Here is a 144179-nt window from a genome sequence, read left to right as displayed (position 1 = left end):
GTGTGTAACAGTACCACTGTTTATTCAAGAGGGTCAGAGTTTCTCCAGCCTTCTTTGCACATTAGAGTTCTCTGTGGTGTCACATTTGCACACTGATTATGTGCATCATATCTAATTAAGTTCAATAGTGACACAGTATCATGTGCTCCCAATGAAATCATTGTTTTGCTTCCCTTGCTTCCCTTTCCCTCCATGTGTTACAGTTCTTAGGGCAAGGCTGTGGCAGGAAAATCCAAGCCTCCCGTGTTCTTCTGGATGGTGCTGGTTCTTGAGAAGATAGCGGTGGACTTCACCTGGGAGCCTTTCTGGGCCTGAACCAAAGAAACCTGTGCCAGGGTGGCATCATGCAGAATAATTATTCAGCGGTGACCTTGCTGGGTAAGAATACCACTTCCCCCTAATTAATATCCTCAGGCCTAGGACAAAGCAAGGATGAACCATCTCTTTTTAACAAGCGTGGTCTTGTCTGTCTTTTGCTCACTTCTTCACAGGGTTGGGTGTTGAGGAACCAGAGCTCATCTGCAAAATTGAGCCAGAGGAAGAGCGATGGAACGCAAATGAACAAGCTGCTAGAGAACGGCAAATCTTACCCGGAAGCAAGTCGGGTAAGGAGACAATTAAACTTGAAAGGAAAAGGTGGAGAGAGTTTTAATTGTTTATTTTCAATACTGTTAATATTTAATTCTATTTTAACAGTTATATATTTTTAGGTTTTAAATTGTTTTTTTAAATTTATGATATCTTTATATTTATTGTTGATGTATTTGGATTGTTGTTTACATGATTTTAAGGAAGAGGGGCCAGCCAAGGGCAAGATGAATGGATGACATCCTTGCAGTGACTGGCTTGACCTTGAAGGAGCTGGGGGTGGTGATGGCAGACAGGGAGCTCTGGCATGGGCTGGTTCAGAAGCAACTGAACGAATGAACAACAAATTACAGAATTTTAATATGTTGTTAGTTGCTTTGGGGCCCATGAGGGAGAAAAGTGGGATATAAATAAAGAATTATTATTATTATTATTATAGTATTGGTTTTACTGTAAGCCACTTTTAGTTTCTTTTTTTAGAGAGAAAAAGTAGGGTAATCATCATCATTATCATCTATATAAATAAAAATGTAATATTAATGTATTGTCAAAGACTTTCATGGCCGGAATCACTGGGTTGTTGTAGGTTTTTTCGGGCTATATGGCCATGTTCTAGTGGCATTTTCTCTTGACGTTTTACCTGCATCTATGGCAAACATCCTCAGAGGTAGTGAGGTGCCTCTGAGGATGCTTGCCATAGATGCAGGTGAAACGTCAGGAGAAAATGCCTCTAGAACATGGCCATATAGCCCAAAAAAACCTACAACAACCCAATGTTATATTAGTTTGTGGGATTAACATCTCAAACACCATTGGACGAAATGACACCAAATTTGGACACAAGACACCTATCAGGGCAATGAGTGACCATCACTCATAAAACACTGAAAAACACAGCAGAAGAGACTTAAAAAAACCAAAAAACGAAATGCATTACAATGCATGGGCAAAATCACATGTATACACAAACACATATATGCATATATACAAACATATACACACAGAGATATACACACACATATACACACAAAACATATACACAGATTGGGCTACAGCAACGTGTGGCAGGGGATGGCTAGTAATAATAATAATAATAGAGGAAGAATAGGAATATCTTCTGACCTGGGAATCCTTCCTCTCCAAAGTGTGACAGAGCTGATTGTGTTTACTGAGCAGGAAAATGTGTCTAATAGTGAATGGTTGCTGGACATCATGAAGAACTTCCTGATGGTAAGAGCTGTGGAATATGCTGCTTCAGAGTGTGATTTAGTCTCCTCCTTTGGAGGTTTTAAGCAGAGACTGGCTGGCCATCTGTCGGGGGTGCTTTGATTGTGTTTTCCTGCATTGCTAAGGGTTGGACTGGAAGTCCCTTGTGGTCTCTTCCAACTCCATGATTCTATGACTGTGCAGTGTGAAAGAAGCTATAGACAAGTTGGCACTTCAAAGGAAAGAGCAAGTGTGTTTAAAAGCTTCCTTGTCTGATTACCCAGAGGCAATTCTTTTATTAATTATGCTCTTACTGGAAAGATTTCTATCCTCCTTTTCTGTTTGAATTGGCTTGCAAACTGAAAAGGTAAGAAAGAAAAAGTAATAACCGACAAGCATTTATTATTGGTTTCTTTGGCTGAGGGACCCTGTTTGGAAAGAGAAAGAGAGTGAAGGCCTTCCTGTGAATCCTCTCTCTGGCTTTTTATCTAGCAGTCATGCCATCAGGCTGAGGAAGCACAGAACATTCAGAAGTTTTTCCTTTTCCTCCCCATTCCCTTTCCTATGTGCTGGTCTAGCTGTCGAGCAACTTCTGATCCTTCATATATGGCTGGACTACAATTCCCATGATTCCTCTCCAATTGCCTTTGTTGGTGAGGAACACTAGAAGCTGCAGTCCAACAGCTGGAGGCCTCCAAGTTATCAATTTCTGGCTTTAATGCTGCAATTAACTATTGTCAAATGGGAGTAAAAATGCGCTGTGAGTTGTGTGGTATCTTCTGTGGTATATTATGAGGCTATGAACCTGCCTTATTTCCAAAAGAGTGTCTCTGTATGGAAAATAAAGCATAAAACTCCTGAAACACCTAGAGCCAGAAACTAAAATGAAATAAAACACACACATCTTGAATTGTGAAATATTTTTTTTTACTCCAGTGATTTTCAGTGGTCTCCAAATGAAAAAAATCCAGTTTCCCCAGCATGAAGGCAGCTAGCGATAACCAAAGGAGTTTCCCATTTCCACCATCATTCGTTGCAAAGAGTCACATGGCTTTTTTAAACCAATATGTTATAATGGCAGAGACTTATAATTGGTAATAATAGATTGTAGGCATTTTACAGTTTGACCTCCTGGTGGCTCAGCAGGTTAAACCGCTGACCAAAAGGTTGGCGTTTCGAATCTGGGGAGTTATCCCCAATTTCTGCCAACTTAACAGTTTGAAAACATGCAAATGTGAATAGATGAATATTCCTGCAGGAAGGTAACTGCGCTCCATGCAGTCATGCTGACCACATGACCTTGGAGGTGTCTACGGACAACACCGGTTCTTCAGCTTAGAAATGGAGATGAGCACCACTCCCCAGAGTCAGACACGATTAGACGTAATGTCAGAGGAAACCTTTCCTTTTACCTTTAGGGGGATTTACTGGTTATGGTTTGTGGAGTGAAGGAAATCAGAGGTACCATTTGGCTGAAATTTGGGGACATGGTTTACAGCATTGTAGATAATTGAATGTGTATGGTATAGGTCTAGTTTTTTGTGGAATCTGCTACCAAAGATTACTCTGGGATGAAAACATCTCATTGTATGGCATGAGGCTTAAATAATTCTGGAATTGTGGGTGGATGGCAACTGGAACTGGCTGTTCTGTAGCTGGGAGGGAAAAGCAACGTCTTGCTCTCGGTTTACTTGGTGGATGTGACAAGGTTCATCTCAATATTGTGTACTTTTTGGAAAGGAGATGGTACAGCTTCCCAATATTTTGCTGGAGGCCAAGACTCAAATCTTTGCTCTGTTGTGGAAACCAGTGAGTGACATTGGATAGTGTGTTGTTGAAGGCGTTCATGGCTGGAAACACTGGGCTGCTGTGAATTTCCCAGGCTGTATGGCCATGTTCCAGAAGCATTCTCTCCTGATGTTTCCCCACATCTATGGTGGGCATCCTCAGAAGTCCTGACAACCTCTGAGTATGCCTGCCATAGATGTGGGTGAAACATCAGGAGAGAATGCTTTTGGAACATGGCCATACAGTGCAGAAAATTCACAGCAACCCAGACCTTGCACAAGTCATACTCTCTTCTCCTTACAAAGAGATAAACTCTGAATTAATCTTGCCAAGGAAATCCTATTAATAGTGTATTCAGAAGTCTGAAATATTAGAAGGGCCAGTGCGGCCTATTTACGCTATTTACACTGTGATAATTTTGAGTGTTGGTCTAAGTCCTTGTGTTGTCAGAGTTAAGGTTTTAAAGCAGCTTAAGTCTGATAGATATGTGTCTGGATAAAATAGCTAAAATACCTTGAAGGCACTCAATCCCATCTGTTATTCAAAGCTCAGCAGGGTCAGAGCTGGTTACTACTTGCCAAGAAGAGCACCAAGAATACAATGAGCTGTGGGCTGTATTCAGAGGAAAGCAGTGGTAACCCTTCATTAAATAAGTCTTGCAGAGAAATTCCTCTTGTAAGTTACCATAAATTGGGGTCAGCTTGAAGGTAGATGATAACAGTAAGGGGACAGTAAAATATTTTTAAAGTTCAAGCTAAAAAAACCCCGACTGCCAGCAAAATAGGCCACAAAAGATAAGGAGGCAATTTGGACAGACTGAACAGTTAGAAAAATATAGAGGAGTTGCTATATGAGGAAATCCAGGCAAAGAGCCAACTCAAGAGTTAATTAACCTCTAATTCTTGGCCCTGTGTAAGTATAGCAACTTGATTGGCTAAGATAAGATAAATAAAGGGTGGCAGGGCCATAAAAGCAGAAAGGCCCAAGAGAAAGTTGCCAGTTTATTACAAAGTCAGCAGCATCCAACCTCTTATCTGCTGCATGATGTGAAAACTAGGTGAAAACACCTGGAGTAACGACTAATATTTGTTTTTTGAAACACTGATTCAATGAAATCCTGATAAATCCTGGAGCCCAAACTGTGTTATAAATGCCCTCTAGAATTCAGATTATAGCTATACGGATTTATATGCAATATGTTGTTTTGGAAACTTTACTAGGTAATAGCTGAATTGAAATTGAAGGAGATTTGAATTCATTGTAAGTACTGCAGTACCTTGAAACATCTATCTGAAACGTGTGTAGACTATATAATTGCTTACCTAAATGTGTTATATTTTTTTCAAGAGAAATGAGCATTACAGTCAGCTCTCCATATTCCCTGGTTAGGGGCACAGGACCCCTGTGAAAGTTATTTATTTTATTTCATGTCAAGCATTGCATACATTAGTATAAAACTGATAAAAACAGAAGGTGTACAAGCGGCTAAATACCTTCTGAGTCTGTTCAGAGACTTCCAAGTTGCCCATTCTTGGTTTGCCCCTGGAGGAAGACCCTCGTGGGTCTTCCTCCAGGGGCAAACCAGTTGCCTCCAGGGGCATCCAGTTGGAATTGCCTGATTTTGCTTCCCACAGGGATATTCTTGATGTTGCTGGAGGAACATTTGGAGGGGTGGTGGGTCTCATGAAACATTTCCTTGATTTAAGTCTACTGGTAGGAGGCTGATAGCCATATAGTGGTGGTTTTCACAGTGTTCAACCTTATTTCTCTCCCAGTTGGCAGCAACTTCCCGTCTTACATCGGGGGGGATGCCACTATTAACATGTGTAAGTTTAAGACATCCTGTGATTATTTTACATGTTGTTGGGCGAGTGGGCTTAATAACAAAAGACCCTCCTCATAAATGTACAGCAGAGTAACTTATTAGCAGCAGTGTGACTCAGCACCAGTAGCCCAAAGTAACAAAAAGAACATAAAAACACACAAACTGATGTTAACCATTGGTCACTGGCCATGTGACTTGGGGATCAAGGGGGCATTTGCCCAAAACTTTTGGAAAGTGTCAAGTTAGAGAGTGCCATTTTCTTCAAATTTTATTACCATATTATTTTACTGCATAGAAAAGCTTCCTATGGAAGACCATAGGAAGCTTTTCTATGTAGTAAAATAATATGGTTGCAATATTTACAAGAACTGTTTTTATTTATTTATTTACCTTATTTATATTCCACCTTTCTCTACCCCACGGGGGACTCAAGGCGGCTTACAACATACAATATCCAACTTTTTTTTTGTTGTTTCAGGAGTGACTTGAGAAACTGCAAGTCACTTCTGGTGTGAGAGAATTGGCCGTCTGCAAGCACGTTGCCCAGGGGACGTCAGGATGATTTTGATGTTTTTATCATCCTTGTGGGAGGTTTCTCTCATGTCCCCGCATGAGGAGCTGGAGCTGGAGCTGATAGAAGGAGCTCATCCGCCTCTTCCCGGATTCGAACCTACGACCTGTCGGTCTTCAGTCCTGCTGGCACAGGGGTTTAACCCACTGCGCCACTGGGGGCTCCATTCAAACTAAAAATGTAGTTTAAAATTAAAAACAGAATAAACATAATTAAAATACATTTCAATGAATCATGTCATCCACTATGTTTCCATAACACAAATAAACAAATACATAGTAGCTTTACACACAGCAACCTTCACACTGGAGCTTTCTCACATGAGGCTTCTCTCACACAGGGGTTTACCTCACATTCCTCAGGACGACACTAGCTTTGACCCACTAACTCTAACAGGCTTACTAACTCTTATAGTGCTTGACTCAAATTTTTGTAACCAAAAATTACCTAGTTGATTTTTAATATTTCTGACACATTTAGTGCTATATTCACCTGCTTCGCATGAGCAGATTTATGCCAGATGGGACAGGCATACTCAACAGTTGAGTAAGACAAGGTCAGGGCTGATGTTTTAATTAATTTTGGGCCTGTACCCCATGCGCTGCCAGGAAGTTTCCACAGGATGTTATTGCATGTAGCTCATTTGTGCTTGGTGTAGACACCGTATTTCCTAAAAGTGAAACACTTTTCACTTTCCTCCTGTGAAAGTGAAAAACTGAATAAAACAATTGCTATATTTTTATTTGAGGGAATATATTTCTAGGAATTCCTAGGTGTTCAGCATGATTTTGTGGTCAACATCCTCTGGAAGCTAGAAGTGTTCTTTCAGGTAAAAAGAAAGCTTGGTCCTCCAGCATGTCTCACTGGTCAACTTCAGGAGGATGAGGGAAAGGAGAAATAAAGAGAATATATTAAATCTCTAAACAATCATATCCGGCTGTAATTATAAATCTGCAAACCTATGCTCCTGCAGTAATTTTCTGATAGTCAAAATACACACAATGAGGAATTGCGGAAATCTTCCTAGATGCAGATTGAGAGGTGGAGGTGTTAAAGCAGAAACTGGATTTTCAACTATCAGGAGTGCTTTGATTTATTCCTGCATGATGGGGTTGGACTGAATGGTCCTTTTAGTCTCTTCCAAATCTATGATTCTAGATGTAAGACGAAGAATGATCAATCTACTAGAAGATATAGGAGTGGAATGACCATACCTGTGTCACAGTTTTGTGCTGGTTGCAGATTCTCAGAATTGCTATCTAAAAAAATAGTCACATTTCCAGGCTACGTCCTAGTCTATCTTAGCACTGGTAGGGGGTTATTTTTCCAATTGGGCTTTCACTTTTTCTCCTCTCCCCCTCCCCAGCTGCAGCCACTGAAACTCCAGAGGCCACCATAGCCCCCTACCGGCAGTACCGAGGCACCACGTGGACCTACCCTGAGGTCATTGATCTCCTGGTCATCTGGCGGGAGCGGGAGATCCAGCAGGAGCTCCTGAGGAGCCACCGAAACCTTGAAACCTTTCAGGCTGTTGCCAACAAGATGGCTAAGAAAGGCCACAAGCGCTCGGCACTGGAATGTCGGTCGAAAATCAAAACATTAAGGCGAGACTATCGGATAGCGAAGGCCAACAACTCTCCAGGGAAGGGGCACCTGGCCTGGCTTTTCTACGATCGGCTCGACCACTTGCTGGAAAATGACACTGACATCCCGCCTCCGGAGAAGCTGGCCGGCTTAAGTCAGCACCGGGTGTCTATGGCAGACTCCACGTCTCAGTGTTCCACGGAGGAAGAAGTAGTGGCCGTGGGAGATGGGACTAAGAGAGGCAGTCCAGGCGACCAGGAGGTGGTGGTCCTGGGGATGGACTCGCCAGGCGAGACCTCTGGTATGGGAGATGGGTATCCTGGGCGGTGCATCAAGGAAGAAGCCCCTGATGAAATGCCAGTCACACTACCCATGGGTGAGCGGTATATTTTAATACTCCATGGAGTTGTTATTGTGCGCCTTCAAGTCGTTTCCAACATACAGCAACCCTATCACAGGGTTTTCCTGCCAAGATTGGTTCAGTGTATGCATCCCTACTATATCGTCATAGCACTTTGACCCTGCTTTAATTGTCATGGCTTCCACCTATAGAATCCTGAGATTTGTAGTTTGCAGAAGTATTGGGAATTCTCTTCTAGAGCTTCTGTACAGTAGTTCAAGAGCTCCGTAACTGAATTCTGCGTATTTTGTCAAACCACAAATCCCAAGATTTTGTAGAATGGACAATTAGAGTAGTTTCAAACATAATAGCATGCATAAATTGTGTCTGGCCTTATTTTGTATTAATCTCTTGGCTTCTCTACAATGTACCATATTTACTTGAGTTTAATGCTCACCTTTTTTGGCTAAATTACATTGCTTTGTTCGTGTCAGGAGCGACTTGAGAAATTGCAAGTCGCTTCTGGTGTGAGAGTATTGGCTGTCTTCAAGGACATTGCCCAGGGAACGCCCGGATGTTTTATCCTCCTGTGGGAGGCTTCTCTCATGTCCCCACATTGGTAGCTGGAGCTGACACATGGGAGCTCACCCCGCACTCCAGATTTGAACTGCCAAACTTTTGGTTAGCAGTCCTGCCAACACAAGGGTTTAACGTAGTGCACCATGGAGAGGAGGCTTCCAATTTTTTATATTGCTAAAATTGAGATAAGCATTTGATTAGATTCCCGCACGTAAACCAACCTGTGTGAAAAGGCTTGAAGGAAATGGCTTCATTCATACTGCCTGCCTTTCTGACATGCTATGCCTGTGCTGTTGGGTGCATTGCAATCGAGAACAAATCCCTTTTTTTGCAGTGTGTACCTGCATAATTGAAGTGCGCATTACATTTGATGACGCATTATACTGAGTAAATATGGTACATTCTGTCTCTCATGTTGGGAGGAGTGACTGAGAGGGAGCAGAGCTTGAGAATATTACATTTTGGATTGCAGCTCTGAGAATCCCCCAGCCAGCATGGAAGTGAACAACTCACTGGGAGTTGTAGTCCAAAAAAGTAAATTTACCAGTCTCAGCCTATATGGTATAGTGATTAAAGCAGTGTTTCTCAACCAGGGTTCCCTTGAACTCTAGGGTTCTGTGAAAGGAATTTATTTTCCTGCAATTTGAATCTATTGCTCTGTGTCCTAGTAAACAAGCTTGCTCCCTCCTCAGTGTGACATCCTTTCAAATACCGTATATACTCGAGTATAAGCCAACTCGAATATAAGCCGAGGACCTAATTTTACCACAAAAACCTGGGAAAACATATTGACTCAAGTATAAGCCAAGGGTGGTAAATGCAGCAGCTAATGGTAAATTTTAAAATAAAAATAGATACCAATAAAATTACATTAATTGAGCCATCAGTAGGTTAAATGTTTTTGAATATTTACATAAAACTGTAATTTAAGGTAAGACTTTTCAACTCTGATTAAACCATTATTCTAACCTTCTTTAATGTAAATGTCCTTACATATCCTACCAATAATAGAGTAAAATAATAAATGTAATAATAAGAATAAAGTTAAATAATAAATGTAATAAGAAGAATAAATGGAGTGAAATAATAAATAAAAACAACAATAACAGAGTAAAATAATACATGTAATAATAATAAACAGTAAAATAATAAATGTAATAAAATAATAGAGTAAAATAATGTAAATGTAATAATAATAATTATAAATGGAGTAAAATAATGCAATAATAACAACAGAGTAAAATAATATTTATTTATTTACAATATATATATATATATATATACCACTCTTCTCACCTCGAAGGGGATTCAGAGCGGCTTACAAGATATATATGCATACAGTATATTATATTATTAGCATAGTACAATATCAGTATTATATATTATTATATTGTACTATACCATTATATTGTAATATTATTGGTAATATTACATGTAATATAAAATATATAATTATAATATATTATTATTAGTATTAGTATTACATTGTATTACAGTATAATATTATACATATTATATGTATATACAATATATTACATTACATTACATTACATTACATTATATTATATTATGAATAACTTTGACTCGAGTATAAGCCGAGGGGGGCCTTTTCATCCTAAAAGGGGCCGAAAAAACTTGGCTTATTCTCGAGTATATACAGTACTTAAACATTACTATCTTGTTGCATCTCAACTGTCTCTTCTCCAAGCTAAACACACCCAGCACCTTAAACCATTCCTCATAGGGCTTGGTTTTCAGTCACAGTGATGGTTCTCTTTTCCCACCTGGAGATGCCAGGTGGTAGCACTAGTGTTATTATTGCATGGAAATTAGGTGCTCCTCTGCTTAACAGCAAGAGCTATATTTTTTGACATACAGTATGTTTAAAAAATATGGATCAGATTTGAAATTGCTATATCTTTACAATCATAAACTACCCATGAATGAAACTCTTTCAAAGGGTTACTGCTAGATGCTCCTCCCAGTGCACAAACAGCTCCTGGTTTCAGTCATTTGCAAGATGGCGCTTTGTGTGTGGTCCACAAAAGAAGGCGTTTTGTGTGTGGTCACCTTATGCTCTTCTTCCCCTTACATAAACATCCTATTTCCTCAAATTGTCAGTACTGATGACTAATGCTCTTTGGCATTGGTGGATCAATGCTAAAATGCCATTGAAACACATGCTGCATCACAATTGCAGATTCAGTTTTGTACTGCAGAACACAAAACGCCTGATGTTGTGAGGTCTCCATCTTGCGAATGACTCAGGCCAGAGGCTGCCTATGCCCTGGGAGAGGCATCTACCAGTAATCATTTGAAACCCTTTCAAGTGGCAAGAGTTTCATTCCTGAGTGGTGTGTAATTGCAGAGAAAAAGTGATTTCAAAATCTGGTACATCTTTTTGAAACATCTGGTACTATGGAAATCTGGAGAATTTAGTGTGATGCAGGGGTTGGTGTGTTGGATTTGCACTAGACAACCCTGATTCTAATTGCCAGTCTTCCACAATCTTCCCCTTGTTACTCTGGGTGGGTCTCAGGATTCTAGCAAAAACAAATCATCATCTTTTAAGCCTGGAGTCTGCTCCCTCCGTCTCATAGATGAGGATAGTCCTAGGCTCAATTCCCCACTTGGCTATGGGGCTCACTGGGGATTCCCAGGCTGCTCACTCCCTCCCGAGTCTAACCTCCTTTACAAGGGTTGTTGTAGTTTTACAGGTACGGAAACAGTGTTTACCACCATGAACTTAGATAAGGAAAAATGCTAATGTAATAAACACATTGACATATTTAATAAATAATAATAATAATAATAATAATAATAATCTTTATTTATATATAGATCTAGCTCCCCGAGGGGGACTCAGGGCGGTTTCCAAGTAATATTACCAAAACATAGAGTAAACAGCATAATACAAAATTGACAAAACAAAACAAAAAACCCATAAAATTATCACAATAACATATGTATATTAAAAATAATCCTGCCTCTTCAGAGCAATTAAAAGGCCGGGCCAAGACTAGTGCAAACTCAAAATATGAGGGGGCCGGGAATTAAGGACAGTGCTATAAGACAAGCCCCTACATTGGCAGTCTTCAGAAAGAATTTGAAAACCTGGCTGTTCCAATGTGCCTTTTCAGACTAGGAACCCCAGTACCAAATCCCAGAAGCACTTTAGTCAGAACCAAGATCACCGCACATCGCACACCGCACTTACATTATAACCCCATATTCCTCCGACACATCAGCACTTTTAATCCTGTACCCCTACTCTGGCCGGCTCAGTTTTAATAATGTCTTGTTGTACTGCTATTGTTATTGTTTTTGCTTAACTGTTTATTTGCTAGGTACTGTATTGTTGTATTGTGTGGGCTTCGGCCTGTTGTAAGCCGCATCGAATCCCTTGGGAGATGCTAGCGGGGTACAAATAAACTAATAATAATAATAATAATAATAATAATAATAATAATATAACAAGCTAACAGCATTAGCAGGTACGGGTCTGTGGCTGCTCATTTCCAGGGACTATTAGAGGGATGATCAGGGTAATAGGTAAGAAGTTCAAGGCCATATTCAACAATATTTGGGGCTGGGCTAGAACTGGTAATTCTCAAAGGCTTGTTGAAACCACCAGGTCTTCAAGTTCTTACAAAAGGAGGGGAGGGATGGGGCCTGTCTTATTTCCCTTGGAAGGACATTCCAGAAGCGAGGGGCCACCACCAAGAAGGCCCTCTCTCTCATCCCCACCAACAATACTTGTGACGGTGGTGGGAGTGAAAGGTGGGCCTCCCCGGAAGATCTTAGAGTCCGCGCCTGTTCATAGAACGATCATAGGTATTTATTTATCAGAAGGTTCATAGATATTTATTTATGATATTTCTACCCCGTCTTTCTCACCCCGGAGGGGACTCAAGGCGGCTTTACATATAGGCAATGATTCGATGCCTTAAAATACAATGCACATTTAAACAAATATCAAAATAGAATTAAAAAGTACATTAAAAACAATTAAAACATTTAAAAACAATACATTCAGAGTTAAACACTTAATCCACAACTGTAATCTGGGCCATTCCAATGGTCACTGCACTGTTCCAAGTTTACCTATTGCACAAGTTCTTTAAAGGCTTGGTCACAAAGCCATGTTTTCACTCTCGTGTGGAAGGTCAGGAAGGAGGGGGCTGATGTAATATCCCTGGGGAGTTCCACAGCTGAGGGGCCACCACTGAGAAGACCCTGTCTCTCATCTCTGCCAATCGCGCCTGAGAGCAGGGCCTTCCTACATGATCTTAAACTCTGCAGTGGTTCATAGAGGGAGATATGTTCAGATAAGTTGGGCCAGAACCGTTTAGGGCTTTATAGACTAAAGCCAGCACTTTGAATTGTGCTCAGTAGCAGATTGGTAGCCAGTGGAGCTGACGTAACAGGGGCTTGTATGCTCCCTGGCTGCCACCCGCTGGACCATTTGTAACTTCCGGACAGTCTTCAAAGGCAGCCCCACGTAGAGCACGTTGCAGTAGTCCATGCGGAATGTAATCAGAGCGTGGACTACATATGGCTCTCCCTTTGGCCCCTTGGGTATGTTTTGCAATTTTATTATTGCATGAGTTTATTTTTTGTAAACCTGGCCAGTGGTAAGGGATTGTGGGAGTAGTAGAGGAAGAGTATTTATTTTGCAAAACACTTGAGACCAGAAGATACAGGCACATTTCTTGTTAAGGGTTAAAAATGTCAGTAACGTTTCAGAGAGTTTGTACTGAACTTAAAATCTTTAACAGTTTCTTCATAAACTATGTTGCTCAATACAACTCTCTTTAATAAGAGTTTACTTTCAAGTAAAACACACTCCTCAACAGTTTCTAACTTCCTAACATGAGTTTCTGCACTCTGTCACACTTCTATACTCAAGCTCATTCAAAAAGCCAACACACTTCTCTCACAGTCATTCCTCAACTGACATTCCCTAACTGTCATCCTGTTTAAACCTGGACATTCTAAACTGTCACTGAGTCAGTCATGTGACCTGCAGCCCCTCCCACTTCTTTAGGTATATAGAGATAAGGAAACTGCAAACCAAATAAGACATATACTTCAGGTTATACAATGATACATTACAAACAGATAAACATCATATAGAGGAGGTTTGAGAAGGTTGCTTCCCCAATATATACAATATTTTTATACAGTTTTGAAATGTGCACGGAACAATTTGTGTGCACTGAACTGTTGGAAATTAAGAGAGTAAGACAGTGCTTATGTAAATCCGCCCTGTGTCCCCTAGTGGGAGAAGGGCGGGGTAGAAATGAAGGAAATAAATAAATAAATAAATAAATAGTGTGTGCATCCCAGGACGGGCAAGCTGGATCCATTCTTTGGCCTCTGTCACTTCTTCATTACACAAGGACTGCATTCATTTGTTTGGAAATGCAATGTTGTAGGTATTTTCCACTGAATTTAATTCTTATTCTGCCTATATGCATATTGGCCCCATTATCTTACTTCATTCTGTATGAGTGTCTTATGCCATGATAAACCAGTAGGATTATTTGTATCTAATTTAGTCTGTTCTCAACCTTTGGTTCTTCCGAAGTTTTAGCCTGTACCTCCCAAAAGTCCCAGCCAATACAACCAATATTCAGGAATTCTGCTTTAGAGTTTTGTTTCCTGCTTTGAATAAACACCCATTGTCTTTTTCCTCCTCAAATGACAGAAGTCAACAGCCCGGTTCTTCTACTGCCATCTGTTCCCTGTGATAAACCGAGCAGCTCTGCCTCAACACCAGGTAAGAACACATCCCACTTTTTGCATTTAGAGCAATTTCCATTCTGCATTCAAGGAAATTGCATTTCTGTGGTGCTTTACTTGAAGGCAGGCAAGTGAGGTTTATATATCTGTGGAATGGCCAAGGTGGGAGAAAGAACTCTTGTCTGCTTGAGGCAAGTGTGAATGTTGCAATTGGCCACCTTGATTAGCATCAAATGACCTTGTAGCTTCAAAGCCTGGCTGATTGCTGCCTGGAGAATCCTTGTTTGGGGGGGGGGTATTAGCTGGCTCTGATTGATTCTTGTCTAGAATTCCCCTGTTTTTTGAGTGTTGCTCTTTATTTACACTCCTGATTTTAGAGGGTTTTTATACTGCTAGCCAGATTTTGTTCATTTCCTGGTTTCCTCCTTTCTGTTGAAATTGTCCACATGCTTGTGTATTTCAGTGGCTTTCTGTGTAGTCTGACATTGAATGCTAATTAAATTAAATGCTAATCAAGGTAGCCAACTGCAACATTCACACTTGCCTCAAGCAGACAAGAGTTCTTTCTCCCAGCCTGGACATTTCACATATATATAAATCTCACTTGCCTCATTTCCAACAGAGCTCACAACCTCTGAGGATGCCTGCCATAGATGTGGGCAAAATGTCAGGAGAAAATGCTTCTGGAACATGGCCATACAGCCTGGAAAACCCACAACAACCCAGACAAGGGTTCTTTTTCCCATCCTGGACATTCCACAGATATATAAACCCAAGTTTCCTAGTTTCCAACAGACCTCACCACCCCTGAGGATGAGATTCCAGCCATGAAAGCCTTCGACAACACATAGAATTTTTCTTGTGTGCCCTCACATACCATGTTTGTGAATGTGATGGAACTGAGAGAAAGTCTTCCCCGAGACGTCTCTGAACAGTCTTCAAAGGCAACCCCATGTAGAGTGCGTTGCAGTAGTCTATCCTAGATGTAACGAGAGTGTGGACCAAAAGTTGTAGTCCCAAAATATGACTTTTCTGTGCTCTTGAGTTTGCAATTTGATTCTTGAAATGAAACAAGTTAGACACCTGAAAAGGTAAATGTTTCACTTGGACATTAAGTCTAGTCTTGTCCAACTCTGGGGGTTTGTGCTCATCTCAATTTCCAAACTGAAGAGCCGGCGTTGGCCGTAGACACCTCCAAGGTCATGTAGCCAGCATGACTGCATGGAGTACCGTTACCTTCCCGCAGAAGCAGTACTTATTGATCTACTCAAAATTGCGTGTTTTCGAACTGCTAGGTTGGCAAAAGCTGGGGCTAACAACGGGAGCTCACCCCGCTCCCCGGATTTGATCCGCTAACCTTTTTGTCAGCGAGTTCAGCAGCTCAGAGGTTTAACATCCTGTGCCACCAGAGGACCCAAGTTAGACACGTACATGCTTCATTTTGTCTTTTCTGTTGTAAGTGCAACTTAAGGATTTATATGTGTACATAGCTGGAAAAACAAGCTTTTTGAACTGCAGTTCTCAGAATGCTTCAGCCAGCATGGCTACTCTTCTTAACATGCAAATTCCAGGTTTGATGGTGGTTTGGCTAGATGGCCTATGACAGGCCTCTTCAACCTGTTGGGTCTCCAACTCCCAGAGGCCCTATCCAGCTTGTTCAAAGGTCAGGAATTCTGGGAACTGAAATCCAAAGCACCTCGAGGGCCATAGGTTGAAGAGGCCTGTCCTGTGGGATTCTCTCTAATGAATATCTACTGAATATACTGCCCTGAATATCAAGTCAGATAACCCACAATATCTGCTTTGAACTGGATTATCTGAGTCCACACTGCCATATAATCCAGTTCAAAACAGATATTGTGTGATTTTATACAGCTGTGCAAAAGAGGTCTTACACTCACCAGTTTCCATTTAAAGCGCTTTGTTTTCCTACCTGCGTATTTTAACTATGGTCCTTTCTACACAGCTGTATAAAATCCAGATTTTCTACTTTGAACTGGATTATGTGGCAATGTAGAAGTGAGGGCCCTTCCACACAGCCATATAAGTGCCCATTTTAGTAATCCTGTTCATTGTCTGATGGAGCTCCATTGCAATTAGTTTTATATTGTTATGTTTTAATGTGTTTTTATCTGGGGTGTTGTATTTTATGATACTTGTATATTAATGTGTTTTTGTTTTATGGACTATTTTTGCTTCTATGATTTGTGGACATTCTGTCCCATATGTAAGCTGCCCTGAGTCCCTTCAGGGAGATGGTGGCGGGGTATAAGAATAAAGTTGTTGTTGTTGTTATTATTATTATTGCCTATTATTCTATGATGGTGGTAGCCTGAATCTTATTTTTGGTCTTGCTATTTTTCCTCAGATGGGGCTGTCTCTCCCTCCCCCAGCCCCATACCTCCCCCTGCAAGGTCTTTTGCCGCGGAGCGCCTGGACAACATCCGGAAGCGGAAGAGGAGAAACAGGCAAGACATGGCCCTGGAAATTACTCAAGCGGCTGATAGGCGGGTCGAAATGGCCACTGACCGGATCCTGACAGCTCTCGGAGAATATGCCAAGGCGGATCTGGAGGACCGCGAGCGGGATCGCATGGACACGGAACAGATCATTGCACTCATGAACCGCCAGACAGAACTCCTGGAGTCGCTGGTACGAAAGCAGACTGAGGCCCGGATCCCGCGCCTCGCGCAGCCAAACCATCCGGCAGACCCTTTGCCCTTGCGCTTGGGCATCGCCAGGCGGCATGCAGCCAAGGCCAAGCTCAGCCGATGACTCCGGAGTTGTCGGCCTAGCTTTAAAACAACAGTCTTTCCCGTGACTTGGTAGCATGCAGGACTTGGGGGAGGGTACCTTTGTAAGAGGGTCGTGGCTTTATCTTTCAGGGATTTTTTGTTCCCACCCCTTTTTACAGTGATTGGATTTATTTGCCAATTGTATAAAAAGAACAAAAAAATTAAATAGGAACACAACGTGCTTTTTAAAAACATGATGGTTACGTCATGATTTTCTTTATATTCTACCTTTCATCTACATGGATCCAAGGTGATGAGGGAGAGGGGAACTATGAGGTGTATTTATCACCATTTTGATACTCAATATCCAAGGGGACGTCTGGCTAAGATGTTGCTGTATTGCATTTAATCATCCCTGACTAATGACTGTGCTGGCTAAGGCTTTTGGATTTGCAGTCTAGCAGTATGTGGAGAACAATGCAGTTCTCCAACCTGGTAAAAAAAGTATCTTAAGAACATAGGTCTCTTGAACCAATTCAGTACCAGCCGCTGAGATGCTATAACTGGACCATTGAGCCTTGACCTGGGATGTGGGGGTCCTTGTGGACAGGTCCAAACTGTGGAAAGAGAACATCCAGCTAAGACGCTTTCTCAAAGTTGCAATCCAAATAATAATAATAGTAATAATAATAATAATAATAATAATAATAATAGGCCTGTTGTGGGAAGTGTCCAACGTGTGATCCAGTACAACAGCCAGCAGAGTGTCTGCTGTGGACTCATCTTGTTGTGTTTCAAATAATAATAATAACAACAACAGCAGCAGCAACAACAATATGTTATTTGTTCCCCACCTTTCCGCATGGCTCGAAGGAAGGTACAACATAGTCAAAATACACAGATAAAACACTATATACGAGGGGTATTTTTTAAGTAAGGTCCGTTTGAACATAAGTACACAATGAAAGTTTATTTCAAAAAAGTAAATTTATTTTCAGAAAGTACATACTTCACTCTATTTTTCAACATAGTTGCCAAGTTTGTTCAAACACTTATCATACCTCTGAACCAATTTTAAAATACCCTCTTCATAAAAACTTGCCGCCTGCTGAAGCCACCAAATCGTCTGTAATCAAAGAAGGGCGACCGGAGCGGTCCTCATCATGGACGTTGTCACGGCCATCTTTGAATTGTCGTACCCATTTACACACTTTGCTTTCACTCATAACAGTCTCACCGTACACTTCACAAATCTGTCGATGAATTTCTGCAGCAGGCAGGTTCCTTGCTGACAAAAACCGTATCACTGAGCGAACCTCACATGCGGCGGGTGAGTTGATAGTCTTAAACATTTTTAAAGCACAGAACAGAACCGTACAGGTTAGCTACAGAGCGGAAACTGAGCACAGTTGTTCCCGAGACATGCCAGTACACGACGCACGCGCTCGTTGCGGTATGCACGCAAACTACTAGTGTCTACAACAAAACGGACCTTACTTAAAAAATACCCCTCGTAATTAAAATAAATATACAAGCAGTCCCCAAGTTACAAACATCCGACTTACAAACAATTCATAGTTAAAAATGGGGGGGTGAGACAGCAGGAAGTGGGAGTAATCTACCCCTCGAAAGGAAATTTGTCGGGCGAGTGGGCTTTATTAACTATAGATCCTCTTCATAAATGTACAACTTATTAGCAGCAGCACAATCCAGCACCAGTAGCCCAAAGTTATAAAAAGAGCAAAAAAACATACAGAACTATGTTATCTCCTCCATAGGAGGTTTTTCTTTATAGCAAAAAAATATGGTTGCACTATTTACAAAAGTAAGGTTTCCGTAACACAAATAAAGTTCAACTTTTACTCTGGAGATTCACACACAAGGCCATTTCATATCGAGGCCTACCTCACACTCTGAGACCTATTTTCCCACTGATGCATTCTCTCACACAGAGAGCTCTCTCAGACTGAAGGCTTACTAAGCAAAAGGGTAAAATGGATGCAATCACTCAGCAATGAAGCTTTTGCTGAGTGATTGCATCCATTTTACCCTTTCAGTGTTTGACTCATATTTTTGTAATTAAAAATACCTACCGGTAGTTAATTTTTAATATTCTTGACAAAACTCATTCCTGAAAAAAATTATCATGGGGGAAAAGTGTATCAATTGAAGCTTTATCATCAAGCCTTGTTTCCACAACAGGCCAATTTTTTAAAAAATCAATTGTCATAGAGACAGAAAGTGAGGTGAAATCTGAACAGGGGCACAGACAGCAAAAGAAACGCCACAGGGGTCTTAACTCTTCCCTATGCTATTCAAATATATTTGGGTGGTGTTACACTTTAAAAATGTACCTGTTCTGATTTACAAATTCAACTTAAGAGCAAACCTATAGAACTTACCTTGTTCGTAACTTTGGGATTCACTGTAGTAAAATACATAGGACAAACACCAATGTAAATATAAAATGTAAATATAAAATTAATAGTTTTACTGGGTAGACATGCTGGGAGAGATCTTTAATTGTGTTTTAAATTTCACAGCTCAGTTAGCTGTCAGCTCACTTCTAGCAGGTCATTCCACAGTCTTGGGGCAGCTGATGAAAAGGTCCTCTGGGTGTCAGTCACTAGTTGGGTTCTGGCTGGATGGGGGAAAGGGCAGATTATATAGAAGAAGGTGATCCTGAAGTAACCTGGACCCAAACCATGTAGGGGTTTAAAGATAGGGACCAAAACTTTGTTCTTTGCCCAGAAACTAATTGGCAACCAGTGGAGTGACCCCCGGTGGCACAGTGGGTTAAATTGCTGAGTTGCTGACTGAAAGGTTGGTGGTTCGAATCCAGGGAGTGGAGTGAGCTCCCACTGTTAGCCCCAGCTTCTGCCAACCTAGCAGTTCAAAAACATGCAAATGTGAGTAGATCAATAGTTACCACTTCGACGAGAAGGTAACAGTGCTCCATGCAGTTATGCTGGCCACATGGCCTAGGAGGTGTCTATGGACAACACTGGCTCTTCGGCTTAGAAATTGAGAAGAGCACCACCCCCCAGAGTTGGACATAATTAGACTTAAAGTCAAGGGAAGCCTTTACCTTTACTATAATACGATCACTCCTAGATGTTTCTATAATTAGTCTGGCTGCTGTGTTTTAAACTAATTGGAGTTTTTGAACCACATCCAGAGGTAGCCCAATGTAAAGAGTATTGCAGAAGTCCGAGCTTGAGGTGACCAGCACATGTGCAACCATCTAGAGGTAGCTTTCCCAAACCACGCTACAGCACATGGCTTGCATAATAGTAGCAGAGCAGGGAAAGTCCTCATTTTGACAGGATAGCAATGGGAAGAACTTACGAGATCTTCTAAACCAGGCATGGCAAGACTTAATATGGCAACATATGGCATGTTTATGAGATTGGTTTTGGGTTTTCCCCCCTGAGAACCCTGAGATCTAACAACTTAGAACTGTGTGCAAAATGATACCGTAAGGGAATGAAATCCCCTCCTCTCTAGAAGTAAAGAAGAGGTCATTTCAGACCAATAATTCATTTCTAGGAGTAGAATTAATCTTATAGTCCTTTCACACATCTATTCCTGATCATACACATCTGCTTTTTTATTCCATATCAGCAACCTAATTGGAGCCCCCAGAAGTGCAATGGGTTAAACCTTTGTGCCAGCAGGACTGAAGACTAACAGGTCGGAGGTTCAAATCTGGGGAGAGTGCAGATGAGCTCCCCTTGTCAGCTCTAGCTCCCCCATGTGGGGACATGAGAGAAGCCTCCCACAAGGATAGTAAAACATCAAAACATCTGGGCGTCCCCTGGGCAATGTCCAGAATTGCAGACGGCCAATTCTCTCACACCAGAAGCGACTTACAGTTTCTCTAGTAAAAACACAACAGCAATTCATTTAAAAATCATAAATAAACAATACAACTTTGCTACAGAAGTTGGTCTGTATCAGTTTTAAAAGACACGGCTGCTTGAAATGTCCTCCAGTCATTGCCTGAGTTCCTGAAAGTTTCCCATAATGTTGATAAGCATCCTAGTTGCTAAAGTGACAGTTATATAAATGCAGCATTGGTTGGGCTGCAATGAAAAATGCTGTGCCGAAGGTCATGCTAGGGCTTAGGAAGTGCATCTGCAATGCAGAATTAATGCCTTTTGACACCAATTAAACTGCCATGGTTAAACGCTATAGGGTCCTATAGTTTAGTGAGGCAAGGAAGTCAAAAGATTTGGTAAAACTACAACTCCCGTGGTTTTTTAGCATTAAGCCATGGCATTGAGCCATGGCAGTTCAAGTGCTGTCAAACTGAATTAATTCTGCAATGTGGATGCACCCATGGAGTTTCGCCATATCAGGAGTTATGATAGATTTATTCCCAGTTCTCACAAGAATCTGTAAACAATTGGCCTTTGGAGGAGGAGGAAGGTGGGGGATCTCGTCCTACAAGTCTGTCTGGCTAGATCTGCATGAAGATGCTTCAGTTAAGGTGACACACCTGTCATTGTTTTGGGAATGGCTCTGGGGGAAATGAGGTGCACTTTTCTGGAGGGGAAAGAAACAACTCCTGTCTTTGTCAAGGCGAAGGGCATTCGCTGTATTTATCGGATCACTTTGGGAACTTATTAACTGAGTTGTAGGTTTTTTGGGCTATATGGCCATGTTCTAGAAGCATTCCCTCCTGACGTTTCACCTCCATCTATGGCAAGCATCCTCAGAGGTTGTGACCTCACACCTCTGAGGATGCTTGCCATAGATGCAACCTACAACAAAAACCTACAACAACCCAGTGATTCCAGCCATGAAAGCCTAGCCTTTGACAATACATTCTTATTAACTCCTTGCAAGGAAATGGCATTTATTTACATGGTTCTCCCCAACTTGCAAGTACCTTGGACTACGAGTGCTATCACCCATCGGGCCAAGGATGGTGGGGATTGCAGTTTGGTACATCTGGAGCGTGTCGGATTATGATGTGGAGAACAGGAGTTACATCTACACAGTGGAATTAATGCAGTTTGACACCACTTCAACTGCCATGGCTCACGATAAGAAATCATGGGAACTGTAGCTTAGTGAGGCACCAGTCTTCATTGGCAGAGAAGGCTAAAATACTGCAGCTCTCATCATTCAATAGCATTGAATGCATCCTTAAAGTGGTACCAAACTGTATTCATCCTACAGTGTAGATCAGTGTTTCTCATTCTTCCTAATACCATGACCCCTGAATACAGTTCCTCATGTTGTGATGACCCCCAACCATAATATTATTTTCATTGCTACTTCATATCTATAATTTTGCTATTGTTATGAATCATAATGTAAATATCTGATATGCAGGGTGTATTTTCATTTACTAGACCAAATTAGGCACAAATACCCCATACACCCAAATTTGAATACTGGTGGGGTTGGGGGAGGTGTTGATTTTGCCATTTGGGAGTTGTAGTTGCTGGGATTTATAGTTCACCTATAATCAAAGAGCATTCTGCACTCCATCAATAATAGAACCAAACTTGGCACACAGAACTCCCATGACGAATAGAAAATACTGGAATGGATTGGTGGGTTTTGGAGTTTTGGAGTTGTAGTTCATCGACATCTATGGATCTGGACCAATGATGGATCTGGACCAAATTTGGCACGAATACTCCATATGGCCAAAAGTGAACACTGGTGGAGTTTGGGGGAAATAGACCTTAACATTTGGGATTTGTAGTTGCTGGGATTTATAGTTCACCTATAATCAAAGAGAATTCTGAACCCCACCAACTACAGAAATGGTTCAAACTTCCCTCACAAAACCCCCATGACCAACAGAAAATATTGTGTTTTCTGATGGTCTTTGGCGACCCCTCTGAAACCCCCTCATGACCCCTCTCAGGGGTCCCGATCCCCAGGTTGAGAAACACTGGTGTAGATGCACCCTTACTCCAACACATTACAAAAACTGCAACCACACTGCCTCTCCTGTCCTGATTTCTCATTTTTCATGTGCTAGAAGATTGTGTTAAGTCTACATCACTGCAAAACTGTCATTAATGTATTGTTGCAGATAAGAAGGCAATTGCAATCCACCCAGTTTTAATTGTATCCTGTTTTGCTCTATGCTGTTAGGCATAATTGATGTGTCTTGAAATTCCCTCTGGGGCACAAACAAGGCTATTAAATAGTCAGATTCTAGACACAGCTATGCAGGCATTGCCAGTCTAGTCCAGCTGCTCTATGCTCTCCCTGAAGCAATAACACTATGTAACAAAATTTGAAAATGTTCCTATTCCTGGTATGTAAGAGTTATTTCCTGTTTAATTGTGCAGTACTTACTTTGAAAGTAGTTGTTATACACCAGAAAGTTTGTTTTTGTGGCTGCCACAAACTATATTGAATTGGTTGAGACTCTATGAGACACTCATTGAAAAACTATAGCAAAATGTGCTGCAGGATGTCCCGCAAAAATCAAGTTTTTGCAATTTAGTAGTCTTTTCCCATGTTCTTCTGGTAGAACCAATTAGGAAATGACATTTATAACCCAGGAAAAAAAGTCATGTCACATCTATATATATAAATTTGTTAGGGGCATCCAACGAGGAAACAAAACTCAAAAAACCCCCAACGAAACTTAACCAAAATTCCCATGCCCATAACACAACCCACAAGGTACAAACATATCTACTCAAAATGAAAAACAACACAACAACACACTCACAAAACGGCAAAACAACAAAACTCAAAAATCCCCCAACGAAACTTAACCAAAATTCCCATGCTCATAACACAACCCACAAGGTACAAACGTATCTACTCAAAATGAAAAACAACACAACAACACACTCAAAATGGCAAAAAAACAAAACTCAAAAAAACCCCAATGAAACTTAACCAAAATTCCCATGCCCATAACACAACCCACAAGGTACAAACATATCTACTCAAAATGAAAAACAACACAACAACACACTCACAAAACGGCAAAACAACAAAACTCAAAAATCCCCCAACGAAACTTAACCAAAATTCCCATGCCCATAGCACAACCCACAAGGTACAAACATATCTACTCAAAATGAAAAACAACACAACAACACACTCACAAAACGGCAAAAGGATAAAACTCTAAAAAAAAACCAAAGAAACTTAACCAAAATTCCCATGCTCATAACACAACCCACAAGGTACAAACATATTACTCAAAATGAAAAACAACACAACAACACTCAAAACGGCAAAAAAACAAAACTCAAAAAAACCCCAACGAAACTTAACCAAAATTCCCATGCCCATAACACAACCCACAAGGTACAAACGTATCTACTCAAAATGAAAAACAACACAACAACACACTCACAAAACGGCAAAACAACTGAGCATGCGCATTGGCGCCCAGCCGCAAGTTCCCTGGCGCTCGCACATGCCCTTCCGGCCAACGTTCCCTCTGCGGAAACCATGCCCACTCCAAGCCCCGCCGCGCCGCTTCCCGCACACACACACCCCCCTGCCGCACACACACACACAACCCCACACTCCATCACTCCCCCCGCCGCCGCACACGCACACGCAACCCCACTCCCCCCGCCGCCGCACACACACACGCAACCCCACACTCCATCACTTCCCCCGCTGCCGCACGCACACACGCAACCCCACTCCCTCGCTGCCGCACACACACACGCAACCCCACGCTCCATCACTCCCCCACCCCAATCTTACCTCCTTTTACTTCACGCCCCCTCCAAACCCCACCCCGCCCCTTCCCGCCCTGTCAAAATCTAGGAAAGACAGGAAGGAAGGAAAGAAGGAAGAAAGAGAAAGGGAGGTAAAGAAAAAGGGGGAAGGAAGGAAAGTTAGAGAAAGAAGGAAGAAGAAAAGGAAAGAAAAGGAAAGATGGAAGGAAAGGAAAGAGAGACAGCAGAAAAGAAAGAAAAAGGGGGAAGGAAGGAAAGAGATAGAGAAAGAAGAGGAGAAGGAAAGATGGGAGGGAAGGAAGGAAGGAAGGAGGGAAAGAAGGAGAGAAAGAGGGAAGATTGGCCACAGCAACACGTGGCGGGTAAAGGTTGTTATTTCTATTATTATTATTATTATGCTATTGTTCCTATGAGACCCTTTTAGGGGGAATGGGAGAGGTGTCAGGTCGCAGAGGCAATGCATTGCATTATTGTTATTGTTATGATGGTAGTAAAATAAAAGGAAATAAAAAGTGAAAGAAGGAAGCAAACAGGGAGGGAAGAAAGGCAAAGGAAGAAAGGGGGAGGGAATGAAGGAAAGAGAGAAGGATGAAACCAAGTAGTGAAAGAAAGAAAGAGGTAGAGAAGGAAGAAAGGAGAGAAAGGGGGAGGAAAAGGGGGAAGGAATAGGTAGGTACCTCTCTTTCATAACAGTCCAGATATCTACCTCAACTTTGATAAGTTTTACTATAGGCCACAGCAACGCGTGGCAGGGCACAGCTAGTCTTTTATATAAATAAAAACGTTATGTTCGTTTGTGGGACATAACTCAAAAACCACTGGACGAATTGACACCAAATTTGGACACAATACACATATCAGGCCAACGAGTAACCATCACTCAAAAAATACAACAGAAGAGACTTAAAAAGCCAAAAAAACCCCATTACAATGCATGCATGAAACCACATATATACACATATACATATATATATATATACACACAAAACACATATACACAGACTTGGCCACAGCAATGCATGGCAGGAGATGGCTAGTCACACATAAAGCTTAACAAATATCCCACTTATACAGAAAACAGAAAATAATAAAATCCAACATATAATTGTATAAACTTGATATACTGTTCAATTTCATAGTAATCACAAACAATATTTATGAGCTTTTTTTTACAGTCACTCTGAAATGGTATCTACACCGTATCTTCTTATGTTGAGTTGCATATGAATCAGCCATCAGAGTGACAGTAAAAAAGTCATATAATATTCTTTGTGATTACTGTGAAATTGAACAGTTTATCAAGTTTACTCAATTATATGTTGAATTTTATTATTTTCTATTTTTTGTATTTTTTAAAGGAGAGAAACTTGGAATTAAACAGAAATAGAGCAGAACTAAATAATGGTGGGATATTTGTTGAGCTTACTAACTCAGGAACCTATTTATATTGTGTAGTCCAGTGGTTCTCAACCTTCCTAATGCTGCGACCCCTTAATGCAGTTCCTCATGTTGTGGTGACCCCCAAACACATTATTTTTGTTGCGACTCCATAACTGTAATTTTGCTAATGTTATGAATCATAATGTAAATATTTGATATGCAGGATGCATTTTCATTCACTGGACCAAATTTGGCACAAATACTCAATACGCCCAAACTTGAATACTGGTGGGATTGGGGGATTTATTTTGTCATTTGGGAGTTGTAGTTGTTGGGATTTATAGTTCATTTAAATTCAAAGAGCATTCTGAACTCCACCAATGATGCAATTGAACCAGACTTGGCACACATAACTCTCATGACCAACAGAAAATGCTGGAAGGGTTTGGTGGGCATTGTCCTTGAGTTTGGGAGCTGTAGTTCACCTACATCCAGAGAGCACTGTGAACTCAAACAATGATGGATCTGGACCAAACTTGGCACGAATACTCAATATGCCCAAATGTGAACACTGGTGGAGTTTGGGGAAAATAGACCTTGACATTTGGGAGTTATAGTTGCTGGAATTTATAGTTCACCTGCAATCCGAGAGCATTCTGAAGCCCACCGATACAATTTGGCCAAACTTCCCACACAGAACCCCCATGATCAACAGAAAATACTGTGTGTTTTTGATCGTCTTTGGTGACCCCTTTGACACCCCCTCGTGACTCCCCAGGTCCCGACCCCCAGGTTGAGAAACACTGGTGTAGTCACTCATAAACACACAGAAAAACACAGCAGAAGAGACTTTGTTGTTGTTGTTCATTCGTTCAGTCGTCTCCGACTCTTCGTGACCTCATGGACCAGCACACGCCAGAGCTCCCTGTCAGCTGTCACCACCCCCAGCTCCTTCAAGGTCAGTCCAGTCACTTCAAGGAGGCCATCCATCCATCCATCTTGCCCTTGGTCAGCCCCTCTTCCTTTTACTTTCCACTTTCCCCAGCATAATTGTCTTCTCTAGGCTTTGCTGTCTTAAAAGAAAAGACTTAAAAAGCCAAAAATTTAAAAATACATTACAACACATGTGCAAAACCACACACACACACACACATATATATACACGCAAACACACATATATACACATATTCACAAATATATATATACACACACATATACACACACAAAACACATATACACAGACTGAGCCACAGCAACGCGTGGCAGGGATGGCTAGTAGTGTAATAAATTCTCTTCTGATGGAAGAGATCGAGGAGGAGTTTAGGACCCAGGGGGAGCCGGCGGGCAAATGGTCCGGAAGCAGGAGAAGCGAATGGGGCTCTATGGCTCTGGAAAGACTCTCTCTCCAGTGGACTCCGGATCTGGCTTGTTTGCATCTTGGATCCTTGCAGGGCATTGGCTCAATCCCTTCAGTGCTTTAGACTGAGAATATCCATTGTAAATAAATAGATGGCTTTGTATGCTGCAGCCCAAGAAGCCCTGCAGAGTTAGAGAATGGGGCTGAGTCTCCTTGCAGAGGCAATGGAGGCAGGCAGTCCTCTTTCCTAGAGGAAGTGGGAGCATGGGATTTGTTCCTCTTCTGGATGGAAGCAGACAGGTGAGTCTCTTTGTATTGATACAAGAGATTGAGCTATGAACTCGTTCCTATGGGTGCATCTACACTAATGAATTACTGCAGTTTGATATCCAACTGCATTGGCAAAATGTTATGGACTCTTTGGAGTTGGCAAAGCACTGGCACTCTTTTGCAGAAAAGGCTAGAGACCTTGTGAAACTGCTGCTCCTGTTCTGGTACAGCTGTACCAGGAGCTCCAATTTTGTTTGCTTTGCACTGAATGTTTGTTTGCAGTCCTAAGTTTCAGAGACTCTGCAGATAGGTGGCTTCTTTTGGTTGCAGTTATAGGGCAAGCCACCTGTCCATCATCGTTGAGTTTGGTCCCACCCCTTGCTCAGGGAAGGGAAGGGGGCCATTCTTCAGTTAGTCTCAGCTAGGAAGTCAATGTACAGTACGTGTACAGACTTTCTCCTGTACAAAGGCTTCAACCCTTAAGACTTCCCGGGGGAGAACAGTCTTAAGAGCATCTAAAGATTCCCAAAGGTTCCCAGGGAAACAGCCTTACAGCCCTGAGGAATTTCGGAGGGAATAACAGCTTTAAACATTAAGATCTCCAGATAAGTGACTACAGGCCTACTGGTACGTCCACTCGGTTTTGAGACGCAGTTCAGCCCGGTAGTGGATCCACATCAGTCAGGTTTAGGTTCACAGTTAGCCTGGGAGAAGCTACAAAGGAATTTTCCTTGAAAGTAAAGAAACAGTTAGAAGTCACCAGTTGTTTGAAGCCTGGAAACATTTGTTTAATCTTTGAAGACAAAAGAAGTTTCTGTTTAATTGTTCATCAATAAAAGACTTTGTTGTATTTAAGATCAAGCCTTCTAAAGACTGTTTAATGGGGGGAAATTCTCTAAGGGCTTCTCTTCGGGGGCCCTGGCTTCCCGTTGGGCTAAAGTTGCACGTCCTGTTTTAAAGGCACTTCGTTTCAAGCCCAGCGGCAACAGAACAGCTCCTATGAGGCCATGGGAGTTAAAGTGGTGTCAAACTGCATTAACTCTACAGTGTAAATGCACCTTTGGTCACCATGTAAATGCAGTGGTTTTGCTATAAAATCTTTGCAAACAGCAGATCTTAACATTTTGCCAGAAACTTGGAGCATGTGGTCTTAGCAACCTTCAATACTGCCATATAATCCAGATTATCAACACAGATAATCCTCATCTGCTTTGAACTGGATTATATGCGTCTACACTGGAGTACAATCCAGTTCAAAGCAGATAATCTGGATTTTATAGGGCAGTGTAGAAGGGGCCTTTGGCAGTGTAGACTTATATAATCCAGTTCAAATCAGATTATCTGGAATATTTATTTGTTTGGGTTGTTGTAGGTTTTTTCGGGCTATATGGCCATGGTCACACACACACACACATATACACACATACATTATATTATATTATTAGCATAGTACAATATCAGTACTATATATTACTATATTGTACTATACCATTATAGTGTAATATTATTAGTAATATTACATATAATATAAAAGCTATAATTATATATTATTATTATTATTATTATTATTATTATATTGTATTACATTATAATATTATAAATATTATCTGTACCGGTATATATAATATATTATATTATATTATTAGCATAGCACAGGAGACAAGATGGAACTGTCCCCTGGCCCTCTCCCTCTCAGATTTGATAATCTGGATTATATGGTAGTACTGATCTTACCCTGAATATATTTTAAATAATTTGTCTTCCCTCTTTAGGATTTCCCATTGTGAACTCTAAAATGTCCAAGATGGAGCAGGAGGAAGAAATAAGCAGATCAACTCCCCAAAATCCTGGGGAGAGCAAGAATCCAGATGACACTGGCTCAGGTAAGGAATTGGCTTATTGAAAAGTATGGAAGCAAGAGTATGTTTATTAACACCATTGTTGTTGATGATGCTATTTTACTCATTTAAATTCTGCCTTTCTCACCATAATGGGATTCAATATGGTTAACAAACTATTTAAAACAACACAACTTAGAAAACTGTACAAGATCATTAATGACTGTGTAAATATACGATTTTAAAAACAATTGAACTAAGATGCATCTACACTGTAGAATTAATGCAGTTTGACATTACTTTTAACTACCATTGGTGCATTGCTGTGGCCCATTAAATTCAACCACTTGCTCAATGCAAGAGATCCATTTTATTGTTATTTGAATAACAGTCATTGATAAAAAAGTCATAACATGAACATTTTTGCATTATATAAAAACATATAAGGATGTGAGACAAACTTCATTTCTTTTTAAATTAATTAAAAATAATCTAAAACACAGCATGCACCTCCCGTTTCGCATAGAGGCTACAATTGCAAAGATAGGTTATGTATGTGACACAGGAATTGGAGTATGGATGGCACAGGGCAAAATTATTTTAATATGCAATAAAGAAATGTATGCAATCAATTATTAAATTAAATCCACGTTACCTAATTTGAGATCTCCAAGTGCCACTACCAGAAAGGGTAAATACAGGCAGACCCCGAGTTACAAACATCAAACTACAGGAAAGGAGATTCCACCTGAACATTAGGAAGAACTTCCTGACTGTGAGAGCTGTTCAGCAGTGGAATTCTCTGCCCCGGAGTGTGGTGGAGACGCCTTCTTTGGATGCTTTTAAACAGAGGCTGGATGGCCACCTGTTAGGGGTGCTCTGAATATGATTTTCCTGCTTCTTGGCAAAATTGGGTTGGATTGGATGGCCTACGAGGTCTCTTCCAACTCTAGGATTCTATGACTTACATTTGACTCATAGTTAATAACGAGGGTGAGACAACAGGAAGTGAGAGAAATCTAACTCTCGGAAAGGAAATTCAATCCTGGGGAAAGCAATTATTATGGGAAAAAGGCTTTATCATCAATCCTTATTTCTACAATAAGCTATTTTTTTTTCAAAATCCAATGATCACTGGGGAAGGAAGTGAGGTGAAATCTTCTGAACAGGGGCACAGATGTTGGAGCTCAACCTGTGATTGTGTTTCAGGATCAGGGTACTTTGGATGTGGGGGAATTATGTCAATGAGTTTCAAGACGGCAATGGTTTGGTTAATGATATTGATGCAGAGAATGACCAGAAAATCTCTGTTCAAAGTGTAGTTTCTCATGAGAATGTCCCTAAAGGGTGTGGGGATGATGGTGTACTCCCTGAATTGCTACCAGACAGTTCCCAGGATTTGGGGCTTGAAAACAACTCGGCACCTGCAGAAGTTAATGATCAAATAGATAGACGGCAGGAGATTAGCCAAAACAGACAAGCCAAAGAGTGGCTTCGGCATTCTGCCAGGCTCCGACAGAAAAAGATAAAGGAATCCCAATTAAAGTGAAACCAATTTCTGAGTGCTTGGGATAGCTTAACGAGGGGATAAAAGTCCCAAGTACGGGAAATGTAGCCAGATGAAGCATCATTTGGAATCAAGTTAAGTTCTCGTCCTTGTTTCATGGAAGCCTTGCTTGGAAGATTCATGCTTAAGTATTTCTTGTTTCATGGTTTTGACCAGGGGTCCTCAAACTTTTTAAACAGAGGGCCAGGTCACAGTCCATCAAACTGTTGGAGGGCCGGATTATAATTTGGGGAAAAAATGAATGAATTCCTATTTATTTATTTATCGTGTCATCAGCAACCATACCATTGTATTACAATTCTAACAGAGCAAAACAAACACAGAGATTAAAAAGAACAAGAAAAAAAACACACAGATTTTGCAAACTTGGTAGTTGGTTAAATGTCCTTTGACCAGTATCTGGCCACTTGGAGTGCCTCTGGTGTTGCCACAAGAAGGTCCTCCATTGTGCATGTGGCAGGGCTCAGGGTGCATTGCAGCAGGTGGTCAGTGGTTTGCTCTTCTCCACACTCGCATGCCGAGGATTCCACCCTGTAGCCCCATTTTGTTAAGATTGGCTCTGTATCTCGTGGTGCCAGAGCGCAGTCTGTTCAGCGCCTTCCAAGTCGCCCAGTCTTCTGTGTGCCCAGGAGGGGTCTCTCATCTGGTATCGCCCACGGATTGAGGTGCTGGGTTTGGGCCTGCCACTTTTGGACTCTCGCTTGCTGGGGTGTTCCAGCGAGTGTCTCTGTAGAGCTAAGAAAACTATGTCTTGATTTAAGTCATTGACGTGCTGGCTGATACCCAAACAGGGGATGAGCTGGAGATGTCTCTGCCTTGGTCCTTTCACTATTGGCTGCTACTTCCCGGCAGATGTCAGGTGGTGCAATACCGCTAAGCAGTGTAATTTCTCCAGTGGTGTGGGGCACAGACACCCTGTGATAATGCGGCATGTCTCATTAAGAGCCATATCTACTGTTTTAGTGTGGTGAGATGTGTTCCTATGCACACAGCACATATCTTATTTGTAGTGCAAAAACACTTAAAAGAATACAATAATTAAAATGAAGAACAATTTTAACAAATATAAACTTATTAACATTTCAATGGGAAGTGTGAGCCTGCTTTTGGCTGATGAGATAGGATTGTTGTTGTTTTTGTGTGCTTTCAGGTCAATCCAGCCTTAGGTTGACCCTAAGTGAGGGCCGGGTAAATGACCTTGGAGGGCTGCATTTGGCCCCTGGGCCTTAGTTTGAGGACCCCTGGTTTTGACTCTTAGATTTCATGATTGCATACTCATGCTTTGGATTAATGTTTCCTGCTTTTCTGGATTATATTAGAGAAGTGTGGACTTTGTTTTCATGGACTTTGCTGAACTTTACCCTGGACTATTTTGTTCCTGCTTAACTTCTTACCTAATTGGATTTACCTATTTCGTTTAAGTGCTTTTTACTTTGCTGCTTTTTAATTATCTCCAATAAAAGGATTGTTTTCCTATTCAACGTGTGGTATTTAAAGTCAGAGGGCTTTTCCTGTCCTGGAGTGCAACAACAGATAGCAAAACAAACACCACAGAGGTGAACCCTTCCCTATGTGATCCAAAGTTTGTTTGTATATATGTTAGACTTGTTAGATTTGAAAAATGTATCTGTTCCAATTTACATAAAAATTCCACTTAAGAACAAACCTATAGATCCTATCTTTTTTGTACCTTGGGGACTGCCTGTATAGGGCCACCTGGGCACTGATTATTTTCCTGATTAAAATGGTTTAGTATATCCCTAACATGCTTTCTTTCTCTCTTTCTCTTAGAAATGAGTCTCACGGAAGACACTATGGCTTCTGCTGCCATTACTGTTGCCACAGCTGCAGTAGCGGCAGTCAGGACTGTCATAGGGATCCACGCTCGTATTTTCACAAGGCTGGCCACTCGCCGGGAATTCCACCACCGAGACAGTGACGATGTGGAGGAACTGGAGAAGATGGTGGAAAACGCAGCCACCTTGCGCCTTCGGGCGGTCGTAGAATCCAGCATAGACTCCTTGAGGAGCATGCTGTGCTCTTGCCTCTTCCAGTCACCGGCAGTCCTCGCCGGACTCATAGACGAGCTTTACATCATGGAGCGGGCTTTCTGGGTGCAGCCGGGCCGATCCGAATGGTGGGAGAAGGTGGTCTTGCCCCACTGGGGGGACCCACTCTGGCAGGAAAACTTCAGGATGAGCCGCAGGACTTTTATGGAGCTGTGTGACATGCTGAGGCCTGTCCTGGAGCGGCAGACCACAAACATGCGAGCCCCGATCACCGTCGAGAAGCAGCTGGCTATCGCAATCTGGAAGCTGGCCACTCCGGATAGTTACCGTTCGGTGGCGGAGTGTTTCGGCGTTGGGCGCTCCACAGTTTCGAGGATCGTCATGGAGGTTTGCCAAGCTCTCTATGACGTGTGTCACCATGTGGTCCACCTGACCCATCCTCATGAGGTGATGAAAGGCTTTGCGTCCAAGGGATTTCCGCACTGCATCGGGGCCATTGATGCGACGCACATCCCGATCATCGCTCCGGCTCATAGAGCAACAGAGTACATCAACAGCAAGGGCTATTACTCCATGGTCTTGCAAGCCCTGGTGGACCACCAAGGACAGTTCACGGATGTCTATGCCGGGCGGTCTGGGAAAGTCCATGATGTGAGGATCTTCCGTAGCTCTCCTATCTTCCGCGCCATGAATCAGGGCACATTTGGTCCCAACACAACAATGAACATGGAGGGTGAGGATGTGAAGCCCGTGATCCTCGGGGACATGGCTTACCCACTTCTTCCCTGGTTGATGACTCCCTACAGCGGCCACTTGGACACCCGCAAACAATTGTTCAACGACACTCTTGGTCGCTGCCGGACGATAGTGGACTATGCTTTTGAACGCCTCAGAGGCCGTTGGCGGTGCCTCCTGTCCCGCTTGGACGTGAGGGAGCGCTATGCCCCCAGGGTCATTGTAGCCTGTTGTATCCTCCACAATATTTGTGAGGCCAGAGGGGAACCCCTCCAGGATGGGTGGGAAGAAGTGGTGAGGTCCGTCTCCAGATCTTACCAGCAGCCAGAAAGACAGCCCATGTATGTGTCAAATCCACACGCTCGGGAGATCAGGGATCTTTTTAGTGCGTATGTGGAACAGAGAGAACGGCAAATGCAGGTCTAAATCTCTCTCTTTTCTCCAGAGAAATTCTTATATTTATGTTTTGGACAGTATCTTTAATAGACACAATAGAAGCAAGGGGGATGAAGAAAAAATCCTCACTAGAGTCATGGAAGCAGAGTTGTAAGAGACCCCGAGGGCCATCCAGTGCAACCTCATTTGTCAATGCAGGAATGCCTAATCAAACCACTCCTGACAGATGGCCATCCAGCTTCTGCTTACAAACCTCCAGAGAAGGAGACTCCCAGGCAGGAGCATATTCCACTGCAGAACAGCTCTTGCTATCCTAATGTTTACATGGAATCTCTTTTCCTACTATGTGAACCCATTGTTCAGTATCCTATGGCCCTTCCTTCCACACAGCTGTATAACCCAGAATATCAAGGCAGAAAATCTCACAAGATCTGCTTTGAACTGCATTATCTGAGTCCACACTGCCACATATCCCAGTTCAAAGCAGATAATGTGGGATTTTATTCAGCTGTGTAGAAGGGACTCCAGTCTCAAGAGCAGGCCTGCACAACTTGTGGCCTTCCAGATGTCTGGGCCTCCGACTCTTAGAAGCCCTAGCCAGCTTGTCCACGAATTCTGGGAGCTGAAGTCAAAATACCTGGAGAGACACAGGTTGTGCACGCCTGCTCCTGGGCAGCAGAAAACAAGCTTATTGCCTTCTCAATATGGCATCCTTTCAGATATTTCGACATGGCTATCTTGTCCCTTTTCTGCCTTCTTTTTTCCAAGCTAAACATACACAGCTCCCCCAGCTGTTCCTCATAGGACTGTTTCTAAACCTTTAATCGTTTTGGTCACCCTTTTCTGGGCATCTTCCAGTTTATTAATATCCCTTTTGAATTGCTGCACCAGAACAGGACACAGTGTTATTCCAGGTGAGATTTGACCAAACAAAATAGAGTGGGACTATGACTTTACTTGATTTTGGCACTGTACTATTGATAGTAAAGGTAAAGATTTTCCCCTGATGTTAAGTCCAGTCGTGTCTGACTCTGGGGGTTGGTGCTCATCTCCATTTCTAAGCCGAAGAGCCAGCATTGTCCATAGACACACCATCATGGTCATGTGGCTAGCATGACTGCATGGAGCGCCGTTGACTGCGTTGAGCCCCTGGTGGCGCAGTGGGTTAAACGACTGAGCTGCTAAACTTGTTGACTGAAAGGTTGCAGGTTCGAATCCGGGGAGCGGCCTGAGCTTCCACTGTCAGCCCCAGCTTAGCAGTTCGAAAACATGCAAATGTGAGTAGATCAATACGTACTGCTCTGGCGGGACTAGATAATGAGCAATTATATAAGGTAAAGCCCCTGAAAACAGACTTTTTAAGAAGGCTGATTGTTGCCTTCCTGAGAAGCCATTTCCTTTTCACATCTATAGATGGAAATACTTAGCCAATCTTCGTTTATCCAATGTTCTGTATTATCCAATGCAGTCTGCCTTCTGCCCAGATCCATAGGTGAGGGAAGTGGAGTGTATATTTACCTGTGGAATAATGTCCAGGGTGGGAGAAAGAACGAACCCTTGTCTGTTTTGGTGCTAAATTCGTAAATACAGTAATTACTACATAACATTACCATGTATTAAACTGCTTTTTCTGTCAATCTGTTGTAAAACATGAAGTTTTGGAGCTTAATTTGTAAAATAATAATGTAATTTGATGTTTAATAGGCGTTTCCTTCATCCCTCTTATTATCCAACATTTTCGCTTATCCAATGTTCTGCCGACCCATTTATGTTGGATAAGCGAGACTCTACTGTACCTGTATTTCAAGTGATTTCAAATGGTCAAGGATGTATTCACAGACCTCTCAAATCTAGTTTTTATAGTGTATTGATATATGGTGGTCCAATCTCTTACTGACCTATATATGTGTTTGACTGCTGTTTATAATTAATCTGTGTTGGGTAATTAATATACTTCCAAAAATAGAAAATAAAATAAAGTCTGACACAATAGGTTCGATTTTGGGTTTTGTACTTGGAATGGAGGGAGAATGTATTGATCAGTTTTCCATTTTATTAATTGAAACTTAGAGGCAGAACATTGAAATGCAGAGTAAGAATAAAATGTACTTTTGTAACAAATGGTGTTGTCAATGTTCTTAATATTTCAATAAATGTCAACAGTAATGGTTTTTTTCCACGAGACACCTCTACGCCAGGAAAAGCTTCATCTATTAAAAGAACAATAGCAGGTGCCAGATAAAATAGCAAGTGACGAGGGGAGCATTTGCACAGTTTAAACTTGTGCACCAGCTGCGCCCGTATCTTGGGAAGTCTGACTTGGCCATGGTAGTCCATGCTCTGGTTACATCCCATATAGACTACTGCAACGCGCTCTACGTGGGGTTGCCTTTGAAGACTGTTCGGAAGCTTCAAATGGTCCAGCAGGCGGCAGCCAGGTTACTAACAGGAACAGCGCTTAGAGCATACAACTCCTCTGTTGCGCCAGCTCCACTGGCTGCCAGTTTGTTACCCGGCACAATTCAAAGTGCTGACTTTAGCCTATAAAGCCCTAAATCAGTGTTTCTCAACCTTCCTAATTCCACGACCCCTTAATACGCTTCCTCATGTTATGGTGACTCCCAACCATAAAATTAGTTTTGTTGCTACTTCATAACTCATTTTGCTGCTGTTATGAATAGTAACAGATTGGGGGAGGGTATTGATTTTGTCCTGGGGGAGTTGTAATTGCTGGGATTTATAGTTCACCTAAAATCAAAGAGCATTCTGAACTCCACCAACAATGGAACTGAATCAAACTTGGCACACAGAATTTATTTATTTGTTTATTTCGGTTACTTCTACCCCGCCCTTCTCACCCTGAAGGGGACTCAGGGCGGCTTACAAAAGCAAGGCACAATTCGATGCCCGCATCACATAACAGCAATAAAACAAAATAACATCAATTAGCAATTAAACAACAATTCTTGCGTTACAATCATAAAACCAATACAAACCAATTTCTCCTCATTGACGGTCAGCGTTCGCTATCTCATAGTTCAATTTCCAATTCCACAATTGTCAGTCCTGTCGGTCCTATTCGTTTGGTTGTCCTTATCTAGTTATCAGATTGCCCAAAGGCCTGGTCCCACAACCACGTCTTTACCTTCCTCCTGAAGGAGAGGAGGGATGTTGATGCCCTGATTTCCCCCCGGGAGTGAGTTCCACAGGCGAGGGGCCACCACTGAGAAGGCCCTGCTCCTCATCCCCACCAACCTCACTTGTGATAGCGGTGGGGTCAAGAGCAGAGCCCCCCCCAGATGATCTCAAATTCCGGGGTGGGACGTAGTGGGAGATATGTTCCGACAGATACACTGGACCGGAACCGTACAGGGTTTTGTAGGTCAAAACCAGCACCTTGAATTGTGCTCGGAACTGAACCGGCAGCCAGTGGAGCTGACACAGCAGGGGGATGGTGTGTTCCCTGTATGTCGCTCCGGGAAGTTTCCGAACAGTCTTCAAGGGCAACCCCATGTAGACTGCGTTGCAGTAGTCTATTTTGGGATGTAACAAGAGCGTGGACCACTGTGGCCAGAATTCCCATGACCAACAAAAAATACTGGAAGGGTTTGGTGGGCACTGACCTTGAGTTTTGGGAGTTGTAGTTTACCTACATTCAGAGAGAACTGTGGACTCAAACAATGATGGATCTGGACCAGGTGTCACAGGTGCATCTGGCAGGGATGAGAGAGAGCCATGTCTCCAAGCTATGGGATCATAGGATTTGTAGTTCTGCAAAGTCTTTACCAAAAAAGGTTGATGCCTCGCCAAACTACAACTCCCAGGATTCCATTGTATTGAGCCAGGGGTGTCAAACTGCATTAATTCTACAGTGTAGATGCATTCACTTGTCCAGGGCTGCCCTGTAAGTTTCATTATGGAGTAAATATCTGATCAAGCCCAGGACTGTCCTATAGGGTTCATGATGGAGTAAATAATTGAACAGGCCCAACAACTCTGTTGCTCTTTGGCAAAATAATTCATTCCCTTTCCTCCAGTTTAGGTAGAATCACCTACGATTTTCAGATACAAGCGCTCCCGTTTTGTTCAGTCAGGATCTTATTCTGCTAAGGTTAAGCTCTCCCTCAGTCAGCTAGAACTGTTGTGGTTTTCAGTCAGGTCCGCCCACTTCTCAAGTGGGCGTGGCCCAAACAAAGAAGCAGAACGTTCACCAACCAGCCACGCTGCGTTTAGACCAATCAGAGCCCAGAACCGAAGAGCTGTCATTCTTCCAAAAGCAGGAGAAGCTGGAGTGTTATAATACTATGTGAAACATTCAAAAGTACTTTTTCCCTAGTATACTACATGAAACGTTTGAAAGTGCTTTTTCCCGCCTGACATGAGAAGCTAAGCAGGGCCAGCCTTGGTTGGCACTTGGATGGGAGGCCAAACCAGTCCCTTATTCCACTTATTTCTCCAAATTATTCCATCCCTCAAAGAAAGATTAATAATTCCCCAATCTTCATGTCAGGACAGGACTCTATCCCTAGTGTTTATGGGTATGAGAGGACCGAAGCAGGCACATTAAATACTATTTTTTAACATTTAGAAATGCCTTTTCCCGCCTGATTTGAGAAGCTAAGCAGGGCCAGCCCTGGTTGGCACTTGGGTGGGAGGCCAAACTCGTCCCTTATTTTACTTATCTCTTCACCTTATTTCAACCCTGGAAGGGAGATTAATAATTCCCCAATCTTCATGTCAGCACAGGACTCTATCCTAGTGTTTATGTGTATGAGAAGACCGAAGCAGGCACATTAAATACTATTTTAATCCGTTATTTTGTTCATATCTATGTTTCCTTCGAAGCCAGGCGCCTCCATGATGATCAAGAGTGGGTTTTCACTCATTGGGAAGTCAGTTTAGGAATGGAGCAAATACATATTAATTACAAATGGAAGAGCAATAAATCTTTAGGCATTTAAATGGAGTAATTCGGGAATTGGAGGGATTTAAAAGGATACCTGGCTGTCATTACTAAAGAAAGGAGAGCAATAGATTTCTCCCCAGGGAAGAAACTTCATATTTTGGGCGCTTGTTTGAAGTAGTTTTTAAAATGGGGATTTCCTGGTTTTTTAGTGGATTGGCTTGGTTTCTCTCCTATATGATGGGTGACATTATCGTTTGACACACTCCAGAGGGAGGTTTCCTCAACCATTCAGTTTCTTTGACAGGGAAAAGGGAGGAGAGGAAAAAAGGCGGGAAACCGAGGCGCCATTTCTGCTTCTCCCTCAAAAGGCGCCCAGAGAGAGAGAGAGAGAGAGATCCCCTCTGCCAGCACCAAAACACAACAACAATACTCACAACCTCTGAGGATGCTTGCCACAGATGCAGGCGAAACGTCAGCAGAAAATGCCTCTAGAACATGGCCATATAGCCCGGAAAAACTCACAAGAACCTAACAATAATACTATTTATTATTATTATTATTATTATTATTATTATTATTATTATTATTATTATTGGCATTAAAAGGACTCGCTGCAGGTTGAAGAGAGAAGCCTCATAAGTCTAATAGACAGAAAAGTCCTGTCCATTTGAATGTTTATGTGTTTCAGGTGAAACAGCAATTCGTATTCTTTAATGTGTCCTGAGCGGCCCTGAGTCTCCTTCAAAAGGAGGTGATCATAAATATTAAATAGTAATAATAATAATAATAATAATAATAATAATAATAATAATAATATCAAACTCTTCCATCTAGGACAGGGAAAAGGGATTTTTTAAAATTCCCATTTCTCTCCAGTAGATCAGAAGCAGGCATTGAAAACTTGAGGGGGAAATAGTTGGGGTGCTTTCTGGGCTGTATAGCCATGTTGGAGAAGCATTCTCTCCTGATGTTTCACCCACATCTATGGCAGGCATCCTCGCAGGTTGTGAGGTTGTTGTGAGGGAAATAATTATTTCTCTTTGGAATATATATATATATATAGACAATTGATGTGTCTCTGTGTGTACATAAACATACATCTAATTATTATTATTATTACATCTGTCGTTTGTGTGTGTGTGTGTATACACACACACACAAACGACAGATGTAATAATAATTACTTTCACTAGAATTATTTAACAATGCATGTTTACATACACATAAATTAATCTTTCTCATATATATATATATATATATATATATATATATATCTTTCTCATATATATATGAGAAAGATTAATTTATGTGTATGTAAACATGCATTGTTAAATAATTCTAGTGAAAGGTGTGTTTATGTAGATCTATACTGTGTATATATAAAAGAAGTGTTGATAAACTTTATATAGATAGGAATGTGTCTCTGTATACAAATCTGATATGTATATATATAGAGAGATTTATATATGTGTATGTAGATGCAGTAAAATGATTCTAGTAAAAGGAGTATTTACATTTATATTGTCTAGGATTTACATTTACATAGTCTAAAATAATTCCCCAAGAACCTTCCATTTTGTGTTATAATTATATCTATACATATTTAAATATTTGTATAGATACATTTATTATTTACAGTATTTGTATAACGCTTTTCTCACCCCGAAGGGGACTCAAATATAGGGAATATAGGGAAATAAGTGCTTCTCTTTGAAAATATATTAGGAAAAGTGGTGTGTCTGTGTGTACATATAGATATATACATCTGACACACACACATATATATGATTTATAGATATGTATGGAGACATGCAGTGTAAATCCCTCAAGAACCTGCCATTTTGTGTCATTATATCTACCTATCTATATATGAGATTTATATGTGTATGCAGACATGCAGTGTAAAATAATTCTAGTAAAAGGGGTGTTTACATAGTTTTTTTTACATAGATGTGTACTGTACATACACACATATAGTCTAAAATAATTCCCTCAAGAACCTGCCATTTTGTGTCATTACATCTATCTATCTATCTATCTATCTATCTATCTATCTATCTATCTATCTATCTATCTATCTATCTATCTATCTATCTATGAGAGATGTATATATGTGTATGTAGACATGCAGTGTAAAATAATCCTAGTAAAAGGAGTGTTTACATAGATAGTCTAAAATAATTCCCTCAAGAACCTGCCATTTTGTGTCATAATTATACCTATGCATATTTAAATATTTGTATAGATATAGACAGATATTCCCACACAGAGTCTTTTGCAAGAATTCCCCTCAAGAAGCGGCGCTTTGTTGTCTTTGGGGCGCTCTTCTCTCATTGGTGGAAAATTCTGAGCCAATAGGAAGGCGGATCCTGATTTGCACCAATCACAGCCAGGGCGCCCCCCTCAGGCAGGGTATAAAAGAGCGCCCCGCGGCCACTCTTAGCGCACTTTCCTGGGCTTCGAGGAGGAGATAAGAGGTAGTCGATCAGGGAAAGAAGCGCTATAGGCAAGAGCGGAGCAGCGATGTCGGGTCGCGGCAAGACGGGCGGCAAGGCGCGGGCCAAGGCCAAGTCGCGCTCCTCCAGGGCCGGGCTCCAGTTCCCCGTGGGGCGCGTCCACCGCCTCCTGCGCAAGGGCAACTACGCCGAGCGCGTCGGCTCCGGGGCCCCTGTCTACCTGGCCGCTGTCCTCGAGTACCTCAGCGCAGAGATCCTCGAGCTGGCCGGGAACGCCGCGCGGGACAACAAGAAGAGCCGCATCATCCCCAGGCACCTCCAGCTCGCCATCCGCAACGACGAGGAGCTCAACAAGCTGCTCGGCGGAGTCACCATCGCCCAGGGCGGCGTCCTGCCCAACATCCACGCCGTCCTCCTCCCCAAGAAGACCGAGCCCGCCGCCCACGCCGCCGCCACCGCGCCCAGCGCCAAGTCCCGAGGACCACCTGGAGCGGCCGCCGGAGGGAGCGGCTCCAAGGGACCCGCCGGCGCTAAGGGACTCAAGCCCACCCTCAAGCCCCAGGCAGGCAGCCTCGCCGTCTAGTCACACCAACCAACGAAGGAAGGACCAGGACAAGCTCAACAAACAGACCCAAAGGCTCTTTTCAGAGCCACCCCAACAGCCCCAGGGGAGAGCTGACCACATCTCAAGCCATGCACACAGGGAAAGGGGAACAGCTTCCAAACGACTGGGTTTTTCCTTACAGCAGCCAACATACATGCTGGACCAATACTTTACTCAGTCCCATTCATACAAGGGGACACACGATTATAGTCATTCAACTACAGACACTCATAGGCATGGGCCAACTTGGTCCCTCCCCTCCAAGTGTTTTGGACTCAACTCCCACAATTCAGCTGTTAGGAGTTGTGGGAGTTGGAGTCAAACTTTGAGGGGAGGGCTCAAGTTGGCCCATGCCTGCACTAGTGTTTCACCTCTTAAATACATAGTTGGGCATGGAAAATGTGTTCCCACCACCAATCAAAGCACCCCTAACAGATGGCCATCCAACCTCCATTCAAAAACCTTCACAGGAGACTCCACTGTTGGGCATGGAAAGTTCCCACCACCAATCAAAGCACCCCTCACAGATGGCCATCCAGCCTCCATTCAAAAACCTTCACAGGAGACTCCACTGTTGGGCATGGAAAGTGTGTTCCCACCACCAATCAAAGCACCCCTAACAGATGGCCATCCAGCTTCCATTCAAAAACCTTCATAGGAGACTCCACTGTTGGGCATGGAAAGTGTGTTCCCACCACCAATCAAAGCACCCCTAACAGATGGCCATCCAGCTTCCATTCAAAAACCTTCATAGGAGACTCCACTGTTGGGCATGGAAAGTGTGTTCCCACCACCAATCAAAGCACCCCTAACAGATGGCCATCCAGCCTCCATTCAAAAACCTTCACAGGAGACCACTGTTGGGCATGGAAAGTGTGTTCCCACCACCAATCAAAGCACCCCTAACAGATGGCCATCCAGACTCCATTCAAAAACCTTCACAGGAGACCCCGCTGTTGGACATGGAAAGTGTGTTCCCACCACCAATCAAAGCACCCCTAACAGATGGCCATCCAGCCTCCATTCAAAAACCTTCACAGGAGACCACTGTTGGGCATGGAAAGTGTGTTCCCACCACCAATCAAAGCACCCCTAACAGATGGCCATCCAGACTCCATTCAAAAACCTTCACAGGAGACCCCGCTGTTGGACATGGAAAGTGTGTTCCCACCACCAATCAAAGCACCCCTCACAGATGGCCATCCAGCCTCCATTCAAAAACCTTCATAGGAGACTCCGCTGTTGGGCATGGAAAGTGTGTTCCCACCACCAATCAAAGCACCCCTAACAGATAGCCATCCAGCCTCCATTCAAAAACCTTCATAGGAGACTCCGCTGTTGGGCATGGAAAGTGTGTTCCCACCACCAATCAAAGCACCCCTAACAGATGGCCATCCAGCCTCCATTCAAAAACCTTCATAGGAGACTCCACTGTTGGGCATGGAAAGTGTGTTCCCACCACCAATCAAAGCACCCCTAACAGATGGCCATCCAGCTTCCATTCAAAAACCTTAATAGGAGTCTCCACTGGTAGGACTGTAGCCAGGGGAGGGTTAAGAGTTCAAGACCCCCACCCAAAATGTGTCAGGTTAAAAAACTTGGTTTATTCATGAACTTTAAATGGTTAACCAACTCATCAGTAGACTAGTTTTTTATCAGACACATTTGGAGGGGGGGAGGTTAAACCCACCCATCTCTCCCCCCCCCCCCCCGGGCTGTGCGCCTGACTGAAAGAGACCCCCCAAAAGAATACACTCCAAACTCATTCTGCCAGACAGAAATTCACAAAACCCTCCCGACAGATGGCCATCCAGCCTTTGTTTCAAAACCTCCAGAGAGAGGTTTGATCACTGCAGGAATGTGGTGCTCGTGCTCTTCAAATGTAGGTACTGTTGCGACTTTTACACAATTTGCTGACTGAGTTGCAGAAATGGACCACTAAAAGGGATCAGTTTCTAATTAATAGAAAGTCTGTTGACAACGATGTTTGTGATGAACCACATGGAGCAGCTATTGAGGAAACAACACAAAAATCAACTGGAGGACTCAAGAAAATAATTCCAAACCTCAAAAAAGGGAATTCCAGACAGGAAAAAATCAGCTAACAAAATCTGGCTACAAGTATTAAAAAACTCTAAAATTACAACAGCACAACAACAGAGAGGAAACAAACAAGGATATCTAATCACCTCTCAACAAAAGTTTGCTCCAGGCACTGTCAGGCCATTAAATGCTAATCAAGGTGATCAGTTGAAACATTCACACCTAGCTCCAGCAGACAAGAGTCCTTTGTCCCACCCTGGTCATTCCACAGATATGTAAACCCTTTTTCCTAGTTTCAACAGACCTCACTACCTCTGAGGATGCTTGCCATAGATGCAGGCGAAACGTCAGGAGAGAATGCCTCTAGACGATGGCCATAAAGCCCGAAAAAACCTACAACAACCCAATCAGCTAACACCTCCTAACAAAGGGTTCCCCCAGGTAGGAAGCAGCCAGGCTTTGAAGCTGCAAGGCCATTCAATGCTAATCAAGGCAGCCAGTTGCAACATTCACACTTACCTCAACCAGACGAGAGTTCTTTCTCCCACCTTGGACATTTCTATAGATATATAAACCCAATTTTCCTAGTTTCCAGCTGACCTCACAACCTCTGAGGATGCCTGCCGTAGATGTAGGTGAAACGTCAGAAGAAAATGCTTCTGGAATATGGCCAGACAGTCCGGAAAACTCACAGCAACCCAATGTAAATAAATACCCTTGCATCTCAACCCACTAGGAGAGGGAAAGTGGACCAGATTCCAAAGGTTCTTCCTTAGAGAGTCCAAAACAACTATTCTGATTGTTACAGTCCAAAAATAAAGTCCACCAAATTTTTGTTTTCCTCTCTGGCTGTGGATTGTTATCTGCTTCACATTTTGATCTTTCAGTACACTGAGCTTTTTAGCCACCGAGACTCTTTATTGTACAAAGAAACAGGAATAATGTGTATTGTCGAAGGCTTTCATGGCCGGAATCACTGGGTTGTTGTAGGTTTTACCGGGCTATATGGCCATGGTCTAGAGGCATTCTCTCCTGACATTTCGCCTGCATCTATGGCAAGCATCCTCAGAGGTAGTGAGGTCTGTTGGAACTAGGAAAAAGGGGTTTATATATCTGTGGAGTGACCAAAAGGAATAATGTGTGTCCTTCCTTTTTCGACTTTATGTATGTTCATTCGTTCAGTCGTCTCCGACTCTTCGTGACCTCATGGACCAGCCCACGCCAGAGCTCCCTGTCGGCCGTTACCACCCCCAGCTCCCTCAAGGTCAGTCCAGTCACTTCAAGGATGCCATCCATCCATCTTGCCCTTGGTCGGCCCCTCTTCCTTTGGCCTTCCACTTTCCCCAGCATAATTGTCTTCTCCAGGCTTTGCTGTCTCCTCATGATGTGGCCAAAGTACTTCAACTTTGTCTCTAGTCTCCTTCCCTCCAGTGAGCAGCTGGGCTTTATTTCCTGGAGGATGGACTGGTTGGATCTTCTCGCAGTCCAAGGCACTCTCAGAACTTTCCTCCAGCACCACAGCTCAAAAGCATCGATCTTCCTTCGCTCAGCCTTCCCTTTGCTGGAGTTTTCGACATTACTCTTTTCCTATTAGAAACCCAAGGCAGATGAAGCCCAAAAGATGGCGCTGCAATACAATCAATGGAGGCCGAAGCCCAGGCCTTGCTAAACAGATGCAGAGAGACTGTGACAGCAAATTTTGCAAGATGGTTGAGATGGAGAAAGTCTGTAAATACCTGGCCTATGAATTTCTAAAGGTGAGAGGTTTAAGTATGCTCCTGCCTCCATCCTATGCATGCGTTCAATGCTTGGAAAAAGTTATATTTTGGGAATTGCAAGTACCGAATTACATTTTGGGCCTGGCTGGAGTAGGGTTGACAAGTCAGGACTGTTGGAGGTCCTGAGGCTGGATCCACACTGCCATACCGTTTCCCCAAAAGTAAGTCAGGGTCTTATGTTCCTTTTTGCTCCAAAATGTGTGTTAGGGCTTATGTATAGCTGTCTGGACACTATTTTAAAATAGTGAACTGTAACTAAGGCTTATTTTTGAAGTAGCGCTTATATTTCAAGCAACCTCAAAAATCATGCTAGGGAGGTCTTATTTTCAGGGAAACAGGGTATAATCCAGATCATCAAAGAAGATAATCCAGACAACTCCTTGTAAACTACTAAAAGTTAATCCATTAGCACAATGGATTAAAGCGCTGAGCTGCTGAACTTGCTGACCAAAAGGTTGCAGGTTCAAATCTGGGAGCGGCGTGAGCTCCCGCTGTCAGCCCCAGCTTCTGCCAACCTAGCATTTTGAAAACATGCAAATGTGAGTAGATTAATAGGTACCTCTCCGGTGGGAAGGTAACACTGCTCGATGAAGTCATGCTGGCCACATGACCTTGGAGGTGTCTACGGACAACGCCGGCTCTTCGACTTAGAAATGGAGATGAGCACCAATTCCCAGAGTTGGACATGACTGGACTTTATGTAATTTGTTTATATGTCTTCTTGTTCACATTTCATGTTTGCCAAATATGTTGGAAACAAATACATAAAATTATTATGACTATTATAATTATATTACTCCTTGATAACTTTTTATAAAAAGGCATCGTTAGAAAATACCTCTGTGAAGGTTAGGGTTCAGTAAGTACCAGACAGTTAAACAGGAAATAATACTTTCAAACCAGGAACAGATTTTTTTTCTTCAAATTTTGTTACATGATGAAATATGGGAAGGAAGGAAGCCATATGGGTTGGACTGAACTCACTGTAAGAAAGGCAGAATATAAATATAAAGAATAGGTAAAGTAAAGGTTTTCCCCGACATTAAGTCTAGTCTTCTCCGACTGGAGGGTGGTGTTCATTTCCATTTCTAAGCAAAAGAGCCAGCGTTGTCTGCAGACACCTCCTAGATCATGTGGCCAGCATGACTGCTCAGAGCCCTGTTACTTTCTCACAGAAACAGTACCTATTGATCTACTCACATTTGCAAGTTTTCAAACTTCTACTTTGGCAGAAGCTGGGGTTAACAGCAGGAGCTCACCCCACTCCCCAGATTTGAACCTTTCGGTCAGCAAATTCAGCAGTTTAACCCAATAATTTGCACTAAACCATCTTGGTAGTGGGTGATGGGAAGAAAATGACTTTTCCTTGAAGCGAAGGATTAGATTTTGGCCCAAGTGTCAGAGATGGACTGCAACCGCACTTGCTTAATAGTAGAAATGTCCAGGGTGAGAGAAAGAACTCTCATCTGTTTGAGGTGTGAATGTTGCAATTGGCTGCTCGATTAGCATTGAATGGCCTTGCAGCTTCAAAGCCTGGCTGCTTCCTGCCTGGGGGAATCCTTTGTTGGGAGGTGTTAGCTAATTGTTTCCTGTCTGGAATTCCCTTTTTTGAGGTTTGGAATTATTTTCTTGGGTCCTCCGGTTGATTTTTGTGTTGTTTCCTCAATAGCTGCTCCACGTGGTTCATCACAAACATCATCAACAGACTTTCTATTAATTAGAAACGGATCCATTTTAGTGGTTCATTTCTGAAACACCAAATTATGCACATTATAAAAGTGGAGACAGTCCCCACACTTAACCAGCACCGGCACATTCCTACAGTGATCAAACCTTTGTGGTGGTTTTGAAACAAAGGCTGGAAGTCCATCTGTCGGGAGAGCTTTGTGCATTCCTGCCTGGCAGATTGAGTTTGGACTGAAGTCTGAATGGCCATCTACAGGTAGTGCTTTGATTGGTGGGGGCGGTGTTTTCATGCCATACAGCAGTGTTTCTCAACCTGGGGGTCGGGACCCCTGGAGGGGTCACGAGGGCGTGTCAGAGGGGTCGCCAAACACCATCAGAAAACACAGTATCTTCTGTTGGTCATGGGAGTTCTGTGTGAGAAGTTTGACCCAATTCTATCACTGGTGGGGTTCAGAATGCTTTGTGATTGTAGGTGAACTATTAATCCCAGCAATTACATCTCCCAAATGTCAAGGTCTATTTTCCCCAAACTGCACCAGTGTTCACATTTGAGCATATTGAGTATTCGTGCCAATTTTGATCTTGATCCATCATTGAGTCCATGGATGTAGGTGAACTACAACTCCCAAACTCAAGATCAATGCCCACCAAACCCTGCTAGTGTTTTCTGTTGGTCACGGGAGTCCTGTGTGCCAAGTTTGTTTCAATTCAATCAATGGTGGAGTTCAGAGTGCTCTTTGATTGTAGGTGAACTATAAATCCCAGCAATTACAACTCCCAAATAACAAAATCCCCCCCGCCAACCCCACCAACATTGGGGTTTTTGTGCTAAATTTGGTCCAGTGAATGAAAATGCATCCTGCATATCAGATATTTACATGATGATTCATAACAGTAGCAAAATTACAGTTGCGAAGTAGCAACGAAAATGTTGTGGTTGGGGGTCACCACTACACAAGGAACCGTATTAAGGGGTTGCGGCATTAGGAAGGTTGAGAAACACTGCCATTCAGCTATATGGACTTACAGGTGAAACACTAATTCAGTCATGGGCCAAGTTGGCCCCACCCCTCCAAGTGTTTTGGACTCCAACTCCCACAATTCCTAACACCTACCAGCTGTTAGGAATTGTGGGAGTTGGGAGTCCAAAACACTTGGAGGGGAGGGGCCAACTTGGCCCATGACTGAATTAGTGTCTGTAGCTGAATGACTGTAATCATGTCCCTTATGTGAATGGGACTAAGTATTGGTCCAGCATGTATGTTGCCTGCTGTAAGAACCCAGTCCTATGGAAGCTGTTCCCCTTTCCCTGTGTGCATGGCTTGAGATGTAGTCAGCTCTCCCCTGGGGCTGTTGGGGTGGCTCTGAAAAGAGCCTTTGGGTCTGTTTGTTGAGTTTGACTTGGTCCTTCCTTCCTTCCTTCGTTGGTGTGACTAGACGGCGAGGGTGGTTCCCTTGGGCTTGAGGCCCTTGGAGCCGGCGGGTCTCTTGGAGCCGCTCCCTCTCGCGGCCGCTCCAGGTGGTCCTCGGGGCTTGGAGGTAGGCGCGGAGGCGGCGGCGTGCTCGGTCTTCTTGGGGAGGAGGACGGCGTGGATGTTGGGCAGGACGCCGCCCTGGGCGATGGTGACACCTCCGAGCAGCTTGTTGAGCTCCTCGTCGTTGCGGATGGCGAGCTGGAGGTGCCTGGGGATGATGCGGCTCTTCTTGTTGTCCCGCGCGGCGTTCCCGGCCAGCTCGAGGATCTCTGCGCTGAGGTACTCGAGGACAGCGGCCAGGTAGACGGGGGCCCCGGAGCTGATGTGCTCGGCGTAGTTGCCCTTGCGCAGGAGGCGGTGGACGCGTCCGACGGGGAACTGGAGTCCGGCCCTGGAGGAGCGCGACTTGGCCTTGGCCCGCGCCTTGCCGCCCGTCTTGCCGCAACCGGACATCGCCGCTCCGCGCTTGCCTATAGCGCTTCTTCCCCTGCTCGACCTCCTCTCTCCTCCTCGAAGCCCAGGAAAGTGCGCTGAGAGTGGCCGCGGGGCGCTCTTTTATACCCTGCCTGAAGGGGGCGCCCTGGCTGTGATTGGTGCAAATCAGGATCCGCCTTCTTATTGGCTCAGAATTCCCCACCAATGAGAGAAGCGCGCCCCAAAGACAACAAAGCGCCGCTTCTTGAGGGAAATTCTTGCAAAAGACTGTGTGTGGTGGGAATTTCTGTCTATAGCTAGACAAATATTTAAATATGCCTAGATAGAATTATGACACAAAATGGCAGGTTCTTGAGGGAATCATTTTAGACTATATGGGCGTGTATTGCACAGTTCAGATCTATGTAAACACTCCTTTTACTAGAATTATTTTACACTGCATGTCTATATAGGTAAAGGTAAAGGTAGTCCCCTGACATTATGTCCAGTCATGTCTGACTCTGGGGTGTGGTGCTCATCTCCATTTCTAAGCCGAAGAGCCAGCGTTGTCCGTAGACACCTCCAAGGTCATGTGGCCGGCATGACTGCATGGAGCCCCGTTACCTTCTCGCCGGAGCGGTACCTATTGATCTACTCACATTTGCATGTTTTCGAACTGCTAGGTTGGCAGAAGCTAGGGCCGACAGCGGAAGCTCACGCCGCTCCCCGGAATCGAAGCTGCGACCTTTCGATCAACAAGCTCAGCAGCTCAGTGCTTTAACCACTGCACCACCGGGGGCCCTGCTGCATGTCTATATACACACACATATAAATCTCTCATATATAGATATGACACAAAATGGCAGATTCTTGAGGGAATTTAGACTATATGTGTGTGTATTGCAGTTCACATCTATGTAAACACGCCTTTTGCTACAATTAATTTACACTGCATGTCTACTTTCCGTGTGCATGGCTTGAGATGTGGTCAGCTCTCCCCTGGGGCTGTTGGGGTGGCTCTGAAAAGAGCCTTTGGGTCTGTTTGTTGAGCTTGTCCTGGTCCTTCCTTCGTTGGTTGGTGTGACTAGACGGCGAGGCTGCCTGCCTGGGGCTTGAGTCCCTTAGCGCCGGCAGGTCCCTTGGAGCCGCTCCCTCCGGCAGCCGTTCCTCCCGGTGGTCCCCGGGACTTGGCACTGGGCGCGGTGGCGGCGGCGTGGGCGGCGGGCTCGGTCTTCTTGGGGAGGAGGACGGCGTGGATGTTGGGCAGGACGCCGCCCTGGGCGATGGTGACTCCGCCGAGCAGCTTGTTGAGCTCCTCGTCGTTGCGGATGGCGAGCTGGAGGTGCCTGGGGATGATGCGGCTCTTCTTGTTGTCGCGCGCGGCGTTCCCGGCCAGCTCGAGGATCTCTGCGCTGAGGTACTCGAGGACGGCGGCCAGGTAGACGGGCGCCCCGGAGCCGACGCGCTCGGCGTAGTTGCCCTTGCGCAGGAGGCGGTGGACGCGCCCCACGGGGAACTGGAGCCCGGCCCTGGAGGAGCGCGACTTGGCCTTGGCCCGCGCCTTGCCGCCCGTCTTGCCGCGACCCGACATCGCTGCTCCGCTCTTGCCTATAGCGCTTCTTTCCCTGATCGACTACCTCTTATCTCCTCCTCGAACTCCAGGAAAGTGCGCTGAGAGTGGCCGCGGGGCGCTCTTTTATACCCTGCCTGAGGGGGGCGCCCTGGCTGTGATTGGTGCAAATCAGGATCCGCCTTCCTATTGGCTCAGAATTTCCCACCAATGAGAGAAGAGCGCCCCAAAGACAACAAAGCGCCGCTTCTTGAGGGGAATTCTTGCAAAAGACTCTGTGTGGGAATTTCTGTCTATATCTATACAAATATTTAAATATGCCTACATATAATTATGACACAAAATGGCAGGTTCTTGAGGGAATTATTTTAGACTATCTATGTAAACACTCCTTTTCCTAGAATTATTTTACACTGCATGTCTACATACACATATATAAATATCTTATATATAGATAGGTAGTTAAATATAATGACACAAAATGGCAGGTTCTTGAGGGAATTGTTTTAGACTATATATGTGTGTATTACACAGTTCAGATCTATGTAAACACTCCTATCTATGTAAACACTCCTTTTACTACAATTAATTTATGTCTACATACATATCTATAAATATCATATATATATGATTTAGTAAAATGATTCTAATAAAAGTAAAATGATTCTAATAAAAGGAGTATTTACATTTATATTGTCTAGGATTTACATTTACATAAAATAAAAAAAATAAAAAAAATTCCCCCAAGAACCTGCCATTTTGTGTCATAATTATATCTATACATATTTAAATATTTGTATAGATATAGGGAAATATTTACAGTATTTGTATAACGCTTTTCTCACCCTATATTTCCCTATATTCCCCAAATAGAGGGAATATAGGGAAATAAGTGCTTCTCTTTGAAAAAATATTAGGAAAAAGGATGTGTCTGTGTGTATATATATATATATATGTGAGAAAGATTAATTTATGTGTATGTAAACATGCATTGTTAAATAATTCTAGTGAAAGTAATTATTATTATTACATCTGTCGTTTGTGTATACACACACACACAAACGACAGATGTAATAATAATAATAATTACATGTATGTTTATGTACACACAGAGACACATCAGTTTTCCATATATATATAGAGAGAGAGAGAGAGAGAGAAATAATTATTTCCTCACAACAACTTCACAGCCTGTGAGGATGCCTGCCATAGATGTGGGTGAAACATCAGGAGAGAATGCTTCTGCAACATGGCTATTCAGCCCAGAAACCACCCCAACTATTTCCTCCTCAAGTTTTCAGTGCCTGCTTCTGATCTCCTGGAGAGAAATGGGAATTTTTAAAAATCCCCTTTCCCTGTCCCAGATGGAAGAGTTGGATATTATTATTATTATTATTATTATTATTATTATTATTTCATATTTATGATCACCTCCTTTTGAAGGAGACTCAGGGCCGCTCAGGACACTTAAAAGAATACTAATTGCTGTTTCACCTGAAACACATCAACATTCAAATGGACAGGACTTTTTTGTCTATGAGACTTATGAGGCTTCTCTCTTCAACCTGCAGCGGGTCCTTTTAATGCCAATAATAATAATAATAATAATAATAATAATAATAATAATAATAATAATAATAATAATAATATTGTTAGGTTCTTGTGGGTTTTTTCGGGCTACATGGCCATGCTCTAGAGGCATTTTCTCCTGACGTTTCGCCTGCATCTATGGCAAGCATCCTCAGAGGTTGTGAGTATTGTTGTTGTGTTTTGGTGCTGGCAGAGGGGATCTCTCTCTCTCTCTCTCTCTCTCTGGGCGCCTTTTGAGGGAGAAGCAGAAATGGCGCCTCGGTTTCCCGCCTTTTTCCCTCTCCTCCCTTTTCCCTGTCAAAGAAACTGAATGGTTGAGGAAACCTCCCTCTGGAGTGTGTCAAACGATAATGTCACCTTTCATATAGGAGAGAAACCAAGCCAATCCATCAAATAAACCAGGAAATCCCCATTTTAAAATCTTCTTCACACAAGCGCCCGAAATATGAACTGTTTCTTCCCTGAGGAGAAATCTATTGCTCTCCTTTCTTTAGCCATTTCAGCCAGGCATCCTTTTAAAGCCCTCCAATTCCCAAATTACTCCACTAAAAATGCCTCGGATTTATTGCTCTTTAATATGTATTTGCTCCATTCCTAAACTGACTTCCCAATGAGTGAAAACCCACTCTTGATCATCATGGAGGCGCCTGGCTTCGAAGGAAACAGATATGGACAAAATAACGGATTAAAATAGTATTTAATGTGCCTGCTTCGGTCTTCTCATACACATAAACACTAGGAAAAGAGTCCTGTGCTGACATGAAGGTTGGGGAATGATTAATCTTTCTTTGAGGGATGGAATAGTTTAGAGAAATAAGTGGAATAAGGGACTGGTTTGGCCTCCCATCCAAGTGCCAATCAAGGCTGGCCCTGCTTAGCTTCTCATGACAGGCGGGAAAAAGCACTTTCAAATGTTTCACGCAGTGTATTGTCGAAGGCTTTCATGGCTGGAATCACTGGGTTGTTGTAGGTTTTTTCGGGCTATATGGTCATGGTCTAGAGGCATTTTCTCCTGACATTTCGCCTGCATCTATGGCAAGCATCCTCAGAGGTAGTGAGGTCTGTTTGGAAGTAGGAAAATGGGTTTATATATCTGTGGAATGACCAGGGTGGGACAAAGGACTCTTGTCTGCTGGAGCTAGGTGTAAATGTTTCAACTGACCACCTTGATTAGCATTTAATGGCTTGGAAGTGCCTGGGGAATCTTTTGTTGAGAGGTGATTTGATGTTCCTGATGAACCAACCTGGACACGGCATATTATTTGAGAACATAGAAATGCTGGACCACTCTCACAACCACCATGTCAGACTACACAGAGAAGCCACAAGCGTGTGGACAATTTCAACAGAAAGGAGGAAACCATGAAAATGAACAAATCTGGCTACCAATATTCAAAAAACTCTAAAATTACAACAGAAAAACAACAGAGAGTAAACAATCAGGCACATCAAATCACCTCTCAACAAAAGATTCCCCAGGCACTTCCAAGCCATTAAATGCTAATCAAGGTGGTCAGTTGAAACATTCACACCTAGCTCCAGCAGACAAGAGTCCTTTGTCCCACCCTGGTCATTCCACAGATATATAAACCCATTTTCCTACTTCCAACAGACCTCACAACCTCTGAGGATGCTTGCCATAGATGCAGGCGAAACGTCAGGAGAAAATGCCTCTAGACTATGGCCATATAGCCCGAAAAAACTTACAACAACCCAGTTTCATGTAGTATACTTGGGAAAAAGTACTTTTGAATGTTTCACATAGTATAATAACATTTCAGCTTCCCCTGCTTTTGGAAGAATGACAGCTCATTGGTTCTGGGCTCTGATTGGTCCAAACGCGGAGGGGCTTGTTGATGAACGTTCCACTTCTTTGTTTGGGCCACGCCCACTTTAGAAGGGGGCGGACCTGACTGAAAACCACAACAATTACAGCCGACTGAGGCAGAGAAGCTTAGCAGTATAAGACCCTGACTGAAAACAACGGGATTTGCATATTCAACAACTTTCCCTTTTTTATTTTCTTGTACTTGAATCTGAAATTCAAAATATTTCCACCTAAACTGGAGACAGAGGAATAATTTATTTCTCCAGGTGGCAGGCTTGATCAGATATTTACTTCATAATGAAACTTACAGGCAAGTAATTCTACACTGTAGAATTAATGCAGTTTGACACTACTTTAACTGCCTTGACTCAATGCAATGGAATCCTAAGAGCTGTAGTTTGGTGAGGCCTCAGCACTCTTTGGCAGAGAAGGTTAGGGAAATGTATTGTCTGAAGGCTTTCATGGCCGGAATCACTGGGTTGTTGTAGGTTTTCCCGGGCTATATGGCCATGTTCTAGAGGTATTTTCTCCTGACGTTTCGCCTGCATCTATGGCAAGCATCCTCATTACCTCTGAGGATGCTTGCCATAGATGCAGGCGAAACGTCAGGAGAAAATGCCTCTAGGACATGGCCATATAGCCCGGAAAAACCTACAACAACCCAAGGTTAGGGGACTTGTAAAACTACAAATCCTATGATCCCATTGCTACGAGACATGGCAGTTTAAATGATGTCAAACTTAATTAATTTGAGATGGGGTTTCCAAAATATTTAGCCTTTTCTGCCCAAGAGTGCTGGTTCCTCACCAAACTACAGATCCCAGGTTTCCACTGCATTGAGCCATGCCAGTTAAAAGTGCTGTCGACACGCATTAATTCTACAGTGGGGATGCATCTGGAGAAGTGGGGCTTAGCGCTTGTAATAGTTCCACAAATGAAGTATTCAAGTTGATGTAATAACGTGATTGACAGGAGACATCTGGTTTTCATACCGATTTTTAAGAGGTGGGAGAGCTTTATTCGGTTTTCATCTAGTTCAGCCCTTGAGAACATATCAGGGATTCTGAACACTCTGGTATAATTACTCTCTATTTTCCTCATGAAGCCTAGCGCCCGATTAATGTTACAATCGTTGCCAACCAAAGACAGAAAAAGGCGGGACGCGGGGATCCGACCTGAGTGAAAACCGCACACGCTTCTGACAGCATTCGAAAAGAGCCAGCGCTCGTTCTGAGCTTTCGCAGCCAATAGAAATCAAGCATTGCGCTGATATGTAAATTAACTAGTAGAACTTCATCCCCTTTCCTCCTTTTGGCCTAAAGAAGTGAGCCAGGCAAGATTTAACTGCTTGCCTTTCCAAAGAAAATCAGTGGTGAGATTGTTGTTGTTGTTGTGATGTAGTTGTTATTATTTGAAACACAACAAGATGAGTCCACAGCAGACAAGATCACTCTGCTGGCTATTGTATTGGATCACATGCTGGACACTTCCCAAGTGTCTACTTGTTGTGTTTTTGTTGTTGTTGTTGTGGCTGTTGTATTGCATCACATGCTGGACACTTCCCAAGTGTCTACTTGTTGTGTTTTTGTTGTTGTTGTTGTTGTTGTTGTTGTGGCTGTTGTATTGGATCACATGCTGGACACTTCCCAAGTGTCTACTTGTTGTGTTGTTGTTGTTGTTGTTATTATTATTATTATTATTATTATTATTATTATTATATTAAATGTCGACTGTTTAATTATTACAGCAGAGCAGCAAATCTCGACCTAAACCTTGCCTTATCCCATCCACCCTCCTTCCCTTCCCCAAATGGGGACGAGAGATAGAGCCTTCTCGGTGGTGGCTCCTCGGCTGTGGAACGCCCTTCCTACGGACATTAGACTAGCACCATCTCTAATGGTATTCCGCAAAAAGGTGAAGACCTGGATGTTTGTGCAGGCGTTTGAGTAATTTAGTGCAATCTGGTAATGGAACATAGGAATGGAACAATGGACGACGAACCTGGACTACGCTTGGATGATGAGAAGATTGGGTACGGTTGTTTTTTGTAATAATTGTGCATTGTAATTGCTTATTGGTAATTTATGGATAATGTGTTAAGTCAATTGTTATATGTTGTATGGAACCACTGATGTTTCTACTGTTTTTACTGTTTGTGAACCGCTGTGAGTCGCCTTCGGGCTTGAGATACAGCGGTATATAAGCAAAGTAAATAAATAAATAAATAAATAAATCACATTGATCAGAATCAATATACTTTGACACCTCTTTGACTGTCATGGCTCAATGCTATGAATTTCTGCATCAATTGAAGTTTTTCAAGTACTCTACCCTTGTCTGCCAAAGAGTGCTGGGAATCCTGGGAACCCCAAAACCCTACAAATTCTGTGACATAGGAATGTTAAACTGCTTTGAGTCCCCCCAGGGGTGAGAAAGGCAGCATATAAATACTGTAAATAAATACTATAAATAAATAAATAAATAAATAAGACTTCAAATTGAATTAATTCTACAGTCTGTGGTGTAGATGCACTCACGTACATTTTCAGGCCAATCCACTTACTTATAAATCATCTCCTACTCTATTGCCTTATTTATTTAATAGTAATCATATCTTTCACAAGCCAAAACTCACTTGCTTTACGAATTTACCAGTGGTCTGGTATGGAAATTTACTAAATTTACTACTACTCTGGTATGTATAGTGGATTAATAGCTTGCATTCTCTTTTATATCTACTTCCTATAATCTTGTTTTGTATGTTATTTTTTTGAGATAATGCTATGGCCCATGTCTTGTTTAAACGAATCCGTATTGATATATTATCCTCTATTGCAGTGTTTCTCAACCTGGGGGTCGGGACCCCCGGCTGGGTCGCAATGGGGTGTTGGAGGGGTCACCAAAGACCATCAGGATACACAGTATTTTCTGCTGGTCATGGGAGTTCTGTGTGGGAAGTCTGGCCCAATTCCATCGTTGGTGGGGTTCAGAATGCTCACTGATTGTAGGTGAACTATAAATCCTAGCAACTACAACCCCCCAAATGTCAAGGTCTATTTTCCCCAAACTCTAACAATGTTCACATTTGGGCATATTGAATATTTGTGCCAAGTTTAGTCCAGATCTATCATTGTTTGAGTCCACAGTGCTTTCTTGAGATAGGTGAACTACAACTCCCAAACTCAAGGCCAATGCTCACCTAACCCTTTCATTATTTTTTGCTGGTCATGGGCGTTCTGTGTGCCAAGTTTGGGTCAATTCCATCTCTGATGGGAGTTCAGAATGTTCTCTGATTGTAGGTGAACTATAAATCCCAACAACTACAACTCCCAAGATCCAGAGAATGAAAATACATTCTGCCTATCAGATATTTACATGCCGATTCATAACAGTAGCAAAATTCCAGTTATGAAGTAGCAACGAAAATAATTTAGGGTTGGGGGTCATCACAACATGAGGAACTGTATTAAGGGGTCGCAGCATTAGGAAGGTTGAGAAACACTGCTCTATTGCTTTCCATACTTTGTCTTCATCCTTCCCGCACATAACAGGAAAACTGTAAGGTTTATATTTGACAGGTTCCCATTTTTTTCTTTGAATAGTGTGATAAGGAATAATTTGACATTTTATTGGTGTTAGTATTTTGATTTGTTGTACTATGTATTTTAATGTATGGATTTTAGTAGTAAGGTGTTTTATCTGTGTATATCTATATTGTACTTTGTTTGGAAGAGTTATGGGCAAACCCCATCTACACTGTTATATAACCCAGTTTCAGAATGCAGTTTAACTGTATCAAACTGCATTATATGGGCGGTGTAGACTCATATAATCCAGTTCAATGCAGTTAAACTGCACTCTGAGAATACATTATATGGCAGTGTAAAAGGAGTCCTATATAATGCAGCTAAACTGCATCGAACATTATGTGTATCTACATTTACAATATGCTGGGGAAAATGGAAGGAAAAAGGAAGAGGGGCCGACCAAGGGCAAGATGGATGGATGGCATCCTTGAAGTGACTGGCTTGACCTTGAAGGAGCTGGGGGTGGTGACGGCTGACAGGGAGCTGTGGTGTGGACTGGTCCATGAAGTCATGAAGAGTCGGAAAAGACTGAACGAATAAACAACAAAACATGACACAGCGGGTTAAACTGCTGAGCTGCTGAACTTTCTGACTGAAAGGTCAGCGGTTCAAATCTGGGGAGCAGAGTGAACTCTGCTGTTAGCTCAGCTCCTGCTAATCTAGCAGTTCGAAAACATGCAAATGTGAGTAGATCAATAGGTACTGCTCTGGCGGGAAGGTAAGGGCGCTCCATGGTCATGCTGGCCACATGACCTTGGAGGTGTCTACGGACAACGCCAGCTCTTCAGCTTAGAAATGGAGATGAGCACCGCCCCGTAGAGTCGCACATGACTAGACTTAATAGGGAAAACCTTTACCTTTACCCTGATAATATAATAAATGTTAAATTGCATTATATGGGACTATAGATGGGGTGTAAAACTCCTGGATTTAATAGGACCTAATTCATCTGAAGAGAGTAATCATAATAGAAAACTGTGTAACAGAGATGTGGGATAAAAAGCATGCTGTTGAGGAACAATAGTAATTACGATATAAACTAAATATAATGGTAATAATTTTAGTGTTGCTTTTTCTCCTTAGAGCTTAAAATGATGTACACAGTTACCTATCTTGTTATACAACAGTTGTTATTATTATTATTATTATTATTATTATTATTATTTCCCACTAAAGGCAATATCATTTCTGGGACGGTTAAGAGTCTAGATCAGGCATGGGCAAACTTCTGCCCTCCAGGTGTTTTGGACTTCAACTCCTACAATTCCTAGCAGCCTACCGGCTGCTAGGAATTGTGGGAGTTGAAGTCTAAAACACCTAGAGGGCCGAAGTTTGCCCATGCTTGGTCCAGGTGGAAACAACTTTAAGGGCAAACATTGTTTTAGTGGAAATGTCAATAAAGTGAGAACAAAACTGGCAATCAGTATATGTTTGTTTATATACCTTAAAGTCATTAGCCCATTTGTAAAGACCCCACAAGTTTCACAAGATACTCAGAAGTGGTTTTGCCATTTCCTTCCTGTGAAATATCTGCATAGCATTTGGTGATAATTGGTGGTCTCCCATCCAAGTACTAACCAGAGATGCTTCGTTTCCAAGATGAGAAAGCATCTGATGCTTTTCAGATTATTTACATCTTAGCGGTAAAATAAAATAATAACAACATCCTGTAATGAATAAATTTTTATTTCATTTAATATTTTGATATTTTATACATAGTTACTACAAGGTCACGAAGAGTCAGAAGCGACAACAAATAAACAAGGTTACATTTGTCATTGCCTTGTCAAGTATTGTTTGCATGTAATTGATATATTTCCAGCGATCGTTCCGGCTTTTTAAAAAAATTATGTATTGGATTTATATTCTATCCTTCCTCTAAGAAATCTTACTTATAAAATATAGCTTTCATCTAACAAAATCTACTAAATTACTACTTTGTTATATGCAATTATAATGAAGATAATGCACCTTGATTCCATGTATTGTCGAAGGCTTTCATGGCCGGAATCACTGGGTTGTTGTAGAGTTTTTTGGGCTATATGGCCATGTTCTAGAAGCATTCTCTCCTGACGTTTCGCCTGCATCTATGGCAAGCATCCTCAGAGGTAGTGAGGTTGACCTGTGAGACCTCACTACCTCTGAGGATGCTTTGCCATAGATGCAGGCGAAACGTCAGGAGAAAATGCCTCTAGAACATGGCCATATAACCCAGAAAAACCTACAACAACCCAGTGATTCTGGCCATGAAAGCCTTCAACAATACAAAAGAGAATCCACCTAAACCAGTGGTTCCCAACCTGTGGTCCGTGGATCACCAGTGGTCTGCAAGAACAAAAATATGGTCCGCAGCGTCACCATTACAACACCGTTGCCTCGAAACCACGTGGCAATGAGAGCGATTGGTCTCGTGAAACCCTCTTATAGTGCCGAGGCATTGGAGATGTCAGGAAGGGAAAGGCTGACTACCCATGAAAGCTTACTACTACCACATCAGCTCTAGATGATTAAATATGGTATTCTGTGCATGAGCAGATGGTGACTACTGGATAGCATATGCTCTGTATCAGAAACAAGAGCTGATATGGTCTATCCAATATAATTTTCTGAATCAACACCCCAAATAACCAAACCGAATCTGAAATTGTCCAAAACACGATTCGTAATCCTAATGGAGAGTGGTCCCTGGTCAAAATGGTCTCTGGTCAAAAAGAGGTTGGGAACTATTGACATAAACATTAGGATGAACCTACTGGTGGGAAGAGCTGTTCGGCAGTGGAATATGTTGCCTGGGAGTCTCCTTTTCTGGAATGTTTTTAAAAGCAGAGGCTGAATGGCCATCTGCCAGGGCTGCTTTGATTGTATGTTCCTGCATGGCAGAAGAGGGTTGGCCTGGATGGTCAACTCTTACAATTTAGAGCAGGTACAAAGATGTGGATGAATTACCAATTCGGAAAAAAGGAAAGACCTTCTCATCTTCAAAATCGAATGATCGGAAAGTAAAGAGGGGTTTCTTATCTTCATCATAGAAATGCACTATTCCAGCATCATAGTTCAAAGAAACCTGGATCTCTACTGGATCATAGTCTAGATCCAGAAGGGTAGGGGGTGAAGTAAGAGCCTTATACTGATCATCGTAACGTGCCATAGCCCAGATCCCCTCATCAGGCTCGAAATCAAGTTTCCCTCCCCTGTCCACAGACTCTTGGGCTACACCCACCGCCCAGTTGTCACCATCCTCTACATCCACAATCCAATAATGTTTTCCAGAGGTGAATCCTTTCTTCCCAAGCACACAGCGGGCAAACTCAAATCTCTTGGAGCTGTATGGCAGATCCTGGCGGGTCTTCGCCCAGTGTACGCTTTTCCGATCATCAGACACAAAGAACCGAGGATGGGCTGTTTTTGCATCCAACGTCACATTTTCTGAAAGAGAATCAACACCATAATGGAACGACTCTGGTTAGATTCATTTGGCCCAATTTAATGTTTTGATGTGGTAGGGAACCTAACTGCAAGACTGTGTTGGAGCATGTAAAAATCAATTGGTAAGTGTGTTTACTGAAAATGCAAAGCACGAAGCTGATTGGTTGGGCCATGCCCAGGGAACTAGCTGAGCCTGGGAGTTTTGTCAACAGTTACATTTTTAGGCTTGAGTTGTGTAGGAGCTTTCACAGAGATAGTAGTAGTAGTAATAATAATAATAATAATAATAATAATAATAGGGAAGTGTCCGACATGTGATCCAATACAACAGCCAGCAGAGTGTCTGCTGTGGACTCATCTTGTTGTGTTTCAAATAACAATAATGATGATGATGATAATAATAATAATAATAATAATAATAATAATAATACTTTATTTATATTCCGCCCTTCTCACCCCGAAGGGGACTCAGGGCGGATCACAGTACACATACACGGCAAACATTCAATGCCGCTTTGTATAGACAATACACAGACAAGACAGACAACAGAAGGAGGTGGTTTGTTTCGAAACAACGTCCAGCTGTTTTTGGTACCATGGAAGGTTGGGCTCGAGTCCAGGGAGTGCTGTTGCTCTATCCTCCAAGCCGAAGAGCGGTCAGGACTTCCTCCTTCCTTTCAGCCGCTCAGCATTTTCTGATCTTTTTTCCTTTATGGCATCGTAAAACACCTCTCCCGCTTTTAGCAATACCTAATTTCTCTAATCACAGCTAAAGCTGTTTTCGAATTGCTTAGGTAAACAATGAGCTAGGCTGACAGTTTGCAGCTCATGCCAACTTGAGGCTTCGAATTTGCAACCTTTTGGTTGATAGATCGTATAATTGCTGATGATTAACCAGCTGTGCTAAACCTCTGGCCCTCCAGAGAGAAACAGTTCTTGCTTCATGAGCTGCTGGAAGGAGATTTTCCACATGGGCACCTAAAGACCATTTTGAATCTCTCTCAAAGGACATTTTGTGAGTCAATGCAACTGTTTTCATGGTTGTCTATATGTTACTCTACAGTACAAAGAGTAAACTACTTGTTCATTACTGATTATCTGCATGGCATATTTTCTTTCTCTGGCAAGACAGTGTGTGGACTGATAAAACATGAACTATGCCTGATTTTCATTATGCCACAGACTGTGTTTTCTTTCTTTAAAGAAGAGCTTTCCAAACATTTTATGTTGGTGGCACACTATTTAAACATGTGTGATTTATGACACAGTAATTCAGTTTTATTTGAAAGATCTCTCCAGCAATTACAAAGATAACAACCTGAAGCCTAACCCTGCCAAGACACAAATGTGTGCTTTTCACCTATGGAAATTGAGTCCCTGGTGGCACTGAGGGCTAAACCCTTGAGCCGGCAGGACTGAAGACCGACAGGTCGCAGCTTCGAATCCAGAGAGAGGCGGATGAGTTCCCTCTGTTAGCTCCAGCTCCTCATGCGGAGACATGAGAGAAACCTCTCACAAGGATGATAAAAACATCAAATCATCTGGGCGTCCCCTGGGCAACGTCCTTGCAGACGGCCAATTCTCTCACACCAGAAGCGACTTGCAGTTTCTCAGGTCGCTCCTGACACGACAAAAAAACCCAAAAAAACAAAAACAAAACCCTATGGAACTATGAAGCCAACAGGAAATTGAAGTTACCTGGGAAGGTCAAGAGCTTGAACATTGTTTCCATCCTAAATATCTCGGTGTCACCTTAGATCGAATACTAACATATAGGAACATTTGTGCATGAACACCAAGCACAAAGTAGATGCACGCAATAACATCCTGTGGAAACTTACTGGCAGCAAATGGGGTGCAGACCCAAAATTAGTAAGAACATCAGCCCTGGCCTTGTCTTACTCAACTGCTGAGTATGCCTGCCCTGTTTGGCATAAGCCTGCCCACGCAAAGCAGGTGAACATAGCATTGAACGAAACACACAGAATAACCACAGGATGTCTCAAACCTACACCTGTGGATAAATTCTGCAAGTTAGCTGGCATTGCCACCCCTGATGTGCGATGGGAAGTTGAACACTGTGAAAGCCATCCACTGCATGGCTATCAGCCTCCTCCCAGTAGACTCAAATCAAGGAAAAGCTTCATGAGAACCACCACTTCTCTTAATGTCCCCCAACAACAGCAAGAGCATCTAAACCAGGAAATCCCAATTGGATTGCCCCCCATGAGGGTCTGCCTCCAGAGGCAACTTGGAAATCCCTGAACAGACTTCGGTTAAGGAAATTATGTAAGGGTTAACTAAAATAGGAAACACAAGGAGCGTAAACTAGGAAATCTTATCCCACTCCCATATCTCATCTCTCTATTCATTTGGACTAAAAGCTTACCTTTTATCCATGGTTTCTTTGGTGTGTTTTCTGTAAAAAGAAAATGGAGAAGACAAAGTAAAGAAATCCAACTATAGACTCTAACAAACAACCAGGCACATCTTAACACCTCTCAACAGAACATTTTCCCAGGCTCTGTCAGGCCTTCAAATGCTAATGAAGGTGGTCAGCTGAAACATTCACACCTAGCTTCAGCAGAGAGCTCTTTGCCCCACCCCAGTCATTCCACAGATATATAAACCCAGTTTCCTATTTCCAACAGACCTCACTGCCTCTGAGGATGCTTGCCATAGATGCAGGCGAAACGTCAGGAGAAATGCCTCTAGAACATGGCCCTATAGCCCGAAAAAACCCACAAGAACCTAGTGATTCCAGCCATGAAAGCCTTCGACAATACAATGTGTTCTATCATTTCTATTTGTATAAAACACTATCCATGTCTTGTTCATTATAGAAAATATCCTGTCCTGAGATTTATTTATTTATTTATCGTGTCAGGCGCAACCAGACGTTTGTATTACATTTTTAACAAAGCAAAGCAAACAAAGCAAACAAACAGACAGACAAAACACAAAGATTCTGTTTTGAGACGTTGGATCTATATTTTCCACTCCACAGATATATCTGTGTTCATGCATTCTATTACAATCAGTCAATCAATCAATCAATCAATCAATCAATCAATCAATCAATCTGGTGATTAGAAGACGGAGGGGGTTTAGTGTCTAGATCTAGGGAAGTCATGCTTCCCCTCTATTCTGCCTTGGTTAGACCACACCTGGAATGTTCTGTCCAACTCCGGGCACCACAATTGAAGAGAGATATTGTGTCCAGAGGAGGGCAACTAAAATTATCAAGGGTCTGGAGAACAAGCCCTATGAGGAGCGGCTTAAAGAGCTGGGCATGTTTAGCCTGAAGAAGAGAAGGCTGAAAGGAGACATGATAGTCATGTATACACATGTGAGAGGAAGTTATAGGGAGGAGGGGACAAACTTGTTTTCTGCTGCCCTGGAGACTAGGATGTGGAACAATGGCTTCAAATTACAAAAAAGGAGATTCCACCTGAACATTAGGAAGAACTTCCTGACTGTGAGAGCCGTTTAGCAGTGGAACTCTCTGTCCCGGAGTGTGGTAGAGGCTCCTTCTTTGGAGGCTTTTAAACCGAAGCTGGATGGCCATCTGCTGGGGGTGCTTTGAATGCAATTTTCCTGCTTCTTGGCAGGGGGTTGGACTGGATGGCCTATGAGGTCTCTTCCAACTCTATGATGCTGATTCTATGAGGGGGTGACATGACTCCCCAGTCTGGTGCTTCCACCCCATCTTTCATAGTAGAGATTCCTTAATCCCCAATTTACAGGGATAATGAAGGAATCACAGCCTTTTGTTTATAGACCACCAAGCAAGGAAACTGGGATAAGAGTTGGACTGGATGGATCTTGTGATGTCTTCCAACTCTTTGTTTCTATGCATCTAAGTTAAGAGAAATTTGTCACCTGCACATTGATTCAACTTGGTGTTAACCACACATAGTTTTTCATGTAAGGATCCAATGATCGCTCTCAGATCATGTCTTGGTCTTCTTGTTTCTCGCTCACATCTAGAAATGACATACACATGGTTTAATGTGAGCTATTCCTTTGTAGTACCGAGGAAACATTCTGCTACATAGTGAAGGCATTGTTTGCTAGATATTAAATTAGAAAAAAAACTGCACTAGACAGTAAGGACTTAGAATAATATACATTTAACATTCTAAGTTGTGTTGAATGGAATTGTATTTATTAATCGTCCTAGCAATGACTACTGAATGGTGAGAATCAGCAGTGTAACAGCTAACTGAACCTTCTAGAGCAGTGGTTCTCAACCTGTGGGTCCCCAGATGTTTTGGCCTTCAACTCCCAGAAATCCTAACAGCTGGCAAACTGGCCGGGATTTCTGGGAGTTGTAGGCTAAAACACCTGGGGACCCACATGTTGAGAACCACTGTTCTATATTGTTTATTTACAGTATTTATATTTCGTCCTTCTCACCCGGCAGGGGACTCAGGGTGGATTACAATGCACATATACCTGGCAAACATATAATGTCAGTTAGACATACAACATATATAAACAGACAAAGAGGCTATTTAACATTCCAGCTGTGCCCAAGCTTTCCTGGCTTGATTCCGGCCACAGGGGAACTGCTGTGACACCGAGTCCTTTGATGGAGTACTTCCTCATTCTTCTTCAAGCTGCTGGAAGGTTTTATTGTATTGTAAATTAATTAAATTTGCCTCCCTGCATAAAGCAGTGCCTAAATTTCCTACTTGACAGATGTCGTTTGGGCTGCATAGGTCAACAGCAAGCTAGACAAATGGCCGGAAGCTCACTCTGAACTGGGCTGACTTTGAGCTCATAACTTTTTGGTCAGTAATTATTAAATGCAGCTGTTTCCCCAGCAGGCTGCGCCACAGCCCGGTGACTGTAACCCTTAGCACTCCTCACCTTTCTTTGTACCATGTAGGGCTACTGGGAATTGAAGCCCCATGATTCCCTGGCTTTACATACCAGTCTTACACATGGTATGGCACACATGAAGGAGAAGCAAACCTAGTGGGGATCCTGGTGGAAACAACACCCTGAGATGTAAGGGAATACTTAAGATGGGGAAATGAAGTGAGACCCAAAAGGTTCTGGTTAGCACAGTGGGCCCATCCAAGTGGAGTCCATATACGTACCTGTTCAGTAAATCACCAATGCCCTGAAGGAAGAAAAGGGAAACATTAATTAGCTCCTGCTACAAATGCCATTAAGCATTTTTAGAGTTTGGTCGTTTCATTCTCTGTGTGGGATTTGTTGTTTGGTGAGGCACCAGTACTCTTTCCTAGAGCAGGCTAAAGACCTCATAAAACTACAATCCCCATGATTCCATAGCATTGTGCGATTGCACTTAAAGTGGTGTCAAACTGTATTAATTCTATAATGTAGATGCACCCTGTGTGAATGAAAAGATGCCATGAGCATGCACATCCTGAACAGTCTGAAATGTCACACTGATCTGGGACAGACCCACTAACATGCCCTTGTTGGCTTCCACTCTCCCATTTGAACAATCAGGGGCACCACTGGCCAAGCCTCACCTGCAAGAATCCAAAGGATGACTGCTGGGACTTCTTTTCTATTTCACTAATCAGCTTATTAAGACAGGATAAATCATTGGGTGCCTCACTAAGTATCTTCAGATTGGCTTCACACGTGTTTAGCAGGGGCATCAAGGTCTGGGCTTCTTTTTTAGGATAATTGGATCCAATGCGCTGCTTGGCAGATTCCAAATTACTCTGCAAAGGGCAAGTGTCAAAAGGGAAGGAAGAGACATGAAAACCAATGCGATGGGACAGTCATTGTAATGTCAGGCCCTTTATGTTAACCATTGATAGTCCAAATACAATACAAATAAATTAGTACTGAAATGTTTCTACCCAGGCCTGTATCCTGGAATGTAAGGGAACGTCCAGACAGTACCTTTATTGTGGTATCTACCACAATAAAGGAGGGGCTGTCCAGACAATGTTCCGGACAGTCCTGAAATGATTAATTTATTATTTATTTACTATTTTTATATACCGTCCCTCTCAGCCCACAGGCGACTCGGGACAGTTTATTTATTTACATTATTTATATCCCGCCCATATCAGCCTGCAGGCGACTCAGGGCGGCTTACAGTTGGTACCAAGACCATAATATAGGAAAATCCTGGTTTGTAGTGAATTAATTAGATAGTGGGTTTATTTCCGCACCTTTTTGGAAGGCACAGGATAAGCCCACTATTTCTAGTTCTGGACTGCAGAATACTGCAGTCCAGACAGTATTCCCACAGTTTACTAGGCCAAATAAGCTAGGTAAACTGTGGGAATACCCACCCCCTCCCACAAGCCCCCAGACCCTTTAGAAAAGTAATGGAAACTTACGTGGCCTCCATTACAGGCTTTGTCCAGCTCTCCTGGCACGTAAAAATGACACGCCAGGAAGGGGGGGGGGAAGGAGGAAAATTGCTCCTCTCCCTCCTGGAGCATCACTTGTACGTGCTGAGAGAGCTGGACGAAGCCAGTAATGGAGGCCGCGTAAGTTTCCATTACTTTTCTAAGGGGTCTGGGGTCTTGGAGGAAGGGGGTAGGGCACCCACCCCAGAAAGTGTGCACTTTCTGGGGTGGGTGTAGACAGCCTCCCAGGAACATCAGCCTTTTTAAAACCCAGATGCTTCTGGGATAAAAGGCTGTCTGGATCCACCCTAAGAGTTTAAAGTATGATGTTTTTGTAGTAGAACTGGCTTATGAAAAGCTGTCCAGAAAGTGTGCCAGGAAGCTCTGTGGATAAAAAGATAATCAAGATGTTAGCCAAAATAACAGCCATCTGAAGCAAAAGCCAAAACCATGATGCCAACCAGCACAGCATGTTCCCTTTAACTAAAGAAGAACAAGAGTCCAAGAAGTGAGTAAACAAATGTAAGCAGTAAGAAGTATGTAAGAATGTAAGAAGTAAGAAAATGTAAACAACCCACCCAGGCAAAGACGTGTCTGCAGATTGATGAATGATCCGGTATAGACTAAGAGTTATTTGACTAAAACATTTGGATTGAGTCGGATGATGTATTTGATTATTTTTTTCTGGTTGCCTGAGATCCAGTTAAGTGAGAGTCAACTGTGTTAAGATTGTGAAGAAAATTTTTATTCTTTGCAATTGGCCCAGCCCACTGTGATTAATTTTCTGTGTTCAAATGTTCTGATTTTATATTGTTTTATTTTGTTTGATGTGTATACTTATATTGGTTCTGTATTTTATTTTTATTTTTTATTTTCTGTTGTGCTTTTGTTGCATATTGTTTTGTTGTACCACTGGGCTTGGTCTCATGTAAGCCGCTCCAATTCCCCTTGGGGAGATGATGGTGGGGTATAAATAAAGATTATTACTATTATTATGATGATGATGTGGATATTCTCAAGTGCTTTGCTAAATAGTGTGATGGCGCGTCTGGCCCCACTTGTGTGTGAATGTACAGTTGAATTGCTTGTTATTTACTGCTTTCTATCAATGTTGTTTTACACTGGTTGAATTGCTCCCCCAGCCCAACTGTTTGGCTCCACCCCTTCCTGGGGACGACGGCAGTGCTTTCTTTTCATTCCACCATCAAACAACTCAGCAGATGGACTTGAGAACGGCTTGGCTTTAAAGCCCTCAGTCAAGTCATCTCTTATCACCAATTCTTAAGGTTGTACTCTTAAGATTCATGCTTCATGTCCAGTTCACCCTGGACGACGTTGAGGAATCTTAAGCGCCTTCAAACCAGACCTTTGGCATCGAGAGGAAGACTTTGTGCCTTCAATATAGGTCATTGGACTGGGGTTGTGAATGTTCTGACTTTCACAGCCATTGAAACAACATTCGACCACAGTATTCTTCTGGGATGCCTCGCGGGAATGGGCCTTGGAGGAACTGTTCTGCAGTGGCTCCGGTCCTTCCTAGAGGGTCGTTCTCAGAAGGTGTTATTGGGAGACACCTGCTCTACCTCACAACCATTGTCTTGTGGGGTTCCTCAGGGTTCAATCTTGTCTCCTATGTTGTTTAACATCTACATGAAGCCGTTGGGGGAGATCATCCGGAATTTCGGGGTACGGTGTCATCTGTACGCAGATGATGTCCAACTCTGTCACTCCTTCCCACCTGCTACTAAGGAGGCTGTCGAGGTCCTGAACCGGTGCTTGGCCGCTGTAACGGTCTGGATGAGGGAGAACAAATTGAAACTGAATCCAGGCAAGACAGAGGTACTCCTGGTCAGTCGTAAGGCCGAACAGGGTATAGGGTTACAGCCTGTGCTGGATGAGGTCGCACTCCCCTTGAAGGCGCAGGTTCGCAGCTTGGGTGTGATCCTGGATTCATCGCTGAGTCTGGAACCCCAGGTTTCGGCGGTGACCAGGGGAGCATTCGCACAATTAAAACTTGTGCGCCAGCTGCGCCCGTACCTTGGGAAGTCTGACTTGGCCACGGTAGTCCACGCGCTGGTTACATCCCGTATAGATTACTGCAACGCTCTCTACGTGGGGTTGCCTATGAAGACTGCTCGGAAGCTACAAATGGTCCAACGATCGGCAGTCAGGTTGTTAACAGGAGCGGCACTCAGGGAGCACACCACTCCTCTGTTGTGCCAGCTCCACTGGCTGCCAATCTGCTACCGGGCACAATCCAAAGTGCTGGCTTTAGCCTTTAAAGCCCTAAACGGTTCTGGCCCGACCTATCTGTCCGAACGCATCACCCCCTATGAACCAGTTAGGACATTAAGATCGTCCGGGGAGGCCCTGCTCTCGATCCCGCCAGCCTCACAAGCACGGCTGGTGGGGACGAGAGACAGGGCCTTCTCAGTGGTGGCCCCTCGGCTGTGGAACGCCCTTCCCGCAGACATTAGATCGGCCCCCTCCCTGCTGGCGTTCAGGAGAAGAGTAAAGACCTGGCTTCTTTGAACAGGCGTTTAATTAAGCAGTGCAACCAACTGATTGATCTTGGAACTTGGAATAATGGACGAGGAGATCGGATTATGACTTTACTGATGAGACGTGATGGATTAGTTATATAGATGTATTGATGTTATATTGATGTACTGTTGTATTGTTATATCGATGTAGTTGCTTTAGTTACTGTTTTAAATGCTAATGTTGTGCACTTTGTATATTGTTCTGGCTGTAAACCGCACTGAGTCGCCTACGGGCTGAGAGAGTGCGGTATACAAGTAAAGTAAATAAATAAATAATAATTGAGAAAGAGGGAACTTGGAAAGTTTCTCAGCTGGAAAACTCCTTGGACCCAAGACTACAAAGACTGTAATGTATATTTTCTTTACCCCCCTTTGAAACATCAAGTTTAATGCTTCAGAAAGATAACTCATTGTGAACAATAAAGCCTGTTTCGAGTTATCTATAGTGTCTTGATCCTTGAGAGTTCCAGTTCTCTAAAGGAGGGCAAGAAGCAATCCCCTGGGGAAAAGATGTCACGCCCATATTTCTTTCACTAAGAACTATAGCCCCCAGGCGCGACAGCACAAATAGAATTAAATGAAAATACCCAATTATATCTATCTGCATACAGCTATGTGGCAACATTCACCCATACTGGCTTTAGCACCAGATGCAGCTGCAGTAAATCTTTCCAACCAAAAGATTGACAGTTTGAAGCCAGGTCACAGTGAGCTCCTGACCTTCATCCCAGTTCCCCCGCCCACCTAACAGATTGAAAACAGCAATGTGAGTAGATGAATAGGAATCACATTAAGCATGGGGGGTATTTTAGACATGGCTTTCCAGAAGAAAGTTTACGAACAAGGAAAGCTCTTTGGCAAGGAGATGGAGCGACAGCACTCCCTGTGGCCAGAACGGAGCACAGCCTCCAAAAGATGCCAAATGAAGATAAAAAGCCTAAATGTATACCTATCTGTTGTCTGTCTTGTCACTGTATACTTGGTATTGAATGTTTGCCATATATGTGTTCTGTGATCTGCCCTGAGACCCCTTCAGGGTGAGAAGGTCAGAATATAAACAAATAAATACACAACGTCTGGGAATGCCTGCCATAGATGCAGGAGAAGCGTCAGGAGAGAATGCTTCTGGAACATACAGCCTGCAAAACTCACAACAACCCAGTGATTCTGGCCATGAAAGCCTTCGATAATACAATAAATAAATACCTTCATTTGTTGATAATTGTGCTTATTGGACAAGTTAACTCTCTGCATTTCATCTCTTTCTTTTGCCAGTTTTTTCAAAAAAGTCTGGATTTGATCCTGAAAGAAAGAAGAAGGAATTTTTCACCTAATGCTCATATTCACACAATGGTTGTTCTTTTTTTCCCCCCTCCAAATATTTTTATTATTTTATCATGGTTTAATACACTTGTCATACATTTGTTTTACAGCAGATGCATATTATTCAATACAACCTAACATACTTTTGGCATCTAGTGTTATTTTTCTGCTTGAACATATTGTCTATCTCTCACCGCTGTGCTCCCCTCCCCCCTCTTACATGCCATCTGTCCAAAATTTCAATTCTTCTTGTCGAGGTAACTTTCCTTCTTTATTTTTTAATCCTTTTTTTCCAATAAATTTTCTCCATACATCATCAAAATCACTTTGTTTCCATATACCTCTTTTAACTTTTAATATGCATGTCAGTTTATCATTTATTGCCAATTTCCATACTTCCTTGTACCGCTCCTCTATTTGTATATTGATTTTTTCCCAGTTCCTTGCTATAAACAGTCTTGCTATTGTTAATACTGCTTATAGCAAGGAACAGGGGAAAAATCAATATACAAATAGAGGAGTAGTACAAGGAAGTATGGAAATTGGCAATAAATGATAAACTGACATGTATATTAAAAAGTTAAAAGAAGTATATGGAAACAAAGTGATTTTGATGATGTATGGAGAAAATTTATTGGAAAAAAAGGATTAAAAAAAAGAAAAGAAGGAAAGTTATAAGCAGTCTTGCTATTGTTAATAGAAGCTCTCCGAAGCTCTAGGTGCTCTCACTGCCTATTACAGGGAAACCAGCTGATCCCTAATCCATCTAAAACACAGACATGTGCCTTTCATCTCAAGAACAGAGAAGCATCCCGAGCTCTGAAGATCACCTGGGAAAGAATCCCACTGGAGCATTGCAGCGCACCCAAATACCTGGGAGTCACTCTGGACCGTGCTCTTACCTACAAGAAGCACTGCCTGAACATCAAGCAAAAAATGGGTGCTAGAAACAATATCATACGAAAGCTGACTGGCACAACCTGGGGATCACAACCAGACACAGTGAAGACATCTGCCCTTGCGCTGTGCTACTCTGCTGCTGAGTATGCATGCGCAGTGTGGAACACATCTCACCATACTAAAACAGTGGATGTGGCTCTTAATGAGACATGCCGCATCATCACGGGGTGTCTGCGCCCTACACCACTGGAGAAATTACACTGCTTAGCCGGCATTGCACCACCTGACATCCGCCGGGAAGTGGCAGCCAATAGTGAAAGGACCAAGGCAGAGACATCCCCAGCTCATCCCCTGTTTGGATATCAGCCAGCACGCCAACGACTTAAATCTAGACATAGTTTTCTAAGATCTACAGAGACACTTGCTGGAACACCTCAGCAAGTGAGAGTCCAAAAGTGGCAGGCTCAAACCCAGCACCTCAACCAATGGCTGATACCAAATGAGAGACTCCCTCCTGGGCACACAGAAGACTGGATGACTTGGAAGGCGCTGAACAGACTGCGCTCTGGCACCACGAGATGCAGAGCCAACCTTCAGAAATGGGGCTACAAAGTGGAATCCTCGGCATGCGAGTGTGGAGAAGAGCAAACCACTGACCACCTGCTGCAATGCAACCTGAGCCCTGCCACATGCACCATGGAGGACCTTCTCGCAGCAACACCGGAAGCACTCCAAGTGGCCAGATACTGGTCAAAGGACATTTAATCAACTACCAAACTCACAAGCTGTGTATTTTTCTGTCTGTTTGCTTTGTTCTGTTAGAAATGTAATATATAATGGACTGGTTGCTCTGACACGACAAATAAATATTGTTAATAAATTTGTTATCGCTTCTTTATCCTCTTTTTTCAATTGTTTATTGTTATATAATGATAATAAAGCTATACTAGGACTTCTTTCTATTTTAATATTCATTGTATCTTCTATTTCTCTAAATACTTTCCCCCCAAAACTATTTACATATTTACATTGCCACCACATATGTTCCTGGTTCCTGACACCGTCTCCAACAATTTTTTCAATTAGCAATAATCGCGGTGTTAGGTACCATTTCCACATTAGCTTATAATAATTTTCTTTAACCCGTACTGATAATTTTTTTAGATGTCTTTGTCTCCATAAGTGTTGCCACTCTATTTCATTTATTTTTATCCCTAAATCTTCTTCCCAGACCTCCTTGAGGGTGTTCTAAACAATGGTTGTTCTAAACTTACAAACATCTGGAAATCTGAAAATTAAACTTATTTTTGAACTTTAATATCTATATTGCTTTTGGCCATTCTGATAGTACGTACAGTGAAAGTTTGGTTCAAATTCCATTATATACAGTGAGGTAGCAAAATCATGTCCTTTATATAAAATGGAAAAAAAAACCATGTGTTTTTTTTTTTAAAAAAAATCCAAATTGTAGGCAGTGGAATCTATGGATATATAACTCATGGATACAGAGGGTTGACTGTAATGCCTTGTCACCATAAGTTTACAAACATGTTTGTAGTTGGTTTGGGCAGCCAAGAACCAGGGCAAAACTGGAATAACTGAAATAACTTCTTTTTACATGCAAACAAACTGACCCATAACACTCAGATAAAGACTGAGTATGCCTTAAGTGACATGCGTCACAGGCACGGTTGTTTAAGAAGGCATTTGAACAGAAGTGCAATGGCTGGTAACTCGACCATAGGAATGGAACAACGGAAATGGTATCGGATTGTGAACTTGACGATGAGACGACTCGGAATGGCTTGTAGTAATGTTGATGTTTTTGATGAGATGTTTTGATAATGATGTACTGTGGATTATTTTATTTTATGTTGTATTTTGCACCTGTTTTTCTATGTTGTACACCGCAATGAGTCGCCATTAGGCTGAGAATTGCGGTATATAAGCGAAGTAAATAAATAAATAAATAAATAAATAATGCTTGGATCAGAAGTGTTTTGGATTTCAGTTTTTTGAGCCAAAACACAAAATTCATTTATATGACATAGGCACCTTATATATGTAGCTTTAAGATAATTTTATATACGATATCTATATGTATGTTTGTCTGTGTGTATCACAAAGGCTGTTGCTAGGTAAAGTGGCCCTCTGTGATACCAATAGATTGGCTGTTGCGAAGGTGAAGGATTGGTGATTGCGAGGTGAAGTGGCTTTCTGAGATGTCACTGAAAGAAAAGTGGGGGGATGGAAGGGAGGGAGGAAAGAAGGAAAGAGAAAAAGAAAGGAAAGGAAGAAAGGAAAAGAGAAGAAGGGTGGGAATGGGGGACAATGCCTGGCTCGAGAGCAGTACGTGTGAAAAAGATCTTGGAGTCCTCGTGGACAACAAGTTAAACATGAGCCAACAATGTGATGTGGCGGCAAAAAAAGCCAATGGGATTTTGGCCTGCATCAATAGGAGCATAGTGTCTAGATCTAAGGAAGTAATGCTACCCCTCTATTCTGCTTTGGTTAGACCACACCTGGAATATTGTGTCCAGTTCTGGGCACCACAATTCAAGAGATATTGACAAGCTGGAATGTGTCCAGAGGAGAGCGACTAAAATGATAAAAGGTCTGGAGAACAAGCCCTATGAGGAGTGGCTTAAGGAGCTGGGCATGTTTAGCCTGAAGAAGAGAAGGCTGAGAGGGGATATGATGAGGGCCATGTATAAATATGTGAGAGGAAGCCACAGGGAGGAGGGAGCAAGCTTGTTTTCTGCTTCGCTGGAGACTAGGACGCGGAACAATGGCTTCAAACTACAAGAGAGGAGATTCCATCAGAACATTAGGAAGAACTTCCTGACTGTGAGAGCCGTTCAGCAGTGGAACTCTCTGCCCCGGAGTGTGGTGGAGGCTCCTTCTTTGGAAGCTTTTAAACAGAGGCTGGATGGCCATCTGTCAGGGTTGATTTGAATGCAATATTCCTGCTTCTTGGCAGAATGGGGTTAGACTGGATGGCCCAGGAGGTCTCTTCCAACTCTTTGATTCTATGATTCTATGATTCTAGGGGCGAAGAAAGAAAACAGAAGGGAAGGAAGGAAGAAAAGAAAAGAAAAGAAAGAGGTATGAGGGGAGAGAAGAAAAAAAGAAAAGAAAAAGGAGGGCAGTGACCCCTCTGATATTCAGGCAACTTGGTGCATGTTTTAAATAACTGTATGCATAAAGCAAAGTTAGCATACAATGAACCATCAAAAATCAAATATGTCACTATATGCGTGGGAGAGCCTGATAAGAAGGAGCCTGATATATCAGTCATCCATGGGGAACATTTTCTATTCTAAAGTATTTCAGATTTTGGAATTATGGAAAAGGGATACTTAAACTGTTTTGTCAACAATGATATTTATTTATTTACTAGCCGTCCCTTGCCACTCGTTGCTGTGGCCCAGTCTGTGTATATGTTTTGTGTGTGTATATATGTCTATGTGTGTGTGTATATATATATGTGTATATGTTTATATATGTGTGTTTGTGTATATGTGTGTTTTTGCACATGTGATGTAATGTATTTTTGTGGGGTTTTTTTTTTTTGCTTTTTAAGTCCCTTCTGCTGTGTTTTTCAGTGTTTTTATGAGTGATGGTCACTCGTTGGCCTCATAGGTGTATTGTGTCCAAATTCGGTGTCAATTCGTCCAGTAGTTTTTGAGTTGTGTTAACCCCACAAACATTACATTTTTATTTATATAGATGACTAGACGTCCCCTGCCACGTGTTGCTGTGGCCCAATCTGTGTATATGTGTTTTGTGTGTGTCTGTATGTATGTGTGTGTATATTTGTGTGTTTATATATGTACATGCATATTGCGTATATGTGTGTGCTTCTCTATATGCATATTTGGGTGTATATATGTATGTATGTGGATATGTATATGTGTGTACATGTGTATATGTATGTGTGTACATGTGTATATTTGTGTGTGTTTGTGCATATATATATGTGTGTGTATGAATATATGCATATGTATATGAGTGTATGTGCATATGTATATATGGTGTATTTTTTGGGTTTTTAAGGCTGTTCCACTGGGGTTTTTTGTGCGTGCGTGTGTGTTTATGGGTGATGGACACTCGTTGGCCTGATAGGTGTATTGTGTCCAAATTCGGTGTCAGTTCGTCCAATAGTTTTTGAGTTATGTTAATCCCACAAACAAACATTACATTTTTATTTATATAGATTACTAGCCGTCCCCTGCCACACGTTGCTGTGGCCCAATCTGTGTATATGTGTTTTGTGTGTGTCTGTATGTATGTGTGTGTGTATATTTGTGTATTTGTGTGTTTATATGTGTACATGCATATTGCGTATATGTGTGTGCTTGTCTATATGCATATTTGGGTGTATATATGTATGTATGTGGATATGTATATGTGTGTACATGTGTATATGTATGTGTATATTTTGTGTGTGTTTGTGCATATATATGTGTGTATGTATGAATATGTGCATGTGTATATGAGTGTATGTGCATATGTATATATGGTGTATTTTGGGGGTTTTTAAGGCTGTTTCACTGGGGTTTTGTGTGCGTGCTTGTGTGTTTATGGGTGATGGACACTTGTTGGACTGATAGGTGTATTGTGTCCAAATTTGGTGTCAGTTCGTCCAGTGGTTTTTGAGTTATGTTAATCCCACAAACAAACTATGTTTTTGTTTATATAGAATATTTATTTCATACACTTGTACCCCGCCCTTCTCACCCCCGAGGGGGAAGTCAGGGTGGCCTCACCGTAAGCACCATTCGGTGCCAACACAATCATAAAAACATTCAAAAAATTCATTAAAATAAAACATTAAATAAATGTTCCTTAGTTTAACATGGGTTGCAAGTACTGGATGAAGAACCTGGGGAATTTCTTTAATAGAATCCTAGAGTTGGAAGAGACCCCGAGGGCTATCCAGTCTAACCCTTTTCTGCCAGGCAGGAAGTCACAATCAGAGCAGTCCTGGGAGATGGCCATCCAGCCTCTGCTTAGAAACCTCCAGAGAAGGAGACTACACTGGGCTCTGAGATAGTGTCATGCACTCATATATGGGTTCTTCAAGACCCCAGAACGCCTCCATGCCACGAGTTCACAGCCAAGGTTGAGGATTGAAAGCAGAGTAGAAACACCTGGAGGCCTGCGTGGGAGAGCCTGATAAGAAGGACTTTTTTTATTTTCCTACTTCTTGGCAGGGGGTTGTACTGGATGGCCCACAAGGTCTCTTCCAACTCAATGATTCTATGACTGGACTTCACTAGTGTCAAAATAAGATGGCTGCTCTAGGGTCCTGTGTACTTTTAGATTAGAAAAAGGAGGGCAGCAGCAAGGGGTCCTGAAAGTGGGCAAACTGTTGAGAAAAAGAAGCAGAAGAAAATAAAAGTTTATGAGGAGGAGAGCAGAAATAATCTATACAAGGCCTATAAACGTGATAAAGTCCATTTCTTACATAACTGGAATGGCAGCAGAGCCTGTAGTTAAATTTTAACTGAAAAATGTTTCCAGAGATAGCTATCCTGGCTTCTTGCACTGAAAACAACAGGCTGTTGCGGTAAATCTGTAGCTTGTGAAAAGTTTCTACCATAATAATAAGTGTGTTAAGTCCTGGAAGCCCCAGAAGGCCCTTTGCTTGTTGAACCCTGATGTACCCCTATTACTTATTCCAATGCACCGGAAATGAGAACTTGGAAAACTTTGCTTTTGGACTACAATTCCCAGAATGTAGCCATGGGTGATATTGGGAATTCTGATTCAAAATAATTGTTTTTGTAAATGCTGGACTGGCAAAGATTTCTGCCTATTTATTTATCGTGTCATCAGCAACCATACCATTGTGTTACAATTCTAACAGAACAAAACAAACACACAGATCAAAAAGAAAAAAAACACACAGATTTTGAAAACTTGGTAGTTAGTTAAATGTCCTTTGACCACTATCTGGCCACTTGGAGTGCCTCTGGTGTTGCTGCAAGAAGGTCCTCCATGGTGCATGTGGCAGGGCTCAGGGTGCATTGCAGCAGGTGGTCAGTGGTTTGTTCTTCTCCGCACTCGCATGCCGAGGATTCCACTTTGTAGCCCCATTTCTTAAGATTGGCTCTGCATCTCGTGGTGCCAGAGCGCAGTCTGTTCAGCGCCTTCCAAGTCGCCCAGTCTTCTGTGTGCCCAGGGGGGAGTCTCTTATCTGGTATCACCCATGGATTGAGGTACTGGGTTTGGGCCTGCCACTTTTGGACTCTCGCTTGTTGGGGTGTTCCAGCGAGTGTCTCTGTAGATCTAAGAAAACTATGTCTTGATTTAAGTCGTTGACGTGCTGGCTGATACCCAAACAGGGGATGAGCTGGAGATGTCTCTGCCTTGGTTCTTTCACTATTGGCTGCTACTTCCCGGCGGATGTCAGGTGGTGCAATACCGGCTAAGCAGTGTAATTTCTCCAGTGGTGTGGGGCGCAGACACCCTGTGATAATGCGGCATGTCTCATTAAGAGCCACATCTACTGTTTTAGTGTGGTGAGATGTGTTCCACATTGGGCATGCATACTCAGCAGCAGAGTAGCATAGCGCAAGGGCAGATGTCTTCACTGTGTCTGGTTGTGATCCCCAGGTTGTGCCAGTCAGCTTTCGTATGATGTTGTTTCTAGCGCCCACTTTTTTGCTTGATGTTCAGGCAGTGCTTCTTTCTGCCTAAAAATGTGTGTCATTTATCTAATCTCCGAACTGAAATATTCCCATTAAAAAGGGGTACAGCTAGAATATGACAACAGCTCAAAGCCTGCATTACAGAAAACTTTAAAAGAAGTGTGATGTACTCTATTTTTTAAAAAAGAATGCTGCCACCTGGTTGATCTGATTACATTTAATCTTTAAAATAATGCCTTTGTATGTTGAAAATAGAAGGGTGAACTGTGGTGAATCGAAACCATAACTTTTGCTGCTTAGATACCCTTTTAGGAGAGGAAACAGTGACATATACTGTAAATAAAAATATATAAACAGTACGGGCCCTGCCTATCTTTGCGATCACATCTCCATCTATGAACCGGTGTGAACTCTAAGATCCTCCGGGGGGAGGCCCTCCTCTTGCTCCCACCTCCGTCACAAGCACGGTTGATGGGGACGAGAGAGAAGGCCTTTTCGGTGGTGGCTCCCTGCCTCTGCTTCCAAGGGAAATAAGAAAGGCCCCATCCCTCCCCTCTTTTCGTAAGAGTTTGAAGACTTGGTGGTTTCAACAAATCTTCGAGAGTGACCCGTGCTTGCTCAGCCCAGACACTGTCCGGACACAACCTAGTCCCTTATATATTACCCTGGTTATTCTCCTAACAGACCCCTGGAAAAAGCCCGTCCCCGCTTTTGTTGTTTACCTACTACAGTACCGTACCCAAATGCTGGACGTATCTTATTTCAATTTGTACCAGTCTTGACCCAGCCTTTTAATAATTTTGACCCATTCCTTTTCCATGTCCTAACAAATAGACACGACGAGCAGGCAGGACTTTTCTTTTTAATATTATGTGTTGTTGGGTAATTCCGTGCTTAAGTTGCTGTTACTGTTATTTTTTGTTCAATTTGTGACTCTGTATGTTTTGATGTTGTTGTTGTTTGGAAACAGCCCTGAATCCCCCCAGGGAGATAGAGCGATATATAAATAAAGTTATTATTATTATTATTATTATTATTATTATTATTATTTAATCTAGCAGGTTGAGCACCCCCCATCCAAAATGTTTGGGACCAGTAGTGTTTTGGATTTTTTAAAAAATGGAGTACAGTGTTCCTTTGCTACTTCGTGGTTCGCTTTTCGTGGACTCGCTGTTTCACGGGTTTTTGCCTCCCAGTTTATGAATGGTTGCCGTTGCCCAGTGCATCAAATAATAATAAAATAATAATCCCGACTCCTCGGGAGAGAGGCAGCCAATCAAGAGAAACTGCAAAGCAAAGCAGAGATAGCTAGCAAAAAAAAAGTGTGTGGTGCCTTTAAATCTCTCCTTGCTTCTGCCTCACCCTCGGAACTTGATATACATATATAGCATCCCTACTTTGTGGATTTTCACTTTTGGCGGGTGGTCCTGGAACGTAACACCCGCGATAAGTGAGGGAACACTGTACCATAATGACAAACTGGAGATGAGACCCAAGTCGAAACACAAAATTTATGTTTCATGTACACCTTATACCAGACATGGGCAAACTTCAACCTTCCAAGTGTTTTGGACTTCAAAACACCATGCACTAGCAGATTCCCAGATTAGTTTAGTGTTTACATCTTATTTTATTTTTTTGCTTATTTAATAGTCAATGTTTATTTTACTAAAGTGATATTTGTCTTTACTTTTCTAATGTAGCACAAATCCTATGTAAAACCATACTATGTATTTTTGACACTAATATTGAAATCTAAAATATATACAGATTAATATTGAAATCTGAAATATATATAGAAAGTGGGTTGTAGGTTTTCCAGGCTATATGGCAATGTTCTAGAGGCATTTCCTCCTGATGTTTCACCTGCATCTATGGCAAGCATCCTCAGAGGTAGTGAGGTCTGCTGGAAGTATGAAAATTGGTTTATATCTCTGTGGAATGACCAGGGTGGGACAAAGAACTCTTGTCTGCTGGAGCTTGGTGTGAATGTTTCAACTGACCACCTTGATTAGCATATGATGGCCTGACAGTGCCTGGAGCAAACTTTTGTTGAGAGGTGATTAGATGTTCTTGTTTTTTTCCCTCTCTGTTGTTATGCTGTTGTAATTTTAGAGTTTTTTAATACTGGTAGCCAGATTTTGTTCATTTTAATGGTTTCTTCCTTTTTGTTGAAATTGTCCAGCAAAATTACAACAGCAAAACAACAGAGAGTAAACAATCAGGCACATCACATCACCTCTCAAAGAAAGATTCCCCCAGGCACTTCCAAGCCATTAAATGCTAATCAAGGTGGTCGGTTGAAACATTCACACCTAGCTCCAGAAGAAAAGAGTCCTTTGTCCCACCCTGGTCTTTCCACAGATATATAAACCCATTTTCCTACTTCCAACAGACCTCACTACCTCTTAGGATGCTTGCCATAGATGCAGGCGAAACATCAGGAGAAAATGTCTCTAGAACATGGCCATATAGCCCGGAAAACCTACAACAACCCAGTGATTCCGGCCATGAAAGCCTTCGACAATATATAGAAAGTCTTTGCTTTGAAGTCCAAAACACCCGGAGAGCCAAAGTTTGCCCATGCCTGCCTTACAGAAATAGTTTGGATGCATGAAACAGTGGGTGCATCTAACAGTATAGAATTGATGCAATTTGACACAATTTTAAATGCAATGACATTGTGGAAGTTGTAGTTTGTTGTGGCAACAGCACTCTTTAGTAGGGAAGACTAAAGACCTTGTAAAACTACAAGCTCTCAGGATTCCAGAGCACTGAAAAACTGCATTAATTCTGCAGTATAGATGCACCCTCAATATCCTGCTCAGAAGTAGGGCTCCATGGTATGACATCACGGTACTTGTAGTTTTGGGTGCGGTTCAGAGTAGAACTCAATAATAGGAAACGGAATGTTGGTGGACAAGAAAAGAGATTTAAAGATGGGCTCAAAGCCAACCTTAAAATCTCTGGCATAGACACTGAGAACTGGGAAGCTCTGGCTCTTGAGTGCTCCTACTGGAGGTCAGCTGTGACTAGCGGTGCTGTAGAATTTGAAGAGGCACAAATGGAGGGCAAATGTGCGAAACATGCCAAGAGGAAGGCGTATCAAGCCAACCCCGACCGGGACCGCCTTCCACCTGGAAACCAATGCCCTCACTGCAGGAGAACACGCTGGTCAAAAACTGGGCTCCACGGTCACCTACGGACCCACCGCCAGTACACTGATCTTGGAAGACAATCCTACTCAGACAACGAGGGATCGCCTAAGTAAGTAAAGTAAATAAGGCAGTGGGTTGGACTGGATAGCCCTTGGGGTTCTCTTCCAGCTCTAGGACACTGAGAACTGGGAAGCCCTGGCTCTTGAGCGCTCCTACTGGAGGTCAGCTGTGACCAGTGGTGCTGCAGAATTCAAAGATCCATGAATGGAGGGTGACTGGGAGAAACTTGCCAAGAGGATGGCACGTCAAGCCAACCCTGGCTGGGACTGCCGTCCACATGAAAACCGATGTCCTCATGGTGGGAGAACATGCAGATCAAGAATAGGACTCCACATTCACCTATGGACCCATTGCCAAGACACATCTGGAAGAAAATCATCCTCGAGCTACGAGGGATTGCCTAAGTAAGTTCAGAGCTGAAGAGGTGGGGTAAGGGCTTGTGCAATACAACTGGGTGCATCTACACTGTAGAATTAATGTAGTTTGACCCCACTTTGCCTGCCAGGGATCAATGTTATGGAACCCTGGGAGTTGTAGTTTACCTTCTATGCTAAAGAGTGCTGGTGCCTCAGCAAAGGGCCATTCCCAGGATTCCAAAGCACTGAGCCATGGCTGTTCAAACTGTGCCAATGTTTAGGATGTTGGAGATTTGGGAATCTCGGATATGGGATGCTCAAAGCTGTGCACATCTCTGTGTTGGGCTTACCCGGTACTCCTGGGCTGCCTCCTCGATGGGGAGGGCGGTGTGGGCTCTGTGGGCGCGGGACTCCCTGCAGACCAGGCAGAGGAAGGCTTGGTCTTCCCGGCAGAAGAGCTTGGCGGCTTCCTGGTGCTTCTCGCACACCTTCGGGCCGCCTCCCGCCGGCTTTGGCCGGGTCGTCTTCTCAAGCGGCTGCAGGCTGAGCTGCTGGATCGCCTCCACCAGATTCCGGAGATCCCTGTTGGGCCGGAGGTTTTCCGAAGGGAAAGGGATCCTGCAACGGGGGCAACGGGAGCCCTGCCCCTGGCACTGGGAGATGCACGCCCGGCAATAGTTGTGCCCGCAGTCGATGATCATCACCGGGTCCTGGAAGAAGTCCAAGCAGATGGAGCAAGTGGCATCCTCCTGGAGCCGGGCGGAAGGGTGGCCCCCGACAGCCATGGCCACTCTTTCCCTGGAGGAGAGAAGGAAGAGCTGTGGGAGGGGAAGGGGGAAAGAAAGGCAGCCAGAAACGAAATCGAAAGCGAAGAAGGCTAGGCGGAAGAGAAGGAAGTTGAAGGGGAGGCGCCAGAGCAGAGAGGCGGGGGGGGGGGGGGGGAGGCAGGGAAAGGGAACTCACAACCTCTGAGGATGCCTGGCATAGATGCAGGCGAAACGTCAGGAGAGAATGCTTCTAGGACATGGCCATACATCCCGAAAAACCTACAGTGTATTTATTTAGATTTATTTAAATTTATTTGTTTATTTATTTGTCGTGTCAGGACAACCACTCAAATTATATTACATTTCTAACAGAACAAAGCAAACAAACAGACAAAATACAAAATTTATGATGATTTATGACGCAGTGGGTTAAAGCACTGAGTTACTGAGCTTGTTGATCGAAAGGTCGCAGGTTCGATTCCGCTGTCAGCCCTAGCTTCTGCCAACCTAGCAGTTCGAAAACGTGCAAATATGAGTAGATCAATAGGTACCGCTCCGGCGGGAAGGTAACGGTGCTCCATGCAGTCATGCCAGCCACATGACCTGGGAGGTGTCTACGGACAACGCTGGCTCTTCGGCTTAGAAATGGAGATGAGCACCACACCCCAGAATCAGACATGACTGGACTTAATGCAAGGGGACTACCTTTACCTTTACCTTATGATTTATGATGAAAATTTATGATGATCGTGCCATTACTGCTCAAGCAGGGAGCTTTGAGATGGTAGAACAGAAGCTTTCCGAAGCTCTCGGTGCTCTTACTGCCTATTACAGGGAAAACCAGCTGATCCCCAACCCATCTAAAACACAGACATGTGCCTTCCATCTCAAGAACAGAGAAGCATCCCGAGTTCTGAAGATCACCTGGGAAGGAATCCCACTGGAGCATTGCAGCGCACCCAAATACCTGGGAGTCACTCTGGACCGTGCTCTGACCTACAAGAAGCACTGCCTGAACATCAAGCAAAAAGTGGGCGCTAGAAATAATATCATACAAAAACTGACTGGCACAACCTGGGGATCACAACCAGATACAGTGAAGACATCTACCCTTGCTCTGTGCTACTCTGCTGCTGAGTACGCATGCCCAGTGTGGAACACATCTCACCACACTAAAACAGTGGATGTGGCTCTTAATGAGACATGCCGCATTATCACGGGGTGTCTGTGCCCTACACCACTGGAGAAATTACACTGTCTAGCCGGTATTGCACCACCTGACATCCGCCGGGAAGTAGCAGCCAATAGTGAAAGGACAAAGGCAGAGACATCTCCAGCTCATCCCCTGTTTGGGTATCAGCCAGCACGTCAACGACTTAAATCAAGAAATAGTTTTCTTAGATCTACAGAGACACTAGCTGGAACACCTCAGCAAGCAAGAGTTCAAAAGTGGCAGGCTCAAACCCAGAACCTCAACCAATGGCTGATACCAAATGAGAGACTCCCCCCTGGGCACACAGAGGACTGGGCGACTTGGAAGGCACTGAACAGACTGCGCTCTGGCACCAGGAGATGCAGAGCCAACCTTCAGAAATGGGGCCACAAAGTGGAATCCTCGACATGCGAGTGTGGAGAGGAGCAAACCACTGACCACCTGCTGCAATGCACCCTGAGCCCTGCCACATGCACAATGGAGGACCGTCTTGCAGCAACATTGGAAGCACTCCAAGTGGCCAGATAGTGGTCAAAGGACACTTAATCAACTAACAAACTCACACATTTTGTATTTTGTCTGTTTGTTTGCTTTGTTCTGTTAGAAATGTAATATAATCTGACTGGTTGTCCTGACACGACAAATAAATAAAATTAAACATGAGCCAACAATGTGATGCGGTGGCAAAAAAAGCCAATGGGATTTTGGCCTACAACAATATGAGTGTAGTGTCTACACATCCAGGGGAGGTCATGCTACCCTTCTATTCCGCCTTGGTCAGACCACACCTGGAATATTGTGCCCAATTCTGGGCACCACAGTTGAAGAGAGGGGGGGAAAGCCAATGGGATTTTGGCCTGCATCAACAGGAGTCTAGTGTCTAGATCTAGGGAAGTCATGCTCCCCCCTTTATTCTGCCTTGGTTAGACCACACCTGGAATATTGTGTTCAGTTCTGGGCACCACAATTCAAGAGAGATATTGACAAGCTGGAATGTGTCCAGAGGAAGGTGACTAAAACGATCAAGGGTCTGGAGAACAAGCCCTATGAGGAGCGGCTTAAAGAGCTGGGCATGTTTAGCCTGAAGAAGAGAAGGCTGAGAGGAGACATGATGCTGGCCATGTACAGATATGTGAAAGCAAGCCACAGGGAGGAGGGAGCAAGCTTGTTTTCTGCTGCTCTGGAGACTAGGATGCGGAACAATAGCTTCAAACTACAAGAAAGGAGATTCCATCTGAACAACGGGAATATTTCTTCAAAGTTTATCTTTATAACACCATATTGTTAGTCACAGAACAAAAAAAATAACTAAAAGCTGAACACCACCAATGTCTCTCGGAGATATTTACATTTTCAAAACAATAATTGATACAGAGAAAAAGAATATCGAACTGTTTTGAGAAGCACTTCATTTTTATCATCTAAGTGTAGTACCATACACTTAAGGAGAAAGTGGGAGAAAGAACTCTTGTCTGTTGAGGCAAGTGTGAATATTGCAACTGATCACCTTGATTAGCATTGAATAGAATTGCAGCTTCAAAGCTTGGCTGCTTCCTGTCTGGGGGTTCCTTTGTTGGGAGGTGATTAGCTGGCCCTCATTGTTTCTTGTCTGGAATTCCCCTGTTCTTGAGTGTTTTTCTTTATTTACTCTCCTGATTTTAGAGTTCTTTAAATACTGGTAGCCAGAATTTGTTTATTTTCATGGTTTCCTCCTTTCTGTTGAAATTGTCCACATGCTGGTGGATTTCTCTGAATCAATTATTGCTTTGAAAATGTAAATATCTCCAAGAGGGATTTTTTTGTTCTGTGGGATTTTTTTTAGGGATTTTTTTTGTTCTGTGACTAACAATACGGTGTTATAAAGATAAACCTAGAAGAAAATATTCCCGTTGCATGAATAGCTGTTTTTGGATGACTTATATATTAATATCAATGTTATATGGAGCCAAGAGAAATCTCCACTTCAAAACACAAAGTGTGTAACACTTAAAATATATATGAACTAACTGAACTTTTAACAGTTAGAAAGAATTACACGGAACAGCTTACTCGATACCAGAGTGTCTTGTTTGTTTTGTTTGCACCTGCTGTCAAGGCCACAAGCTGAATAAACATCAGTGCAGGTTTGCAAAGAGAAAGTTGTGCTGACAGAGACACCAGATGAAGATATCAAGTCAGTTAACATCTACATTGTACCTATATTTTTACTTATACAAAGTGAAATAAATAACACTAAATAGCATAGAAGATATAAGAGTGTAAATATAGAGAGACCAGGAAATGAACATAACTAAGATAGAAAGGACTACAATCAAGCAATTGAACTATTTGAAAGAAGGAATAACTAAAACATTGTATTGTCGAAGGCTTTCATGGCCGGAGTCACTGGGTTGCTGTGGGTTTTTTGGGCTGTATGGTCATGTTCTAGAAGTATTCTCTCCTGAAGTTTTGCCTGAATCTATGGTAGGCATCTTCAGAGGTCTGTTGGAAACTAGGAAAATTGGGTTTATATATCTGTGGAAAGTCCAGGGTGGGAGAAAGAACTCCTGTCTGTTGGAGCTAGGTGTGAATATTGCGAATGGCCAGAACAATTTTCTGAGAACGTTTTGGTATTAATACATGACATTGTGTCCTATCTTGATATAATTCCAAATTTTAATATTTACTGGACAAGGAGGCTCTATGGATTCTGAAATCTTTGAATGGATGACTGATGAAACTCTTCATGCTGTCATGGACCAACAGGAAGCAAAAGTCAAAGGTTTTTATTTTTGGTTTTTTTTGGGTCATGTCAGGAGCGACTTGAGAAACTGCAAGTCGCTTCTGGTATGAGAGAATTAGCCGTCTGCAAGGACGTTGCCCAGGGGACATCCGGATGAATTGATGTTTTTATCATCCTTGTGGGAGGCTTCTCTCATGTCCCCGCATGAGGAGCTGGAGCTGATAGAGGGTGCTCATCTGATAGAGGGTGCTCTTCCCGGATCTTCAGTCCTGCTGGCACAGGGGTTTAACCCACTGCGCCACCGGGGACTCCAAGTCAAAGTCAAATGTGAGGGAAATAGAGCCAAAACAGACACATCACATTTTAGAAAAGTTAGGATCTGAATTTGATTAAAAGGAGCATGCTATGGGGAAAAAACCAAGCTGATAAAATAGATGAGTGAAAATTAAAATATTTATCCCCCTGCTTCCACCACACAGTATGGGACTCAGTTTATTAAGTTTATAGCCTCAGGTGGTTACTTATTATTAAGGTGTGATAGAGATTAAGGATTAATAGAGGTGTTTCTTCATTTGTTTGTTCTTCAGTCATTACTGACAAAATAATGGACTTCAACACTGGGGACTAAAATATATGGTGGGGCAAACGAACCAGACAGATTTTTCTCCATCACTTCTAGAGGGCTATATTAATTGTGTCAGAAGTGAATTGAGGGTACAGTTGTAATGCATTTAAAACCACAAACAAAGCATTATGCTAAATGTCCTTTGACCAGAAGCCGAACACTTGGATGCCTCTGGTGTTGCTATAAGAAGGTCCTCCGTTGTGTATGTGGCAGGGCTCAGGTTGCATTGTAGTAGGTGGTCTGTGGTTTGCTCTTCTCCACACTCACATGTTGTGGACTCCACTTTGTAGCCCCATTTCTTAAGGTTGGCTCTGCACCCTGTGGTGGCAGAGCGCAGTCTGTTCAGCGCTTTCCAAGTTGCCCAGTCTTCTGTGTGCCCAGGAGGGAGTCTCTCATTCGGTATCAGCCATGGATTGAGGTGATCAATCATCAGTTTGTATAATTAGGTAGGGCTAAAGTTACTGCAAGTGAAGGCTGATTTTTATGCTACCCTACCTTGCCATTATTAATTACATTTTAATGACAAGTGCCCATCTCACTACAGATCAAAGAGTCTCATAATATGTATTAAATTATGCAAATCATTCCATTGAGAAACATGTAAGGAGCCTAAGAGGTGGGAACCAAGGGCCTCCAGATGGCATTAGACTACAGCTATGCCATGTCTGCATAGTCAATGATGGAAGAATAGCTTAGACTTGTAGTGGGGAATGTCTTTCCCACTCCAAGTCCAAGCCCTTGTCGCCATCCTGTAGAAATAGTATATAATGCTAGAATTATATGGTATGAAGAAATCCTCCTAGCTCACTTCTTACACATGTAATAGGAACATCTTAACATTAGAGGAAAACATAAGGCTGTTACCACACAGGGAAAAGAAAGAAAGCTCTTGGGTTTTCTTTACACCTGCATCACTACTTCCTCATTCCAAGTCTGTGTTTATCTTGCCATTGTCAATATCTGCCATATCAATAAGCTTTAAAAACGCCGAAGGATGTGCTACTGTAACAGAAAATGGCCATCTGTCAGGGGTGCTTTGAATGCAATATTCCTGCTTCTTGACAGGGGGTTGGACTGGATGGCCCATGAGGTCTCTTCCAACTATGATTCTATGTTAGCATAAAATAAGAATTAAAAACTGAGGTGTGTGCTAATCTGTTTCAACTCCATTTGAACAATAGCTGAGATCTCTCCATGGCTTGTATTGTGTGTTGGGCTTTGTTATTATGTTATGTAGAAATCCTGTAATTGCAATATTATGTGCCCAGAGCCTGCAATTCAATGTTAAGTCTGCCTATAATGTTAGACTCCAAGAACATCCTCTTAAAATAAAAACAAGCTCTGGCTACATTCTATATTGGTCACATAGACCCCAGATAAGGCTTACCTTATACACAGTATGTATATGTATGTATGTATGTATGTATGTGTATGTGTAATATATATCTATCTATCTCCTGCACATTCCATACTTCAGGAAATAAAGCCCAACTACTCATTGGGGTGAAGGATATTAGAAGCAAGATGAAGTACTTTGGCCACTTAATGAGAAAACAGGAAAGCTTAGAGAAGACAATAATTCTGGGGAAAATGGAAGGAAAAAGGAAGAGGGATTGACCAAGGGCAAGATGGATGGATGGTATCCTTGAAGTGACTGGCTTGACCTTGAAGGAGCTGGGGGTGGTGATGGCCGACAGGGAGCTTTGGTGTGGGCTGGTCTACGAGGTCACGAAGAGTTGGAAGTGACTGAATGAATAAACAACAACAAATACTTTGCATAACTCTGAAGTTTTACGAAATACTTACGGAATAAACTTAATATTGACCAGTGCTGTGAGTAGGCTGGACTGAAAGCAGCACTGGGACTTGATAGAGCCTTTGGCCAAGGTTATTTTTCATTGTTTGATTGTTTTCCTATTCAGTTTCGGGACTCATTTCAAGATATTTCAGTGGGGAAAGACACTGAGATTCCAGTCCTATCCAATACACAGGCAATCTAGCTCCAAAGTCATGTGTGCAACTGGCATCTGTAGAGGAAATCAGTGGCCCTCCAGATGTTGAACTCCAACTCCCATCAGCCCAGTCAGCACAGGTGTTAGACAAGAATGGCATTATTACAAGAACATGTGTAAAACCATAGGTTCCCCAATCTCTGCTAAATGAAAAACAGGAGAAGGAGGGTTTCTAAAAGTACATATTGCTGAATCCGAACCAGAGTTTGAAATAGTTATGGTTTGCTCTTGCCATTGATTGGAGGGAATACCAGGTGGGAGAATTGGGACATTGCTGTTCAAAATAGTAATTTTTCCAAGTTTTGACCTAAATTATGTATGAGGTATCTGTATTTATGATTTTATAGCAAAGTTTCCATGAGAAATGTATTTCCTCCATTGGGAAGGAGTTCACATTTTCAGTGCATTAATATTTTACTAATTTGAATCTACTATTAACTACAGTCATTCACAAAAGATGTTAGTGCAGAAGTACATTGGCTTGTCTTAAATGCATGGGAAATTTCTAGTGCTTATAAACTTGGGGCTATAAATTTTCAGACTGTAAAATCAGAATATTATCCTGGGATTTGTAATGTCTTGAGGCATCAGCACTCTTTGGAAAAGAAGACCCAACATTTTGTAAAAATACAACTTCTGTGATTCCATAACATTGAACAAGGGTGTCAAGCTGCATTAATTCTCGAATAAAGATGTATCCATACTGATTCCCATCGTGATATACCTGAGTTTCCTTTTCATCATCCACCCCATGCAAAGCTCTCTTTGTGTGAAATAAGAACAAGCACGTGGTCTGAACCTTCATTATTGCTATTTGCATTCAAGTTATCCCCAAATTATATCAACAGGTATCGTAATGTTGTCTCAGGAAAATCAACACAGAGAAAGTTTTCTGCCGTCTTCTGAGGCTGAGAAATAATGAGTTGCCCAAGATCACCCAGTGAATTTTCATGGTCGAGCAGGGCTTGATCTCCCAAAATCATAACCCAGTTTTCACATGACTACACAAAGCAGACTGTGTTTCATAAACACATTCCTCTTTCTTCCTTCTTCTTCTGTTCTTCATTTTGTTTGTCCTGGGATAGAGCAGTAAACATCACACAAAACACACACACCATCCAAGATGCGCAGTACCTAAAATTGGCCATCATAGCATCTCTACTAGTAAAAATAAAATCATACTAAATTATTTCATGGAATTGTAGAGTTGGAAGAGGCTATAAGGGCCATCCAGTCCAACCTCCTCCCATGCAAGAAAACAAAATCAAGACAACCCCGAAAGATGGCCTTCCAGTCTTTGCTTAAAAACCTCCAGAGAAGGAGGCTGGACCCTCAGGCAGCGTATTCCATTGCTGAACTGCTCTTACCATCAAGATATTTTTCCTAACTTTTAGGAGGAATACTTTCTCCTGCAATTTGAATCCATTGCTCCATGTCCTAGTCTCCAAAGCAGCAGAAAACAAGCTCCTCGGTGTAACATCCTTTCAAATATTTAAGCATATCCTGTCACCTCTCAGCCTTCTTTTCTCCAAGATAAACATATCCTGCTCCCTCGGCCATCCCTCATAGGGCTTTGAAGAGTTTCCATTTTTTGCCCTTTCATGACACACCAAAGCTTAGCCTCTATCTGTCCAATGTTAGGGACATTAGGGGATAGAGGCTGACTCCTTCCATCCTGCAAGGAAAACATCAAGGGCAGACTGTAAGCCAGCATCCTATTCCCACATGCAGGAAAGGGAAAACTGTTTCCCTGTTGAAATCTGCTTCAAAGAATGTGAAGATGTGCATCTTGTGATTGACATCATGAAAGGCCACCTTTCCCATCTCATAGTCCAAATAAATCCCAACTTTCCTGGGTCTCTTGCGCAGCAGCAGAGGAGTCAGTGGGACGGTAAGAGCCTGGTACTGGACAGTTTGGACCCTGGACTTCTCCACAGCCCAGATGCCTTCATTCGGATCAAGGCTGAGCTTTCCTCTCCTCCTGACAGATTGCCTAGCCACCCCCACGGCCCAATACCCTTCTTCCCCAACTTCCACTTCCCAGTAATGCCTCCCTGAGGAAAAGCCCTCCTTTCCCAAAATGCAGCGCTCCTTATTAAATCTCCAAGGATGGTCAGGTAGGTTGTGCCACATGAAGCCTTGTATAACATTCTTTTGGTCTGCAGACAGGATCAGTTCCTTGTTTGCTGTGTCTGGATCCAGTGTTACATTGGCTGCATGATGGAATGGAGAAGGAAGGGGAAAGGGCAGGATGAGGGAGAAAAATAATAAGGAAGAAAATGAAATTGTTGATGCTACAGCTTCTGTCCCAGCCTTGACAACAGTGCATGTGAAAAGGATCGAGGAGTCTTAGTAGACCAGAAGATCAACATAAGTCAGCAGTATGATGTAGTAGCTAAAAAGCCAATGTGATTCTAGGCAGCCCAATATCTAGATGCTAGATTGAGTGAAGTAGTAGTACTATTGTATTCTGCTTTAGTTGGACTGAGAATCATAAAATCAAAGAGTTGGAAGAGACCTCATAGGCCATCTAGTCCAACCCCCTGTTAAGAAGCAGGAAAATCGCAATCAAAGCACCCCCCGACAGATGGCCATCCAGCCTCTGTTCAAAAGTTTCCAAAGAAGGAGCCTTCACCATACTCCGGGGAAGAGAGTTCCACTGCTGAATAGCTCTCACAGTTCGGATGTTCTTCCTCATATTCAGGTGGAATCTCCTTTCTTGTAGTTTGAAGCCATTGTTTTGCATCGTAGTCTCCAGGGCAGCAGAAAACAAGCTTGCTCCCTCCTCCCTATGACCTCCCATCACATATTTATACATGCTCTCATCATATTTCTTCTCAGACTTCTCTTCTGCAGACTAAACATGCCCAGCTCTTTAAGCCACTCCTCATAGGGCTTGTTCTCCAGACCCTTGATCATTTTAGTCATCCTTCTCTGGACACATTCCAGCTTGTCAACATCTCCCTTCAATTGCAGTGCCCAGAAATGGACACAGTATTCCAGGTGTGGTCTGACCAAGGCGGAATAGAGGGGTAGCATGACTTCCCTGGATCTAGACACTATACTATTGATGCAGGCCAAAATCCCATTGGCTATTTTTGGCACCGCATAACATTCCTGGCTCTTGTTTAACTTGTTGCTCACAAAGACTTCAAGATCTTTTTCACATGTACTGCTGTCAAGCCAGGCGTCCCCCATTCTGTATCACTGCATTTCATTTTTTCTGCCTAAGTGGAGTATCTTGTATTTGTCCCTGTTGAACTTCATTTTGTTAGTTTTGACCCATCTCTCTAATCTGTTAAGATCGTTTTGAATTCTGCTCCTGTCTTCTGGAGTATTGGGTATCCCTCCCAATTTGGCGTAATCTGCAACCTTGATAATCATTCCTTCTAACCCTTCATCTAAGTAACTTGAAATAGCGTCCAGTTCTGAGCATCACAGTTGAGGAAAGATATTGACAAGCTGGAACATGTCCAGAGGAGGGCAACCACAATGATTAACGGCCCAGAATCCAAGCCCTATGAGGACTGGCTTAGGCAGCTAGGTATTTTTAGCCTAAAAAAGTGAAGACTGAGAGGGGACGAGATACCATATTGAAGATTAGAGCAGGTTTATCTTCTCCTGCTCTAATGAACAGGGTCTTGCCTACACTGACCCGATAATATAGTTAGAAGCTAGCATCAAAGTGCAGCAGCTAGACAACACATGCATCACACCATGCTGATTTTTTTTTTTTGGTCGTGTCAGGAGTGACTTGAGAAACTGCAAGTCGCTTCTGGTGTGAGAGAATTGGCCGTCTGCAAGGACGTTGCCCAGGGAACGCCTGATAAAGCACATCAATTAAAGTTGGTGATAAGCCCCTGAATACATTGCAGTTAGCACCACATCACAAGGTGAAATCGGATCTGCAGAATGTGAAGTCAGTTGTAGGTATACACTGTACTGAAGCACTGTACTGAAACACTTGGGGATTTGGAACATGTCCTCTTCCTCTCTTCAAAGCTCCATCACATCATCCTAGAGCACAATAGAATTATAGCAGGCATGGGCAAACTTCAGCTTTCCTAGTGTTCTAGACTACCATCCTGGGAGTTGAAGTCTAGAACACTTGGAGGGCTGAAGTATGTCCATGCCTTGAACTATAGGGAAGTCTCCAGTAATGGTAAGGAGGCTATGTCTTTGTTTTTGAGGTGAAACAAAGATGGGAAGTAAGGGAAGGGTGGCACTGCCATCCTATCTCCCCAGGGTGCCTGAGTGCAAGATGGCTGTGGGGATGACACCTGGGATCATGTATGATGACCCCAGGTGTCTGTCTTCACAGCCTCCATACCTGCAAAGATCAGGGTGCTCAAGGAAGATCAGATCTTTGCTGATATTTTTTAACCTGATGTAAGCAACAGTAAAGTTTACCTGGGATTAATCCGCATTAGCCTGCATATGTTGTTTGCATGCCCCAGGCTAATGGGATATCTTCATTGCATTGTCTGGCAGTATAGATAGGCCCTAAGGCACAGACTCTCAGACTTTTCTAGATAGATAATTTTAATCCATGAATAATCAAATGCACATATATTAATATGGTAGCTTCTTACCTTTCTCTATTGGCACCACCATATTCCTCCAACCTAAAAAAGATCACATGATTAAAAATGCCCCCCAGTCTTATGAAACAAAATGAGAACAAAAATTACAATTAGTTTTAACAGGTTGCCAATTGGGTTTTTTCCATATTGTATGACTGCCACAAGGTGATTTTACATAATTTCAAAGCTACCTTGTGTGATCTAATAATAATACTCAGATGTTATTTTAGAGACCATCTAATTTGATGAGGTGTTCAGTATGTCATCTGTAGACAACACTGAGTATAAAATGGATATGGCTTTATTTGGATATTACTTTTTTCCCCCTACACGGTAGCACAGCAGTTTAAAGCTACTACCTGCAGGAGATAGTTTTGAAAAGTCTTTAACCTTCTCTGCCAAACAGATCACCAATCTACAAATCCCTGTATTCTACACCATTGAGCCATGGCAGTCCAAGTGGTGTCAGACTGTATTAATTCTACAGTGTAGAGCCACCCATACTGAGCCTTCCACATTCTTTGGGATTTAGAGGCACAGGACCCCCATGAAATTGAAAAACCGAATAAAGAAATAACAAATTATCTGAGAGAACATCTCTCCAGGAATTTCTAGGTTCTCCAGCATGGAGGAAGTTGACCATAGGACCAAGCAAATCCATCTCTAGCAATCTCTATGTCCCCCAGTGGAAAGCTGATTATAAAGTCCCACTGGAGAATATAGAAATCCCCAGAGAGAAATCCTACTCAAATGCATAGTCAAATCTGCAAAAGTCAAACCCACGAATGCAGAGAGCGGACCGTATTTCCTTTCTAAAAGGAAAATGACAGTCCAAGAGAGAGTTATGATGTAATCCAAAGTACACTGACAATAAAGTATAATTTTTGAATACTATATAGACAAAGTTGTGCTATATGATTAAACTCATTAAATACCATAGTTTAAGACTTCACTGGAATGAGTCCGATATATATTTTTTAAAGAAGCACCGTACTTACTCAGTTCCGTGATGAGCTTTCCTAGAAACAAACAAATGACAATTATTGTACTGCTGCAAACATTCATCTATGTAAGCTTGCTATCAGATTTGTGTGGATATATGCCACTGGTTTTCATAGAATCATAGAATTCAAAGTGGATATAAAGTCCAGCCCTTCTCTCAATGCAGGAACTTCAAGCTTCACTTCTTCTTACCATTCTTTCCCAACCGTTGTGATGGATATTGATGTCATGTCATGATAGAAATGATTATTTGTACTGCTGTAGTTTTTTTTTGGTCGCTACATTTTTGTTTGCATTAGCAGGCATGGGCAAACTTTGGCCCTCCAGGTGTTTTCGATTTCAACTCCCACAATTCCTAACAGTTGAAGTAACAGAGAAGGCTAAAGACCTTCTAAAACTACAACTCCCAAAATTCCATTGGTTGAAATCATGGCAGTTGAAGTGGCATCAAACTGCATTCATTCAACTGTTATATGTACATAATCTGTGATTTGAGGTTAATGATTCTACTTCATAAATGGGACAAGACCTTTGACAGCTTATGCTCCATAATGAATTTATTTTTGAGTTGTCTTTATTCCGTATTGTTTGCTTAAACCAAAAAATGATACTATAAGGCTGCTATGGAACTACTCACTGTTTCTGTTAATCAGGTACAGAATAGCAACGAGTAAGCCAACAGGAACCAGGATGGATACACATAGACCAACTATCCAGGGGTCAATCTTTGGGAAGAAGTTATCTGAAATACACCCCAATATTATTGCAATTATTGTCATCATCATTATCATCATCAACAACAATGACAGCAGCAGCAGTAGCAACAGCAACGATGTTGATGGGGTTGCAATTAAAGCAAACATTATACACCAAATACTTTCATGGGAGTTGAGACATAAGACTCCCATGAAAATAAAAAGCACTATGGGAAAAAAATCACCTGAAAGAACATCTCTCCAGGAAAGTCTAGGTTCTCCATCATAACACTATGGTCCACTTCCTCCAGAGGCTGACCATAATAGCACACTGGAGGAGACTCCTAGAAAGGTGTTATCTTGGAGGCCCCTTCAACACTGCCATATAAAATCCAGATAATCTGCTTTGAACTGGATTATATGGCAGTGTATACTCATATAATCTAGTTCAGAGCAGATAATGTGAATTATCTGCTTTGATAATCTGGATTATATGGCAGTGTAGAAGGTGCCCGAGACTCTCTTGATCCTAGCAGAAGGTGACCACAGAATCACACTGGAGGATCTAGATGTTTTTATAGAGAACATATCAATCAAATCCTTGGATAATTAAACCTAGGAAAATGTAGAGGGTCAACAATAAAATAAACAGATATCATCAATCACATTTCAAAAACTTTCTAGCTACATTACCTGCAAAGTGAATGGTTGATTCTTTCTCTTGGTTGAGGAGCCTGTTCCGGACCACACAAGTCAAGGACTGGTTTGAACCTTCTGTTAGGAGAATGTCCTTCTGTACTTCAAACAGCCCATCGTTCTTCTGGGATGTTTCCTCAGCCAAAAAGGACAGATGCCTCCCACTGGGATCTCTCCAAAAGATATCAGGCTCCGGGTACCAACCCCTGGATCGGCAAACCAAGTAGATCCCTCTCTCCTGATAACGTTCAATGGAAATGAGAGGAGTAGAGCCTGATGCTAGATTTCAGACAAGTACAAATGAAATATTTATATTTGAAATGGCAATCCTTTATTCAAAGCCATGTAACAAACCTGTCAACCACAATGGCAGTTATTTACTGGACATGAACTATGACATTAACAGGTTTCTTTTTAGAAGTTTCTGAACTCTAGTCTCCATAACTGTACAACTTAGGATTTGTTATCAGTAAACGTTTGATTTTTATATCTATATCGCTGGTGCTATGTAAAAATTTCTTGGACCAGAAGGGGTCCTGAGTGGAAAAGTTAAGAAGCCAGCTTTATGATCTGTGGTGATCCCCAAATTTCAAGATGGGAAAGAAAGGGAAAATGCCCTCAGATAATATCTCTTGGTGTAATGGGAAGAGGTACGATCAAATGTAAGAAGAGTGGCCACATACAAAGAATGAGAAACTTTCACTTGTTGGAAATAACAACTTTCTACAAGCCTCCTATACTAATAGTTGTTATGTATATAATTCAGATTGCTTGCTATCTATATATATAAATTTGTTAGGGGCATCCAACGAGGAAACAAAACTCAAAAACCCCCCAACGAAACTTAACCAAAATTCCCATGCCCATAACACAACCCACAAGGTACAAACATATCTACTCAAAATGAAAAACAACACCACAACACACTCACAAAACGGCAAAACAACTGAGCATGCGCATTGGCGCCCAGCCGCAAGTTCCCTGGCGCGCGCACATGGCCTTCCGGCCAACGTTCCCTCTGCGGAAACCATGCCCACTCCAAGCCCCGCCGCGCCACTTCCCACACACACACACACCCTGCCGCGCGCACACACGCAACCCCACGCTCCATCACTCCCCCCGCCGCCACACACACACACGCAACCCCACTCCCCCCGCCGCCACACACACACACACGCAACCCCACGCTACATCACTCCCCCCACCGCCGCACACACACGCAACCCCACTCCTCCCGCCACCGCACGCACACACGCAACCCCATGCTCCATGACTCCCCTCGCTGCCGCACACACACACGCAACCCCACGCTCCATCACTCCCCTGCCCCAATCTTACCTTCTTTTACTTGACGCCACCTTCAAACCCCACCCCGCCCCTTCCCGCCCTGTCAAAATCTAGGAAAGACAGGAAGGAAGGAAAGAAGGAAGAAAGAGAAAGGGAGGTAAAGAAAAAGGGGGAAGGAAGGAAAGTTAGAGGAAGAAGAAAAGGAAAGAAAAGGAAAGATGGAAGGAAAGGAAAGAGAGACAGCAGAAGAGAACGAAAAAGGGGGAAGGAAGGAAAGAGATAGAGAAAGAAGAGGAGAAGGAAAGATGGGGAGGAAGGAAGGAAGGAAGGAAGGAAGGAAGGAGGGAGGGAGGGAGGGAGGGAGGGAAAGAAAAAAGGAGGGAAAGAGGGAAGATTGGCCACAGCAACACGTGGCGGGTAAAGGTTGTTATTTCTATGATTATTATGATGCTATTGTTCCTATGAGACCCTTTTAGGGGGAATGGGAGAGGTGTCAGGTCCCGGAGGCAATGCATTGCATTATTGTTATTGTTATGATGGTGGTGAAATAAAAGGAAATAAAAAGTGAAAGAAGGAAGCAAACAGGGAGGGAAGAAAGGCAAAGGAAGAAAGGGGGAGGGAATGAAGGAAAGAGAGAAGGATGAAACCAAGTAGTGAAAGAAGGAAAGAAAGAGGTAGAGAAGGAAGAAAGGAGAGAAAGGGGGAGGAAAAGGGGGAAGGAATAGGTAGGGACCTCTCTTTCATAATAGTCCAGATATCTACCTCAACTTTGATAAGTTTTACTATAGGCCACAGCAACGGGTGGCAGGGCACAGCTAGTATTGTATATGTGTGCTCATCCTGGCTTTACGTCCCATCTTATTTGTGCTTTTCTATATAAACACTGTAATTGCAATATTGTATGGCCAGGGTCAATAGCCTCATGTAATGGCTAGTGTTACATATAGTGTACCAGACCCTTAGGATATTCTTCTCAAACCACAAACCTAGATACATTCTGTGCTGGTTACATAGACCTCAAATAAGGATTACCATGTATATGTTAGATAATGAACACTTTATCATTGTCTGTAATATTTACAATACTGTTCCAATAACTGGGCGGAGGCCACTAGGGGGCGCAAGACAGAGAAGGATAGTATTGAATTTTTGTCTTTCTCAGTTTCAGGTCTCCTCCTGGCTTTATGTCCCATCTTAGAGATACAGTAGAATTGATATTTCAGTCTTACCCAACATTTCGCACTTTCGACCTTGTGACAAAATCTTAACTACCTAGAGTCAGGCTGGATCTACACTGCCATATAATCCAGATTATGTTCGGAACTGGATTATATGAGTCTACAATGCCATATAATCCATTGCAAAGAAGATAGCGGTTTAACCCACAGCTAGTACAGCAGGTTAAACCACCAGTTACAGAAAATTTTGTCAACCAGAAGGTCAGTAGTTCAAACCATGGGTTGGGATGTGCTCCGGCCATCAGTCCTAGCTTCTGTTTACCTAGCACTTTGAAAACAGCAATGTGATTAGATAAATATGTACCATTTTGGCAGGGAGGTAAAAGGTGCCCTGAAAACATGCCTGCAAATGTGGATCACAAAGGTGTCCATGGACAACAGCATACTTGGTGTGGAAAATGGAACAACAGCACCTCCCCATGGCCAAGTCAAGCATAGCCTCCAGATGCTGTAGATGAAAAAAAAAACTGGGAAGTCTTGCCTCTGTCCATGTACTCATAGACTCATTGAATTATAGAGTTGGAAAAGACCTCATGGGCCATTCAGTCCTACCCCCTGGCAAGAAGCATGAAAATCGCATTCAAAGCACCCCCAACAGATGGCCATCCAGTCTCTACTGTTTATCTTTGTTGTTAATTGTGTAATAACATTGAACGTTTGCCATAAATGTGTTCTGTAATCTGCTCTGAGTCCCTTCAGGGGGATACAGCAGAATATAAATAAAGTATATTACCACCACCACTACTATTATACTATTATAATTCAGTTCAAAGAAGAAAATCTGGATTTTTTATGGCAGCGTAGATCCAGCCTCAGTCAGGAGAAGACAAGTATAGGAGTTATATTTTTAAAAAAATAACACATAGTTGTATCAGTTAGAAAAGTTTCACTTGTCACTTACCAGCCACTTTTATATCCAGTGTGACTTCCTGATGGAAGCTCCTGTTCTTCACAGAGCAGTGATACTGTCCTTCATCAAATAAGCTGACATTAGAAATCCTCAGGCTGATCTTACCATCCCCAATGCCCTCTGTCAACAATTCTGTTCTTCCTTGGTATTCTGGCTGCTGCTTTTCCAAATGCTCTTTGCCACTGTGATAAAGGTGCACGTATGAAGAATTCTGGGAGCGAAACCATTTTATTTCCATGTTTTCTGCACTCATTCTGGGGGACAGATGACAGCGCAGCACAATATCCTCACTCAAAGAGGCAATGACTGGGTGGAGTGGCCCAGTCACGGTAAATGGTACTGTGAAATGCACCAAACATAGAACAAATCAGCACAAGCAGCTATTTTAGATTCACAAACCATGTGCTGCAGCAAAATAACATGGTCAACTCACATTTTGGTGCCTCAAATATCAATTATACCCCGTTTATGGGTATATTTGACCTGCTGGTTCAAAAAAAAAATGACACCAGTTTTCCCTTATCAGCTCTAGTTTTTGAGATACAGACTATATGGCATCTACCAGTCTTCATCTGCTTGAAAAATCATGATAACCATATCTAGGAAACTAGAGCTGATAGTCATTCTAATTTATGTACTCCAGGAACAGTCCTAAAAACCAAGACACCAAGAATTTTTGGGGGGACGTGTAATACATTAAAATGTAAACATGATATGTGTTTTGATAAACTGGGCCACCATGTTGAATATATTAGGGCTGGTTTTAACATTAGATGGAATGACATGGCTGCCTTCAAGTCATTTTGGACTTATGGAGACCTTGGGGCAACCTATTATGGGGATTTCTTAGCACTTTTTTCAGAGGGTATTTGCCATTGCCTTCCTCTGACAATGAAAGAATGTCACTTGCCCAAAATTTGAATCCTTGTCTCCAGAGTCCTAGGGGTTGTTGACACTGATGGAAAAAATACGTTTGGCACCACATTTTGCTTGCCCACATTGATCCTGCAGTGACCCCATTAACATCACATGCATCAGACATATCACAGTGAGATCATCATAACCGGCTACACATCTCATCCTGGCAAACTCACCCTGCTGTTAAGGAGGCGTCCACATTTCTAATCTGTCATATTATTTTCAAAGACACGGTGATAGGCAATTTGTCCCCCAAGCCAATCATGGATGCAGATAAATGTGTGTGTGTGTGTGTTTTTTGTTAAGCAGCAGTGTGCTAATGCTAATATGCTGTCATATGAGTATTCACACACATGAACCTTTCTTTTGTTAAATCAACATGGGAAAAAACATTTCCTATCAGGAATGCTCACCTCCTCATCAACCAGTTCCTTACACCAGTAACCCCCATGCAATTACACTGCAAAGTCTGGATTTTCTTGGGGTATAGAAAGCATTTAAAAATGGTTTAAGACCCAAATAAGTAAATTGCAAACCAATTGTCATGGAAGTTGTGTTCAGGATCAGAACACCTATAGAATCATAGAATCAAAGAGTTGGAAGAGACCTCATGGGCCATCCAGTCCAACCCCCTGCCAAGAAGCAGGAATATTGCATACAAATCACCCCTGACAGATGGCCATCCAGCCTCTGTTTAAAAGCTTCCAAAGAAGGAGCCACCACCACACTCCGGGGCAGAGAGTTCCACTGCTGAACGGCTCTCACAGTCAGGAAGTTCTTCCTCATGTTCAGATGGAATCTCCTCTCTTGAAGTTTGAAGCCATTGTTTCGCGTCCTAGTCTCCAAGGAAGCAGAAAACAAGCTTGCTCCCTCCTCCCTGTGGCTTCCTCTCACATATTTATACATAGCTATCATATCTCCTCTCAGCCTTCTCTTCTTCAGGCTAAACATGCCCAGCTCCTTAAGCCGCTCCTCATAGGGCTTGTTCTTACCTACCTACTAGATAAGTACAAGTGTTTAAGTCTGTATAGACAAGCTCCCTAGTCCAATATTCAAAATACAAATCACCATACTGGTTCCATTTACAGTTGGGGGAGGAGTATTTACAACTCTCAGCCAGAGCTATGTTATCTCAGAAAATATAAGATGGAGCTGTGGTGCTCACAGTGAGACCCGAGTGCTATAACGGTGTAATGAAAGGCCCTTCTACACTGAGATAAAACCCCAGAGGAAGCAGGTTAAATCAACTCAGGTTCTAGTCCCCACCCCCAACCCAAAATTTACTGAAAGGGATTGCTAAATGGTATCTGGGGTCAATATCCTGTTTACTCTGCATTAATTCGCTTTTATCTGGTGTAATTTGGACACCTCAGGTAAAAAGCAAGACAGGTCCCGCATTTTGGTCCTGTCTGGAAGAGCCCTGAGAGAGTCTTCTCCTTCCAGAAAATACATTTCAGGCACAGCTAACATAGATGAGGGTTCTTACCAGGGCTCACGTTATTAATAGGTGAAATAACAAAGAAAAGGAACAGAAAGCAGCTCATTTCCGAGGCATAAGGGAAGACAGGAAATTTCATTTTCTTTTCTTTCCTTGTTCTTATTTCCAGGGAACAATGCAAACTCTATGGGGGGAAAAAGAAAGGAAGAGACATCAGAAGGATAATGTAAACACACAATTTGTTTATAACACAGTGTCCTCTTCTAGGATAAATGCCATAATATTTTGATGAGACAATGGTCTTTGGTGACTAGCCATGAAATGCTGAACGGATGTTTGTGTTACATAAGTAGGAGAAATAAATAATTTATGGCACAGCATATTATTTCAGGCTCCAGATTTATAAACAGGTAATTGTAATATATGTTTATCTCTCTCTTTTCACAGGGAATTAATCTCTGTTAAAAACTTCCACTGGAAACTGATGAGAAACAGAGCAACTGGAACCACAGAAAAAAAATAATGGATAACATCAAAATACCATGAAAGCCCATCCAAGTATCTCAGGATTTTTAAGCATGGGCAGCACCAAAATACCATGAAAGCCAATAGGAATATATCAGGAAATTATCACGAGAGGCTGTAAACATGGGTCTGGCATTACAAACCCATTTAGGTTTGAGCTGAAGCATGCCAGACACTTTCCTTATGGCACCAATCTCTTCCTGAAATGCTTGAAGAAACTGGCAAGTGCTTTTAGATTACTGCTAGTGCTGGGACTTGACTCCTCCCAATCTGTGAATTGCCCTCGTTTGTCCATTCCCATCCCTTTATTTTTTTATTTCCAAAAGAATTATGCTACTCCAAAATCTCATGAGAATATGGCTTTAATGATGTCCATAACTTCACAAGTGCTATTTCTGTAAATACTTTAATAATGATAAAAAAGGAAATAAGCATTATGCAATTACCAGCCTTTCTCTGATTTTTGTATTCTGCAAGGTGTGTGTGTGTGTGTGTGTGTGTGTTGACTCCTCATTGCCAAACCAACTCAACTGGTGTTTGCAGAAGTTTTCCTCCAAAACTTGCTGGGATGTTTGTAAAAGAACCAAGGATTGTAAGCAAACAGTCCAGAAATTTCTAACCAAGAAGAGGAATGCATAGCATTGATCCACAGCAGCTAAAGTGGCGTGAAACTGCATTAATTCTATAGTAAAGGTGCACTCTGTGTTATACACACACAGTAGAGTCTTGCTTAAATGGGCTGGCAGAATGTTGGATAAGCAAAAATGTTGGATAATGTCAAATTATCTTATGATTTTACAAATTAAGCACCAAAACATCATGTTGTACAACAAATCAACAGAAAAGGCAGTTCAATATGCAGTAACATTATGTAGTAGGCTTTCCCCTGACTTTAAGTCCAGTCGTGTTGAACTCTGGGGGTTGGTGTTCACCTTCATTTCTAAGCCAAAGAACCGGTGTTGACCATAGACACCTCCAAGGTCACGTGGTCGGCATGACTGCTTGGAGCACTGCTACCTTCCCACCGGAGCAGTACCTATTGATCTACTCACATTTGCATGTTTTCAACCTGCTAGGTTGGCAGAAGCTGGGGCTAACAGTGGGAGCTCATGCCGCTCCCCAAATTCCAACTGCTGACCTTTAGGTAAGCAAGTTCATCAGCTCAGCAGTTTAACTGTATTGAAACAGCTGTGGGTCTGGGAGGACAGACTGTGTTGGATAATACAGCACATTGGATGAGGGAAGATTGGAGAAGTGAGACTCTACTGCATTTAGAAAGTGTGAAGGAAATCAAAGAATGTAGCAAAAATCCCCTATCAACTTCTCCATAGACACATCTACTACTGGAAGCATTATGAAAGAAAATCTTCTCAAATGCTCCCATCCCTTAGAGCTGCATTAGACTTCTTGATGTATCAACAATTACAACAGTTTCATTTACCTTAGGGATGAACAGCATGTGTTGCTAATTCCTTGGATCTTTATTAGCTTCCATTTCGTGAAAACAAATGCCCATTCAAGTGGATCTCCTCTTCTTCATTCACTTCTGGTTGTAGGACCTCCCTTTTTCCATAGCTATTCTTCATCAATCAACGGAAAGAAGCATGCTGCGCAGAAAGTTCCTCTGACTATGACTGAACATATGTTGGTCACTGTTAAGTTTGTCTTTTAATACTCTCTATCTCTTTCCCTGCTATCAGTGGCCAGCATATGGGATAACAAAAGAAGATGTAAACGTCATCAGCAACTAATCACCAACAGCCAGTTGAACGTATACAGACATAGCAGCCTAATTTGTTTCTGAGAGACTAACTAGTTGGAGAAATGGTTTTTGACTCAACTGAGTTAATTGAATCAAAAAACATTTCTCCGTGCAGCCCTATATCCCATAATATCAAGGCAGAAAATCCCACATTATCTGCTTTGAACTGAGTTATCTGAGTCCACACTGCCATATAACCCAGCTCAAAGCAGAAAATGTCAGATTTTATTCAGCTGTGTGGAAGGGGCCTAAGTTAAATCTGCATACAGTGAGCCCTTGATATCTGCTAGGGGTTTGGTTCCAGGAGCACCACTACCTTCCCACCAGGGCAGTACCTATTGATCTACTCACATTTGCATGTTTTTGAATTGCTAGGTTGGCAGAAGCTGGGGCTAACAGTGGGAGCTCATGCCACTCCCTGGATTCGAACCACTGACTTTTCGGTAAGCAAGTTCAGCAGCTCAGCGGTTGGTACCTGGTGGGTACCAAAACCTGTGGATTTCCCAATCCCATTAAATACAATGGCATTGGGAAAAGGTGTCCCTTGCATAAAATTGCAAAAGGAGGGTTTGATGTTTGGAGTTTTTCACAAATACTTTCAAAATACATAGATTGTTGAATCCGTGGATGCAGAACATGTTGATACAGAGGATTGGCTGTATATCTGATTTTTAGGAAGATTCCTCTGTCATAGCTAGTCCAGCAAGGAAACAGATGCTACAGTATATCCAAATCAGGAAATGCTTCTCAAAAGTGTCTATAGTAAAGGGGGAGTTTAATTCACAGGAAGATCTCCTTTAGCTATTTTTAAAATTAAGGTTTGTGTATTAAGGTTTATCATATTTAATACTTTTCTGTCCTTCTTGAATTCCAATTAACTGAGAGGCTAGAGGAATAAAGGGAACGAGCTACAACATGCTTCAATTGATTTGATTCTCCAGCAGGGTTGCGCATTTGGGGTAAACCTTGACCTGTTTCGTGTCCTGGGTTTCGGTGGGGGCCCCAGATTCATTTTTGGGAGCCTCCTGAAATTGGGAGGGCAAAATGCCTGTTTTCATCCTGGGGTGCTGATCTATTTCCTATTGGCCCATTATGTGTGTGTGTGGGGGGTAGTGGTGGGATGGGGTGGTGCTGGGGGCTTTCAAGGATTCCTTTCTTGTGTGCTTTAAGGAGGCTTCTTACCTGCTGTTTCTTTCTACTTTAGAGGAGGCACTCGGCTGTTGGCACTGGCTGGTGCATGCAGTTTCTGGGCCTGCATGCCACACACGAACTCGCTTTGCTCAGTGTGAAGGCCCAGAAAATGCATGCACCAGCCAGTGCCTATAGCCAAGCACCTCCTCTAGAGTAAGAATTGGCTGCAGGCACTGGCAAGCCCATATGCACTGTCTCTCCCAGACTACACCATGCTAGCTAGCCACACACTCTTTCCATTCCAAGGCATTTTAAGGAGGCTTCCCATTTCCAGGTAAGGAAGAGTGATGACCTCCTGGAAGAGGAGAGTTGTTTTGAGGGAATGAGGGTTTGATGGAGGATTAACAAAAAGCATTAAACAGTGATATTGAAAAGCAGACTTGGAGCCTGGATCGGCTCCTGCTTGCTTTTGCGGTGAGTTGATTTTCATACTGGGAGGGATATTCCCGTTACGTGCTCCTGAAGTAACCAAAGAAACGAAGGAAACGGGAGAAACCAATTCTGTGCACAACTCTATTCTCTACCAATAACTTAGGCACCAATACAATGAAATGTTATACAACCTTCATTTATTTGAGAGATAGCCATAGGACTTTAATGATTTACACAAGCAAATATTTTGTTATGACATATAAAACACAATTTGATTTTCTCAGGAAGTTCTGTGACGTATTTCATTGGCCAACAGAAAGAATTTGCAATATGATCTCTTGTCCTTTCGGTTTTCTGAACATGGCTTGGATATTGTTTGGGTTTTTTTTTTTTTTGCCAAAGGCTTCATTGTAAAATTCTGAACATTACTTTGCTTATGCAGAAAAAATAGACGTAAAGGTGCCAAATGACTCATTCCTTCTTTTTATACTGAAAAAAGAGTAATACAACTGAAAATTGTTTCTGTGTAGCCCACTTCAACTGCCATGGCACAGTGTTATGAAATCAAGGGAGTTGTAGTTTTACAAGGTTTTTAGCCTTATCTGCAAAAGAGTGCCAGTGTCTCACCAGACTACAAATCCAAAGACTACATAGCACTGGACCATGGCAGTTACAGTGTAAATGCATCCATAGCCAATGAATATGTGTTTTGTTTAATGCACTGTGGGTCTTTCTTGGAAAATCCCCATTGTCTTGTTTCCAACTGCAGCTTCTGGCATCTCATGAAATCTGCTTCACTCACACTTTGAGTGAAACAGTTGCGCCTACATAGAAGAAGGGGCGAATCATCTCCCCTTTAAAAGAGGCTTTCTGTACAGTGACCTTATTCTCCAGGTTAAAAGTCACTGTCCCCTGCTCATAATCCAGAGATATCTTGATCTTGGCAGGGTGCTTGGGAGGTTGGTGGGAATCAGTTTCCCCGCGACGAAGCCACCAAAGGCCCACCTGCCAAATCCCTTCCTCTGGTGTCATGCTGACATACCCTTTCCTTTGCACAGATGCCCGGGCCACCCCTGCTGCCCACTCCCTCTGGCCTCCATACTCCACTTCCCAGTAGTGCTTCCCCTTGGTGAATCTTGGGGTACCCAGCAAACAATAGCTGGCATTGAATCTCTCTGGATTGTCAGGAACATTTTGGGGTTCAGGTAGCCACGTCACAGTCTTCTTGTTTGGAGACACACGGAGATTTGGGTGTGCAGTGATTGGATCAAAAAGTACATTGGCTGCAAAAGAGAAATCAGCATTAGAGACAGAATCAAATTTGAGAGGAATAGAGTTTGGCCCCTTCTACGCTGCCATATAAAATCCAGATTATCTGCTTTGAACTGGATTATATGGTAGTGTAGTAATCCAGTTTAAAGCAGTTAATGTCAAGTATCTGCTTTAATAATCTGAACTATATGGCCTTTGGCAGTGAGGCCTTTGACAGTGTCACTGATAGACATCTTTTTCTCACATTGGAGCATTAAAAAATACAAAATGGAGGCCCCTTCTACACTGCCATATAAAATCCAGATTTTCTGCTTTAAACTGGATTATCTGGCAGTATAGACTCAGATAATCCAGTTTAAAGCAGAGAACGTGGATTATCTGCTTTGATAATATGGATTATATGGCAGTATAGAAGGGCCCAGACTAGTCTTGTTCAACTGCAGCACTTCCTCATGAGTTAAAATTATACCTCCTTGGCTATTTATATGGTTAGGAAATCAATGTGGCATTATGTTGATTTATCTTATGGTTTGAATGCAGCAGTTTTGACAAATGTTTCACACCAAGTTCAATGCAATATCTATCTAAAGTCAGCAATCTTCCTGAAAAAAAAGCTGAAGTTTTTCATCTACATTGCCAAACAACCAAGTTTGAAACCACATTATATGAGTTGACTCTGACCATATATTGCAGCTTCAAAAGCACTATATGGCAGTGTAGATGGGGCCTAGTCAGTCCCATGGTGTGTGAATACAGCATGTGGAGTTGTATAGCATAAGCAACAAAACAAAAAGTCACAGCTTTGCCTTCGATCGATTCAGCCCCTTTGTCCACCTTGGAAAGTCTTGTCACTCAGCTCCAGGGATGGGGAACATATGGCCTTCTAGATGTTTCCAGAGTAACTAAAACTTCCATCATGCCATTCTCTTCCCCACATTGCTCCCAAGCTGATGATTTTATTTTGTTTTTTATCTAAAACATCACAGTACTTTTTTGCCTTTTAAAAGTTATTCATTGCTGGAACTGCAAATTAACCAATAATAATAATACAGTAGAGTCTCGTTTATCCAACCTTTGCTCATCCAGTGTTCTGTATTATCCAACGCAGTCTGCCTCCCACCCAGATTTACAGCAGTTTCAATACATTGCGATATTTTGGTGCGAAATTTGTAAATACAGTAATTACTACATAACATTGAACTGCTTTTTCTGTCGATTGGTTGTAAAACATGATGTTTTGGTGCTTAATTTGTAATGTAATTTGATGTTTAATAGGCTTTTCCTTAATCCGTCCTTATTATCCAACATTTTCACTTATCCAACATTCTGCTGGCCTGTTTATGTTGGATAAGCGAGACTCTACTGTAATAATAATAATAATAATAATAATAATAATAATAATAAGCTGCAGAAGTGTAGAAAAGTAATATTACAAGGGTATACCGAAGTACAATCATGGGATCATGGATTTTTGAATGGTCATGATTGTGCAAATGAAGAGAGATGTGATATCAAAGGTGCTCATCTTGGTATGTATCTGTATCTGTTATCTATTGTAGCACAAGTACCATAGATAGCAACTCGATGCCATAAGGCCCTTAAACTGACCCAGGACTGTTTGCGACAATGGCTATGTCTTCCTGTGATAGGTGATGTTATTTTATGTGTTGTATTTAATAATGTTTAATGTTTTATTAGGGAAGGGTCAATTTTAATGCTTTACGCAGTTTTTATCAATGGCATTGAATGGTTGCCAACGCTGTGAGTCTCCTTCGGGGTTGAGAAGGGTGGTATACAAATATCTCAAATCTATATAAATAAAAATGTAATGTTCATTTGTGGTATTCACAGAACTCAAAAACCACTGGACGAATTGACACCAAATTTGGACACAAGACACCTAACAACCCAATGTATGCCCTTCACTCAAAAATTGATTTTGTCATTTGGGAGTTGTAGTTGCTGGGATTTATAGTTCACCAACAATCAAAGAACATTCTGAACTCCACCAATGATGGAATTGAACTAATCTTGGGACACAGAACTCCTATGATCAACAGAAAACACTACAAGAGTTTGATGGGCATTGACATTGAGTTTGGGAGTTGTAGTTCACCAACATCCAGATATCACTGTTGACTCAAACAATGATGGATCTGGACCAAACTCTACACGAATACTCAATATGCCCAAAAGTGAACACTGGTGGAGTTTGGAGAAAATAGAATTTTGACATTTGGGAGTTGTTGCTGGGATTTATAGTTCACCTACAATCACAGAGCATTCTGAACCCCACCCATGACAGAATTGGGCCAAACCTTCCACACAGAACCCCCATGTGGGCCACAGCAATGAGTGGCAGGGGACGGCTAGTAAATAATAAATCACAAATAATAAATAAACTTCATCTTAGAATTTTATTTTAAAATTTCCTTTGGATTCACTGGGAGAAAGCTGGCAGGCAAAAAAAGTGAAAAGGCACTTAACTCTCTGTACAAATAAAACCATCTTTCCCTCTGCTTTTTGGTAATCCCATGTTGGTTAAAATAGGACTGCTGCATTTTCATAAGCCTGCTGTTTCCCTTGCTTTACTCCTTTTGGGATAACATGAATAGCACATTGAACTACAGCAATTGCAACTGTAACAATGGGGGCTTCTTGTGTTACCATCCATTTTAATAAGATGAGTTCTAGAGTTGTGCAAATTTATTTTGTAACACGTTATTGAGGCACCTTTCAGCAGTGGCCCTATCTACACTGCCATATAAAATCCAGATTACCTATTTTGAACTGTATTAAATGGCAGAGTAGACTCATACAATCAAGTTCAAATCAGATAATGTGGATTATCTGGTTTGATAATCCGTATTATATGGCAGTGTAGATCCAGCCAGAGTCCCTCCCAACCACTTACTCAATCAATTCTTTACCTTTGTGACTCTTACCTGGTGTTGAAGCCAGGACCTTCCCGCCACCTTCGAATTCGGTAAGAAAACACAATGAGAGCCACAGAACGCAGCAGAGTCCTACAGAAGCACAGACAGAAGAAGTCAGCAGTGGCTTTGTAAATGCCTCATGAGTTTTATGAGCATATATTTATAGCAGCCTTTTATGGTAGACCACAATTTTCCTTCCTTTACAGATTGTGTACAATTTGTCCACTTCTGGCTAAAGAGAACAAGGTCAGATGAGAACAAGGCCTCACAATCAGCAAAGAGATCTTTTCCCCTAACAGTTGGTGGACTTTTTTGCATGACACACTCAAGATGATCAGAAGTGGGGCAAAAGTGGTGTAAATTCTCATATTTAACTTCCCAGCATATTTAGGATAAAGAAATCCATCAACACCACTCATTGATGAACCCTGGACTCATTCTGACATTGAATTGTCCAAAAGACAGCCGGTACAGTGAAATGGATTAAGAATTGAACTATGATTCTAGGGATTAGGGGTGAATCCCCACTTTGCCATGGTAACCCATTGAGTAACCTTGTGTAAGTTGCACTCTCTCAGTCTTACAGGAAGACAATAGCAAAACTCTCTAAACTGGTGGTTCTCAAGCTGTGGTTCCCCTGGTGTTTTGGCCTACAACTCCCAGAAAACCCAGCCAGTTTACCAGCTGTTAGGATTTCTGAGTGTTGAAGGCCAAAACATCTGGGGATCCACAGGTTGAGAGCCACTGATCTAAACACATCTTGCCAAGAAACCTATGTGATAGATTTGTCTTAGGGTTGCCATTAATCCGAAATTACTTGGAGACACATAATCATAAAGAAAATAATAGGTGCCAGCATGCCCAAATCTTGTTATTGTGAACAGCACATTCAAATCTACATCTAGTTCATAACCCCATCGGTGATTAATCTTTGGCCATCTGCATGTGTGGTCACAACTCCCTTTATTTATTTATTTATTTATTTATTTATTTATGTGAAACATTTATATTTCGCCCCTCTCACCCTGCAGGGGACTCAGGGCGGAGCACAACATATATATGGCAAACATTTAATGCCGGGACATAAAACCATAAATATATACAAACATTAAAATCACTTATATCCACATTAAAAATTGCTTTAAAACAATCTCAGGACACCATTTTGCCTCATTGCATTGCCCCAAAGGCTTGGTCCCACAGCCAGGTCTTTATCATCCTTCTGAAGGATAGGAAGGAGGGGGCTGATCTAATATTGCTAGGAAGGGAGTTCCATAACCGGGGGGCAATAACTGAAAAGGCCCTGTCTCTTGTCTCCGCCAAACGCACCTGTGATGGTGGCGAGACTGAGAACAGGGCCTTCCCAGAAGATCTTAGTTTCCGCTGTGGTTCGTAAAAGGAGATGCATTCAGACAGGTAAAATGGGCCAGAGCCAGCAAAAGCCAGCACTTTGAATTGTGCCCAGTAGCAAACAGGCAGCCAGTGGAGCTGGCGCGATAGAAGAGTCGTGTGCTCCTTGTATGCCACCCCAGTTATTAACCTGGCTGCCTCTCGTTGGACTGTTTGAAGCTTCTGAACCATCTTCAGGGGCAAGTCTATATAGAGTGCATTGCAGTCGTCTATCCTGGATGTAACAAGAGCGTGGACCACCGTGACCAAGTCTGACTTCCCAAGGTAAAGGCGCGGCTGGCACACAAGTTTTAATTGTGGAAAAGACCCCCTAGCCACCGCTGCAACCTGAGGATCCAGGCTCAGCGACGAGTCCAGGAGGACTCCCAAGCTGCGAATTTGTGCCTTCAAGGTGAGCGTAACCCCATCCAGCTCTGTCTTGTCAGGATTCAACTTCAGTTTGTTTGCCCTAACCTCCACTGCTTGCTAGTCCTGATGGGAGCCAGAGCTGAAGAACCTATATAAAACCAGTATTGACCCTTGAACTAATTCAACATTTATGAGGCCGATTTCCTGGGGGGAAAATAACATTAAAATATATTATTCATTTACCTCCAAATGTCTGGGGGACACCTCTCACCTTCATGGCAGCCAGGGTATCTTTCTTCTCATAGAAGACAAAACAGAGAAGTTAAAAGCAAGAAAGGAATAATAGAGTCTTAGAGTTGGAAGGGGCTGGAACTGCAGAGGGCCCTTCCAGACAGGCCCAAAAACCTGTGATGGGTCACAAGTTAACCTGAGGTACCCACTACAAAATTGTTGGAGGTGCAATAAAGAAAGAAACCGAGATTTATATACATTTTTCCAAATATAGCACTTCTACAAAATTTTTGAGATATAAAATTAAAATGGCAAAAGAAAGAATTAATATTTTGTTGCTGTTCTAAGATTAATTATAGCCCAAAAAAAAATAGAAAGAAAATTATGAATATGAAATTGATAATTGGTACAAAGATGTGATATACAATGTAAGAAGGGACTAATAAAAAGAAATGATTTTGAGTCAAAATGGGTTTGAGTTATAGAATCTGAGTAGGAAGATTTGGACCTGTCTGGAAGGGCCCTCCGTGTTTCTCATGATGCCTCTTCAAATATTTAAAGATGGCTATCATGTCACAGTCTTATCTTCTCCAAGGCCCTATCATACTGCCCTATAATCCAGTTACAGAATGTGGATTACCTACATTGAACTGGGTTATATCAGTCTACACTGCCCTATAATCCAGTTCAATGCAGTTAATCTGCATTCCAAAACTGGTTTATAGGCAGAGGGACTTTAGCTCCCTCTATTGTTCCTCACAAGGCTTAGTTTCCAGAGCTTCAATCAGCTTTGGGCCCTTCCACACAGTCATATAACCCAGAATACCATGGCAAAAAATCTCACAATATCGGCTTTGGACTGGGTTGAGTCCACACTGCCATATAACAGATAATGTGAGACTTTATTCAGCTGTGTGAAAAGGGCCTTTGTAAACTATTCCGGCCCAGCTTACCTGTCCAAACGGCCATATATTCCAGTTCAAAGCAGATAATGTGGGACTTTATTCAGCTGTGTGGAAAGGGCTTTTGTAAACTATTCCGGCCCAGCTTACCTGTCCAAATGTTTCTCCTCCTATGAACCATATAGGAGCTTAAGATCGTCTGGGGAGGCCCTGCTCTCTATCCCACCTGCCTCGCAAGTGCGCTTGGCAGAGACGAAGGACAGGGTCTTCTCAGTGGTGGCCCCCTGACTATGGAACTCCCTCTCCAGGATATTAGATCAACCCCCTCCCTTCTGACTTTCCGTAAAAAAAGTAAAGACAAGCTTTTGAGAATGCAGCGGAATAGATAACACAGAACTATGAATGATGAACATGGAATGGTCAGACGATGTTGCTGGATAACGTTTTTAACAAGATGACACCGATGATTATATGCTTTAACGTTTTTTATTTATGTTTTATATTTTAATGTTGATTTTTAAATGGCACTTTTATGAATGCCTGACATCGAATTGTGCCAATCCATAACCCACCTTGAGTTGCCATATGGCTGAGAAAAGCGGGCCTTAAATATCGTAAAATAAATAAATAAATTTGTCACTCTTCTCCAGAAAAAGCGAAACATGCAGACAAACATTCACCTAACAAATGCTAGAGTTACTGCTAGGCAGTGGGTACATATTTCCACATTTTGTGGAAGTATCCCAGCATTTCTGAAATTTGGAAAGTGATATATCTGAGAATAAGTCATTACAAGATAAGCTGTTCCTGCTGATCTAAACTAGTTTTGTTGTCATGAGTTATTGTCAAACAATGGATATGCCTGAAAACAAGTCATTTCAAAATAAGGTCTTACCTTACTTTGCAGGAAAAATATAATTCTATCAATGACTACGAAAGCTCCAAGATGCTGAGGTGTTTCATTTGCCACTCCAAAGAAGGCTCTTTAAATACTCCTTCTAACAAGGATGTACTTTTGGATTTTTCTGCTGCAAAGCAAACTGACCTGTTCTCTAGCATTTTTTCAGATGGCTCAATACCTCTTACATGGCTTACCTATCCATTTCCATTTGCACAATCATGAATTGCAATAACAATACAATTATCAATTAGGTCACTATCAAGTGATTGCTTTTCTTTTATTTCCCAAATCCACTTCCTGCAGGGATCAATGGGTTCGCCCACCATTATCTAAGGAAGCATATAGGGCCCTTCCACATAGCCATATAACCCAGAATATCAAGGCAGAAAATTCCACAATATCTGCTTTGCACTGGGATATCTGAGGCCGCACTGCCATACATTCCTGGTCTCACAAATTCCAGCCCAACACTCAAACTAATAGAACATACATACTGGCTCTCCTGACTTACCTAAACTGCCAACGAAGAAATGTAGAAATAATGCAGTTTGTCACCATTTAACTTCCATGGAATTCAGGGAATTGTAGTTTGATGAGGTACCAGCATTCTTTGGTAGAGAAGCCTGAAGATCTTGTAAGTAACAACTCCAATGATTCCATGACATTGAGCCATGGTAGTTGTAGTGGTGTCAAACCGAATTAATTCTGCTATGTAGATGCACCCTCAGGGCCAGTGTAGCAAAGTGATTTAGATGTTGGATTAGGACTCTCAGGGCCCTTCCACACAGCCCTATATCCCAGAATATCAAGGCAGAATATCAAGGCAGAAAATCCCACGTTATCTGACGGCAGATCCAGACAGGCCTTTATTCCAGGAGAATCAGTGTTTTAAAAACACGGATCTTCCTGGGGACCTGTTCACACACACCCCAGAAAGTGCACACTTTCTGGGGTGGGTGTCCAGATGCTCTCATGGGACTGGCCCACAAGAACATCTGGAGGCCCTCCCCCGACGCCCCCAGACCCCTTTGAAAAGTTTAAAAAATCTTAGAAATGATGGCTCGTAGAAATGACGTGCCAGGAGAAAGGGGGGGGGGGGGAGGAGGAAAATTACTCTCCCCCACCCCGCTATCCTGACACATCATTTCTATGTGCTGGAAGAGCTGCTCCAAGACTGTACTGGGGGCCGGGTAAGTTTTCTTTACTTTTCAACGGGGTTTGGAGGCTTTGGAGGAGGGGGGTGGGGATGGTGTCTGGAGTGCAGTCTAGGGTATCTGGAGTGCAGTCCAGGGTTTTCCTGGTTTGTAGTTAATTAATTCAGGACTGTCTAGAACATTGTCTGGATAGCCCCTTCTTTATTGTGGGAGTTACCGTAATAAAAGTACTGTCTGGACGAGCCCTTGGCCATCACTTTGAAAACAAATATGACATTTCTCTTACCCTACATAGATCTGCAACCTTTTGATATCAAACACTGCTTACCCCCTCCCCTAATAAAAGAGAGGGAAGTAATGCTACCCCTCTATTCTGCTTTGGTTAGACCACACCTGGAATATTGTGTCCCATTCTGGGCACCACAATTCAAGAGAGATATTGACAAGCTGGAATGTGTCCAGAGGAGGGCGACTAAAATGATCAAGGGTCTGGAGAACAAGCCCCATGAGGAGCGGCTTAAGGAGCTGGGCATGTTTAGCCTGAAGAAGAGAAGGCTGACAGGAGATATGATAGCCATGTATAAATATGTGAGAGGAAGCCACAGGGAGGAGGGAGCAAGCTTGTTTTCTGCTTCCCTGGAGACTAGGACGCGGAACAATGGCTTCAAACCACAAGAGAGGAGATTCCATATGAACATGAGGAAGAACTTCCTGACTGTGAGAGCCGTTCAGCAGTGGAACTCTCTGCCCCAGAGTGTGGTGGAGGCTCCTTCATTGGAAGCTTTTAAGCAGAGGCTGGATGGCCATCTGTCAGGGGTGATTTGAATGCAATATTCCTGCTTCTTGGCAGGGGGGTTGGACTAAATGGCCCATGAGGTCTCTTCCAACTCTATGATTCTATGATTCTATGAGACACATAGTTTGACCCTGAAAGGAAATTATAGTATCCCAAGGACACAGGGCTAGGATTAACTGCAACAGCCCCATCAATGACATGTGGCCTTTCCTCACCTCCAGCAGTAAACCCAAACATAATGAAGCCCATTTTTCTTCCACATACACGTTAGCTCAGCTCTTTAATCTAACCCAGTCCGGATCAGCGCATATGTGGAGGGGACCACCATTCCTCTGGATATGGCAGGGCCGAGAGTGGGTCTCATGGAGCTGAGCCCACCTGAAGGTCCCCACTAGTGACCCCCAAGCCTCTCAGATGGTTGTCCAGGTCCTGATGCTGCAGTGACCAAAGGAAGCCCACAGCTTCCCAGCTGCTAACAGATCTGCACCAGCGATCATCCAAAGGAAGCCTGGCCCCTGTAGAGATCCTTCCAGGGACAGACAACTTCCACTATATATATAACATCCCTACTTCGTGGATTTTCACTATTCGGTGGTGGTCCTGGAACATAACACCTGTGATAAGTGAGGGAACACTGTAACTTAATCACTGAAGTCTGAAAGGAGACAAACTGCAATCCACCTCCATTGAGGTTTAAAAGCATACTGCATAACATAGAGTCCTGAGTCTGAAGCCCCTCCCACACCACAGAGGTACAGTCAAACTGGCAAATCAAAATGTACATACAATATAGGTTAACAATTATACACATTTACAAACAGTTAGTGGAGCTTTGGAAGGTTTCCATTTCCAACAGGAAAATGTCTCTTCCTGGAAGAAGTTTCTGGTGGCCAAGAGGTACCCTACTGCTGGGTGCCAGGAAAGACTTTTGCCCTACAGATTATTGTCCTTGCCATACCTTCCGCCCAGGGCAGAGGAGAATTCCTAGAAATTGAGATTGCTCAAGAGGTTGCTCAAGAGGTTAAAAGAGTTCGTCTTGGTCTGCCTTCAGTTTAATGCATTTAATAATATCAAAAAAGCAGCAATAATAATATTTTTTTTGTCGTGTCAGGAGCGCCCTGAGAAACTGCATCCAATCTGCAGATTGAGCATAGCTTCTGTCATTTGCTTTCACACTGGTGAGCTCCTGATTTCTATTTAGGAATATCCGCAGTTAGTGGAACTTAACCAGGCTTCCCACGGTTCTTGAAAAACTTCAAATTTCCGGGACCCCCTTTACCAGCCACTGAGGCACAGTTCTGCTTTCAACCACTTGGGCCCCTTCTAGACTGCAATATAAACAAACTTTCTGCTTTGAATTGGATTATATGAGTCTACACTGTCATATAATCCAGTTCAAAGCAGATAATGTGGATTATCTGCTTTATTTGGCAGTGTAGAAGGGGCCTAAATCTCTTTTAAGAGAGAAAAGTGGCATAATAATAATAATAATAATAATAATCATCATCATCATCATCATCATCAAGGTGGTCCCAGTGGTGATTGGCACACTGGGTGCAGTGCCTAAAGACCTTGGCCTGCACTTAAACACAATCAGTGCTGACAAAATTACCATCTGCCAGCTGCAGAAGGCCACCTTACTGGGATCTGCACGCATTATTCGCCCATATATCACATAGTCCTAGACACTTGGGAAGTGTCCGACGTGTGATCCAATACAACAGCCAGAAGAATGTCTGCTGTGGACTCATCTTGTTGTGAGTCCACAGCAGACATTCAACAACAACAACAATATAACAGCATTCTGGCTGACTTTCTGCACATCTGGAGAAAAAGAGCTAGATGCCATCAGTAATTCTTAACTATATTGAATCATCAACAGCATTGGAGTCCCCAGTGGTGCAGTGGGTTAAACTGCTGTGCTGGCAGGACTGAAGACTGACAGGTCAGAGGTTCGAATCCAAAAAGAGTGCGGATGAGCTCCCTCAATCAGCTCAAGTCCCCCATGCGGGGACATGAGAGAAGCCTAGCACAAGGATGGTAAAACATAAAAACATTTGGGCATTCCCTGGGCAACATCCTTGCAGATGGCTAATTCTCTCACACCAGAAGCAACTTGCAGTTTCTCAAGTTGCTCCTGACACGACTAAAAGAAAAGAAAAAAAACCATCATTGGATGTTACTGTGGGCTTTCTTGGAATGTTGTCTAGGACCCCTTCCACATTGCCATATAATCCAGATTATCAAAGTAGATAATCCACTTTTTCTGCTTTGAACTAGATTATTTGAGTCTACACTGCCATATAAGCCAGTTCAAAGCAGGAAATCTGGATTTTATATGGCAGTGTAGAAGGGGCCCAAATTCTTCCTGCCACATCGACATGGGAAATTCCCTAGAGGTTATTTGAATAATTGGAAAAGGAAACAAGAATAACCAGATGAAGAATCTGGTTCCTACAAGGAAATGTTCCTTTAAGGGCTTATGCGCAATAGTACCTCAAAGGTATGCCTCATTTCGTATTAGAGCAGTGGTTCTCAATCTTCCAAATAATGCCGTGACCCCTTCATACATGGTCCTCATGTGGTGATCTCCAATCACAAAATTATTTTTGTTGTTACTTCATAACTGCAGTTTTGCTACGTATGAATCGTAATGTAAATATCTGATATGCAGGATATATTTTCATTCACTGGACGAAATTTGTAACAAATACACGACATGCCTAATTTGAATACTGGTGGGGTGGGCGGTTGAGTTTGTCATTAGGGAATTGTAATTTCTGGGATTTATAGCTCACCTACAATCAAAGAGCATTCTGAACACTATCAATAATGGAATCGAATCAATGGCACACAGAACTCCCATGACTTTGAACTGCATTATTTGGCAGTATAGACTAAGATAATCCAGATCAAATCAGATAATGTGGATTTTCTCCTTTGATAACTAGGGAACCTTCCACACAGCCATATAACCAAGATTATCAAGGCAGATAATCCACAGTATCTGCTTTGAACTAGATTATCTGAGTGCACACTGCCATATAATCTAGTTCAATGTGGATTTTAAACAGCTGTGTGGAAGGGGTCTTGGATTATCTGGCAGTGTATAAGGGGCCTCAGATCATCCAGTTCAAAACAGTTCAAAACAGATAATGTGGATTGTCTGCTTTGATAATCGGGATTATATGGCAGTGTAGAAGGGGCCTGGGTCAATGCTAAGCAATCCTGGTAGTCACAAACACTGCCAAAAAGTGTTGGTGACTCGCAAAACTACAAATCCCAGAATTTTATAGCATAGTATGTGTTATGTACATACATAGACATTTTAAACTTTAAAAAGAAATTATTTTTATACATAAGGATAGTGTTGGTGGTGGTGATGGCGAAAGTTGAGGATTCCCAATATGGTATAGTCCATTTGTTCTAAGTAGGCGTTAACTAGTAAACAAATCAAGCAAAGGCATGCCTATTATGAATCAAGTGAGTGTGTACAATTAATTGCTTATGGCTGTTAGAAGCCAAGTGACATAAAGGACAAGATAAGAAAACTCAGGGCATCAACCAGCCGGAGAAAGATTAGATGCTATTCCTCTATTCTGCCTTTGTCAGATCCAGAGGCGGCCCTAGGTAATTTTCAAAGGTAAGCAAACAGTATTCCCCCCCCCCCCCCCACCGAACCAATCACTGATATATATTTTCTGTTCGTCGTGTGTGCCATATTTGGTTCGATTCCATCATTGGTGGAGTTCAGAATGCTCTTTGATTGTAGGTGAACTATACATCCCAGTAACTACAACTCACATATGTCAAGGTCTATTTTTCCCTGGGCAAAATCAACTATACTGCAAATGCTTACTTTGCGTAATGGGTTGAGCTGCCCCTGGTCAGACCACACCTGGAATCACACTGTGTCCAATTCTGGGCACTGCAATTGAGGAGGAGGTTTGTTTTTTGCTGCCCTGGAGACTAGGACATGGAGCAATGGCTTCAAACTACTGGAAACGAGATTCCACCTGAACATTGGAAGAACTTCCTGACTGTGAGAGCTATTCAGCAGTGGAACTTTCTGCCAAGGCATGTGGTGGGGGCTCCTTCTTGGAGGCTTTTAAGTAGAGGCTGGATGGCCATCTGTTGGGGGTGCTTTAAATGCGTTTTTTTCCTGCTTCTTGGCAGGGGGTTGGACTGGATGGCCCACAAGGGCTCTTTCAACTCTATAACTCTATGATTCTAATCTGTAGCCGAGTCTATTTCATGGATAGGTTGTTGAGGACTGAATGCAAGTTCAAAACAATCCCATGACCCTCCTTGTCATTTCCTTTCCCCATTTCCTTGTTAGTTTGTTTCACTTGCATTATTACTGCTTGCAAAATACAGTAATTGAGTGGATGAAATGAGAACTGTAATGGCCTTATCAGGGGTTGCTGAAGTTGACCTTGGGATACCAGGTTGCTGAGGTTGACCTTGGGAACCAAGGTGCCCATTAATGAAGATAAATTCAAATGGGGTGGTGTACTGGTGGGAAGTGTAGCACTTTGGTTCTAATCTGGACTGAGATGTCCAGACAGCTGCCAGTTAATTATGGGGGGAACTTTTCTTTCCATTGCCATGGAAGATGGATTGGGTCCAAACTTAATGACTTAGTAGATCCCTCGTAGCTTGAGCATGATGGTCCTCCAGATGGAACTGTTCCAGGAGTTGAGTGTGATGTCTGTAGACAATCCATGACTTGCAGGCGTATAGCAGGGTTAGGAGGACAATGGTGGTGGGTCCATAGGTGGCTGTGGAGCCTTATTCTTGATCCGCATGTTCTCCCGCAGTGAGGGCATCGCTTTCCAGATGGAAGGTGGTCCTGGTCAGGGTTGGCTTGATACACCTTCCTCTTGGCACGATTCTCCCTTTCGCCCTCCATTTGCACCTCTTCAAATTTTGCAGCACTGCTGGTCACAGCTGACCTCCAGTTAGAGCGCTCAAGGGCCAGGGCTTCCCAGTTCTCAGTGTCTATGTCACAGTTTTTAAGGTTGGCTTTAAGCCCATCTTTACATATCTTTTCCTGTCCACTAACATTATATTTCCCATTCTTGAGTTGGGAGTATAGTAACTGCTTTGGGAGATGGTGATTGAGTATTCAGACAACGTGGCCAGTCCAGTGGAGTTGTTTGCGGAGGAGCATCACTTGAGTGCTGGTGGTCTTTGCATCTGCCAGCACGCTGGCATTTGTCTGCCTGTCTTCCCAAGAGATTTGCATGATTTTTCGGAGGCAGCGCTGATGTAATTGTTCCAGGAGTTGAGTGTGATGTCTGTAGACAATCCACGTTTTCCAGGTGTATAGCAGGGTTTGGATAAACTTGGTCTCTCTATGGATATCCTAGTCCTCAAACACTCTGTGCTTCATTCGGAAAAATGCTGCACTCACAGAGCTCAGGCGGTGTTGCATTTCAGTGTAAATGTTGACTTTTGTGGAGAGATGGCTCCCAAGGTAGCAGAAATAGTCAACATTTTCTAATGTTCCACTATTAAGCTGTATTACTGGCATTGCAGAGGGATTGGCTGGTACCTGCTGGAAGACGACTTTGTTTTTCTCAATATTCAATGAGAGGCCGAGCTTCTTGTATGCTTCTGCAAAGCTATTTAGAGTGGCTTGTAGGTCTTCTTCTGATTGCACATAGACTGTGTTGTCATTGGCATACTGGAGTTCTATAACAGATGTTGTTGTGACCTTGCTTTTGGCTTTCAGTCTGTTGAAGTTAAATAGCTTGCCATCTGTTTAATAGATGATTTCCAGTCTGATGGGGAGCTTCCCATCAACAAGGTGACGTATCATAGCGATGAAGATGGAAAATAAGGTTGGGGCAATAACACAACCCTGTTTGACACCTGATTCCACCTTAAATGGATCACTTCGGGATCCATTGCTGTCCAAGACTGTTGCCATCATGTCATCATGGAGAAGCCACAGGATGTTCACAACATTGTCAGGGCATCCGATTTTTTGGAGGATGGTCCAGAGAGCGCTGCGATTCACTGTGTCGAATGCCTTTGCAAGGTCAATGAATGCCATGTACAGAGGTTGATTTTGTTCCCTGCATTTTTCTTGGAGCTGTCGTGCAGTGAAGATCATGTCCACGGTTCCTCTGGAGGGGCGGAAGCCGTTCTGGGATTCTGGGAGGGTGTCTTCTGAGAGGGCAGAAGGCGGTTTGCAAGGATTCTTGCGAGGATTTTCCCAGCGGAGATTAGAAGGGAGATACCGCGATAGTTTCCGCAGTCTGTTCTTTCCCTTTTTTGAAGTGTGCTTTGATTTTGTTGGTCACCCACACTTTTTTAATGAGCTGGTTGAGCGGTTGTGTCAACTCAGGCCCAACCTCTTTAAAGATTTCAGCAGGGATATGGTTGGGGCCAAGCATAACATGAAAGAAGGAGATATCTCTTTACTTCCCACATAAAAATTACCATCTGAACATTAGCTCCATCTGCAGGAACGTCTTCTTCTCAAGGGCAAATAATGCTATTAAAGGTGCATCGTGTTCAGCCACCAGTTACTCAACAAAGCCATTAACTCTTTTTTAAAAAGGAGAGAGTTATATAAACATGCCAAGTGATAATTTTTCCAAACCAAGACATAATGGTCTGGAAGCTGATGGTTGTGTTTCTTTGATTTATTAATTCTAATATCCGACTGACATCCAGAGAAGGATAAAAAGCCAGACTGCGCACAGAGTGAAGTCATTTTCTATCCCTCTGTACCCAAAATAAGGAAGAGTTTTTTCCTGGGTATCCGGGGATCACGGATGGCCCAGGCTTGGCTATTCACAGTCTCTGTTCTCTTTTACCTCATCCCAAAAGGTAAGCCCAACTTGCAAGAGCTAAGGAAAGCTATGCCAAAGGTGGAATACCTTATATACGCATGTATAAGTCAACTTCATATATTAATCTAGGGCAGGTATTGTGGCCAAAATTATGGACGTTGATATGACTTGTTGCTAAATTGAGAGTCATTTTATGGAGAACTTTTTTAGATTCTTCCAGGTTCTTGCTTTTTGCCTTTGAGAGAAGGGGGTGTTTCCCTTTTTTGGTATAAAAATTGGATACAGTGCTTACATTGACCTGTGGAGGTCAATCCAGATTTTAGGGGATGTTCCTTTTAACTAAAATTTATAGATTTATGCAAGAATATATACACTAAGTCTGACTTCCGCTTTTTCCCTCAAGTCAGACTTTGTGGTTGGGAAGAACACTGGAGGAGGGCTCTTGGTAAAATCTTTGGGCCCTTCCACACAGCCCTATATCCCAGAATATCAAGGCTGAACATCCCACAATGTCTGCTTTGAACTGGGTTATCTGAGTCCATACTCAGATACTGTGGGATTTCCTGCCTTGATATTCTGGGATATAGGGATGTGTGGAAGGGCCCTTAGTCAATATTTTCATGTGAGGGTGACCTATGAAAATATTGTTGCTCTTATTGTCATCGTCATCTTGAAATTAGGAGAGAGGGAGCACATAATTTTCTATATCTCTTTTATATATGGGCATGGTGTCTCTTGGTAGATAAGAATGATAAGAATGATGATAAGTGATGATGTAAAGACAACAATTGGATTATGAAACATTTGCATTTTTGTAGGAGATGCAATAAAATGTGCAATGTGTCTTTCCTACCCTCGAAACGAATGTTCTCCTCTTGTAAGCACATGTGAAATGACCTACAAACAGGCTACCTGCATCGTCCAGGAGGACTATCTGTTCGGTAAATTAAGTCTTCAGTATCCTATAACTGTTTAGAAATGAGTATACATGACTCCATATTCATGTAGATTGATATAGATGTTTTAAGGCAATATACCTTTTAAGCATCTTACAATTTAGAAATACAATTTCAAATTAGATTGCCAGAGAGTATTAACACAAAATCTTTCTGTCTTCTACATCATCCTAACAGGTTTTTACGTCACTAAGACAAAGGACTGTGCTGAAGACAGGAGAGCATGCGGCCGGTCAAAGAATTTGATCATAGTGAGTAAGACTACTAAATGCTGTTCTAATCGAGACTTTTGCAACGTGAGCATGTAGTTCCTTTGTAGAGATGCTGGAGACTGAGGTACTATTAAGAAATAACAGCAAACACAGATTGAGACAGAGAGATATGATTTCTTCTTCATGAGTTTCCAATTAAATTATAGCTGCGTACACCACATAATCAAACACGAATACAGTCCTTCGATTTGTCTATTCCTTACGTTTCTTGCAAACTTTTTAAAGGATTCTTTTTAAAAAAAATCTTATAAAACAACTAGCCATCCTCTGTCACACATTGCTGTGGCCCAGCCTGGCGATCTGAGAAATAAAGTATGGTAATGAGAAAATGTTGGTTTCTAATAGATGTCATTTCTTTATGTTTGTGTGGAAACAGGATTTGTTGTTGTTTCTTTGTCAGTGTTGATGTAGAGATAATAATAATAATAATAACAACAACAACAACAACAACAACAACAACAACAACTTTATTTTTATATCCCGCCACCATCTCCCCGAAGGGATTTGGGGCTGTTTACAGGGGAACAAGCCCAAAAATTAGGATTAAAACACACACAATCAAATAAAATAAGACAAAATAAAATTAACCGCAACATCAGAGAAACATTACAATCACATCACACATTTTAAAAACAGTATCATGGCTGAAATTATAAGTGCTGAGTGCAGAGGGAGCCCAGGTTTGCCTATTCTGGAACATGCAACTTATTATTGTCCTTCTTTAGGGGTACTTTTCAAATCTATGATACCATATCTATCATATACATCCATCCATACATACATGTGTGTGTGTGAATCATATATATCTATCTATATCTAAGGCTGGATGGGTCTTTGTCAGGAGGGCTTTGATTATGTTTTCTTGCCCTGGTGAAGGGAGATGAACTAGATGGCCTTAAGGCAGCATTTCTCAACCTGGGGTCAGGACCCCTGGGGGTCACAAGGGGGTGTCAGAAGGATCGCCAAAGACCACCAGAGGGGTAGCCAAAGGAGTAGGTTCTGTGTGGGAAGTTTGGCCCAATTCTATCATTGGTGGGTTCAGAATGCTCTTTGATTGTAGGCGAACTATAAATTCCAGTAACTAGAACTTCCAAATGTTAAGGTCTATTCCCCCCCCCCCCAACTCCATCTGTTTTCATATTTGGGCATATGGCATATTCATGCCAAGTTTGGTCTAGATCCTTCATTGTTTGTGTCCGCAGTGCTCTCTGGATGCAGGTGAACAACAATCCCAAAACTCAAAGTCAATGCCCACCAAACCCTCCTAGGGTTTTCTGTTGGTCATGGGAGTCCTGTGTGCCAAGTTTGGTTCAATTCCATTGTTGATGGAGTTCAGAAAGCTCTTTGATTGTAAGTTAACTATAAATCCCAGTAACTATAACTCCCAAATGACAAAATCAATTTTTTGAGTGATGGTCACTCCTTGGGTTAGGAGGTGTCTTGTAGCCAAATGTGGTGGCAATTAGTCCAGCGGATTTTGAGTTATGATGTCACTCAAAACAAACAAAGTTCACACATGCACACACGCACATGCACACACACACACATGAATGTTCAATGAGACAACATGATATAGTAGTTATAGCCTTGACCAGAAATTTGGTTCTCACTCCGCTATGAATCTGGGGTTGGATCTGTACTACCCTATATCCCAGGATATGAACCTTGATTATCTTCTTATTTCATATTATCTGGCAGTGTAGACTCAGGACCCTTCCACACAGCTATATAACCCAGAATATCAAGGCAGATAATCCACAATATCTGCTTTGAACAGGGTTATCTGAGTCCACACTGCCATATAATTATTATTATTATTATTTATTATTATTATTATTAACTTTATTTGTACCCCGCTAGCATCTCCCGAAGGACTCGATGCGGCTTACACGGGCCGAAGCCACAAAACACAATACAATAGAAAACATAACACAGCAATAAACAAAGCAAATCAAACAATTAAGCAAAATAACCACAATGACAATACATCAAGACACTATTAAAACTGGTTCGGCCAGCGCAATGGGGTACAGGGTTAAAAGTGCTGAGATGGCAGGAGGAACGTAGGATTAAAAGTGCGGTGTGCAGCAGCATTAGTTGTGCTAAAGTGCATCTAGGACTTGGGATGGGGATTCCTAATCTGCGAAGGCACATCGGAACAGCCAAGTTTTTAGGTTCCTTCTGAAAACTGCCAGAGTAGGGGCCTGACGAAGCTCTTTTGGAAGGGCATTCCAAAGTCGGGGGGCCGCCACAGAGAAGGCCCTGTCCCGCGTCCCCACCAAGCGCGCTTGCGACGTAGGTGGGATAACGAGCAGGGCCTCCCCAGATGACCGGAGCGAGCGTGTGGGTTCGTAGATGGAAATGCGGTCACGCAGGTAGGGTGGTCCCAAACCGTTCAGGGCTTTGTAGGTGAGCACCTGCACCTTGAATTGGGCTCGGAAAATAAATGGCAGCCAGTGGAGCTCCTTGAACAAGAGGGTTGACCTCTCTTGATAATGAGCTCCAGTTAGCATCCTGGCTGCTGCCCGCTGGACCAATTGTAGTTTCCGAGCCGTCTTCAAGGGCAGCCCCACGTAGAGCGCATTGCAGTAATCCATTCTAGAGGTGACCAAGGCGTGGACCACCCCGGCCAGATCCGCCTTCACGAGGTACGGTCGCAGCTGGCGCACAAGTCTCAGTTGTGCAAAGGCCCTCCCGGATACCGCCGACACCTGAGCCTCAAGTGTAAGCGAAGAATCCAAGAGGACTCCCAAACTGCGGACCTGTGGCTTCAGGGGGAGTGTAACCCCGTCCAACACAGGTTGCCACCCTATACCCCGATCCGGTTTACGATCGACCAGGAGGACCTCTGTCTTGTCGGGATTGATCTTCAGCTTGTTCTTCCTCATCCAGATCGACACAGCGGCCAGGCACTCGTCCAGCACCCGAGAAGCCTCCTTGGAATTAGGTGGAAAGGAGTAGTAGAGTTGTGTGTCATCCGCATAGAGATGGCACCCAACTCCAAAACTCCGGATGACCTCTCCCAGCAGTTTCATGTAGATGTTGAAGAGCATGGGCGACAAGATAGATCCTTGCGGGACCCCACAGGTCAAAGGCCAGGGGTCCGAGCAGGCGTCTCCCAGCTTCACCAACTGGGTACGTCCCTCCAGGAAGGACCGGAGCCACGACAGAACCGTGCCCCCAAGGCCCATCCCAGAGAGACGACCCAGGAGGATACCATGATTGATGGTATCGAAAGCCGCTGAGATGTCCAGGAGAACCAACAGGGTCACACTCCCCCTGTCCAGCTCTCTGCGGAGGTCATCCACCAAGGCGACCAAGGCTGTCTCGGTGCCATGACCAGGCCTGAAGCCAGACTGTGCCTGATCTAGGTAGTTGGTATCGTCTAGGAAGCCCTGGAGCTGCGAGGCGACCACCCGCTCCAGCACCTTACCCAGGAAAGGGAGGTTGGAGACTGGTCTGTAGTTATTCAGCACCGTGGAGTCAAGGGAAGCTTTTTTGAGGAGTGGACGAACCACTGCCTGTTTCAAACCAGATGGAAAAATCCCTTGCTCCAACGATGCATTGATAATCAATACAAACCAGTCAACCAACCCCTCCCTGGCTGATTTAATGAGCCAAGATGGGCATGGGTCTAGAGGTGAGGTGGTCGCCCTCACAGCCCCAAGAACCTCCTCTACGGTTTCAGGAAGAACAAGCCTAAAAGAATCCCACAAAATTGGACAAGCAGGTACCTCCGTCACCTCTTCAGGCACTGCGATGGAATTGGAGTCGAGCTCGAGGCGTATCTGGGCGACTTTATCTGCAAAATGGTGTGCGAAATCGCGACACCGAGCTGCGGGGTCGTCAGGGACCTCCTCCACCGCAGGTGGGTGAAGGAGTTCTCCCACGACCCGAAACAGCTCCGATGATCTATTTGCTGCAGATGCTATACGAGCGGTCGTGAATGACTTCCTGGCCGCCCGTATGGCCACGGAGTATGCCTTAAGAGAGGCTCTAGCCCGTGTTCGATCAGATACATCTCGAGATTTCCTCCATTTGCGCTCTAGCCCCCTTCTCGTGTGCTTCATCACAGCCAGCTCCTCGGTGAACCAAGGAGATGGCCTGTCACGACGCAACGAGATGGGGCGTTCGGGTGCGATCATATCTAACGCCCTGGCCATCTCCCCGTTATAGAGAGTTACCAAGGCGTCGATAGAATCGCCAGGCTCCAAGGCAGGAAGAACCCTAAGATTCCTCAGGAATCCATCCGGATCCATCAGTCTCCTAGGGCGGACCATCTTAATTTGTCCTCCACCCCTGCGGAGGTTTAGGGTCGCAGTAAGTCTAAATGTGATCAGATGATGGTCAGACCATGACACTGGAAGGATGTTTTGATCTTCCACTCTGATCAATTCGTCGTCCGCCACAAAGACAAGGTCGAGAGTGTGCCCAGCTTGATGCGTGGGGCCGGATATTATCTGTGACAGTCCTATGGCCGTCATGGTGGCCATAAAGTCCTGAGCTGCGCCAGATAAAGTAATCGAGTTCAATGTGAATTTTATACAGCTGCATGGAAGGGACCCCTTATAATCCAGTTCAAAGCACATCCTGGGATATAGGACAGTGTAGATCCAGCCTAAAAATGTGTCTGAAATCATGCCTGACCATGAGTGCATCTACACTGTAGAAATCATACAAATTTGACACAAGTTTAACTGCTATGGGTCAATGTTCTGGAAATATAAGAGCTGTAGTTCTCTCCCAAAGTGTGATGATGCCTTATCAAACTACAGCTTCCAGGATATGATAGCATTGAGCCATGGGAATAAAAGTGGTGTCAATTTTTAGGATGAAGGTGCACCCAAAATTGGATTATTGTAAGGGCAAGATGGGGATGGAAACCATGTATGGTGTCTTGAATGCATTGGAGAAACACTGAAATAAAGCAACAACCAATGAATGAATATATTGTGTCTCTTCATTTATTTTTGGTAATATGTAAGTAACCTGTTGTAACAGAGTGAATGAGAGAAAAAGGCTCTTTTCCAAATATTTCCAAAGCAATTGAACATATCAATCTTTAAGACTTTGAATGGGATATTATCTCTTGGCTCAGTCATACATCAGGATGGTAACTACAGTAAAGAAATCAAAAGAAAGCTAAAATTTAGATGGGCACCAGAGGGAATCAAACAAGATCCTCAAGTAATAAATTATATCACTTAATATCAACGTTAGATTATCCAGTAGAGTTGGATAGATCCGGTTTGGAAGAACCTAAAAGTCATAAAAACTTACTGACTTTTGGGCTTCTGAAGCAGTTTTGAACCATGCAGGAAAGGTGGGAGGTGCAAATACGAATTTGAACCACTTACCTTTTTTATTCATAAATATTCCATACTATTCGGATGTCTCCCAAGGTTATTTTAATTTTCACAGCCATTAAGCAACTTTGGTAAAGGCAAGTATCAGTTTTCAAGAGTTTGTTTTATTAATGACTGAGGTGACAGTTATCAGTCTTAGATGAAGGATACCCCCCCCCCCCCTTTAAGTCACCAAGTAAATTTTATAGCATTTTACAGTGCAGGCGCACGGGAGTTTTCACTAAGTTTCTGTTTCTCCAAAATCAACTGATTTACAAGATATCACAAGGTTATACAAGTCTAAGTTTCTATTCTATGCGCATGCGCCCTTTAGCAATCAACTTTAGGCACATGTACCACTAAGAATGTTACAATTTCTTTTGTTTCCCTCATACTGTGAGATAAAATCCAGCTTTTCTGAACTAGATTTTAAAGCAGTGTAGACTCATATCATCCAGTGTAGACTCATATCATCCAGTTCAAATCAGTTCAAATCAATGTGGACTTGAAGCAAGCTTGTTTTCTGCTGCCCTGGAGACTAGGACGAGGAACAATGGCTTCAAAATACAGGAAATGAGATTCCATCTAGGCATTAGGAAGAACTTCCTGACTGTGAGAACTGTTCAGCAGTGGAACTCTCTGCCCCTTCATGTGGGGGAGGCTCCTTCTTTGGAGGCTTTTAAACAGAGGCTGGATGGCCATCTGTTGGGAGTGCTTTGAATGCGATTTCCTGCTCCTTGGCAGGAGATTTGAATTGGAACTCTATGATTTTATGATCCAGTTCAAAGCAGATAATGGGGCTTATCTGATCAGGCTGAACAGGTTGAAATGAATCCATCAAAACCGGACAGACAGGTACCTCCGTTACATCCATGGACGTGGCATCAAAACTGGCATCTAAATTGGAATGCAGTTGAGCAACTTTATCTGCATAATGATGTACGAACTGGCCACATCGAATTGCCAGGTGGTCAAGGTTCTCCCCACTCTGGAATTCCCTGACCACCCAAAACAACTCCGCCGGTCTATTAGATGCAGACGCAATGCAGGCAGTCGAGAAAGTCTTTCTGGCTGCCTCCATTGCTACAGAGTAGGCCTTAAGAGAGGCTCTAGCCCATGTTCGGGCAGCTGCATTTCGAGTTTTCTGCCAGTGGCGCTATAGCCTCCGTCTCACCTGCTTCATTGCTGCCAGCTCCCCAGTAAACCAGGGGGCTGGATTGACTCTGTGCAGTGAGAGGGGACGTTCGGGGGTGATCATGTCCACTGCCCTGGCCATCTCTTGATTATAGAGGTTGAGCAGGGCTTTTGACAGGACTGTCAACCACCATGGCAGGAAAATCCCCAAGAAACATCAGGAGTCCTTCTGGATCCATAAGCCTCCTGGGGCGGTCCATCTTAATGGGTTCTCCAGAAGTTCGAGGTTGTGGTAAGCCTAAGACTGATCAGGTGATGGTCAGTCCATGAAAAAGGAAGGATTTTTAGTTCGTCCACACTGACATTACCCCCATCTGCAATAAAAACTAGATCCAGAGTATGACCAACTGCATTAGTGGGACCAGATATCACTTTGGACAGCCCCATGGTTGTCATGGCAGCCATGAAGTCTTGAGCTGCTCCGGACAAGGTGGACATTGAAGTTCCCAGCACTATTAGCCTTGGGACTCCAACACCAAGTCAGAGACAACTCCTGGTAGCTCTGGCAGGGAGACTGCTGTGCAACGGGGTGGACGGTACACGAGCAGAATCCCCAAGCTGTCTCGGTTACCCACTCTCAGGTGAATACTCTCGAACCCAGGGCACTGCATGAAGGAGTACCTGACCAGGGAAATGGACTCATGATAGACCATTGCAACCCCTCCTCCCCGCCCCCCAGGTGCACCCCAAAACCTGGAGAACAGAGCATGGTGGGGTTGACCCCCCCCCTCCCCCCGCTCATCCAACCAGGTCTCAGTGATGCATGCTAGGTCCACTTGTTCAGCCAAAAAAAGTCAAATTAAGCCAAAAAAAGGTGAAGTAAATATGATATATGAGGAAGAAGGTGGGATAAAGGAAATAAACTAAAAATAAATTACATATGAGAATAATTAAATGATTCACCTCTTTGAAGGTCGTTCTCTGAGAAAGGACCAGAGTGTAGAGCTTTGGTTCTAATCTGGACTTAGGGGTCCAGACAGCTGCAAGTTAATTGGGGAGGGGGATGAACTTTCCTTCCCATTGCCATGGTAGATGTATTGATGCCAACCAAAACAGGGGGGAAGGAGATAAGTCTATTTGCTTCCCACATAATAATTACCATCTAAACATTAGCTCCACCTGCAAGAACTCCTTCTTCTCAAGGGCAAATAACGCTATTAGTGGTACATGGTGTTCAGGCATCAGTTACTCAATGGAGCCATTAACTCTCATGAATGTGCTTTTTTAAAAAAAGAAAAAGAAAAAGAAAGAGTCATATAAACATGCCAAGTGATGAATTTTCTAACATCCCAAGAAAGATAAAAAGCCAGAGTTTACCCGGAGTGAAGTCATTTTCTATCCCTCTGTACCCAAAAGATATCCAATGAGGAATATTTTTTTCTTGGGAATCTGGAGGACGCGGATGGCTCAGGCTTGGCTATTCACAATCTGTGTTCTTTTCTGTCTCATCCCAACAGGTAAGCCCAACTTGCAAGAGGTAAGGAAAGCTATGCCAAAAGAGAATACCTTATACGAGGGGCTGCTGATAAGTCTTTGGCTTTGTGTTCTTGTTTTGTTTCTATGGTAATGAATGTTACATCACATGAAAGCCTTATGTGTCTTATATATGTTTGCAAAATTTTGTGTTTGTAGCTTATGGCAACAATGATCTAGACACATGGGAAAACAAAGTGTCTAAGGTGATATTCACAGGAAATGAGAGCAGAGGAGTGATAAAATTCTTGTTTCTGCAAGGAAAGTCCACAAAGGATATATCACAGACATTGGGGGATCAATGCCCTTCATATTCTACAGTTAAGAACTGGGTTGCCAAATTTAAAACGGGCCACTTCAGCACCAATGATGAGGAACATCCTGGACGACTGAGAGTGGTCATTGTTCCGGAGATTGTCAATACTGTGCACAACCTCATACTGGATAATCAGTGAATTTCAGCTAAAGGAATAGCAGAAATCATGGGGATTTTTCGTGAATATGTTCATGTCATTATCCATGAAGATTTGAACATGAAGAAGCTCTCTGCAAAGTGTGTCCTCAAATGTTTGGCAACAGAGCAAAAAAGCATGCGAGTGAAAACTTCCCAGTCCATTTGTCAGCGTTTCTGGACTGATAAGGACTTCCTAGATCGACTGGTCACTATGGATGAGACCTGGATTTATTTGTATGACCATGAAACCAAGGTGCAGTCAAAAGAGTGGAGGCACAGTAGTTCTCCTCGTCCAAAGAAGTTCAGGGTGCAAAAATCAGCCAGTAAGGTGATGGCATCTGTGTTCTGGGATAAGGAGGGTGTGCTGCTTAGTGGACTATCTCCAAAATGATTCCACCATCAATGCAAGGTACTACACTGAACATGTTGACCAATTGAAGGCAGTTCTGAAGGCCAAAAGGCGCGGCAAACTGTCCAAAGGAATCTTGTTTCTGCAAGACATCGCCTCCGCTCACACTGCACAAGTGACCATGACAAAACTGGTGGAGCTGGGCTTCCAGCTGGTTGACCACCCCACCTTATTCACCAGATCTAGCTCCCTCTGACTATCATCTGTTTCCAAACCTGAAGAAATACCTCAAGAGTACTAAATTTCACACCATTTCTGGTGCTATGGCTGCTATGGATTACTGGTTTGAGGCATATCCAAAATTCTTCTTTTTGCAAGGCTTACAGAACTTGGAATATCGAAGTAACAAGTGTGTTGATATCAGAGGAGAGTATGTGGAATAAATGCAAAGTTTCATCTACCTATCTTGTTTATTTCTAAGTAAAGCCAAAGACTTATCAGCAGCCCCTTGTATAAGTCTCATGTATAAGTCAACCTGATATACAGTATTAATGTAGGGCAGGGTATTGTGGCCAAAATTATGGACTTTGATATGACTTATTGCTAAATTGAGAATCATTTTATGGAGACTTCTTTTAGGTTCTCCCAGGACTGACTGGGCTCTTGCTTTTTGCCATTTAGAGAAAGGGATATTTCTGTGAGATACAGCACTTACATTGCCCTGTGGAGAAGTTGATCCAGATTTTAGGGGATATTCCTTTTTACTAAAATGTATAGATTTATGCAAGAATATATACAGTAAGTCTGACTCCCCCCTTTTTCCTCAAGTCAGACTTTGCGTTGGAAAGAACAATGGAGGAGGACTCTTGGAAAAATCTTGGTCAGTATTTCCATGTGAGGATGATTATCTATGAAAATGTTGTTGCTGTTATTGTCATCACCATTTTGACATTTGGAGATAGGTAGCACATAATTTTGTATATCTCAATTTTAAATATGGGCATGGTATCTCTTGGTAGGTGAGAATGATGATAAGTGATGATGTAAAGACAACAATTGGAATATGAAATGTTTGTGTGTTTTAGGAGATGCAATAAAATGTGCAAGATGTACTATAACACTTCGAGTAAACAAATGTTCTCCTCTTCGAAGCACATGTGAAATGCTTAGCGATAAGGCTACCTGCACCACTGCGGAGCACTATGGATTTGGTAAATTAAGTCTTCAGTATCTTATAACTGTTTAGAAATTAGTATACAGTTTTCCCTCACTACTTCGCAGTTCGCTTATTGCGGACTCGCTTTTTCACGGATTCCAAAGTATTAATTTAAAATTATATCATGGTATTTTCGCTGTTTTGTGGGGTTTTGCTGTTGCCACTCTCCAAGGTGCTTTCCCTCCTCAGTCCTCCTTCCGGCCTTGAAAGGCCTTTCCTTCACTTTATTTTAAGTTTATAAATACTTAAAATAGTGTATAACTACTAAAATAATGTATAAATGTTAAAATAAATAGAACATCCCTACATCGTGGTTTTTCACTTATTGCGGGAGGTCCTGGAACCTAACTCCAGCAATAAGTGAGGGAACACTGCATATGATTTCATATTTATATGGTATAGATTTGTGAAGGTAAGATACCTTTTAAACATCTTACAGTTTAGAAATACAATTTCAAATTGGATTGCCAGAGAGTATTAACACCGAAACTTTCTGTTTATCTTGACCATCCTAACAGGTATCTTAGTAAAGAAGACAATGGGCTGCCAGAGAGACAAGAACTTTTGTAACCTTTCTTTTAGTTCATTCCTTAGTGTTCGTGAATATCGATGCTGTTCCAATCGAGACTTTTGCAACATCAGCATGTAGTTCCTTTTTGGTGATGCCAGAGAATGAGATACTATTAAGAAACAACAACAACCCCAGACTGAGACAGACAAATATAATTTCTTCCTCATGAGTTCGCAAATAAATTATAGCTGTGCACATCACAGAATCAAACATCAATGCAGCCCTTGGATTCATCGAGTTCCTATGTTTCTGACCAAACCATTTTAAAGGATTCTTTAAATAAATCTTATAATACAATAGGAATGTTCTGTGAGACAGCATGAAATAAGAGTTATAGCCTTTTTTTTTGTCGTGCCAGGAGTGACTTGAGAAACTGCAAGTCACTTCTGGCGTGAGAGAATTGGCCATCTGAAAGGACGTTGCCCAGGGGACGCCCGGATGATTTGATGTTTTTATCATCCTTGTGGGAGGCTTCTCTCATGTCCTTGCATGAGGAGCTGGAGCTGATAGAGGGAGCTCATCTGCCTCTCCCCGGATTCGAACTTGCGACCTGTCGGTCTTCAGTCCTGCTGGCACAGGGGTTTAACCCACTGCGCCACTGGGAGCTTGAGTTATAGCCTTGAACAGAGATTTGGTTCTCACTCCGGTATGAATCTTGGGTTGGATCTATACTGCCTTATATCCCAGGATCTGAACCCTGATTATCTTCTTATTCCATGTTACCTGGCAGTGTAGACTCAGGACTCTTCCACACAGCCATAAAACCCAGAATATCAAGGCAGATAATCCACAATATCTGCTTTGAACTGGGCTATCTGAGTCCACACTGCCATATTATTCAATTCAATGTGGATTTTATACAGCTGTATGGGAGGGCCCCTTATAATCCAGTTCAAAGCATATAATCTGGGATCAGATCCTGGGATATAGGACAGTGTAGATCCAGCCTAAGAATGTCTCTGAAATCATCCCTGACCATGGGTGCATCTATGCTGTAGAAATCATACAAATTTGACACTAGTTTAAATGCTATGGGTCAATGTTCTGGAAATATAAGAGTTGTAGTTCTGCAAGGTCTGTAGCCTTCTCTCCCAAAGAATGCTGATGCCTTATCAAACTACAGCTCCCAGGATACGATAGTACTCAGCGATGGGAATAAAAGTGGTGTCAAATTACATCATTTCAACAATGCAGGCACACCGAAAATTGGATAGTTGTGAAGGCAAGGTGGGATGGAAATCATGTATGGTGTCTCGTGTGCATTGGAGAAACATTGGAATAGAATCATAGAATCAAAGAATCAAAGAGTTGGAAGAGACCTCATGGGCCATCCAGTCCAACCCCCTGCCAAGAAGCAGGAATATTGCATTCAAATCACCCCTGACAGATGGACATCCAGCCTCTGCTTAAAAGCTTCCAAAGAAGGAGCCTCCACCACACTCCGGGGCAGAGAGTTCCACTGCTGAACGGCTCTCACAGTCAGGAAGTTCTTCCTAATGTTCAGATGGAATCTCCTCTCTTGTAGTTTGAAGCCATTGTTCTGCGTCCTAGTCTCCAAGGAAGCAGAAAACAAGCTTGCTCCCTCCTCCCTGTGGCTTCCTCTCACATATTTATACATGGCTATCATGTCTCCTCTCAGCCTTCTCTTCTTCAGGCTAAACATGCCCAGTTCCCTAAGCCGTTCCTCATAGGGCTTGTTCTCCAGAATAAATCAACAACTAATGAATAAATAAACTGTGTCTCTTCATTTATTTTTGGTAATGTGTAAGTAACCAATTGTAACAGAGTGAATGAGAGAAACAGGCTCTTTTCCAATTTTTTCCAAAGCAATTGAAAATATCAAGCTTTAAGACTTTTAATGGGATATTATCTAATGAAAGATTTTCCATCTCTTGGCTCAGTCATAAATCAGGATGGAAACTACTGTCCAGAAATCAAAAGATTTAGATGGGCACCAGAGGGAATTTAACAAGATCCTCAAGTAATAGATTATATCACTTAATATCAATGTTAGACTATCCACTCTATAGTATTTTTTATTTCTCTGTACAGTTGTGAAAGCTGGAGGGCGAAGAGAGCTGACAGCAAGAGAATAAACTCATTTTCAATACGAAGCTGGAGAAATTGTGTGTCAATAATACCACATATTACCTAAAGACAAATAAGTGAGTCCAAGAGTAAATCACTAAACATAGGCTGGATCTACACTGCCTTCTATTCCAGGATCTGGTTGCAGTTTATCTGTTTATTTGAGACTAGCCGTCCCCTTCCACGCGTTGCTATGGCCCAGTCTGGTGATCTGGAAAATAAAGTAATGAGAAAGTGTTGGTTACTAATATATGTAATGTCTTTCTGCTTGTGGGTAAACAGTACTTCTTGTTGTTGCTTTGTCAGTGTTGATGTAGAGATTGTTTGGTTTGCCTACTCTGAAACATGGAACATATTATTGTCCTTCTTTAGGGGTCCCTTTCAAATCTATGACATTATATGTGTCATATACATATATGTGTGAATCATATATCTATGGCTGGATGGCTCTTTGTTAGGAGGGCTTTGATTATGTTTTTTTGCCTTGGTGAAGGGAGGTGGACTGGATGGCCTTAAGGCAGCATTTCTCAACATGGGGGTTGGGACCCCTGAGGGGGTCACGAGGAGGTGTCCACCAGAAAATACAGTATTTTCGGTTGGTTGTGTGGGTTCTGTGTGGGAGGTTTGGCCCAATTCTATCATTGGTGGGGTTCAGAATGCTCTTTGATTGTTGGTGAACTATAAATCCCAGCAACTACAACTCCCAAATGTAAAGGTCTATTTCCCTCAAACTCCATCTGTGTTCACATTTGGGCATATGGAGTATTCGTGCCAAGTTTGGTCCAGATACATCATTGTTTGAGTTCACATTGCTCTCTGGATGTAGGTGAACTACAACTCCCAAATTCAAAGGCAATGTCCACCAAACCCTTCTAGTGTTTTCTGTTGGTCATGGGAGTCCTGTGTGTCAAGTTCAATTCCATCGTTGGTGAGGTTCTGAATGCTCTTTGATTGCAGGTGAACTGTAAATCGCAGCAACTACAAATCCCATTTTTGAGCGATGGTCACTCCTTGAGGTAGTAAGTGTCTTGTGTCCAAATTTGGTATCAATTTGTCCAGTGGTTTTTGAGTTATGTTAATCCCACAAACAAACATTACATTATATATAGATTATCTGGCAGTGTAGACTCCAGGCCCATCTACACTGTTGTTGCGTCTTTTTGGGAGCAAGGAGGCAGCAGCACAGTATCAGTTTTTAAGAGTTTGTTTTATTAATGACTGAGGTGACAGTTATCAGTCTTAGATGAAGGATACCCTCCCCCCCCCCCCCCCCCCCGCTTAAGTCACCAAGTAAATTTTATAGCATTTTACAGTGCAGGCGAACAAGAGTTTTCACTAAGTTTCTGTTTCTCCAAAATTGACTGATTTACAAGATATCGCAAGGTTATACAAGTCTAAGTTTCTCTTCTATGCGCATGTGCCCCTTAGCAATCAACTTTAGGCACATGTACCACTAGGAATCCTTGAATGAACTGGCCGACAGGGAGCTCTGGCGTGGGCTGGTCCATGAGGTCACAAAGGGTCGGAAACAACTGAACAAATGAACAACAACACCACTAAGATTGTTGCAATTTCTTTTGTTTCCCTCATACTGTGAGATAAAATCCAGCTTTTCTGAACTAGATTTTATAGCAGTGTAGACTCATATTATCCAGTGTAGACTCATATCATCCAGTTCAATTCAGATGATGTGGACGTGAAGCAAGCTTGTTTTCTGCTGCCCTGGAGACTAGGACAATGGTGTCAAACTACAGGAAACGATATTCCATCTAGACATTAGGAAGAACTTCCTGATTGTGAGAGCTGTTCAGCAGTGGAACTCTCTGCCCCAGCATGTGGGGGAGGCTCCTTCTTTGGAGGCTTTTAACAGAGGCTGGGTGGCCATCTGTCGGGGATGCTTTGAATGCGATTTCCTGCTTCTTGGCAGGGGGTTGGACTGAATGGCCCACGAGGTCTCTTCCAACTCTATGATTCTATGATCCAGTTCAAAGCAGATAATGGGGCTTATCTGATTTGATAACCAATGTAGCTCTAGCCTGAGGACCCATCCACAGAGCCATATAACCATATAACCCAGAATATCAAGGCAAATAATCCACAATATTTGAACTGGATTATCTGAGTCCACACTGCCATATAATCCCATTCAATGTGGGATTTTAATCAGCTGTATGGAAGGGGCCTCAGATCTCTGCAGAGATCTCCTGCCGAGCCTTTCTCCCAGCTATTCAATGGGCCTACTTGGAGCTGTCCTGAGTCCCAATACCATATTTAAGGTATTAACTTGAGTACAATGTACCATAAAATATAATGCGAGCCTCAATTTTGAAGGTGTGCACTACAAAAAAAGGATTTGCTGTCATGCATAATGTGAGCTGATGGCAGCCGGTGCCCACAAAAAGACTGGTGGGAAGCTTTCTGGCCTTCCCACTAGCCCAGTGGATGTCGATCTTCCTAAATCCATGACCCTTTAATACAGTTCCTCATGTTGTGCTGACTCCCAACCATAAATTTATTTTTGTTGCTATTTCATAACTGTAATTTTGCTACTGTTATGAATCATAATCTAAATATCAGATATGCAGGATGTATTTTCATTCACTGGACCAAATTGGGCACAAATACCTAATGTGCCCAAATTTGAATACTGGTGGGGTGGGGTGTTGATTTTGTCATTTGGGAGTTGTAGTTACTGGTATTTATACCGTAGTTAACCTACAATCAAAGAGCATTCTGATGCAATTGAACCAAACAGAACTCCCATGACTAACAGAAAATAGTGGAAGGGTTTGGTAGGCATTGACCTTGAGCTTTGAAATTGTAGTTCACCTACATCCAGAGAGTACTGGGATGGACCACAATTGGCATGAATACTAAATATGCTCAAATATGAACACTGGAAAAGTTTGGAGAAAATAGACCTTGACATTTGGTAGTTGTAGTTGCTAGGATTTATAGTTCACCTACAAGTAAAGAGTAGTCTGAACCCCACAAACGATAGGATTGGGGCAAATTTCCCACACAGAACTTGCATGACCAACAGAAAATACTGGAAGGGTTTGGTGGGCACTGACTGAGTTTTGGAGTTGTAGTTCACCTACACCCAGAGAGCATGAGGAGGGTGTGAGAATTTGCCGTCTGTTTCCAAAACCAGAGAAGAACAGGTGGAGAAGTCTTCAGCCTTCTCTGCCAAAGTGATGGTCTTTGGTGACCCCTCTGAAACCCCCCTTGCAACCTCCCCAGGGATCCTGACCCCCAGATTGAGAACCATTGCACTAACCTTTTCATGACCACCGCCAGTTTCTGCTCCTCCAAAGTGCCCAGGTAGGAAGTCGCTAGTGGCTGAAAAAATGCTGATGAGATGCTATGCTCCTCCATCAAGCCTTCCCACCAGCTTTTTCACATCACCGCCACCTCTCCATCCTTTACCCTTAGCTGTGATCTTTTGCCCAACAACACAGGAACAATTCTAATGCGCCATCGGATCTAATACCCACTATAATTTTAGCAATGCAACTTAGCAAAAAAAAAAGCGAAGTGAATATGATATATAAGGAAGAAGGTAGGGTAAATGAAATAAACTAAAAATAAAATACATATGAGAATAATCAAATGATTCACCTCTTTGGAGGTCGTACTCTGAAAAAGGACCAGAAGAGATTATAGGACTACTGGGGCCCTTTTTACATTGCCATACAAAATCCACAAGATCTGCTTTGAACTGGATTACATGGCATTGTAGACTCACATAATCCTGTTCAAATCTGATAATGCGGATTTTCTGTTTTGGTAATCTGAATTATATAGCAGTGTAGAAGGAGCCTGTTTGAGTGGGGCGAGGAACTGGTGAGGAGTGTAGCGCTCTGGGTCTAATCTGGACGAAGGGGTCTAGACAGCTGCCAGTTAATTGTGGGTGAAAATGAACTTTTCTTCCCAATGCCATGAAAGATGAATTGAGGCCAACCGTAACAGGGAGAAAGGAGATAAGCTTCTTTGCTTCCCACATAACAATTAGCACTTAAACATTCACTTCATCTGCAGGAACTCCTTCTTCTCAAGGGCAAATAATACTATTAATCGTACATAGTGTTCAGCCACCAGTTACTTAACAGAGCCATTAACTCTGATGAATCTATTGTTGAAGGCTTTCATGGCTGGAATCATTGGGTTGTTGCAGATATTTTGGGTTGTATGGCCATATTCCAGAAGCATTCTCTCCTGACGTTTTGCCCACATCGATGGCAGGCATCCTCAGAGGTTGTGAGGTCTGTTGGAAACTAGGAAAATTGGGTTTTTATATCTGTGGAATGTCCAGGGTGGGAGAAAGAACTCTTGTCTACTTGAGGCAAGTGTGAATGTTTCAATAGGCCTCCTTGATTAGGATTAATTGTTGTTGTTTATTCATTCAGTCATTTCCAACTCTTTGTGACCTCCTGGACAAGCCCACGCTAGAGCTCCCTGTTGGCTGTGGCCTCCCCTAGCTCCTTCAAAGTCAAGCCTGTCACTTCAAGGATACCATCCATTCATCTTGCCCTTGTCCAGTGACTGGCTTGTCCTCTTTCTTTTTCCTTCAATTTTCCCCAGCATCATTGCTTTCTTCAACTTTTCCTATCTTCTCATTATGTGGCCAAAGTACTTCATCTTTGTCTCTAATATCCTTCTCTCCAGTGAGCAGTCGGGCTTTATTTCCTGGAGGATGGACTGGTTGGATCTTCTCGCAGTCCAAGGCATGCTTCTAGAACATGGCCATATAGCCCAAAAAAAACCTACAACAACCCAGTGATTCCAGCCATGAAAGCCTTTGACAATAGAAATAATAAAATCATAACAGTAAATGAAAAACAACATTCAAAAACAGGGGAACTCCGGACTAGAAACAATCAGTGACAGCTAATCACCTCTCAACAAAGGCAGTAAGAAGCCACACCTTGAAAATTTCTAGGTCATTAATGCTAATCAAGGTGACCAATTGAAACATTCACACCTACTTCCAACACTGAAGAGTTCTTTCTCCCACTCTGGACATTCCACGGATATATAAACCCCATTTTCCTAGTTTCGAACTGATCTCGCAACCTCTGATGATACCTGCCATAGATGCAAGCAAAACGTCAGGAGAGAATGCTTCTGCAACATGTCCATACAGCCCAAAACACTTACAACAACCCTCTGATGAATGTGCATTTTAAAAAAGGGGAGAGTCATATAAACATGCTAAGTGATGAATTTTCTGACATCCTGAGAAGCATAAAAAGCCAGACTGTACATGAAGTCATTTTCTATCCCTCTGTACCTAAAGGCTATCCAATGAGGAATATTTTATTCTTAGGAATCTAGGGGTCACGGATGGCCTGTGTTGTCAAACAACACAGGCACAATTCTAATGCACCGTCGGATCTAGAACACACCAAAATTTTAACAATGCAATGTGCATGTTAAACTGGAGTATGGTATATATGGAGGAAGGTGGAATAAAAATAAAGGAAATAAACTTAAAAGAAATTACAAATGGGGTTAATCAAATCATTCGCCTCTTTGAATGTTCTTCTCTGAGAAATTACCAGGAGGGGTTAATGTTACTGGACTAATCTGGACTGAGGGGTCCAGGCAGCTGCCAGTTAATTGTGGGCGGAAATGAACTTTTCTTCCCACTACCATAAAACATGGACTGGGGCCAACCATAACAGGGAGGAAGGAAACAAGTCTCTTTGATTCCCACATAACAATTACCATCTGAACATTAGCTCCATCTGCTGAAACACCTTCTTCTCAAGGGCAAATTAATGGTACATCGTGTTTGGCCACCAGTTACTCAATAGAGCCATTAACTTTGTGGAGGAGTCTGCTGCTGTTGCTGCTACAGAAGAGGCTGGAACACCCCCAGCAAGCTCTCCAGATCCCAACTTTGGGGCTCCTCACAAGTAAGATTGCAACCCCAGGCCATTTCCGGCTGGGAGTGGCTAACCAACTCCAGGAGGGTGCAGCTTTAAAAACTGAGGCCACAAGACTTGGGAGGGCTAGAGGAGTCTGCTGCTGTGGCTGCTATAGAACATGCCAGAACACCCATAGCAAGCTCTTCTGATTGGGTTTTATTCATTGTATCTTTGTTGTCGAGCAATTTAGATTGGCTGTGGATAGAGAGATCCAAGCCATTGTGGGTTACCTGGTGAGAATAAACGCCGGTATTCCAGAATCAATCTCACAAAGTTGAAGAGAAAGCCACTGAGGTTTTATTTCATTCCAGCTGGAAAGGATAACTATTGCATTAGCCTACCAAAACAATCGACATACCCATTGAACAGAGAGATACAATATATATATAGACTTCAGATTCAAAAGTTCCCATGCCCACCCGCCCCCTGAGCTGGCTTTGTTATGATTGGCTGTGACGTCAGCAAACCAGCAGGAGAGCCAATGGCGGCCTGAACCCTGCTCTGGCCGCTCAGCCAATGAGGTGGAAGGGAGGTGGGCAACAAGGAAACAATGAAGAAATGTCTAGTTGACTGGATTAAGATGACCGATGTTTGCCCAATGACCCAACAATAGCTTAGGCTCTCAAGCAGAGTCTGAGTTATGGTTTTAGCCTTTTGAATCAGCATCTTTGTCTAGCCCCGAGAGGCTAGGTCCTTTGTGTTACTGTCC

The 144179-nt window shown here is 42.7% G+C and overlaps 8 protein-coding genes across 9 annotated transcripts in view; 3 read left to right on the top strand and 5 right to left on the bottom strand.

Moving 5' to 3' along the window:
* LOC132765151 (myb/SANT-like DNA-binding domain-containing protein 7) overlaps window positions 1-17215 on the top strand; it is a 28726-nt gene extending 11511 nt beyond the window's left edge. Inside the window, exons 2-6 of the mRNA XM_060759345.2 lie at window positions 204-378; window positions 492-605; window positions 7345-7938; window positions 14192-14263; window positions 16595-17215. Of these exons, the coding sequence (XP_060615328.2) occupies window positions 345-378; window positions 492-605; window positions 7345-7938; window positions 14192-14263; window positions 16595-17001 (1221 nt within the window). The 5' untranslated portion in view covers window positions 204-344 and the 3' untranslated portion in view covers window positions 17002-17215. The remainder of the gene's footprint in view (window positions 1-203; window positions 379-491; window positions 606-7344; window positions 7939-14191; window positions 14264-16594) is intronic.
* A 10155-nt stretch (window positions 17216-27370) lies between these two features.
* On the top strand, window positions 27371-36282 carry LOC132765152 (uncharacterized). Its single transcript, XM_060759346.2, has 3 exons — window positions 27371-27683; window positions 29426-29536; window positions 32850-36282. Exons 2-3 carry the CDS (start codon window positions 29449-29451, stop codon window positions 34226-34228), a joined length of 1467 nt encoding a protein of 488 aa, XP_060615329.2. The 5' UTR covers window positions 27371-27683; window positions 29426-29448; the 3' UTR covers window positions 34229-36282.
* Window positions 36283-41627: 5345 nt separating this feature from the next.
* LOC132765153 (histone H2A-like) lies at window positions 41628-42143 on the top strand. The gene has a single exon (XM_060759347.2). It carries the CDS (start codon window positions 41628-41630, stop codon window positions 42141-42143), a length of 516 nt encoding a protein of 171 aa, XP_060615330.2.
* Window positions 42144-49104: 6961 nt separating this feature from the next.
* On the bottom strand, window positions 49105-49599 carry LOC132766737 (histone H2A-like). Its single transcript, XM_060761045.2, has one exon. It carries the CDS (start codon window positions 49597-49599, stop codon window positions 49105-49107), a length of 495 nt encoding a protein of 164 aa, XP_060617028.2.
* Window positions 49600-50644: 1045 nt separating this feature from the next.
* LOC132765154 (histone H2A-like) lies at window positions 50645-51151 on the bottom strand. The gene has a single exon (XM_060759349.2). It carries the CDS (start codon window positions 51149-51151, stop codon window positions 50645-50647), a length of 507 nt encoding a protein of 168 aa, XP_060615332.2.
* A 9179-nt stretch (window positions 51152-60330) lies between these two features.
* LOC132765171 (zinc finger protein RFP-like) lies at window positions 60331-83779 on the bottom strand. Of its 2 annotated transcripts, XM_067463364.1 has the most exons (7): window positions 83258-83777; window positions 71661-71756; window positions 67072-67269; window positions 66670-66692; window positions 65444-65547; window positions 63951-63980; window positions 60331-61561 (listed from the first exon to the last, which is right to left on the bottom strand). In XM_067463364.1, exons 1-7 carry the CDS (start codon window positions 83690-83692, stop codon window positions 61050-61052), a joined length of 1398 nt encoding a protein of 465 aa, XP_067319465.1. In that variant the 5' UTR covers window positions 83693-83777; the 3' UTR covers window positions 60331-61049. The 2 variants fall into 2 exon arrangements, with proteins under 2 accessions (XP_067319465.1, XP_067319466.1); XM_067463365.1 differs by lacking the exon at window positions 67072-67269 and having other exon boundaries at window positions 83258-83779.
* An 8112-nt stretch (window positions 83780-91891) lies between these two features.
* LOC132765172 (butyrophilin subfamily 1 member A1-like) lies at window positions 91892-103177 on the bottom strand. The gene is made up of 7 exons (XM_067463351.1): window positions 103062-103177; window positions 100649-100996; window positions 97220-97501; window positions 96469-96573; window positions 95828-95848; window positions 94839-94871; window positions 91892-92459 (listed from the first exon to the last, which is right to left on the bottom strand). The coding sequence occupies exons 1-7, from the start codon at window positions 103150-103152 to the stop codon at window positions 91936-91938; spliced, it is 1404 nt and encodes a 467-aa protein (XP_067319452.1). The 5' UTR covers window positions 103153-103177; the 3' UTR covers window positions 91892-91935.
* A 3868-nt stretch (window positions 103178-107045) lies between these two features.
* LOC132765173 (vespryn-like) lies at window positions 107046-114967 on the bottom strand. Its single transcript, XM_060759386.2, has 4 exons — window positions 114858-114967; window positions 113073-113124; window positions 111081-111161; window positions 107046-108146 (listed from the first exon to the last, which is right to left on the bottom strand). The coding sequence occupies exons 2-4, from the start codon at window positions 113104-113106 to the stop codon at window positions 107662-107664; spliced, it is 600 nt and encodes a 199-aa protein (XP_060615369.2). The 5' UTR covers window positions 113107-113124; window positions 114858-114967; the 3' UTR covers window positions 107046-107661.
* Window positions 114968-144179: the final 29212 nt, after the last annotated feature.

This window comes from Anolis sagrei, chromosome 2 (assembly GCF_037176765.1).
Source record: "Anolis sagrei isolate rAnoSag1 chromosome 2, rAnoSag1.mat, whole genome shotgun sequence".
In the NCBI taxonomy this organism is placed as follows: domain Eukaryota; kingdom Metazoa; phylum Chordata; class Lepidosauria; order Squamata; family Dactyloidae; genus Anolis; species Anolis sagrei.
The sequence above is the reverse complement of the archived record's forward strand: the minus strand, read 5'-3'. Positions and strand labels throughout refer to the sequence as shown.

What these genes read in the sequence shown, in the direction of transcription:
- LOC132765152 (XM_060759346.2), top strand. Translation starts at nt 29,449, where the DNA reads ATGTCCAAGATGGAGCAGGAGGAAGAAATAAGCAGATCAACTCCCCAA. An exon ending in TCCAGATGACACTGGCTCAG is followed by an intron (nt 29,537 to 32,849) that starts GTAAGGAATTGG and finishes TCTTTCTCTTAG; the next exon opens with AAATGAGTCTCACGGAAGAC.
- LOC132765153 (XM_060759347.2), top strand. Translation starts at nt 41,628, where the DNA reads ATGTCGGGTCGCGGCAAGACGGGCGGCAAGGCGCGGGCCAAGGCCAAG.
- LOC132766737 (XM_060761045.2), bottom strand. Translation starts at nt 49,599, where the DNA reads ATGTCCGGTTGCGGCAAGACGGGCGGCAAGGCGCGGGCCAAGGCCAAG.
- LOC132765154 (XM_060759349.2), bottom strand. Translation starts at nt 51,151, where the DNA reads ATGTCGGGTCGCGGCAAGACGGGCGGCAAGGCGCGGGCCAAGGCCAAG.
- LOC132765171 (XM_067463364.1), bottom strand. Translation starts at nt 83,692, where the DNA reads ATGGCTGTCGGGGGCCACCCTTCCGCCCGGCTCCAGGAGGATGCCACT. An exon ending in ACAATTATCAACAAATGAAG is followed by an intron (nt 67,270 to 71,660) that starts GTATTTATTTAT and finishes TGCCCTTTGCAG; the next exon opens with AGTAATTTGGAATCTGCCAA. An exon ending in CATCCTTTGGATTCTTGCAG is followed by an intron (nt 66,693 to 67,071) that starts GTGAGGCTTGGC and finishes TTCTTCCTTCAG; the next exon opens with GGCATTGGTGATTTACTGAA.
- LOC132765172 (XM_067463351.1), bottom strand. Translation starts at nt 103,152, where the DNA reads ATGAAATTTCCTGTCTTCCCTTATGCCTCGGAAATGAGCTGCTTTCTG. An exon ending in ACTGGATATAAAAGTGGCTG is followed by an intron (nt 97,502 to 100,648) that starts GTAAGTGACAAG and finishes TCTGAAATCTAG; the next exon opens with CATCAGGCTCTACTCCTCTC. An exon ending in GGTGGTGCCAATAGAGAAAG is followed by an intron (nt 92,460 to 94,838) that starts GTAAGAAGCTAC and finishes TCCATCATGCAG; the next exon opens with CCAATGTAACACTGGATCCA.
- LOC132765173 (XM_060759386.2), bottom strand. Translation starts at nt 113,106, where the DNA reads ATGAAGGTGAGAGGTGTCCCCCAGACATTTGGAG. An exon ending in TGTCCCCCAGACATTTGGAG is followed by an intron (nt 111,162 to 113,072) that starts GTAAATGAATAA and finishes GTGCTTCTGTAG; the next exon opens with GACTCTGCTGCGTTCTGTGG. An exon ending in GGTCCTGGCTTCAACACCAG is followed by an intron (nt 108,147 to 111,080) that starts GTAAGAGTCACA and finishes TCTCTTTTGCAG; the next exon opens with CCAATGTACTTTTTGATCCA.